We start from the raw sequence: 144,179 nt of genomic DNA, 5'->3' as shown, positions 1-144,179 counted from the left end.
TAATTCCTCTATTTTGTCTTTTAGAATTTGGTTAGTCCTCTCCAAATCCATAACTAGCTTGCCCAAATGTAGGCTCAAAGAATATAGCTAGATAAAATGACAGTAAGGTTACATCTTGTAGGTATGAAATAAGGAAGGTGAGTTCAAAAACTTACTGCAGTGGCTTGACGATTGTGGTCGTTGGCACGCTCAAAGAAGGTGCTCCTTCTCAGATCCGCCTGAGATTGTAGCCAAGACTCAGCTAGTGCCCCCTTTAGTTGTAATAATCCATACGAAGCAGGGGTAGAAGTTTGACTGAGTAGAGACGGTAATCCATGGTCTTGTTGAAATAAGATGGAAGGGTGAGGGGAACTTGTGAATGGTGAAGAAGAGGAAGGAGAAAATTCAGAGGCTAATGAAGAGGGGTTAGAGATGAGAGCCTCTCTAACGGAGGATCCTGCTCAATGGGTGCTGTAGCAGACCCAGAAGTAACTGATCTCCTGCAAGGAGTTCTTATGACACGAGGTCTGGTGGAGAGAAAGGTAAAGCTTGGAGTAGGGGTAATGTATCCTAAAGAGCAATGGGTACCTCCTATGATAAAGAAACAACTGGGGGAATAACAGGAGATGTAGGAATGAGGAGTCCTGGTCTCATCATAAGTAATGCAAAATTGGAACAAACATGTGTAGGAGGAGCAAGTTCTTTACCTTTAGAATGAGAGATTTCGACAGGAACAATAGGAACTTGCTCAAAATCAGCTATGGTATGTGAGAGGGGACAAGGAGCGGAGGTACGAGGTTTCCGATGTTTCGCCATAAAGGGATCCTCTGACTCTTAGGAGTTGGAAGATTCCTGAGGTTGTTCGGAGAGAGGTAGTAGACCAAGGGAAGAAGGGGGTTCATCAAGAGGGTAATCTCTCAATAGTTCTTCACCCATTCTGATTAAAGCCGCCAATGTCAAGCGAGTATTCTTGTACATGAGGGCGGGAAGAATAACATCAGCTGGAGAAAAAAGAAAAGTTTACATTAGAAATAACACAAAAATGGCTTAAAACATGAGTAAGAAGAATAATCTTACCAAAGGAAACATCTAAGGTTGTGTCTGCTGTGTTTGCTGTGCTAAGACCAAAAATAAATAGTAAACCTTCAGTGATTAGGGCAGGTAAGTTAAATTTTGCGCCCTTTAATTTTCCCATTGAAGAACGAAGAGTAGGATCTGTTAGTTAGAGCCCTAGAGCCAATCATTTGATGATTGTATGGACTCATGTATATCATATTCTTGTATATTAATAAAGGCATTTGTTTGGTTATTATACTTATTTATATTAGTGCCAAATAGACTAAGTATAATAGCGTCCTTGAGTAGAAGGTTCATACCTATATCAATCGATTAGTTGAATCGATAGTGAGATGAAATAGGGAACACTACTCTAAATCATTCCTAGTCGAGTATTAGCATTCAGGGACAATGTTAATACAATAAGACTAGCATGTAGGTCAGCTCGATGACTTGATCTCACAAGTCATGGATATAGAGATATCAAGCTGACACATGGGTATGCATTAGAGAATGTATACTGAATGACCCGCCATGAGAAAGTATCATGGATCTTTATATGAGTGTCATATACTTTCTCATGTGGCTATTAGTATGACTATTAGTCCTTAGACCTGAAGTCACCATGGATCCCTACATAAGGAGTTATGTACTTTAGTTTCGTCAAACGTCACCCGTAACTGGGTGGACTATAAAGGCGATTACTGGGTATGTAACGAATTATGCAGAGGGATGTGAGTGATGTAGATGGGATCTATCCCTCCCATATGACGGGAGTGACATCGCTATTCTTGATAGAGTGAGACCACTAAGTGCATGGCCATGCCCAAATGAGTCAACATTAGATGTTGAGCTCATTTGATCGAGTGAGTCTACTTGGAGTTCAAGATTTAGATTGATTAGAGGATGACACGGTCTATGCCTCACATTGATCAATCTAGATGTCTAGGATAGAAGGACACTTGTCATTATTTTGTGAGTAGTCACAATTGGTAGTCACAAGGTGATGTTGGATCTCAACATTCTTGTAACTTGGGTAGTAATGATGTGTTGCTAGATACCGCTCATTACTTATGCTCCTAAATGGGTTTAGGGCATTGCCAACGTTACAAGAACCTATAGGGTCACACACTTAGGACAATTAGATGGAGATTTGGTTCATATGATGAACCAAGAGGATTAGATTCATTTGATGAATCATATTGGATTAAGAGTAATCCAAATTGGGCTAATTGAGTTGGACTCAAGTTGATTCATGTTTAAATCAACTTAATTTAATGAATTAGATTCATTATATTAAGTTGGCTTGAATCATATGGTTGAATTAGATCAACCATGAGAGAGATTTGATCAAGTTTGACTTGATTTGAGAGGAAGAGAAAAAGTCATGTTTGACTTGACTTTTTGCCACATCACTAGTGAGTTGGCAAGATGTGGACCAATAGGATTGCTCCACATCATCAATGTGTGCCACCTCATGGAGGTTACAAGCCTCCATAGCATTTAATGTGGCCGGCCCACATTAAATGAGGAGGTTACACATGTTGCCATGTCATTTAGTGAGGTGGCAATATGTGGACCAATGGTGTTGATCCACATCATCCTAGAGTGCCACCTCATGGGGGTTACAACTCTTAATGCTTTCATATTAATTGCAATTAATGCAATTAATTTGGTGGTTTTACCATGGAGAGTGGCCGGCCACTTTGGGTGAAAAAAGGTGAATTTGATTTTTCATTCAAGTGGTGCATCTTCTTCCTCCTTCCTCTCAAGCTCTCCCTCTCCCTCTCCTCCTTACTTGGCCGAACCTTACCAAGGTGCTAGCACACCTTTGTGTGAGGTTTTCTCCACCTAAGTTGTCCGTGTGGATACTTCTAGAGGACCGGCGCTTGACGGTCTTGAGATCCGGCAACACCTTGGAAGAGCGGGATTCGCGTAGGGCGCGCATCAAGGGTAAACACTTTTTTCCTCGTAGATCTAAGTAGTAGATCAGTTTTGAACTCGTACAAGAAATAGTTTTTCGAATTTTGTATACGAATCTTTGCACGGATCTACGGCTTTGGGTCCTTCGAGGTTTCCGCGACGCGAAAAAGCGGTTTTCGCGGCTCGAAGAACCCAACAGGATCTTCAAAAATATTGCCCAATGGAAGAATAGGGGAAAACTCTTGATGCCAAGTTGTCGGATATGGAGGTGAAGAAGGAAGAGGCTTAAAGAAAAATTTATCCCGTCATTCCCCTTGAAGAGGAATTCTATGAAACAGAGTAGTTTTAGGGTGTGATTGAAATTTGGAAACACCAGCTTCCACTTGGTGAGGAACAAAAAAGTAATGGAAAAGTCGAGCAGATAAGGGAAAGTCCAATAAACGGGAAACAATGACAAAACCAACCATGATAGAAAACGATTGGGGAATGAGTTGATTTAGGGGAAGGTCAAAATATGTACTAATGTCAATAAAGAAAGGATGAATGGGAAACCTAAAACTACAGAGAACCTGTTCTCAAAAGATTGCTACATTTTCTAGAGGAGGGAGATGAGAATGATCCCTAGGGGTAGGAGTAACCACATATGAGGGGAAGTTGTAATTCCATCTAAGCTCACAACTTCCGATGAGAAAAACTCAAAAGCTCAGTGGGTGTACCATTCATTGGAGGTCGACATTGTTAACAGAATGAGGTAGGAAGAATAAGAACAATTAACAGAGAGCAAAGAACAAAAGATGCACGAACTAGAGGAAGAAGACGAAGTGTTAGGGATTTTTCTCTCTTTTACCTTTAAAAGCCTTGGTAGGGCATCAAAAAAGGTGTTTTAAGAAGAAACGTTGGATTGAGATGATAAGAAAAGCGGGGCTGAAGAGGAACCGTTGGATGGAATAGTGAGGCGACAGATACAGTAAAACAGGTACACACCAAACGTCATAAGCAGGTGTGTCACCAATAAGAAAATAGTATGGGTAGCCAATACGAAAAATCGTATTCCCAAGATAGTAGAATCATTACAAAGTAAAGTGTAAAAAATTTGAGGAGCCTGGAAGAGATTTTTTGTAGTACAAATTCGGTCGGCTAGCATTAGTCGATCAAAATTCCAGTTTATATATATATATATATATACCGATAATCAAGGGCTGGTCGAGTATTGAGTATAGAGAAAATCAGGACATAAACATAAACTCGATCGGTCGCTAAAGACCAACCGAATATTAAATTTTGATTCAAACATAGAAGTAAACTCGATCGGTCACTAAAGGTCGACCGAGCGTTAAGCTTAATTTAAAATAAGGTTAATTTAAAATATATATACATATGTACATAAACTTGATTGATCACTAAAGGCTGGCTGTTACGTCACCGCAAGTGCACGATTATGTCGTCAGTAATACAAAAGATATCGAATCCACAGGGATTGTTGATTAAGCACTAGTTAATATCGCACGGTGAATTATCTAGACAATTGAAGGTTAATTGGAAAAGAGAAAGTAGAGAAAAGAGAGAATGTAAAGAGTAGAGAAAGAGGGAGAGTTAGGTTTGGGGATGGATAGATACTAGGATTTTGATTTTATTGTGATGCTAGTTAATGTCCCTATGCATTGTTCATCTCCCTAACTCCATGCTTACACTTGTGTAGGAGTTCTAACTAAAGTTCGATACTATCACGTGAAGATCGCACCGAAGAGTTTACCCAAGTTCTACCACCATTAAGTATAAAAGGTAATTTAAGAAGTCCGATTATAGGGAACATCATTCTGTCTCAAGGGCCCATGGTCCTACGTTCCTAAATTACACAAATCACTTCCTAACGGTAGATTAATGCAATTAAGTAGAAGAGGTAATTTAGGAAGTCCTATTATAGGGATTATCCTTCTATCACAAGGGCCCACGATCCTACGTTTGTAGATTACACAGATCACTTCTTAACATTAATTTTGGAGAACCCTCTAAACTCTAATTAGTTTTCCTAGTAGAGAACTGATCCCCGTTTCAAGGAAACATCATAGAAAGTAAGGGATACCTTCTGTCACAAGGTCCCATAATCTTACGTTCCAGGGCTCTTCCTCTACATGGTGATCTAAACCCTACATCTATATGGATTAACCTCACACACATTTCGTCAAATGCACACAAGGCACAACACACATACATGATGATATAAGCACTTCATTGCATAGAAAAATATCTAAATACATAGTTCATACATTCACAATCACATCACAACTACTTCCTACATCCTAAATCTAGATATCTACTCCATAGCAAAGGATTTATAAATAAGAGACAAGAGATTAAGCATTACACACTCCAAAACAAGAGATAGAGAAGAGAGGAATGCTTATCTATGATCCGCCGATCTTCTTACTTGCAAACCTTGCTCCGGAGGTGGACGGATTGGCGAAGATGAAGGAGATCTAGGGCCTCCCTAAAGGGGAGAACCCTTCCCCAAGCAATGGGGGTGAGCCCCAAGCCAAAGATAAGCCCCCAAGATTGGTGAAAAGGGGAGAACAACCCCTTTTATAGGTGCCCACATTGGTCATGACACGACCCCGTCACACGGTCGTGTGGCCCACACGGCCATCTCTTCTTTCTTCTCTGGACTAGTGACACGGCCGTGTGGATCCACACGGCCTCACACATCTTGCTCTATGCCAGGATGACACGACTGTGTGGCTCACATGACCTAGCTCTACTTCTTCTCTAGAAATGTGACACGACCATGTGGCTCACACGGTCATGTTCTACTTCTTCTACGGAAATGTGGCACGCCCATGTGGTTCACACGGCCATGTTCTGGTCGTTCTGGTGGGCTGACAGGGTCGTGTGGCTCACACGGCCTGGGAGACACGGCCGTGTGGCTCACACGACCTAGCCTTGTAGGTCATTTTAGCACCTCTTAGCTTGGTATTCTTGAGTTGAGATCTTCTGTAAAGTTGTATATATTGAAGTTAGCTACAATTTGGTATAAATAACAGCCTAAAACTCCAACCGAACACAAAGTTATACCTATTTTACTATTGGTGTGCAGTGCAGGATTTGACACGGCCGTGTGCTAAGGCCATGTCTCATAGAAATGCATTTTATGCCTTCAAGACGTACTTTTCTATGGTTGAAGTCTTCATGAAAGTTGTATATCTTGAAGTTATCTACATTTATATATAAATAACATCCTGTAACTCCAATCAAATAGAAAGTTATGGTCGTTTTAGTTTTAATCTGCAGTGCTAAAAATTTCACACGATCGTGTGACATTCACACGGCCTCCACAGGCCCCCCACACGACTTCCACATGGCCGTGTGGATTCCACATGGCCAGAACATGGAAAAACTAAGTTTTCGCATGTCCGTGTGAGTTCTACATGGCCTAGACACTCTGGAAGCTCTAGACTTCATTTAAGCTCTGTTTTTGCTCCAAATTGCGTCCTATCAATCAAAATAAACAAAGAGTATATCTTCGAACAGAATATAATGGAAGCATGACATTATAATGAAATAGAGTGCAATAAACATAGATTGTGCTAATGAAGTACAAGTAGATGTGCGTTAAAATATGCATAAAAGTGTATATAATCTATGCACATCACTGGTCGAGTATTAAGGATTAAATTGAGCATAAACTCGACTGGTCGCTAAAGACCAGTCTGATATTAAATTTTAATTCAAACATAGAAGCAAAGCTGATCGGTCACTAAAGGCCGGTCGAGCGTTAAGGATGAGGTTGAGCATAAATGTAAGCTCGACCAGTTATCAGAGGTCATTCAAATGTCAAGTGTAAACAAAATCAAACATAAAACTAAGACTGCCCGATCGAAATAAGTCCAATGAAAGTAATTATCAAAGAAATAAAAACAAAGAGTGATAACAATTAAAATATCATAAGAGATAAGAAACTGTTCTTCAGTACAAAAACATCCTGATTTATAATTAAAATAACTTGGGAAATAAATTGGGACATATCTCAGCGAGTATCTCCCAACGATCGGGAGCATTCTCAGTAGCATATGTATCCATTTTGGATGTTAGTTTAGTGCGAAGAAGGGTCTCTGACTTAGCTTTAGATTCAAAATCTTCTGCAGAGACTTTCCATTTGCTGGAATTTGTGAGCTCTGCCTCAAGAAGCTGACAAGTTTCTTGCAATTGGTGGGATAACTCTTCAGAGGCTTGAGAGGAGGATGCTCCAGAAGCTTGTTGTTTTAGTTTGGCAACTTCTTGAGTTAGAACATATAGGTGTCAGGCCATATTCATAGTAATAATCCACCGCTGTCAAAACGTTATAGTTAAAATACATTAACAAGTAAACAGAAGGACGAGGGGCGTATTACCTTAGTCTCCTCAAAGGAAAACTTGTTAGCCCAATCAGTAGAAGTAAGATTCTCAAGATCTTTACAAGCTTCTGCCCAAGCTATTGTTAGAGAACCCCCCAATAATATTGGGAGAGTAGGAGCAGAAGTGGAGGAGGATGATAAAGAGCTAAGGAGAGAAGGAGGGGGAAAAAAAAGAAGAATAGAAGAACCCTGAGTTACTGAAGGTGGTAAGGGAATTGACTCTGAGAAATTCATCATAAATTTAGGATTAGAACTGGTACTGGGAAGAGGGGAAACTTCCGGTAATTGAGAAGGGGGAAAAAGCAAGTATAGGATATAAAGAGGAGAGGGTAGGCTCTGGAGAAGGAATATCCCCTGTGGGTATCTCTTCAGAGTTAGAGATAGCCCATTTTTTAGGTCGAGGTGCTAATGTCAATCGACACCCGGGGCATTTTCTTGTAGGAGTAGCTCCAGACCCCTACTCTTGTATCTCCTGAGGAGTATCTTCTAGAGGCACGCTGGTGGATGCTTCCCCAAGAATAGTTGGAGGGCTAGGAACGAGTGCTGGTTGATTGGAAGGTTCAGGTAGAGGAGCACCAGATGCTTGAGCTGCCATATTAAGCTCTGCTCTAAGCTCTTGCTCCTTAGCTAACCCTTCCTCATCTTCTAGGCAGATTGCTTTGTCAACCAAAACTCTATATAGAGTATCCACTGTAACAAACAAAAAAATATTTTAGTCAGTAAAGGAGGGATAGCTAAGAATTTTGAAACTTACCAAAAGAGTATTGTAGGCACTTTTGAATAGGGCTTAAACCAAAAAGATATAAGAGATCATCGCGTATCCACTAATGAATATAAAAGCGATGACCTAGTAATTTACTAGAGTATTCAGAAAAGATGGGTTATTGATGAAGTTCCCTTATATCAGGGAGAGGAGGAAAGGAAGATTGTCATTTAGTGGACCATGCGACGGGGCCGAGAAATTTAACAAAGAAAAAAATGAGATTTCCAACCCTTGATGGATGAAGGCATTTCTTTAAAGAATACCATCTTCGGACGAGACTGGAAAAGAAATACTCCCGGTTCTGATTTTTTGGGATAGGAAAACATGAAAAAATTTTGAGGAGAAGGAGGTATACTGAAGAGACAGAATACCATATACAACCCACATAGATATCTGAAGGTATTTGGGGCAAATTGTTGAAGATGAATACCAAAATATTGACTTATGTCTATCAAGAATGTAGGGATGGGAAAGCATAAGACGACGGCTAGTTGATCTTTAAAAAAAGCAATACAATCGTCAGGAGGAAGACAAGGATGATCATCAGGTGGCGAAACCCTAACACGGTATTCTTTAGGGATTTCATACCGAGAGCATATGGAAGTTAGGTCAGCGACGGTGAAGGAAGAACAAATTTAAGCATACCACGGGAGTAGGGATTCTTCAGCCATGTCGAAAAATTGAAACACTTAAGAAGCAAACGACTTACTTAATCCTAAAGGAGAAAAGGTCACAAAAGAAGACCAGGGAAAATGAAGAAGCATGAGTTATGGAGAAAGGTCAGAAAAGAAAATTGCTAAGGAATAACTGGAGGAAGACGAAGAGTAAAAAGTTTAAAAAAAAAAGGCTTAGGATTTTAGGGCAATATAAGGATCACCATTGAAATAAAATGATTCAGTAAAGGAGAACCGTTGATCTACCCAGAAGAATGTGTCATAAGACACGAACAAAAAAAGTACCGAGGGTTACCTAGAGAAAGGAGAAAAAAAAGATACATGACACTTGCCCAAGAAGAGGCATTTATGATGGATAGAACAGATTGAATCATACACTGAACCACCATATCTTCAAACATTCTCTTTCCATTGAATGACCAATTACTAACGAGACCACTTTGAAAAATTGCGCGAATCTTAAAATGTAAATGAATAAGCAAAATATGTAAACAAGGAAGAGGCCCTGATCGATTATAACTCCGACCGACCGTGTGTGTAGAAGAGAACCTCGAAGTCCGGTCGAACTCATATTTGTTTGAACATACACATGCGATCCCTCATTTGACTATTCCTCACGTGGCCAACCGCAAGCAACACTTGGCAAGGTAAATAGCATAATCAAATATAAACACAGAACTTTACATTAACATTAGTAATGTTACAATCATAACTCTTGAACTTCCATAAACAAATACAGTAAATAAATAAACTTCTACCAATTTTGCTTCTTGGAGTTACCGAATCGTTCTGCCCATCCCAAGTAGGGGCGTGTGGTAAAGTGACAACCTAATCAAATTTTGGGAATACAGCAAACGGGTAAGCCAACTCATTATCATGTTCTGTGGGATGAAAATAAATTTTCATAAGATCAGGAATATTTTACCCGGTATTGTTTCCAATAGGAAAATTTGTCATCCAACGGAATTTAACTTTTATTTGGGTAGTTGTGTTGACAAAGCAATAATCTTCTACTTGTTTCGCTCCCTGGAGCTACCAGATTGTTCTTCCCATCCTAGGTATGGGCGTGTAATAGAATGATAACCTAGACAAAAGGGAGAAGTTCATCCCGTCCTCTTGCGTTTGTGTGATTCACCCTCTGGGACCTATGACTGAGAAACTATCTCTGATCTGATATGATCCAACTCAACTTGTAAAAAATTCACCTTAGCCTTCTTCTGGTCTAAGTCTTGTTGTTGTTGTGATATCAGCAAACCTTCTACATGAACCTTCTTGGTTAAAACGGTTATCTCCGAAGCGTGCTGGACTTTTAGATCATCCAACTCCTCAGTCTTTTGCTTTAAATCCAAATAAGCTTTGCCCCTCAGAGCCACTTCTGACCGAACTTGAGATTGAGCTGCTAACAAACATACCTCTAGCTCTCTTTGATGCGAATGATGTAGATCTAAAGCTTTCATAGCTTCAACTAAGGACTTTTCCTTCTTGGATAATTGTTGATCCCAGAGGGGAAGATCTGAAGCCATAACTTCCAATAAAAGCTTTAGAGAAAAGTAAAGCAGGAAAGAGTAAAAGTTGATATTATAGAAGTTAGGATCACATCTCTATTTAACTTGCTGGAGGTGTTACGGGATCATTGTAGAGGGTGTCATGGGATCACTGTAAAGGGTGTCACGAGATCACTACAGAGAATAGCAAAAGGGTAAAAATAGACTTAGGTCTAGTCAGTCGACTATACCTCCTTCGACTATACTTGAAGGGAGACTAGTGATATGATTTATGATAGATCGGCTAAGTGAGTGAAGGAGGGGTTTAGGTTAAGAGAGATAGGAAGGGTATATTGTCGGTCTATCGTAAGATGAGCAAATGCTCACACACTCATATACTGGTTAAAGTCGGGTGGCAGCATCATTCTGATGAGGAGGCTACCTGGGAGCTCGAGGATACGATCCGAGCTCGATATCCTCATCTTTTCACTTGAGGTATGTGGGTTAATTTTTGTTCAGCAGTTATACTATCTATCTGTTGTTAGTACTTATTGATGGTAGATAACGAAATTTGGGGACCAAATTTCTATTAGTGGGGGAGAATGTAAAATACCGAAAAGGGATGAATAACCATAAGAAAATTTTACGAAATTTTTAAAAAAATTTTGGGAATTTTTCAAAACTCGTATGTCGAGTTTAATGGGATCAAATATTGGGCCTCGGGAAAGCCTGATTGTGCTACCCCATTTAAACGAGGAAATGTTTAATTTTTCTTTTTCTTTTCCTTTTCTTTTTCTTTATTTCTTTTCCTTCGTTTCCTTTTCCCCCACCGAACCCGTCGCGGTTTCTTCCCTTCCCTAACCGACACGCCGACACCATCGGCGCTCGCAACGCTTCCTCTCCTCCCCTTGCGTACAAAATATTCAGCCAAAGGAAGCTTCGAGTCCTCCTCCTTTTTCTCTCCTCCTCTGTGAAGCCGAGTGGTCACCACCCAATCCCTCAACTCTTGCCCTTCTCTCTTTGAATCGTCTCTGTCCGATCGCTGACACCGCCTGATCGCTTGTGGGCTGACGACCAGCAGAGCACCGCCTCACTGAACAAACCCGTTGTCTCCCCGTGCAAGCCGGTGCCACTCGATCGTCGGAGTGGAGGGCATTCAGGACCACGAGGCCGATGCCCTAGAGCCATCGTCGGAGGTGTGTCTCATGCCTATGCTCAATGTTGGGAGGATTTACCGATCACCGCCCACAGGAACCCTAGCAGCGTGGATTGCGCTGCCGCGAGTTGCTTCTTCCTCCCCTTTGTCGTGAGCAGCCAACCTCAACACCTCATTCCTCTGCCCCCTTTTTCTACAAGAAACCAGGTTGAAGTAAGCTATGTTTTGTGAATTAGAGTGTGATTCGGTGATGATTTAGAGCGATTTATAGCTCTGATGTGCAATCCAGTGTGTAAATCTCAAACATCGCCGCACTGCATCCTTCGTCGGGAGTGCATCGCAGCCATCAATGCTAGAACTCGTAGTGTTTTCTTGCCGACACTCATAAGGTAAATTGCTGCCACTCATTTTGTGGATGTTTTAGTATATACTTAGTGCTGATCTAGGTAATCTGGTTTGGGGATTAGCTGCGGCTTATTGCGCTAGCCACAAGGAGGCAACAGTAAATTGTTTCCAGCTGCAAGTCAACAGTAGTAAGTCGGTGTTTATTATGTTGGTGCAGGAAGCATCCGACAATCGAACTCGAGTTTTGATAATGGCAAAGGGTTCAAAGTTAAGATTAATTGTTGTCTAACGTACTTGAATAAGTGTTTTCAGGAAAGTCCTAACTGAGGTTAGGCAGGTGAAAATCCTAAAGGGTAATAACCTTAGGTCTTAGGAGGCGGTAACCCGAGGTGAAGGAAAACCCTAAGGACGACAACTTTAGGTCCTAGGGGGTGGTAACCCTCACCCTAGGTGGAGAAAAAATCCTAGGGGCGGTAACCCTAAGTCCTAGGGGGTGGTAACCCTAAGCAGAAAGTCCAGTTGGTCTGGAGGACTGGACTGACATTAGGTAATCTCTCCTGAGGGGAGTAGGTGAGGAAGTGTTCCCCGTAGAGGAAACAGTAGGCGTCGAGTCGACCTAGGATTTTTGGTCGGAGATCCGAAGTCAGATTCGGACAGTCCGACGACTGTCAAATACTGCTTTTATTATATTTTATGTGTGCTAACTTTATCTTGCAGGGTATGTGTGTGTTTTATGAACTAACATGCTTTGTAGAGACAAATGAGCAAGGCCAGCCTCAGATGAACAGTGTCTGAGGCGCCTCCATGGAGCTTAGAGGCGCCTCGGGTGCAAAAGGAGCTGAAGTCTGCGTGGCAGAGCTGGAGGCACCTTGGACTGAGCTGGAGGCGCCTTAGACCACAACTTGGAGGCGCCTTTAAGTGGATCAGAGGAGAAGATTTCAGCGCTGGTCCACGCGGCCGACTCGGCTACTTTGAGGAGCCTCGGAAGGGCTTTGAGGCTCATCCAGCAGTGCATAAAAGGGGTGTTCGAGCAGCAGTGCAGACAATCAATTCTTAAGTGCTTCTACTACAACGTGCTGCTCCAAAAGACGCCTTGAAGTGCTGTTACAAGTCCCCGATGACCCGGAGCTCCAAGATTTCGATTCTATCGTCGGTATAATTGTTTTTTATTATTGTACTTATTGTAATACATATTTGTACTCTCTTTGTGCGATATAGTTGTTGCCCACAAAAAGCGATCAACGATTACGAGCCTTGGAGTAGGAGTCGCCCTAGGCTCCGAACCAAGTAAATACTTGTGTTCGCGTTTGTTGTCTTTTATTTCCGCTGCTTTAACTCGACATTTTTACGAATCTGAAACGTGTGAAAGCCATGAGCGCTATTCACCCTCCTTCTAGTGCATCTCGATCCAACAATTAGTATTAGAGTGGGGAAGCTTTGATTTGGTGCAACCACCAATCAAGTAATTTTTCGTGGTGTTTTTCAATTTTCCGGAGTCATTTGGAATTAGTATTATTGCAAAATTCCAATTTCTTTTACCGTTTGAATCGATTTTTGCTCGAAGTCGGTGCAACACCACTCAAGTTCGTTATTAACCTTATTCCCGCACTACTAATCCAAGACCTAGTCTTGGAACATATTGTATTTTTTTTCGTGTGTGCATATCCTCTAAATGGCCCAACAAGAAGGCTACAGCACCGTCCGTCCCCCGCTCTTCACCGGAGAAGACTTCGGTTACTGGAAGGGCAAAATGGAGATTTTCCTGAAGATCCAGTTCGAGATGTGGATGATCGTCAAGACTGGACTCGAACTACCAACTAACAGAGACGGCAAACCAACATCCTGCGAAGACTGGGATCTAGTAACAATCAAGATGGTGGAAGCAAATGCCAGAGCAACATGCACTCTCCAGTGCAGATTGACGAAGGAGGAGCTAAACCGCGTCGGCCCATTCTCGAGCGCCAAGGAGCTATGGGAAAAGCTTATCGAATTACACGAAGGCACCTCCGAAACCAAAGTAAGTAAACTTGATTTGTTGTTCAATAAATTGTATAACCTAAAAATGCAAGAAGGTGAGACGGCTAGTCAACTTCACGCACGTATACAAGATATCCTTAACTGCCTCCACGCGATCGGGTAGAAAGTGGAAAATATAGATGTAATAAGGTACGCACTTAATGCTTTTCCTAGGAATACCTTATGTGCATCAATGGTAGATGCCTACAAGGTTTCTAAGGACCTGTCTTCAATTAAATTAGATGAGCTTTTTTCTGAATTTAAATTACATGAGCAGACTAATGCACGGCCAACCGAGAAAGGTATAGCTTTGGTTGCAGGTACAAGTAAAACACGTGATCCAAGATAACGACGAAGAATTGAACCGGAGTCAGAAGAAGAACCTGACTCAGACGATGAAGATGACGAGCTAACAACGGAACTCGTCAACCTGGTAAAGAAATTGTACAAGAAAAAGAAAGGTTTCAATAAGAAGGACCTGAAGAAGCTAATTCAAACCAAGGAAGTTCAACAAAAGGTGAAGTTCGAGGTAACATGCTACGGGTGCAATCAGAAGAGGCACATCAAGGCAAACTGCCCAAACCAGAAAGATCCGAAGAAACCAAGGAGGAAGAAGGCCTTGAAAGCGACATGGGGCGAGTCCTCTTCCGAGGAAGACGATGACGAAGAACTAGAGTAGATGAGTTTTCTCGCGTTGACGGCCCGAGACCACACCAACGAATCCGGAAGCGAGGACGAATCGGAAGCCGAGTCTGAGAGAAGCCATGGATCCGTATCCATTTCCGAAGGACCTAACTTCGCTGTAAGTATCCCGCGTTTACATAATTTAGTAAATTATTTAATTCAAAAATTAGCAAAATCAGACATTCGGGTCAAGTCACTTCTAAAGGAGATAGCAGCCCTTAAAGAAGTGACTAACTCCAAACCCTTGCCTGACCCAGTTAAGACTGGAAATTCAACTCAAGTCAAAAATCTTGAGGAAGAAAATTCTAGTCTGAAAACTCAGGTTAAGGATTTGAAGAAGACATTGGAACGATTTTCTTTGGGTTCCAAGAACCTTGACCTAATTCTTGGGACACAAAGAGCCATTACAACAAATCTGGATTAGGTTTTAAAACCAAAAAAAATATCGATCCTATCTATCTTTAGTGAACAGACCAAATAGTAAAATAGTCCAAGCATGGATACCTAAGTCTAACTTAGTTAATAAAGTTGGAGTTGGTCAATATTGGGTCCCCAAGGATCAATTATACTACCTTGATAGTGTTGGGACCTTTGTGCCTGCTAGAGGGGGGTGAATAGCGGCTCGTCGCGCTTACGTCGGTTTGCTTCGTCTTGATAATGTGCAACGGAATACAAAGACACAAACACTCACAACACTAACAACTAGAATTTACTTGGTATCCACCTCAAGATGAGGTGACTAATCCAATGATCCACACACGGCACGCTATCTCCACTATGAATCACTCCTCGGTTGCAGTCGAAAGCGGAGAAGCCTCGTACAAACTTACACAACAATACACACAAAAATACAAGAAGAAGGAATACAAATACACGTAAAGACACTCTCTTCTTCCTTACTTGTGCTTGTTATTGCCTCTTGAACCTTGAGAGAACACTCCCAAGAGCCTTCAAGAACTAGTGGTGAAGATCGGAGAAGCTCGCTGTGAATCGCAGAGAAATCATAGGAAGAAGAACACAAAGTTTTGCGGAGAAAACGCTCCGCAACGGCTATATCATGTGCTCCCAATCGATCCAAATCATCCTCAATCGATTGCCACGTCAGCACTGCTACATCCCAGCCGTCCATCGCTCATTTCCTCTGCAACGACCACTTCCCAATCGATCGACCGATCGATTAGGACTACCTGAATCGATCGCCCAATCGATTCAGAGCCTTTCCGTGCTCTTGCGTCCGCGTGAGAGCTTCTGCTGCCCAATCGATCGACCGATCGATTGGCAGCTCCCAATCGATCGCCCGATCGATTGGAAAAGCCTCTGTGCTCGCAATTTCACATCCCAATTGATCGACCAATCGATTGGGCCTTCCCATAATCGCAGCACACTCCAATCGATCGATTGATTGATTGGACCCTGGTTCAATCGATCGCCCGATCGATTGACCAGCCTAGACTTGACTCAAACTCAAGTCTAAATTCTCCAACCCAACTTCTGGTCAACCGTGGCCTGTTGGATCTCCATACCTAGCATTTGACCACACCCGACCAACCTCGAACTAGCCTCCTCCATCAGCCTTGCGTCTCTCGGATATCTCTCATCTTTCACGCCTTGCCTTCAGGAGCTTCCTTCGGCCTCATCCTAGTTGTCGGATTATACCACCATACTAGGACTTATCTTGCCAAGACCACATGCTTGGACTTACAACCTTTGCCAAGATCACACTTGGACTTTCCAATTGCCTGGGTCCTCACCAAGACTTTCTCCTTTGCCAAGATCATATTTGGACTTACCTTGCCAAGACCACATGCTTGGACTTACAACCTGTGTCAAGATCACACTTGGACTTCCCAATTGCCTGACTCTTCACCAGGACTTTCTCCCTTACCAAGATCACACTTGGACTTTCCAAATGCCTGACTCTCTCATCAGGACTTTCTCCTTTGCCTAACCTCTAGTTAGGACTTCTACCACTGCCTAAACTCCAGTTAGGACTTCCAGACGCCTAACTTCCAGTTAGGACTTACATACACCTAACCTCCAGCTAGGACTTACCCAGTCAAGTTTCCTGTCATCTCTGACCTACTTGACTTGTATTTCATCAATCTGGTCAACCCTTTGACCATCTCCATAACCGGACGATTGCTCCAGCAATCTTCTTATATTGTCAATCTCCTTCTATTGTCAAACATCAAAACTCAAATCCCGACTCAACTCAAGCTTAGTCAAACAGGTCAAACTTGACCAAAAGAAATTGCCCCAACAATCTCCCCCTTTTTAATGTTTGACAATACCTCTAAGTTAGGCTAAATCTCATAGCCTTAACTTCTTCTTTATACAAGGCTAAATCCTATAGCCTTAATTCTTCTTCATACCAAGGCTAAATCTCATAGTCTTAACCTCTTCTTTATCACAAAGCTAAATCTCATAGCCTTAACTTCTTTTTTACACAAGGCTAAATCCTATAGCCTTAATTCTTCTTCATACCAAGTCTAAATCTCATAGCCTTAACCTCTTCTTTACTCCAAGGCTAAATCTCATAGCCTTACCTCCATGATAAAGTATGAATGAAGGTTTCCTTCATTCTCTCCCTTTCCTAGAGGGGAAACTCCCTCTGCTTGAAATGAAGACCTAACTTAACCTCCAATTCTCCCCCTTTGTCACACATCAAAACCAGAAAATAAACTCTTCTCCATAAGAGTTAACTCTTCATATGTTGTTAACTTGACCGTCAAAGCTCCCCCTTGAACTCTACTTCACTTCATAATGCTCATCCTAGAGCATGCATCAACTTTCCAATGAAACTCCCATTCATTGTATTCAATGCTCCCCCTTGAGCAGTAATCTTCTTCTCAATGCTCATCCAAGAGCATTTTTCACTTTACCAATGAAGGTCTGATCCCCTTCATTAACCCAATGCTCCCCCTTGAACAGTAATCTACTCCACAATGCTCATCCGAGAGCATTTATCATCCTAGCAATGAAGATAACCAATCTTCTATTGCTCTCCAATACTCGACCCTGAGTATTAATTCATCACGAAGGGTTAACCCCCTTCCAAGGTCTTTGAAAAGATTTTTATGTTTTCAAAGAGTAACTCCCCTAAAAACATGGTCAAACTTCTATCATTGCACCAACAATGACTTGGGGTTCCTAAATAATTAGGAAAATCAAAACTCAAAGTTTTGAGGTTCAAAATTCAATAATGAAACTAAACCTCAACCTAAACTTCACCTATGTCAACATTAACCAAACCATGCTTGTTTTCATTATAAAAACTCCCCCTAAGTGTATACAAATATATTCCAAAGGGTTAGGAATGGTTAATGACCCTTGAAAACCAAAACTTGAAGTTTTAAGGTTCCAAAATTCAGAATTAAAACTAAACCTTATCCTAAACTTCACTTTGGTTTCTCTTAACCAATCCATACTTGTTTTCATCATGAAAAACTCCCCCTAAATGTATTCCAAGGGGCTTGGAGTGGTTAACGGGACTCAAAGTGACTTGAAGTGCTGAAATCAGGCTTTTCAGGCCAAAATCAGACTTTCCAATCGATTGAAGTTGAGACTCAATCGATTGAAATCACTTCAATCGATCCATTGATCGATTCCGCAAGCTACTGCTCGCAGAAATTCCCTCTGAATCGATCGACTGATCAATCCAGACTGGGTCAATCGATCGGCTGATCGATTCACTACCCGTCTGTTCGTGGGAATTAGCTTCCCAATCGATCAACTGATCGATTAAACCCAATCCAATCGATTGGCTGATCGATTGGGTTTCTGATTTCTCTGAAATCCAATTTCAGCGAAATTCAGAAACTCTCAAAAAATTCTACAAAAATCTAAAAATCATGAAAACTCATGTAGACATTATTTAGGGTATACTTTATTAAGGAAAAATAATTTTCTATGAAAATACTTCCTATTTTCAAAGATTGACACAAATTTGAAAACTTTTAAAAACTTCAATGTTTTCTCCTAGTTTGTGTCTAACTTTCCAATGATGATTACTATCAAAAGATAGTCTTCACCAAAGTTTTCCAGAAACATTTTAAAATGATTTTCAAAACCAATATCCAATCATGTTCTTTGGGCTCAATACACATGACTTGTACATTAGCTTTCTCAATGATTGGAAGACACATAACTATGTGTTTGGATGAACCTAAAATTCAACAAGATGCATTAAATCAACATTTTGAGTTTTATTCACCATCCTAACATCTCACTTGCATCTAATGTATATTAAAACACATACACGTCACCTTATGGTCTTTTGTGAGATGTATATTTTGGTTTTGCCCTAAACTAGGGGATCATGCATATCTATCTAGGCATTATAAAATTTATTATCATCCACCTAGGATGTTATTTGGTATAGTCCCACTTGTTGGAATATTTACCATTCATAATAAATGTCTTTTGGCCTTAATTATAAGGAAATTGACATACTGCATGATGATTAATAACATACATCAAAATAAGTAATTTTCAAAAGAAAAGCATGCTATAGCTACATGATATGTATGACATGACATGGTATTTTTGTGTTTTTCATAAAAATGAGTGCAACGCATGATGTCATGACATATGATAGGCAATCAAACATAGCATTTTAGCATAAATAAAATATGCCTAGATAGGCTATCTAAGCGTCCTTAATCCTATGCTAAACTTTAAAATTTAATCCTAAATTGTCCATTTCTTGAAGAAATGCCAAAACCCAACTTGACATTTCTTTTACCCTTTTCTATTTGTGTCAATTGAGATTAAGAATTCAATCCTCAAATTTTTGTTTGACACAAATTACTCCTTTTAAGGATTAATCGTTGAGACTTAAGATTTAGATTTGCTCTTAATTCCTTAAGAACATACTAAGATCTCAACTAGTCATTCCGTATCCTTTTTCCAAGTGTATCAACTTACATTAAGTGTGATTCCTCAAAGTTTGGCACAACTTACTCTTCCAAGGAGTAATTAATTTGATTAAGGTTTAAATTTTCCCTTAACCCCTCTATAGAATATCAAATTTTCAACTTGGTATTTCTTTTTGCATTTGTGCCAATTTAAATTAAGTTCAATCCTTAAAGTTTGACACATTTTACTCTTCCAAAGAGTAAACATCTTACATTAGGACCTAGATTTTCCTTTAATTACCCTAAGAAAATACCAAAATCCCAATTTGATATTTCTTATGTTTCTCCAAATTGTGATAATTTAATTCAAACATAATTCCTTAAGATTTGGCACATGTTACTCTTTCCAAGAGTTAATCACATTTGATTAAAGCATGAGTTTTCTCTTAATTCCTTAAGAAAGTATCAAAATTCTAACTCAATTTTTTTTCTTATACTTTTCTTAAGTATGTCAATTTAGATTAAGTTCAATTCTTCAAATTTTGGCATATATATCACTCTTTCAAAGAGTAACCCAATAATCCTCTTCATTTTCAAAGGTTAACAATAACCTTGAAAATGCTCTCAAGTGTCAACTTTACCAAAGTTGGGTTAACCACCTTTCCAATTGGAGTTGACACTCTCTAAACCCATCTAGGGTGTAGAGAATATGCTCCTAGGAACCCAAAACCTATTGGTGCTCCTTGGATGCTCTAGGTACTCGCTAGGGATAACTTCCCTAGATACCTTCTTAAGGACCTTTCTAGGCTTCTTAGAAACCTTGGTCACTTCTACTAGGTCACTCCTAGGGATAACTTCCCTTGTAACCTTCTTTGTGACTTTATTTGACCTTTTTGGAGCCTTAGTCACCTTTACTAGATCAACTTTAGGGATGACCTCCCTTGTGACCTTCTTTGTGACTTTGTTAGACTTCTTAGAAGTCTTAGTCACGTTGGTCTTGTCAAAAGTACTCTTAGGGATTCCTTCCCTAGTATCTTTGACTTGACCTCTAAACTTAGGGTTGGTCCCATAACTATATGGAACCCTATGAAAGGAAGTCACATCCTTTTTGACTTTAGGTTTGTATCCCAAACCTCTATAGCCATTGGATGACTCTTGTCTAGCTTTTCCTATGTTATACTCATTTTGACCCCTAAGCATGTTTTCCATTCTTACTAGGGTCCTTTCTAAATTATCAAGTCTTGTTCTCAAGACTTGATTTTTACTCCATAAATCCCTAGATTTTGATTTTTCATTGAATCCTTGAGCATTTCTATTTTTAGGCATATATCTATAATCCTTATAGTTATTGCCTAAGTAGTTATCTACCTTCCTAACCTTAGGTGTGATAAATCTAGCATGAGGAGGAATATATTTATCCTTAGTGCCATCATGCTTCCTACTTTCATGATACTTAGCATTAAATTGATAAAGATTATTTCTAACATGCTCTTTACCATTTCTAAAAGGAATTGCGTCATTAAATGTTACCTTGGGTTTGCTCTTAAAAGCTCCCCCTAGACTTGTGCTTCCTCCTCTAACTTTGATTGACTTCTTCCCTTTAGGGCATTGACTCTGGTAATGTCCATTTTGATTGCATGAGAAGCACACAATATGCTCCTTGCTCTTACATTCCGTGGGACCAATCTCCTTGGGCTTCTCCTTGCCCTTTGGTACTACTTGGCCCTTCTTCTTGGCCAATTTGGGACACTTACTCTTGTAGTGCCCATGCTCCCTACACTCAAAGCACATGATATGATTTTTATTATTTTCAATTGAAGTTCCTATACCTTTACTTATAGGGATGATGCTTGATTCTCCATTTGATGTAACTTGCATTGTGGAGGTTGCATCATCTTCTTCTTCTTCTCCTCTTGAGAGTGTGAGTGCTTCCACTTTTTCAACTCTTGAGGATGTGGATGCTTCCATTTCTTCCCGTCTTAAAGATGTAGAGGATCTCTCATCTTCTTCCTTCTCCTCCTCTTCCTTCTTCTCCTCGAATGTTGATGTTGTGTCAACATTGGATTGGTCCTTCTCTTCTTGGACCAATGAGCCCTTCTCCTTGGGCTCCTCCACTCCTTGGAGTTGTGTAGGGTTCTCATGATAGACAATGATCTTTTTCCAAAGATAACATGCACTAGTGTATTCACCTATACTCAAAAGGATATTAGAAGGTAATAAATTAAGCAATATATTCGTTACCTCCATATCCGCCTCCGCTAGCTCCTTTTGTTCCTCGGTCCAATGTCAAGGTCGAAGGTGCTTCCCCTTTTTATCCTTTGGAGCTTCAAATGGATCCTCCAAGACCATCCATTGGTTCCAATCCATTTGGAACCAAGTCTCCAATCGATTCCTCTAAAAATTGAAGTCCTCTTTGTCGTATGGAGGTGGAATCCGGATGTCCCATCTGAGAGGTCCTTCATTCTCCATCTTCTTCTTCCTCTAGCTTCTTGCTCTCTTGGCAGTTAGTCCGTAGAAGAGTGACCTCACTCTGATACCAATTTTTGAGACATTTGTGGCCGCTAGAGGGGGGTGAATAGTGGCTCGTCGCGCTTGCGTCGGTTTGCTTCGTCTTGATAATGTGCAGCGGAATACAAAGACACAAACACTCACAATGCTAACGACTAGAATTTACTTGGTATCCACCTCAAGATGAGGTGACTAATCCAAGAATCCACACATGACAGGCTATCTCCACTATGAATCACTCCTTCTTGGTCGCAGCCAGAGGTGGAGAAGTCTCGTATAAACTCACACAACAATACACACAAAAATACAAGAAGAAGGAATACAAATACATGTAAAGACACTCTCTTCTTGCTTACTAGTGCTTGTTGTTGCCTCTTGAACCTTGAGAGAACACTCCCAAGAGCCTTCAAGAACTAGCGGTGAAGATCGGAGAAGCTCGCTGTGAACGCAGAAAATCACAGGAAGAAGAACGCAAAGTTCTGTGGAGAAAATGCTCAGCAATGACTATATCCTGTGCTCCCAATCGATCCAAATCATCCTCAATCGATTGCCACGTCAGCACTGCTCCATCCTAGCCATGCATCGCTCATTTCCTACGTAACAACCACTTCCCAATCGAATGATCGATCAATTGGGACTGCCTGAATCGATCACCCGATCGATTCAGAGCTTTTTTGTGCTCTCGCGTCCGCGTGAGAGCTTCTGCTGCCCAATAGATCGACCGATCGATTGGCATCTCCCAATCGATCGCCCGATCGATTGGAAAAACCTCTGTGCTCGCAATTTCACATCCCAATCGATCGACCGATCGATTGGGCCTTCCCATAATCGCATCACTCTCCAATCGATCGACTGATCGATTGGACCCTAGTTCAATCGATCACCCGATCGATTGACCAGCCTAAACTTGACTCAAACTCAAGTCTAAAATCTCCAACCCAACTCCTGGTCAACCGTGACTTGTTGGGTCTCCATGCCTAGCATTTGGCCACACCCGACCAACCTCGAACTAGCCTTCTAGCCTCCTCCATCAGCCTTGCGTCTCTCGGATATCTCTCATCCTTCACGCCTTGCCTTCAGTAGCTTCCTTCGGCCTCATCCTAGTTGTCGGATTATACCACCACACTAGGACTTATCTTGCCAAGACCACATGCTTGGACTTACAACCTTTGCCAAGATCACACTTGGACTTTCCAATTGCCTGGGTCCTCACCAAGACTTTCTCCTTTGCCAAGATCATACTTGGACTTACCTTGCCAAGACCACATGCTTGGACTTACAACCTGTGCCAAGATCACACTTGGACTTCCCAATTGTCTGGCTCCTCACCAAGACTTTCTCCCTTACCAAGATCACACTTGGACTTTCCAAATGTCTGGCTCCTCACCAGGACTTTCTCCTTTGCCTAACCTCTAGTTAGGACTTCCACCACTGCCTAAACTCCAGTTAGGACTTCACCACTGCCTAACCTCCAGTTAAGACTTCCAGACGCCTAACTTCCAGTTTGGACTTACATACGCCCAACCTCCAGTTAGGACTTACCCAGTCAAGTCTCCTGTCATCCCTGACCTACTTGACTTGTATTCTCATCAATCTGGTCAACCCTTTGACCATCTCCATAACCGGACGATTGCTCCAGCAATTTCCTTGTATTGTCAATTTCCTTCTATTATCAAACATCAAAACTCAAATCCCGACTCGAATCAACTCAAGCTTAGTCAAACTGGTTAAACTTGACCAAAAGAAATTGCCCCAACAGATAGACCATATCAAGGCTATGATTCAGGGGGAGCCAAAAGAAAAGATGTATTAATTAAAAGATAAATCATTAAAAAATTAAATTAAGTTAAATTAAAATTAAAAACTTAAATCTAAGTTATAAGTTAAACCATTAAAGAAATATAAATCTAATGTAAAAATAAAAATACATAAAATTATCAATAATGTAGGGGGAGGCATCGGAATAGCTGGCACCTCCAAAACTAACATACCTGACAGGGTAACCCAAACTAAGCTACCCGGTAGGGTAATTAGGACTAATTAGAAAGGGAACAAGTTTAACTTGACCTATGGTACTGATGAAATTTTGGATGATAGTACATTAGGGAAGTTTAGTCTATGCATGTCTAGGAAGATATGGCTTCGACCTGGTGCATTTGGCTAATTGGAACTAACCGAAGCTACCCTTTATGGATCATAACCAGTTATACCAAGGTTTTATATTAAGTTCAGTGGATAGGACTATTTAGAAAACCTCGAATGCATGATTACTCTAATGATGTCCAAGTGACTCACCATAGCCTAGAAGTCTATCAAGAGAATACCTATTTGTTGAGCCCAAAACTAAACCTGAATATAACAAAAGTTAAACCAAATCCTATAATTGAACTTAATTCGTCTCACAAAATTATAGGATTCCCTGATTTGAAATTTAGATCAGGTGAGATGATTAAGGATTAAATTAAACTAATAATTAATAATTCAAATTAAATTAATAATCTAAATTAAATTAAATCATAACTCAAATTAAATTAATAATTAATAATTTAAATTAAATTAATAATTAAAATTCAACTTAAATTAATAATTAATAATTCAAATTAAAATTCAACTTAAATTAATAATTAAAAATTAAATCAAATTAACAATTAAGATCAAATTAAAAACTTATTTAAAAATTATTTTAAAAACTTATTTAAAAAATTATTTTAAAAACTCATTTAAAAATTGTTTTAAAAATTTATTTAAAAATTATTTTAAAAACTTTATTTTAAAAACATATTTAAAAAATTATTTTAAAAACTTATTTAAAAATTATTTTAAAAACTTATTTATAAAGTATTTTAAAATTATTTTAAAAACTTATTTAAAAATTGTTTAAAAAACTTATTTAAAAACTTATTTTAAAAAATTACTTTAAAAACTTATTTAAAAATTGTTATAAAAACTTATTTAAAAAAATTACTTTAAAAATTATTTTAAAATTTTATTTAAAAACTTCTTTAAAAACTTTTTTAAAAATTTATTTAAAAAATTATTTTAAAAACTCATTTAAAAATTATTTTTAAAACTTATCTAAAAATTATTTTAAAATTTTTATTTAAAAATTGTTTTAAAAAACTTATTTAAAAATCCTTTTAAAAACTTTATTTTTAATTCCTTTTAAAAAAACTTATTTAAAAATTATTTAAATAAATAAAAATTCTGAAAGCGGTGAACGAAGGCGCCTCTGCCATAGCAGAGGCGCCCTTCAAGATCGGCGGGAAAATTCCTGCCGAAAACAACTAAGGGCGGTCCGAGGCGCCCTGAACGCCCCGTTGGAGGATGAGATTGAAGGCGCCTTCAATACCGAAATATGCAGGGAACAGAGAGCTCGCTGCAAGTTTTCTTCTCGCCGAAACCAGCGATCCAAGGCGCCTTAAACTCGGATTTCTACCCTTCAACTCCTTCAAATATCCTACAATGCCTCCTAGGTATACTCCAAACTATCCTAAATCATCCTTTATATGGTTCTAGTACTTGTTTTGCAAATTTTTATGTATATGGTTAAAATTAGGAAACGACGCAATATTGCGTCCACCTCGGGCACGGCCCCATCCACTAACGTTAGATTTCCCACTGAGCAGCATAGACTTAGTTTTTCTCAGTATTCATACTCTGTCATTAAATGTAGATACCTAAGTAGACCCTGTTTCACGAGTTATTGTCCGTGTGTCGTAGAGATGATTGCCCACTATTAGTTGGACAGACTGGTTTACTGCAGTCATGCAGTAAATCGAGATCTATGTGCCCAGTTTTTCAACAACCTTGAGAGGGTTGATGATTTGGTCTATTCCACCAAAGTTGATGGAAAGGACATCCAGTTTACACCTGCTTTATTACGCACCAGTTTAGAGCTTAGACAATCAGCCTGTCCTTTCCTGTGCTACCCCAGTAGGGATCTGCCATTTGGCGACCCCTACTCCCACATTACTCTAGATACACTCTATGAGTATTTTTTTGGTGGGGAGAGACCACTTGGAGTCTCTGATTTAAGGTCGATGTCTCTCAGGGTGCAGGATTATGTCATGTATAGAGTCCTCACTGCATGCATTCTACCCATCACATCTCGGGATGTCCCGAAGATGCGTCTGTCCCATTCTTTCTTCTTGTATGCATTATGTCATCATCTGAATATAGACATTGCATTACACATATTCTCTAACATAGTTCATGCGGCTAGTCTCGTCACATCCCGAGTAGTTCACATGCCCTACTGCCATGTACTGACGTCCATCTTTTCGACGATAGAGGGAATAGATGTGACTCGGGGGACGATCATTCCTCTTACCCGTTATAATGAGTTTGGGTTGGGGTCTCTTAGGTTAGCGTATATAGATGTCACTGTTCAGGGGGTCCTAGCATGGGTGGGCAGGCCTCCGCCAGCCGACCCAGCTGAGGATGAGCCAGTCGCTCCGAGAGGGCCAGACGACGAGTTTATTGCCTTCTTTGCTCCAGCTGAGGGAGAGGAGTCGTTAGAGTTCACAGTCGAGGATATTCATGGACAGCCTTCCACTTCGGCAGGGCCCTCGACCTCGACATGACCATCCACCTCCTTATCGATCGAGGATCTACTTACACATCTCGAGATTCACTCCGCACCGACACGACGGCTTATCCTGGACGAATTTCGCATGCTTCGCACGGAGATAGCCTCCGGATTTTCCTCTCTTCGTTAGGGACAGCCTACACCCGAGCAGCCTTTTGCACCACCTCCAGCTAGAGACCCTCCAGCTGATGATCCTACTCAGTGATGTTATCTTTTCATGCATTGTATTTTCACTTTGGACATAGACACTTTCATCCATTATTCTATCAGTACCTAATTAAACTTTTGCCTATCAGAATTTAGTTACTTAACCTACCTTTCTGCTTACCAGTTTTTGTTATATTTAATGTGCTTAGTAGAATTGACCTTACGTTACTTGGCTCTTGTATCCTTCAAAATTTTAGGAAAAATAATATTTTCAAAATCTCAATTTTGTTAGACTTTCAAAATTTGGATTTAGCCTAGGCACTAACCCTAGAAATCATGTTCACCTAGTTTCAACCAAAGCATCTCACAAATACATTAGGCATAACTTGTTTGTGTTTGCAAAAATTAGAATGACGTGAGATGCATATGGTACAACCTAGACTTCAGAATGCTTATTTCTGTGCATCGCAGTAAGTCTGGGCGTTAAAAACCAATCTTACATTAATCAAATTAAGTCATCCAGACCTAGTCAAATCTAACTGGAACAATTGACTTAATTTGACTAACCAAGTGAAAGCTGTTGCTTTCTAAGTAATCAACTAGTAGCTAACTGGTTAGACATGTGGGCAAGAAAATTAAGTGTTTAATTTTAATATTCTTATAATACTCATGCTTAGACTTTAGTGCTTCTTGAAAATATGTGAACATGACCTTAGTTACAACTTTACAAATTTAAAATTCAGTATTTTTTCAGTTCAAAATCAAAGCTAAGTATTTTTCAACTTCAGCTATATTTTCTAATTACATTTTCAAAGTTATCTCAACTTTTGCTAAAGCATCTTTTCGCATTTAAACTATCTTTTAAAGGATTTTTCAAAATTCAATGTTTTCAACTAAATGTTTTTCAAAAAGCTTGCTAACATTTTAGCTAAGTGACTTCTATAGCAGTTTCCAAAATTAGCTAAGCTAAATATTTTTCTCAAAAGAATTAAGTACTTTTTAGAAAATGCCTTCAAACTTAGCAAATTTTGAGAAAAGTCCTATCTCAAATGGAATCAAGCATTTTTCGAAAAAGTTTCTCAAGTTTAGCTAAACTCTTTTCAAAATAATTTACCTAAGTACTTCGAATCTACAAGATCTAAGTTTTCGAATCTAGCTAACGTGTCTCAAAAAAGGCTTCTCAAAAGTTATCTACGTACTTTTTCGAATGTTGTTTTCCTAAGCTAAAGTCATTTTCAAACTTATTCTTTTAAAGCTATCTTAAAAGATCTCTTGTGAATCTTTAAACATTTACTTAGCTAACATTTTACAAAACTATTAATCTCAAAAAATTAAGTCTTTATCCCTCTATTTATATTAAGGCTCTTATCTTTTCTAAACATTTTTTGGAAAGTTAAAGCTAAGGTCATTAATCACAAATTCCCTGTTACCCCCTTATTTATTTTGATGTATGACAAAGGGGGAGAGTAGGAAAATTCAAAAGTAAGAAAATTCAAAGCAGAACTTAAATTCAAATTCAAATTAGAGGGCTCTTATTAAGGGGGAGCTTTACATCGTTGAAGGCTTAAGTTTGTTTCATTTATTAACTTAAGCTTGCTTATGCTTCTTACTTAAACTTTGAAGATCATTATTACATTTTTTACTTAACTTTGAATTTCGGTAGCCATAATCAAAAAGGGAGAGATTATTGGTGCAGGAAGCATCCGACGATCGAAGCTGAGCTTTGATAATGACAAAGGGTTCAAAGTTAAGATTAATTGTTATCTAACGTACGTGAATAAGTGTTTTCAAGAAAGTCCTAACTGAGGTTAGGCAGGTGAAAATCCTAATGGGTGGTAACCTTAGGTCCTAAGTGGTGGTAATCTTAGGTCCTAGGGGCGGTAACCCTAGGTGAAGGAAAACCCTAAGGGGCGGTAATCTTAGGTCCTAGGGGGTGGTAACTCTAGGTGGAGGAAAACTCTAAGGGGTGGCAACCTTAGGTCCTAGGGGTGGTAACCCTAGGTGGAGGAAAATCCTAAGGGGGGGCGGGTAACCTTAGGTCCTAGGGGGTGGTAACCCTAGGTGAAGAAAAAACTCTAGGGGGCGGTAACCCTAGGTCCTAGGGGGTGGTAACCCTAGGCAAAAAGTCCAGTCGGTCTAGAGGACCGGACTGTCATTAGGTAATCTCTCATGAGGGGAGTAGGTGAGGACGCGTTCCCCGTAGAGAGAATAGTAGGCGTTGGGTCAACCTAGGGTTTTCAGTCGGAGATCCAAAGTCAGACTCGGACAGTCCGACGACTGTTAAATACTGCTTTTACTATATTTTATGTGTGCTAACTTTGTCTTGCAGGGTATGTGTGTGTTTTGTGAACTAACATGCTTTGCAGGGATAAATAAGCAAGGTCACCCTCGGATGAACAGTGCCCGAGGCACCTCCATGGAGCTTGGAGGCGCCTCGGGTGCAAAGGAGCTGAAGTCTGCGCGGCAGAGCTGGAGGCGCCTTGGACTGAGCTAGAGGCGCCTTGGACAGTAGCTTGGAGGCGCCTTGGACTAGCTTGGAGGCGCCTTCAAGTGGATTAGAGGAGAAGATTTCAGCGCTGATCCACACGGCTGACTCGGCTACTTTGAGGCACCTCAGAAGGGCATTAAGGCGCCTCCAGCAGTGCATAAAAGGGGTGTTAGATCAACAGTGCAAACAATCAATTCTTAAGTGCTTCTACTACAACGTGCTGCTCCAAAAGACTCCCTGAAGTGCTGTTACAAGTCCCCGACGACCCGGAGCTCCGAGATTTCGATTCTATCGTCTGTATAATTATTTTTTATTATTGCACTTATTGTAATACATATTTGTACTCTCTTTGCGTGATATAATTGTTGCCCACAGAAAGCGATCAACGATTGCGGGCCTTGGAGTAGGAGTCACCCTAGGCTCCGAACCAAGTAAATACTTGTGTTCGCGTTTGTTGTCTTTTATTTCCACTGCTTTAACTCGACAGTTTTACGAATCTGAAACGCGTGAAAGCCATGAGCGCTATTTACCCCCCCCCCCCCTAGCGCATCTTGATCCAACATATTAGTCTAAAGTACGCATGATTTTAAATATGGATTTCTAAATAAGATTAAGGTGCTAAATCAAATTGATTATGGATTAGAGATTCATTTATTAGTTGACTTCTCTAGTTGGATTAATTCAAGGATATTACTAACAATGAAGGAAGGATAAGATTACTAAATAAAAATGTATATAAATTGGTGACACAGGACTTTGATGCGAGACGAGCATCTCGACGTCGGATTTGGACCAGATTGGACCTTTCTATTGGAGGCGAATACCTTGACCTATCTATTTTGATATGTCTTGTTGATATGTTTAGTAGATTTTAGTAAGTAGCAATAATTATGTTTATATCTACATCGGCATGTCACTATTTGTTTCCGAGCATGATTTGTTTGTCACTATCTACATCGGAGGTAGTGGCATGTCATGCTTTATGATATACCGGACTGGTTAGATGTCATCCCTGACATGTGTGCGTAGATCATATTATTTGATCCACGTATATGATACATGTTTTTATGGAGGTAGATAGAATCAGGATATTTCTATGCTTAGTGTCAAGCACCATCTCGCATGATTGCATGTTGTGCGATAGTCGGCTCCATTATTGTAGAGTGCATCGCCAGTTACATTGGTCTGCACACACATGTTGGGTTTTTCGGACCGTAAAAATCGCTTTTTGCGTTGTGGAACCCCCAAATCTCATGCCACCGGATCCATGCGAAGTTACAAAACAAAATTTCTACGTGTATGAGTTTCTCTAACCAAGATCTACACTAGATCTACAAAGAAAAAGAAATTACCCTTGATGCGAAGCCCTTCACAAATCCCGCTCGTCCAAGGTTCGTCAGATCTCAAGGTTGTCAAGTGTACAACCCTCTAGGTGTATTCACACGAACAAATCGATGGAGAGAACCTCTAAAGATGTGCTAGAAACCTTAGAGGATCAGCAATGGTGGAGGAGAGGGAGAGAAGAAAGGTAGAGAGGAAGAAAAAGGAGGTTACAAAAACCAAATGAAACTCACACTTGTGTTATTAAGTGGTCGGCCACCTTTTGAGGCTTATAAACCTCCATGGGATTTCAAGAGTCACAACTCTTGATCTCCCTCATGAGGTGGCACACACATGTGCTAGCCTTGATGATGTGACACATCATCATTAGTCCACTTAATGCCAACTCACAAATGAGGTGGCAATGGTCAAGTTAAACTTGACCTTTCATCTTCCTCTCAAGTCAAGTCAAACTTGAGCACTTCTCTCCAATGGTTGATCAAACTAACCATTGGTTCAAGTCAATTTTAATTTAATGAATCTCTATCATTGAATTAAATTGGCTCAATGAGCCTAAGTCCAAATTAGACTCATTTAACACAGGAACCATATTGAGTCCAACTCAATTAGTTTACTTTGGATTACTCTTAATCCAATTTGGTTCATCACACGAACCTAATCCTCTTGGTTCATCAAATGAACCTAATCTCCAACTAATTGCCCTTTGTGTGTGACCCTATATGTTCTTGTAACGTTGGCAATGCTCCTAAACTCATTTAGAAGCATAAGTAATGAGCGGTATCTAGCAACACATCATTACTACCCAAGTTACAAGAATGTTGAGATCCAACATCACCTTGTGATTACTAATTGTGACTCTTCACAATATGTGACAATGTCCTTCTATCCTAGACATCTAGATTGATCAATGTGAGGCATAGACCGTGTCATCCTCTAATCAATCTAAATCTTGAACTCCAAGTAGACTCACTCTAATCAAATGAGCTCAATATCTCATATTGACTCACTTGGGCATGGTCATGCACTTAGTGGTCTCACTCTATCAAGAATAACGATGTCACTCCTATTATATAGGAGGGATAGATCCCATCTACATCACTCACATCCCTCCGCATAATTTATTACATACCCAGTAAACGTCTTTATAGTCCACCCAGTTACTGGTGATGTTTGACGAAGCCAAAGTATGTAACTCCTTATGTAGGGAACCATGGTGACTTCAGGTCCAAGGACTAATAGTCATACTAATAGCCACATGAGAAAGTATATGACACTCATATAACGATCCATGATACTTTCTCATGGCGGGTCATTCAGTATACTTTCTCCAATGCATACCCATGTGTCAACTTGATATCTCTATATCCATGACTTGTGAGATCAAGTCATCGAGTTGACCTACATGCTAGTCTCGTCTCATTAATATTGTCCCTGAATGTTAATACTTGACTAGGAATGATTAAGAGTAGTGTTCCCTATATCATCTCACTATCGATTCAACCAATCGATTGATATAGGTAAGAACCTTCTACTCAAGGACGCTATTATACTTAGTTATTTGACACCAATACAAGTAAGCATAATAACCATAAACAAATGTCTTTATATATATATAAGAATATGATACAACGAGTCCATATAACAATCATCAAATGATTGGCTCTAGGGCTCTAACTAACAATCTCCCACTAACACTAGTGACAATCAGTATAGGCTCTAAGGCCCAATGACCAAGTGTGACAATCATGCTTTCTCTGTGTCAAAGCCTTGGTCAAAGGATTTGCGATGTTAGCCTTAGTGGGTACTCTGTAAATCTTCACATCTCCTCAATCGATAATCTCTTGAATGAGATGGAAGCGTCGTAGTATATGTTTGGTCCACTGGTGTGAGCGAGGTTTCTTAGCCTATGCTATTGCTCCATTATTGTCACAATAGAGTTCTATGGGATCAGCTATGCTAGGAACCACCCCAAGCTCAGTAATGAACTTGCGGATCCAAACTGCCTCCTTTGCTGCTTCTGATGCAGCAATATACTCAGCTCTGTTGTAGAATCAGCGACTGTGCCCTGCTTTGAACTCTTCCAGCTCACAGCACCACCATTTATGCAAAACATGAACCCAGACTGCGATCAATAATCATCTTGATCAGTTTGGAAGCTAGAATCATTTTAACCCTTTACAGCTAGCTCGTCATCGCCTCCATATATCAAGAAATATTCTTTAGTCCTTCTCAAGTACTTAAGAATATTCTTGACTGCTATCCAGTCACTTTCACCTGGATCTGACTGGTATCTGCTCGTCATGCTCAAAGCATACGAGACATCAGGACGAGTACATAGCATGGCGTACATGATAGATCCTATGGCTGAAGCATAAGAGATCTGATCCATGCGGTCTCTCTCCTCTCTAGAAGAGGGACCTTGAGTCTTTGAAAGACTCACATCATGTGACATCGGCAGAAATCCCTTCTTGGAGTTCTGCATGGCAAACCGAAGTAATACCTTGTTAATGTATGTACTTTGACTTAGGCTAAGCAATCTCGTAGATCTATCTCTATAGATCTGTATGCCTAGAATGCGGGATGCTTCACCTAAGTCCTTCATTGAGAAACAAGTCCCTAGCCAAGTCTTGACAGACTGCAGTAAAGGGATGCCTTTCCCAATGATTAGTATGTCATCTACATACAATATAAGGAAGACAACTGTGTTCCCTACAACCTTCTTGTAGACACATGGTTTATCTTCATTCTTGATGAAACTAAACTGTTTGATCGCATCATCGAATCGAAGATTCCAACTCCGAAAAGCTTGCTTTAGTCCATAAATGGACCTATGCAGCTTACATACTCTACCAGTATGCTGTGGATCTACAAAACCCTCAGGTTGTGTCATGTACACATCCTCGAGCAGGTTTCCATTCAGAAACGCGGTTTTGACATCCATTTGCTAGATCTCATAATCGTGGTACGCTGCAATAGCAAGCATGATCTGAATGGACTTAAACATCGTTACTGGAGAAAAGGTTTCATCATAGTCAAAACCATGAATTTGCTTGAAACCTTTAGCTACCAAATGACCTTTATAAATAAGTACATCCATGTCAGTCTTTCTCATAAAGACCAACTTACACCTAATGGGTTTGAACCCTTCAGGTGGATCAACCAAAGTCCATACTTGGTTAGTGTACATGGATTCCATCTCGGATCTCATGGCCTCTAGCCATTTCTCAGAATCTGGTCTCATCACAGCTTCCTGATAGTTGGTAGGCTCATCCTCAATGAGCACAACGTCATCATGGTCAGACAAGAGAAATGAGTATCTCTCAAGCTGACGACGTACCCTATCAGATCTGCAAAGAGGTAGGTCTACTCGAACTGGTTGTGGTTCCTCAACTCCTTGTGGAACAACATCATCCATAACACTTTGTGGTTCCAATTCAACTTCCATCGAGGCTTCAGTGCTATGGTCCATATCTTGAACTTCTTCAAGATCGAACGTACTCCCACTAGTCTTTCTAGAAATAAAATCCCTTTCTAGAAATACCCCAGTCTTAGCCACAACTATCTTGTGTTGACTGGGAATGTAGAAGTAATATCCCTTCGTTTCCTTAGGACATACAATAAAATAGCACTTATCAGATTTGGGTCCCTATTTGTCCGAGACTTGACGTCGAACGTAAGCCTCACAACCCCAAATCCTCATAAAAGACACCTGGACATCTCTCCCAGTCCATATCCTATATGGTGTTTTTATTAAACCTTTAGATGGAACTCGGTTGAGAATGAAGGTTGTTGTGTCTAAAGCATAGCCCCAAAGATACATGGGAAGATCTGTATGACTCATCATAGACTGTACCATATCTAATAAGGTATGATTCCTCCTTTCGGATACACCATTCCACTGTGGTGTTCCTGGAAGAGTGAGTTGAGATAGAATCCCACACTCAACTAGATAGTCACGAAACTCATGGCTAAGGTATTCACCACCTCGATCTGATCGAAGTATCTTAATACTCTTGCCAAGCTGAGTTTATACTTCATTCTTGAATGCTTTGAACTTTTCAAAGGATTTTGACTTATGTGTCATAAGATACACATAACCATATCTACTGAAGTCATCAATAAATGTAATGAAGTACCTATAACCACCCCTGACAGCGACATTGAAAGGGCCACATACATCACTATGTATAAGTCCTAACAAGTCAGTCGCTCTCTCGTTGTGTCCACTAAAGGGAGTCTTGGTCATCTTGCCCAGTAGGCATGACTCGCATGTCTCATATGATTCAAAATCAAATGAGTCCAACAAACCATCTTTATGGAGATGTGATAAGCGTTTGTCATTTATATGACCTAAGGGACAGTGCCAGATATAGGTTTGGTTCATGTCATTTGACTTGAACCACTTGGTACTTATGTTATAGATAGGGTTCTCAAGGTCTAGACTATAGAATCTGTTCATCAGAGGTGCACTACAATAGAACATATCATTTAAATAAACTGAACAATATTTGTTCTTTATTATAAATGAAAAGTCTTTCTTATCTAAACAAGAAACTGATATAATGTACTTAGTTAGAGCAGACACATAACAACAATCATCCAATTCTAGTACAAGCCCAGAGGGCAGAGATAGAGAATAAGTTCCTACAGCAACAGCAGCAACCCGTGCTCCATTGCCTACGCGTAGGTCCACCTCGTCTTTCGTCAATGCCCTGTTATTTCTCAGCGCCTGCACATTACTACAAATGTGAGAAGCACATCTGGTATCTAATACCCATGATGAAGAAATAGATAGATTGACTTCTATAACATATATACCTGAAGTGGAAGTCACACTTCTCTTCCTCTTATGATCTTCCAAGTAGATTTTGCAGTTCCTTTTCCAATGCCCGGTCTGACTGCACTGGAAGCAGGTAGCATCCTTGGCGACCCCTCCTTTGGGTTTCAGTGTCTTGCCTTTGCCCTTGGCTTGGGACTTTCCCTTACCTTTAGGCTTGCCCTTGCCTTTGCCCTTTTGCACCATCAAAATGGAGTTGGACTTAACCTTCTTAAGGTTGAACTCAGCAGTTCTCAACATACTCAGAAGCTCAGGCAATGGCTTGTCAATTTCATTCATGATGTAGTTCATGATGAATTGACTGTAGCTCCCTGGCAAGGATTGCAAGACCAAATCAGTGGCCAGCTCTTGGCCAAGGGGGAATCCCAACCTCTGTAGGTTTTCTATGTACCCAATCATTTTGAGTACATATGGACCTACGGGAGTCCCATCTTGCATCTTGCACTAAAACAGTGCCTTAGAGATCTCGAATATCTCGTGCCTCGCTTGTCCTTGATATAGATGACGAAGATGCTCAACCATATCATAAGCGCCCATCAACTCGTGTTGCTTCTGAAGCTCAGAGTTCATGGTCGCGAGCATAAGACATGACACATCTAATGCGTCATCTTGATGCTTCTTGTAAGCATCTCGATCAGCTCGCGTGGCAGTGGCAGGAGGTGCCTCGGGAATGGGCTGCTCCAGGACGTAGAGTTTTCGTACCTGTGTGAGAACTATTCCCAGGTTCCTGTACCAGCCAACGAAGTTAGCTCCATTGAGCTTGTCCTTATCAAGGACAGAACGCAGGGAGAAGGAGTTCGTGTTTGACGACATGGTAATCTACAATAGAAAAATGCAGAAAATAAATATCATATTCTATTAATCATTTAATTAGGCCTTTAACTAAATGATGCTCCCACTAAATTATAGAACTTTTGTAGAATCAAGTCATGGATGTGGTCAAACCACACCTACTAGATTCTAACCAACTATAATTCGTGCAGGACAAGATGCACATCATACTACACCTTAAGTTAGCTTTGTGTAAATCGCCCAAGATTTAGTATGATCGGTAGGTAACTAATTACCAATTACATCTCTATGCAACTCTTGTTTATAGGATCAAGATCCGCATATATATTAAAACTTGAGTTAGCTTTGGCTAAATCGCCCAAGAGTTAATATAAATGTGATTTTGACCTATCTACCAACCATTGGAAAATGTCTATAGTTAAACTCGATCCAATAGAGTTAACTAGTTACTCAATCTAATTGAGTTGTACTCACCCATGCGTTGATAGGCGGGACCAAGATTGTCCATCCGCACCCTACCAAGATAATATGCGTTGCTCTGCTTTGGCAAATTCAACAACAATATGTGATCGAGGTAGTGATGGGTATCACGGCATGGTAGGCATTTCGAGATGACGTGATTAAGATCTAATCTAATCGACGATGTGTATCAAGTATGCGATTTAGATCGAATCTAATTGTTAAGGCACTAATTAATTACTAATCTAGCATGCATCACATACACACACACACAAGCAATTAATTAAATTTTGTGATTAGTCATGACCCTACTACGATCTTCTCAAGCCAATGAGAAGATTGGTTGGTCAACCTAGGGTCAATAGCTTCTCCAAGCTCCTCCCTTTGACCGCCATGTGTTGCTCGCACCCTCCTCATAACTCCTCCTCGAGTGGACCTTCCACCGCTCTAATTTTGTACATTACAAAAGGTGAAACGCGAGTTACATTCGAGTCTAAAAACTATTTTACAACAGGAATATAAATAGAAGGGCACGACGCGCAGGTCGCGAATCAAGTACAACACGCACAAACACACAAAATGGCGCGCAAGTCATATTATGAATTACAACACATATTTCCAATCAAATTGGGCTCTTTGGGCCATGACCATCACAAAATAATACATAATTCTAAATTATGTTATTTTCATAAATTTCTGTAATTTTTTCTAATATTTTTACGAATTTATGAGTCGCTACTTCCCAACGGTCCCGATTAGCGATTTTCGGACGCAATCGCGGAACAAAGCCCCTTGCGGGGTTAGGGCCAGCACCCCTACTTGTGATATAATCATTGCGAGTGTTCCTAAGCGATCCTACAGCGCTTTAGCCCGCTGTCCCAAATCATTTTGGGTGAGACTTAGCCGATTCGGAAGGTATTTCTCGGTAGTCGAAGCCTACAAGTGTTAAAAAACTTGTTACTTCGCTTCTACGAGAAAAATACCCATAAAATACATAAAAATTCATAAATTTACAGAAAGTTACATAACTAATATTTTTCATAAAAATAAAAAAGAAATTCGTACACGCTTCGCACGTGGCTCTGATACCACTGTTGGGTTTTTCGGGCCGCAAAAATCACTTTTTGCGTTGTGGAAACCCCGAATCCCATGCCACCGGATCCGTGCGAAGTTACAAAACAAAATTTCTACGTGTACGAGTTTTTCTAACGTAGATCTACACTAGATCTATAAATAAAAAGAAATTACCCTTGATGTGAAACCCTTCGCAAATCCCGCTCGTCCAAGGTTCGCCGGATCTCAAGTTTGTCAAGTGTACAACCCTCTATGTGAATCCACACGAACAAATCGATGGAGAGAACCTCTAAAGATGTGCTAGCAACCTTAGAGGATCAGCAATGGAGGAGGAGAGAGAGAGAAGAAAGGTAGAGAGGAAGAAGAAGGAGGTTACAAAAATCAAATGAAACTCACACTTGTGTTATTAAGTGGCCGGAAACTCACACTTGTGTTAATTGAGGCTTATAAACCTCCATGGGATTTCAAGAGTCACAACTCTTGATCTCCCTCATGAGGTGGCACACACATGTGCTAGCCTTGATGATGTGGCACATCATCATTAGTCCACTTAATGCCAACTAACAAATGAGGTGGCACTGGTCAAGTCAAACTTGACCTTTCATCTTCCTCTCAAGTCAAGTCAAACTTGACCACTTCTCTCCCATAGTTGATCAAATCTAACCATTGGTTCAAATCAATTTTAATTTAATGAATCTCTATTCATTGAATTAAATTGGCTCAATGAGCCTAAGTCCAAATTAGACTCATTTAACACATGAACCAAATTGAGTCCAACTCAATTAGTTTACTTTGGATTACTCTTAATCCAATTTGGTTCATCACATGAACCCAATCCTCTTGGTTCATCAAATGAACCTAATATCCATCTAATTGTCCTTTGTGTGTGACCCTATAGGTTCTTATAACGTTGGCAATACTCCTAAACCCATTTAGAAAGCATAAGTAATGAGCGGTATCTAAGAATACATCATTACTACCTAAGTTACAAGAATGTTGAGATCCAACATCACCTTGTCACTACTAATTGTGACTCTTCACAATATTTGACAATGTCCTTTTATTTTAGACATCTAGATTGATCAATGTGAGGCATAGACCGTGTCATCCTCTAATCAATCTAAATCTTGAACTCCAAGTAGACTCACTCTAATCAAATGAGCTCAATATCTCATATTGACTCACTTGGACATGGCCATGCACTTAGTGGTCTCACTCTATCAAGAATAACGATGTCACTCCTGTTATATAGGAGGGATAGATCCCATCTACATCACTCACATCCCTCCGCATAATTTGTTACATACCCAGTAATCGCCTTTATAGTCCACCCAATTACGGGTGACGTTGTACGAAGCCAAAGTATGTAACTCCTTATGTAGGAAACCATGGTGACTTCAGGTCCAAGGACTAATAGTCATACTAATTGCCACAAGAGAAAGTATATGACACTCTTATAACGATCCATGATACTTTCTCATGGCGGGTCATTCAGTATATATTCTCCAATGCATACTCATGTGTCAACTTGATATCTCTATATCCATGACTTGTGAGATCAAGTCATCGAGTTGACCTACATGCTAGTCTTGTCGCATTAACATTGTCCCTGAATGTTAATACTTGACTAGGAATGATTAAGAGTAGTGTTCCCTATATCATCTCACTATCGATTCAACCAATCGATTGATATAGGTAAGAACCTTCTACTCAAGAACGCTATTATACTTAATTATTTGGCACCAATACAAGTAAGCATAATAACCATAAACAAATTCCTTTATATATACATAAGAATATGATACAACGAGTCCATATAACAATCATCAAATGATTGGCTCTAGGGCTCTAACTAAAAATCTCCCACTAGCACTAGTGCCAATCAGTATAGACTATAAGGCTCAATGACCTAGTGTGACCATCATGCTTTCTCTGTGTCAAAGCCTTGGTCAAAGGATTTGCGATGTTAGCCTCAGTGGGTACTCTGCAAATCTTCATATCTCCTCAATCGATGATCTCTCGAATGAGATGGAAGCGTCGTAGTATATGTTTGGTCCGCTGGTGTGAGCGAGGTTTCTTAGCCTGTGCTATTGCTCCATTTTTGTCACAATAGAGCTCTATGGGATCAGCTATGCTAGGAACCACCCCAAGCTCAGTAATGAACTTGCGGATCCAAACTGCCTCCTTTGCTGCTTCTGATGCAGCAATATACTCAGCCTCTGTTGTAGAATCAGCGACTGTGTCCTGCTTCGAACTCTTCCAGTTCACAGCACCACCATTTATGCGAAATACGAACCCAGACTGCAATCGATAATCATCCTGATCAGTTTGGAAGCTAGTATCACTGTAACCCTTTACAGCTAGCTCGTCATCGCCTCCATATATCAAAAAAATATTCTTTAGTCCTTCTCAAGTACTTAAGAATATTCTTGACTGCTATCCAGTGACTTTCACCTAGATCTGACTGGTATCTGCTCGTCATGCTCAAAGCATACGAGACATCAGGACGAGTACATAGCATGGCGTACATGATAGATCCTATGGCTGAAGCATAAGGGATCTGATCCATGCGGTCTCTCTCCTCTCTAGAAGAGGGACCTTGAGTCTTCGAAAGACTCACACCATGTGACATCGGCAGAAATCCCTTCTTGGAGTTCTGCATGGCAAACCAAAATAATACATTGTCAATGTATGTACTCTGACTAGCCAAGCAATCTCGTAGATCTATCTCTATAGATCTGTATCCCTAGAATGCGGGATACTTCAGGTAAGTCCTTCATTGAGAAACAAGTCACTAGCCAAGTCTTGACAGACTACAGCAAAAGAATGTCTTTCCCAATGAGTAGTATGTCATCCACATACAATATAAGGAAGACAATTGTGTTTCCTACAACCTTCTTGTGGACACATAGTTCATTTTCATTCTTGATGAAACCAAACTGTTTGATTGCATCATCGAATCGAAGATTCCAGCTCCGAGAAGCTTGCTTTAGTCTATAAATGAACCAATGCAGCTTGCATACTCTACCAGTATGCTGTGGATCTACAAAACCCTCAAGTTGTGTCATGTACACATCCTCGAGCAGGTTTCCATTCAGAAATGCGGTTTTGACATCCATCTGTCAAATCTCATAATCGTGGTACGCTGCAATAGCAAGCATGATCCGAATGGACTTAAACATCGCTACTGGAGAAAAGGTTTCATCATAGTCAATACCATGAATTTGCATGAAACCTTTAGCTACCAAGCGACTCTTATAAATAAGTCCATCCATGTTAGTCTTTCTCTTAAAGATCCACTTACACCCAATAGGTTTGACCCCTTCAGGTGGATCAACCAAAGTTCATACTTGGTTAGTGTACATGGATTCCATCTCGGATCTCATGGCCTCTAGCCATTTCTCAGAATCTGGTCTCATCACAGCTTCCTTGATAGGAGGTAGGCTCATCCTCAATGAGTACAACGTCATCATGGTCAGACAAGAGAAATGAGTATCTCTCAGGCTGACGACGTACCCTATCAGATCTGCGAAGAGGTAGGTCTACTCGAACTGGTTGTGGTTCCTCAACTCCTTGTGGAACAACATCATCCACAACACTTTACGGTTCCAATTCAACTTCCATCTAGGCTTCAGTGCTATGGTCCACATCTTGAACTTCTTCAAGATCGAACGTACTCCCACTAGTCTTTCTAGAAATAAAATCCCTTTCTAGAAATACCCCAGTCTTAGCCACAACTATCTTGTGTTGACTGGGAATGTAGAAGTAATATCCCTTCGTTTCCTTAGGATATACAATAAAATATCACTTATCAGATTTGGGTCCCAATTTGTCCGAGACTTGACGTCGAACGTAAGCCTCACAACCCCAAATCCTCATAAAAGACACTTGGACATCTCTCCCAGTACATATCCTATATGGTGTCTTTATTACAGCTTTAGATGGAACTTGGTTGAGAATGAAGGCTGCTGTGTCTAGAGCATAGCCCGAAAGACACATGGGAAGATCTGTATGACTCATCATAGATCGTACCATATCTAATAAGGTATGATTCCTCCTTTCGGATACACCATTCCACTGTGGTGTTCCAGGAGGAGTGAGTTGAGATAGAATCCCACACTCAGCTAGATAGTCACGAAACTCATGGCTAAGGTATTCACCACCTCGATCTGATCGAAGTATCTTAATACTCTTGCCAAGCTGAGTTTGTACTTCATTCTTGAATGCTTTGAACTTTTCAAAGGATTCTGACTAATGTGTCATCAGATACACATAACCATATCTACTAAAGTCATCAGTAAATGTAATGAAGTACTTATAACCAACCCTGACAACGACATTGAAAGGGCCACATACATCACTATGTATAAGTCCTAACAAGTTAGTCGCTCTCTCGCTGTGTGCACTAAAGGGAGTCTTGGTTATCTTGCCCAGTAGGCATGACTCACATGTCTCATATGATTCAAAATCAAATGAGTCCAACATACCATCTTTATGGAGCTGGGATAAGCATTTGTCATTTATATGACCTAAGCGACAGTGCCAGATATAGGTTTGGTTCATGTCATTTGACTTGAACCTCTTGGTACTTATGTTATAGATAGGGTTCTCAAGGTCTAGAATATAGAATCCATTCATCAGAGGTGCACTACAATAGAACATATCATTTAAATAAATTGAACAACATTTGTTCTTTATTATAAATGAAAAGTCTTTCCTGTCTAAACAAGAAACTGATATAATGTACTTAGTCAGAGCAGACACATAACAACAATCATCCAATTCTAGTACAAGCCAGAGGGCAGAGATAGAGAATAAGTTCCTACAGCAACAACAGCAACCCGTGTTTCATTGCCTACGCGTAGATCAACCTCGCCCTTCGTCAATGGCCTGCTATTTCTCAGCGCCTGCACATTAGTACAAATGTGAAAAGCACATCCGGTATCTAATACCCATGATGAAGAACTATTCCCAGGAATGGGCTGCTCCAGGACGTAGAGTTTTCGTACCTGTGTGAGAACTATTCCCATGTTCCTGTACCAGCCAACGAAGTTAGCTCCATTGAGCTTGTCCTTATCGAGGACAGAACACAGGGAGAGGGAGTTCGTGTTTGACGACATGGTAATCTACAATAGAAAAATGCAGAAAATAAATATCATATTCTATTAATCATTTAATTAGGCCTTTAACTAAATGATGCTCCCACTAAATTATAGAACTTTTGTAGAATCAAGTCATGGATGTGGTCAAACCACACCTACTAGATTCTAACCAACTATAATTCGTGCGGGACAAGATGCACATCATACTACGCCTTGAGTTAGCTTTGTCTAAATCGCCCAAGACTTAGTATGATCAGTAGGTAACTAATTACCAATTACATCTCTATGCAACTCTTGTTTATAGGATCAAGATCCGCATATATATTAAAACTTGAGTTAGCTTTGGCTAAATCGCCCAAGAGTTAATATAAATGTGATTTTGACCTATCTACCAACCATTGGAAAATGCCTATAGTTAAACTCGATCCAATTGAGTTAACTAGTTACTCAATCTAATTGAGTTGTACTCACTCATGCGTTGATAGGCGGGACCAAGATTGTCCATCCGCACCCTACCAAGATAATATGCGTTGCTCTGCTTTGGCAAATTCAACAACAATATGTGATCGAGGTAGTGATGGGTATCACGGCATGGTAGGCATTTCGAGATGACGTGATTAAGATCTAATCTAATCGACGATGTGTATCAAGTATGCGATTTAGATCGAATCTAATTGTTAAGGCACTAATTAATTACTAATCTAGCATGCATCACATACACACACACAAGCAATTAATTAAATTTTGTGATTAGTCATGGCCCTACTACGATATTATCAAGCCAATGAGAAGATTGGTTGGTCAACCTAGGGTCAATAGCTTCTCCAAGCTCCTCCCTTTGACCGCCATGTGTTGCTCGCACCCTCCTCATAACTCCTCCTCGAGTGGACCTTCCACCGCTCCAATTTTGTACATTACAAAAGGTGAAACTCGAGTTACATTCGAGTCTAAAAACTATTTTACAACAAGAATATAAATAGAAGGGCACGACGCGCAGGTCGCGAATCAAGTACAACACGCACAAACACACAAAATGGCGCGCAAGTCATATTATGAATTACAACACATATTTCCAATCAAATTGGGTTCTTTGGGCCATGACCATCACAAAATAATACATAATTCTAAATTATGTTATTTTCATAAATTTCTGTAATTTTTTCTAATATTTTTACGAATTTATGAGTCGCTACTTCCCAACGGTCTCTATTAGCGATTTTCGGACGCAATCGCGGAACAAAGCCCCTTACGGGGTTAGGGCCAGCACCCCTACTTGCGATATAATCATCGCGAGTGTTCCTAAGCGATCCTACAGCACCTTAGCCCGCTGTCCCAAATCATTTTGGGTGAGACTTAGCCGATTCGGAAGGTATTTCTCGGTAGTCGAAGCCTACAAGTGTTCAAACACTTGTTGCTTTGCTTCTACGAGAAAAATACCCATAAAATACATAAAAATTAATAAATTTACAGAAAGTTACATAACTGATATTTTTCATAAAAATACAAAAGAAATTCGTACATGCTTCGCACGTGGCTCTGATACCACTGTTTGGTTTTTCGGGTCGCAAAAACCACTTTTTGCGTTGAGAAAACCCCGAATCCCATGCCACCGGATCCATGCATAGTTACAAAACAAAATTTATACGTGTACGAGTTTCTCTAACCTAGATCTACACTAGATCTACAAAGAAAAAGAAATTACCCTTGATGCGAAGCCCTTCGCAAATCCCGCTCGTCCAAGGTTCGCCGGATCTCAAGGTTGTCAAGTGTACAACCCTCTATGTGTATCCACACAAACAAATCGATGGAGATAACCTCTAAAGATGTGCTAGCAACCTTAGAGGATCAACAATCATGGAGGAGAGGGAGAGAAGAAAGGTAGAGAGGAAGAAGAAGGAGGTTACAAAAATCAAATGAAACTCACACTTGTGTTATTAAGTGGTCGGCCACCTTTTGAGACTTATAAACTTCCATGGGATTTCAAGAGTCACAACTCTTGATCTCCCTCATGAGGTGACACGCACATGTGCTAACCTTGATGATGTGGCACATCATCATTAGTCCACATAATGCCAACTCACAAATGAGGTGGCAATGGTCAAGTCAAACTTGACCTTTCATCTTCCTCTCAAGTCAAGTCAAACTTAACCACTTTCCTCCCATGGTTGATCAAATCTAACCATTGGTTCAACTCAATTTTAATTTAATGAATCTCTATTCATTGAATTAAATTGGCTCAATGAGCCTAAGTCCAAATTAGACTCATTTAACACATGAACCAAATTGAGTCCAACTCAATTAGTTTACTTTGGATTACTCTAAATCTAATTTGGTTCATCACATGAACCTAATCAACTTGGTTTATCAAATGAACCTAATCTCCATCTAATTACCCTTTGTGTGTGACCCTATAGGTTCTTGTAAAGTTGGTAATGCTTCTAAACCCATTTAGAAGCATAAGTAATGAGCGGTATCTAGCAACACATCATTACTACCCAAGTTACAAGAATGTTGAGATCCAACATCACCTTGTGACTACTAATTGTGACTCTTCACAATATGTGACAATGTTCTTCTATCCTAGACATTTAAATTGATCAATGTGATGCATAGACCGTGTCATCCTCTAATCAATCTAAATCTTGATCTCCAAGTAGACTCACTCTAATCAAATGAGCTCAATATCTCATATTGACTCACTTGGGCATGGTCATGCACTTAGTGGTCTCAATCTATCAAGAATAACAATGTCACTCCTATTATATAGGAGGGATAGATCCCATCTACATCACTCATATCCATCCGCATAATTTGTTACATACCCAGTAATCGCCTTTATAGTCCACCCAGTTACGGGTGACGTTTGATGAAGCCAAAGTATGTAATTCCTTATGTAGGGAACCATGGTGACTTCAGGTCCAAGGACTAATAGTCATACTAATAGCCACATGAGAAAGTATATGACACTCATATAACGATCTATGATACTTTCTCATGGCGGGTCATTCAGTATACATTCTCCAATGCATACCCATGTGTCTACTTGATATCTCTTTATCCATGACTTGTGAGATTAAGTCATCGAGTTGACCTGCATGTTAGTCTCGTCGCATTAACATTGTCCCTGAATGTTAATACTTGACTAGGAATGATTAAGAGTAGTGTTCCCTATATCATCTCACTATCGATTCAACCAATCGATTGATATAGGTAAGAACCTTCTACTCAAGGACGCTATTATACTTAGTTATTTGGCACCAATACAAGTAAACATAATAAGCATAAACAAATGTCTTTATATATATACATATGAATATGATACAACGAGTCCATACAACAATTATCAAATGGTTGGCTCTAGGGCTCTAACTAATAACACAACCACTCAAGGGTTAGTGGTTTTTATTCAGGCAGGGTGTGTGCAGCAGGTTGCTCTATTTGGCTCCATTGGTTCGCTCATGGGTAGTGTGACGTAGCGTGGTAGCCGGCAAGGATCTCTCCTCTGGATTGTCTCAGGGAGATGAGAGAATTACGCTCCCCCACTTATGATTTGGGGTAGGAGGATAGGTGTATTCCGACAGCAACCCGTCCACTAGGTCACTCATCAGGAGCAGTGACGACAGAGTGCACGGTTGTCACATCCCTACCCACTCGGTCTCACTATCATGTGTGAGATGGCTGACTGGCATCAGGGGTGACCAGGACATGTCATTGGTATCATATGCATGATGCATTTATTGTTTGTGGTTGATGTACTTTATATGCTGTATTTTTTGTGGATGCATTGTTTGACATGCATACAGGATATGCATTTATTGCTTGTGTTTGCTGCACTTTATATGCTGCATATTGAATGGATGTATTGTTTGACATGCATACAAGATTTACGATACTCTGGGTTTGACGGCCTTGATATTCCTATACCCAGGTCCTGGTTAGTACAGATACTCCTTTGTTTTACAGTTTTGCATTTTCTATATGATATCCAGGAGACTGTACGTATATTTATTACTGCCGGTTATTATTCACTATGCATGTCAACTAGGTATCCGCTGAGTGTTGGACTCACCCCCATTATTACCATTTCAGGTTGAGGTTGTCCGGAGGAGTTCCAAACGCTAGTCCCCCACCATTGCGCGTCGCGACGAGTTCACACATTTTGGTTTTTCTTATTATGTTTCAGACTTGTATCTTCTGGTATTTGGATTTTGTACGATCCCTTGTTATTGATGAGTTTTTTTGTTTGGATGTATGCCGGATTTGTGTTTTATGGGTGTAGTTGAGTAGGATATTGAATTTGTGTTTTATGGATGTAGTTGAGTAGGGTATCGAATTTGAGCTTTATGGGTGTAGTTGAGTAGGATTTTAGAGATGGTTTTCCTTATCGTTGCATTAGTTTAGTTTCACTATTAAACTGCGTGGGTGTTTGCTTATATTTGTTCTGTTATATACTATTATTATTCTGGTCATGTTGGCCAAGGTATATGTGGCTCTAAGGGCATTGTAGGAAGTTTCATATTATCACCCGTACAGGGGAGATGCTGCCGAAATTTCTTCTGGCAGGAACTACCTGGGGCGTGACAGATAGGAAGGGTATATTGTCGGTCTATCGCAAGATGAGTAAATGCTCACGCACTCATATATGCTCGATCGGGCAAAGTCCGCCTGAGCATAAAGGTATTTAACCTTATATATAACTCTCAGCATCTTACCGGCTGATTGCAAACTGACCGAGCACCCACGTGCTCATATATGCTCGGTCGGGCAAAGTCCGCCCGAGCATAAAGGCATTTAGCCTTATATATAATTCTCAACATCTTACCGGTCGGCCGTAGGTTGAGCGAGCACCCACGTGCTCATATATTCTCGATCGGGCAAAGCCCGCTCGAGCATAAAAGCATTTAGCCTTATATATAACTCTCAGCATCTTACCGGCCTACCGTAGGTCGACCGAGCACGCACGTGATCTGTTTTTATTTTATTTTTGCTCTAAATCATATCCTATCAATTAAAACAAGCAAAGAGTATATCTTTGAACAAAAAGAGTGAAAATATAACATCATAATGAAATAAGATGTAATAAATATAGATTATGCTCATAAACTATAAGTAAATATGTGTTAAAGTATGCATTAAAGTATATATAATACTTAATATTTCATATGTTATTTTATTATTTGTAACCCTAATTTAACTTGGGTTGATGCACATTTATACGGGTTATGATAGGATGGTCTGACGAATGAAGGAGGGGTCAAGGTAGAGAAAGATAGGAAAGATATATAGTCGGTCGAGTGAAGGCCGAGGGAGTATCCACATGCTCAAATACGCTCGGCCGGGCAAACCCCACCCGAGCGTAAAGGCATTTAACCTTATATATGATTCTCAACATGTTATCGGCCGACCGAAGGCCGAGCGAGCACCCATGTGCTCATATACACTTGGGCGGGCAAAGCCCGCCCGAGCGTAAAGGTATTTAGCTTTATATAAGATTCTCAACATGTTACCGATCGACCGAAGGCCGAACGAGCACTCATGTGCTCATATACGCTTGGCCGGGCAAAGTCTGCTCGTGTGTAAAGGTATTTAACCTTATATATGATTCTCAACATGTTACCAGTCGATCGAAAGTCGAGTGAGCACTCATGTGCTCATATACGCTCGGTCGGGTAAAGTCCGCTCATGCGTAAAGGTATTTAGCCTTATATATGATTCTCAGCACGTTACCGGTCGGCCGAAGGCCGAACGAGCATCCATGTGCTCATATACGCTCGGACAGGAAAAGTCCGCCTGAGCGTAAAGACATTTAGCCTTATATATGATTCTCAGCATGTTACCAGTCGACCGAAGGCCGAGCGAACACCCATGTGCTCATATATGCTCGGTCAGGCTTTGCCCGACCGAGCATAAAGGTACTTGGCTATTCACCCCCACCCCCCTAGTCGGCCTATAGGACCTACAATATCAAATAGAGAGATTAAAAGCATTCTAGAGAAGACAACCTTATAATCTCAAAAAGATTGATTCTTTATGTTGGATGACGCATTATGGGCTTTCATACAGCCTATAAACCTCTAGTAATGACTCCATTTTAGCTTGTTTATGATAAGCATTGTCATCTTCTAATGGAATTGGAGAACAGAGCTTATTCGGCAATTAAGAAGCTAAACTTTGATCCAAAAATAGCTAGAGAAAAAGGAAACTTCAATTGAGCAAGTTGCGAGAAATCTAGTAGGATGCATACAAGCATGCCAAGGCATACCAGGAAAGAACCAAAATATGGCATGACAAGCATATCATGAGAAGAGAATTCCATAAGGATGATTTGGGTATTATTATTTAATTCAAGACATAAAATTTTCCTTAGAAAATTGAAATAAAGGTGGTCAAGGTCGTTTCAAGTGTAGAGGGTGTATCCATTTGAAGTCGTGGACATTTGGAACAAAATGTTGGGTACCTTTAAAGTGAATGGACAGATATTGAAGAAATATTATTCAAACATGCAAATGGAGGAGGTTAGAGCACAATTCTTCCTTAAACACCCTACCTTAGATTGAGGAGAGTTGGCTAGTATTTTAGTTTTTTTGTACATAGAGTTTGATGATACCTGCCTTAGGTATTTTTCCTTTTTATTATGTATAGTTAGTTGATAGTTTTATGTTAGGATGGTTTAGGCTTTCTAATTCTTTGAATTTGAGATGAAGCATTTAATGGATTGAGTAGTACTTTTAAGCATGTTTTATATGATTAGAACTTAGTGATGCCATGTGGATGAGTTCTATATAATTTTGGCGATTCATTTTTCCTATCATATAGTAGAATCACACAAAATCATTGTTGAGTCAATTGATATTTCACCTTATGTCTACTTGATGGTTAATTATTACACTTCATCTAAAGTTTATTCTAAAAGGTGGATATAGTATAATAGTCATGATTCATTTGGTTGGACTAGTACCATAGTCACCATAGGAGACCTTTTTTCTAACATCTTAGTTACTAGATTATGCTCGGTTTGTGACCCATTTAGAAAAAAAAATCTAAATCCCTTGTGAGAGGAAAAGAAAAGAATTGAAAACATTTGAGATGCAATAAAATATGTGAGTGAAAAGAAAAGAAAAAATGGAAAAGAAAAGAGTGAAAATAAAGAGATAAAAAAATAATTGTCATGGGTGGAAAAGATAATATGCTCCTTTGAGATCGAGTTAGATTACTGAAAAAATATTCATCCATTTCTCTTGATACCGAGCATACCTTTGATACTTAGTATTGGGGAGAGGGGGCGAACCTCGCATATGGCAGGTGAGTGCCTAACGATGAAAACTTTGGGAACACAATTGAATGATGATTTTGTTGGGTTTTTCGGGCCACGAAAATCGCTTTTCGCGTCGCGGAAACCCCGAATCACCCAAAGCCGTAGATCTGTGCAAGGAAAACCAAACGAAAATTACGAGTACGAGCTTCAAAACTTTAGATCTACTCCTAGATCTATGTGTTGAGAATTTTACCCTTGAAGCGTGCCCTCGCAAAATTCCCGCTCGTCCAAGGTACGTGTCGGATCTCCAAAGTATCAAGGTAGATACTTCTCTAGTGATATCCACAAGAACAAGGAGTGCTCTCTAGCACTCAAGGATGGAGAAGAGAGACCCCAAGTGTGCTAGCACTTTCTAGGGCTCTCGGATGGAATGGAAGAAGAAAGGAGATCAAAGAAGAGAGGATAAAAACCAAGAACACTCTTCTATGTGACCTTCACTTACCCTTTCTACTTTTGGGAACTCAAATCACCCTCTCCACTCTTGGAACCTCACGGCAACAGCACCATGGAGAGAAGAGAGACAACCCAAGGAGGAAGAAGAAGGAGTTAATAACCATTAAAATGAAAAAACATCAATTCCCTTCATTTTGAGTGGCCGGCCACAATGAGAGTAATTACTCTCATTAATGTGGCCGGCCACATTAAAACAAAGAAGGAAGTGTAACTTCCATTAGGTGGCATAATCATGTATTAACTATGATGATGTGGCACATCATCATTGGCCACTTAATGCCAAGTCACACATATGATGTGGCAAAGTCAAGTCAAACTTGACTCTTCCTCTTCCTCTCAAGTCAAGTCAAACTTGACTTAATCTCTCTCATGGTTGATCTAATCCAACCATTTAATTCAAGCCAATTTAATATAATGAATCTAATTCATTTAATTAAATTGATTCAATGAATCATAATCTAAATTAGACTCATTGAACACATGAATCAACTTGAGTCTAACTCAAGCTAGCCCAATTTGGATTACTCTTAATCCAATTTAATTCATCAAATGAATCTAATCCTCTTGGTTCATCATATGAACCTAATCTCCATCCACTTGTTCTTTGTGTGTGACCCAATAGGTTCTTGTAACGTTGGCAATGTTCCTAAACTCCTTTAGAAACATAAGCAATGAGCGGCATCTAGCAATACATCATTGCTACCCAAGTTACAAGAATGTTGAGATCCAACATCACCTTGTGACTACTAATTGTGACTCCTCACAATATGTGACATTGTCCTTCTATCCTTGACATCTAGATTGATCAATGTGAGGCATAGACCGTGTCATCCTCTAATCAATCTAAATCTTGAACTCCAAGTAGACTCACTCGATCAAATGAGTTCAACATCTAATGTTGACTCATTTGGGCATGGCCATGCACTTCATGGTCTAACTCTATCAAGAATATTGATGTCGCTCCCGTCATATGGGAGGGATAGATCCCATCTACATCACTCACATCCCTCTGCATAATTTGTTACATACCCAGTAATCGCCTTTATAGTCCACCCTGTTACGGGTGACGTTTGACAAAACCAAAGTACATAACTCCTTATGTAGGGATCCATGGTGACTTCAGGTCAAAGGACTAATAGTCATACTAATAGCCACATGAGAAAGTATATGACACTCATATAACGATCCATGATACTTTCTCATAGCGGGTCATTCAGTATACATTCTCCAATGTATACCCATGTGTCAGCTTGATATCTCTATATCCATGACTTGTGAGATCAAGTCATCGAGCTGACCTACATGCTAGTCTTATTACATTAACATTGTCCCTGAATGTTAATACTCGACTAGGAATGATTTAGAGTAGTGTCCCCTATATCATCTCACTATCGATTCAACTAATCGATTGATATAGGTATGAACCCTCTACTCAAGGACGCTATTATACTTAGTCTATTTGGCACTAATACAAATAAGTATAATAACCAAACAAATGCCTTTATTAATATACAAGAATATGATACAATGAGTCCATACAATCATCAAATGATTGGCTCTAGGGCTCTAACTAACAATCTCCCACTAGCACTAGTGCCAATTAGTATAGGCTCTAAGGCCTAATGACCTAGTGTGACCATCATGCTTCCTCTGTGCCAAAGCCTTGGTAAAGGGATCTACGATGTTAGCCTCTGTAGGTACTCGTCAAATCTTCACATCTCCTCTATCGATAATCTCTCGAATGAGATGGAAGCATCGTAGTATATGCTTGGTCCGCTGGTGTGAGCAAGGTTCCTTCGCCTGTGCTATAGCTCTATTGTTGTCACAATAGAGCTCAATGGGGTCAGCAATGCTGGGAACTACCCCAAGTTCAGTGATGAACTTGCGGATCCAAACTGCCTCCTTTGCTGCCTCTGATGCAGCAATGTACTCGGCTTCTGTTGTAGAATCAGCTACTGTATCCTGCTTCGAACTCTTCCAGCTGACAACACCACCATTAATGCAAAATACGAACCCCGACTGCGATCTATAGTCATCCTGGCCGGTCTGGAAGCTAGCATCACTGTAACCCTTTACAGCTAGCTCATCATTGCCTCCATATATCAAGAAATATTCTTTAGTCCTTCTTAAGTACTTAAGAATATTCTTGACCGCTATCCAGTGACTTTCACCTGGATCTGACTGGTATCTGCTCGTCATGCTCAAAGCATACGAGACATCAGGTCGAGTACATAGCATGGCGTACATGATCTATCCTATGGCTGAGGCATAAGGGATCTGATCCATGCGGTCTCTCTCCTCTCTAGAAGAGGGACCTTGAGTCTTCGAAAGACTCACGCCATGTGACATCGGCAGAAATCCCTTCTTGGAGTTCTGCATGGAAAACCGTAGGAGTACCTTGTCAATGTATGTACTCTGACTTAGGCCAAGCAATCTCTTAGATCTATCTCTATAGATCTGTATCCCTAGAATGCGGGATGCCTCACCTAAGTCCTTCATTGAGAAGCAACTTCCTAGTCAGGTCTTGACAGACTGAAGCATAGGGATGTCCTTCCCAATGAGTAGTATGTCATCCACATACAATATGAGGAAGACAACTATGTCCCCTACAACCTTCTTGTAGACACAAGGTTCATCTTCATTCTTGATGAAACCAAACTATTTGATTGCATCATCGAAACGAAGATTCCAGCTCCGAGAAGCTTGCTTTAGTCCATAAATGGACCTATGCAGCTTGCATACTCTGCTAGTATGCTGTGGATCTACAAAACCCTCAGGTTGTGTCATGTACACATCCTCGAGTAGGTTTCCATTCAGAAACGCGGTTTTGACGTCCATCTGCCAGATCTCGTAATCGTGGTAAGCTGCAATAGCAAGCATGATCCGAATGGACTTAAACATCGCTACTGGAGAAAAGGTTTCATCATAGTCAATACCATGAATCTGCTTGAAACCTTTAGCTACTAAGCGACCCTTATAGATAAGTCCATCCATAAAGACCCACTTACACCCAATGGGTTTTACCCCTTCGGGTGGATCAACCAAAGTTCATACTTGGTTGGTGTACTTGGATTCCATCTCGGATCTCATGGCCTCTAGTCATTTCTCAGAATCTGGTCTCATCACAGCTTCCTGATAGGTGGTAGACTCATCCTCTATGAGCACAACGTCATCATGGTCAGACAAGAGAAATGAGTATCTCTCAGGCTGACGACGTACCCTGTCAGATCTGCGAAGAGGTATGTCTACTTGAACTGGTTGTTGTTCCTCAACTCTTTGTGGAACAACATCATCCACAACACTTTGTGATTCTAGTTCAATTTTCATTGAGGCATCAGTGCTATTGTTCGCATCTTGAACTTCTTCAAGATCGAATGCACTCCCACTAGTCTTTCTAGAAACAAAGTCCCTTTCTAGAAAAACCCCAGTCTTTGCCACAACTACCTTGTGCTGACTGGGAATGTAGAAGTAATATCCCTTAGTTTCCTTGGGATATCCAATAAAGTAGCACTTGTCAGATTTGGGTCCTAATTTGTCAGAGACTTGACGTCAAATGTAAGTCTCACAACCCCAAATCCTCATGAAAGACACCTGGGCATCTCTCCCAGTCCATATCCTATATGGTGTCTTTATCACGGCCTTGGATGGAACTCGGTTGAGTATAAAAGCTGTCGTGTCTAGAGCATAACCCCAAAGGTATGTCGGAAGATCTATGTGACTCATCATAGATCGTACCATATCTAATAGGGTACGATTCCTCCTTTCGGATACACCATTCCACTGTGGTGTTCTAGGAGGAGTGAGTTGGGATAGAATCCCACACTCAGCTAGATAGTCACGGAACTCATGGCTTAAGTATTCACCACCTCGATCTGATCGAAGTATTTTAATACTCTTGCCAAGCTGGTTCTGTACTTCATTCTTGAATTCTTTGAACTTTTCAAAGGATTCGGACTTATGTGTCATCAAGTACACATAACCATATCTACTGAAGTCATCAGTAAATGTGATGAAGTATCTATAACCGCCTCTAGCAGCGACATTGAAAGGGCCACATACATCACTATGTATGAGTCCTAACAAATCAGTCGTTCTCTCGCTGTGCCCACTAAAGGGAGTCTTGGTCATCTTGCCTCGTAGGCATGACTCGCATATCTCATATGATTCAAAATCAAATGAGTCCAGCAAACCATCCTTATGGAGCTGGGATAAGCTCTTGTCATTTATATGACCTAAGCGACAGTGGCAGAGATAGGTGTGGTTCATATCGTTCGATTTGAACCTCTTGGTACTAACGTTATAGATAGAGCTCTCAAGGTCTAGAATATAGAGTTCGTTCATCAGAGGTGCACTACAATATAACATATCGTTTAAATAGACAGAACAACATTTGTTCTTTATTATAAACGAGAATCCTTTCTTGTCCAAACAAGAAACTGATATAATGTTCTTTGTCAATGCAGGCACATAACAACAATCGTCTAACTCTAGTATAAGCCCAGAGGGCAGAGATAGAAAATAAGTCCCTACAGCAACAGCAGCAACCCGTGCTCCATTGCCTACTCGTAGGTCTATCTCGCCCTTTGTCAATGCTCTGCTATTTCTCAGTGCTTGTACATTAGTACAAATGTGCGAAGCACATCTGGTATCTAATACCCACGACGAAGAAATAGAGAGGTTGACTTCTATAACATTTATACCTGAAGTAGAAATCTTATTTCTCTTCTTCGTAAGATCTTCCAGGTATTCTTTGGAGTTCCTCTTCCAGTGTCTTGCTTGTCCTTGATATAGGTGACAAAGATGTTCAACCATATCGTAAGCGCTCATCAACTCATGTTGCTTCTGAAGCTCAGAGTTCATGGTTGCGAGCATAAGACAGGACACATCTAATGCATCATCTTGATGCTTCTTGTAAGCATCTCGGTCTGCTCGCGTGGCACTGACAGGAGGAGCCTCCGGAATGAGCTGCTCCAGAATGTACAGTTTACGTTCTTGAGTGAGAACTATTCTCAGGTTCCTGTACCAGTCCAGGAAATTTGCTCCGTTGAGCTTGTCCTTCTTAAGGACAGAACGCAGGGAGAAAGAGTTTGTATTCGACGTCATGGTTATCTACAACAGAAAATTTACAGAAATAAATATCATATTCTTTTAAAATCATTTAATTAGGCCTTTAACTAAATGATGCTCCCACTGAATATTATAATTCATGTGGGACAAGATCCACATCATACTAACCCTTGAGTTAGCTTTGGCTAATACGCCCAAGGCTTAGTATGATCGGTAGGTAACGATTACCAATTACATCTCTATGCAACTCTTGTTTATAGGATCAAGATCCATATTTATATTAAAACTCGAGTTAGCTTTGGCTAATACGTCCGAGAGTTAATATAAACGTGATTTTGTCCTACCTTTCAATTATTGGAAAATTCCTATAGTTGACTCGATCTAACTGAGCAACTAGGAATACTCAATCTAATTGAGTTTGTATTCACCCATGCGTTGATAGGCGGGACCAAGATTGTCACTCCGTACCCTACCAAGATAATATGTATTGCTCTGCTTTGGCAGATTCAACAATACATGTGATCGAGGTAGTGATAGGTATCACGGCACGGTTAGGCATTTAGAGTTGGTTCGATCGAGATCTAATCTAATCGAAAATGATGAATCTTGTGCACGACTTAGATCTAATCTAATCGCAAGGGTGCATCATGTGCACGACTTAGATCTAATCTAATCGTAAGACACTAATTAATTAATTACTTATTAAACATGCATCATATACATAAGTAATTAACTAATTAATATATTTGTGATTTAGTCATGGCCCTACTACGATCTTCTCAAGCCAATGAGAAGATTGAATGGTCAACCTAGGGTCAACAGCTTCTCCAAGCTCCTCACTTTGACCACCTTGTGTTGCTCGTGCCCGCCTCGGAACTCCGTCTCGTGTGGACCCTCCACCGCTCCAATTTGTACATTACAATTTGAAACTCGAGTTACATTCGAGTCTAAATCTAATTTACAACAAGAATATAAGAGAAAGGCACGACGGGCAGGTCGCGGAAAAATAAAAACATACAACACGCGCAAACACATAACGGCACGCAGGCCGTATTATGAATTACAACACAATCCAATCATATTAGGTTTTTGGGCCATGACTATCACAAAATTAATATATAATTCAAAATTATATATTTTCATAATTTTCTATAATTTTAAAAATAATTTTTACAATTTTTACGAGTAAAATTTATAAGTTTAGCGGTTCCGTGATCCCCTTGTGGGGCCAAGGGCAGCGCCCCTACCCCGCGATCTAACCATCGCGAGGGTTCCTTTTCGATCCAACAGCGCCCAAACTCGCTGTCCCAAAACGATTTGGGTCGAGACATTGCCGTTTCGGAAAAATCTTCCCGGCAGGTTCGTTTTTAGCGATTTCAGGTGCAATCGCGGAGCAAATCCCCTTGCGGGGTTAGGGGCAGTACCCCTACCCATGATCTAACCATCGTGAGTAGCTCCTTTGCAATCTAATGGCACCCAAGCCCGCTGTCCCAAACGGATTTGGGGCAAAACGAAGCCGTTTTGGAAAAATCTTTCCGGTAGCCGAAGCATACAAGTGCCTAGACACTTGTGCTTCGCTTCTACGGAAAAATTACCCATAAAAACTATAAAAATCATAATTTTACAGAAAATTACAGAAACTTTAGTTTTCATAAAACCAAAAATTAAACTCGTACAAGCCTTGCACGTGGCTCTGATACCACTGTTGGGTTTTTCGGGCCGCGAAAACCGCTTTTCGCGTCGCGGAAACCCCGAATCACCCAAAGCCGTAGATCCGTGCAAGGAAAACCAAACGAAAATTACGAGTACGAGTTTCAAAACTTTAGATCTACTCCTAGATCTCTGTGTTGAGAATTTTACCCTTGAAGCGTGCCCTCGCAAAATTCCCGCTCGTCCAAGGTACGTGTCGGATCTCCAAAGTATCAAGGTAGATACTTCTCTAGTGATATCCACACGAACAAGGAGTGCTCTCTAGCACTCAAGGATGGAGAAGAGAGACCTCAAGTGTGCTAGCACTTTCTAGGGCTCTCGGATGGAATGGAAGAAGAAAGGAGATCAAAGAAGAGAGGATAAAAACCAAGAACACTCTTCTATGTGACCTTCACTTACCCTTTCTACTTTTGGGAACTCAAATCACCCTCTCCACTCTTGGAACCTCACGGCAACAGCACCATGGAGAGAAGAGAGACAACCCAAGGAGGAAGAAGAAGGAGTTAATAACCATTAAAATGAAAAAACATCAATTCCCTTCATTTTGAGTGGCCGGCCACAATGAGAGTAATTACTCTCATTAATGTGGCCGGCCACATTAAAACAAAGAAGGAAGTGTAACTTCCATTAGGTGGCATAATCATGTATTAACTATGATGATGTGGCACATCATCATTGGCCACTTAATGCCAAGTCACACATATGATGTGGCAAAGTCAAGTCAAACTTGACTCTTCCTCTTCCTCTCAAGTCAAGTCAAACTTGACTTAATCTCTCTCATGGTTGATCTAATTCAACCATTTAATTCAAGCCAATTTAATATAATGAATCTAATTCATTTAATTAAATTGATTCAATGAATCATAATCTAAATTAGACTCATTGAATACATGAATCAACTTGAGTCTAACTCAAGCTAGCCCAATTTGGATTACTCTTAATCCAATTTAATTCATCAAATGAATCTAATCCTCTTGGTTCATCATATGAACCTAATCTCCATCCACTTGTTCTTTGTGTGTGACCCAATAGGTTCTTGTAACGTTGGCAATGTTCCTAAACTCCTTTAAAAACATAAGCAATGAGCGGCATCTAGCAATACATCATTGCTACCCAAGTTACAAGAATGTTGAGATCCAACATCACCTTGTGACTACTAATTGTGACTCCTCACAATATGTGACATTGTCCTTCTATCCTTGACATCTAGATTGATCAATGTGAGGCATAGACCGTGTCATCCTCTAATCAATCTAAATCTTGAACTCCAAGTAGACTCACTCGATCAAATGAGTTCAACATCTAATGTTGACTCATTTGGGCATAGCCATGCACTTCGTTGTCTAACTCTATCAAGAATATTGATGTCGCTCCCGTCATATGGGAGGGATAGATCCCATCTACATCACTCACATCCCTCTGCATAATTTGTTACATACCCAGTAATCGCCTTTATAGTCCACCCTGTTACGGGTGACGTTTGACAAAACCAAAGTACATAACTCCTTATGTAGGGATCCATGGTGACTTCAGGTCAAAGGACTAATAGTCATACTAATAGGCACATGAGAAAGTATATGACACTCATATAACGATCCATGATACTTTCTCATGACGGGTCATTCAGTATACATTCTCCAATGTATACCCATGTGTCAGCTTGATATCTCTATATCCATGACTTGTAAGATCAAGTCATCGAGCTGACCTACATGCTAGTCTTATTGCATTAACATTGTCCCTGAATGTTAATACTCGACTAGGAATGATTTAGAGTAGTGTTCCCTATATCATCTCACTATCGATTCAACTAATCGATTGATATAGGTATGAACCCTCTACTCAAGGACGCTATTATACTTAGTTTATTTGGCACTAATACAAATAAGTATAATAACCAAACAAATGCCTTTATTAATATACAAGAATATGATACAATGAGTCCATACAATCATCAAATGATTGGCTCTAGGGCTCTAACTAACAGATTTGAGTAGGAAGGAATTTGAAACCTTATGAACAAACTATACACAATGTACGTAACTATCATGTAGGCATGGTGAAACTGATTGAATGTATGCGCTTGGGGATTATATTGTATGATATGATTCAACGAGTTCATTAAAGTTGGGGAGAATCTTATTCCCATGCATTTTAATATTGATGTTTATTTGAGAACAAGGTTTGGTCTGGAAAATTTTGATGCATCTATTTTATATAGGGATTTTGATATATTTCTTGACCTACTTTGCATGCAAATATTTCATGGTTTCATCTCTTTATGCTTTATTTCAATGCATTTCCATTTTGGGATATTTCTCTTGTGTATTTCTTATGTTAAGGCGCGGAATGGAGTGAAAATAAAGATTGAAGATCAAGTTGGGAGGCTTCCAGCATGGAACATGGGTACTCATGCCCAACAACATGATCCATGTTCCATTTGGCTTCTTATCCAGAGTATCCATGCTCAGTGGCACGGTCAAGTCCATCTTCCAACACTGAACACGGGCGTTCATGCCTGTCGGGTACAACCCATGTCAAGCCTTCACTCTAGCACCTATTTAAGTTGATTCCTCCATTTTAAAAGGGGATCTCGATCTAGAGTAGTCCAATGACCCCTCGAAAGCTTCAGGAGGTTATCTTAGGTGGATCCAATGCTATCTACATTTCAAGGAGGGATTGGGAGCAGCGAGGAGGAAGATTCTTTAATCGAGTCTAAGCATTGTCTCTTATTTCTCTGATTCTCTGAACTTGTAATCGGATTTCTATATTCTAATGATGATTTAGGATTGTAACCTTGCGTTTGGGGTAAACTCTAGATTCTAGGATTAGGAAGTAGCTTCATGTGATGTAAATGTTATTTCTTTTGATCTATGCTTATTTGATACTTCTTATTCTGTGATATGTTATTTATGGTCCAGATCTATTATGTTAACATGATGTTGATGCTAAAAGCATGAGATTCATATCTCACGAGGGTTTGAGGATGAACTGAAAGGAGAATCTGACCCTCCGACCCATAGAAAACTAAGATGCGGAAAGTCAGCTACAAAAGTAGATCGGTATGCCGCTAGGAACCCTAAACTATCATAAAGTTTAATGGATTAATCTTAATTTATCATCACATAGTTAGAGAATGGTCATTTAAGGGTCGTGGGATCTCGTGACAAGGCCCTAATTAGGTTACATTTAGTCCTCTCTGAAAGTAGGTGATAATTGAGATTAGTACGCTGATGTATTTCCAAAAGTTTACACTAGATACATAGGATAGTCTACCCACACAAGTCAATACTAAGGATAGAAATTAAAATATAGATCAAGTGTTTACCTACATAGAAGTGAAATTGAAGTTCTAATATTGCTCTCTCTCTCTCTCTTTAATTGCATCGATTTATGCTTTGTTATTATTTCTTTACTACATTTCTACTGCTACGTGGGTTTCCTCTGATTTGACCCACTATTGCCCTTATTGCCTTTATGAGGTAGATATCTTTCTCTCTCTTTTCTCTTTCTGTCTTTAGCTGTTGATTTTCGTGTTTATGACACTCTACATAACTTATTTAGTATGGACAATTAAGTTTAACTAGTAAGCTAGTATTCAGTCTCCAATCCCTATGGATTCGATCTTTATTATTTGATGACACGACAATGCACATACAATTTGTTCACATCAGTCATCCATCCATGCAACCTATGAAGCATCTTACATGTCCCCAGAACGTAGCACAGCTGGGGGCGCATGGTTTCGTGGTCGAAAGGTCCAGGATTCGATCCTCAGGGTGTCATTGCCTGGGGTTAGCATCCCGGCTATGCGCTTTCAGCTTTGTACCTGCATTTACCTCCCTCCATATCTGTAGGACCAGCTCTAGGGGGGCCGCTGATGTGGCGGTTCCACATTTTTTTTTTTATGAAGCACCTTACATGCCCCACGAGATGCTCAGTTGCTAGAGGATAGCAAACTTACTACAATGGACAAGGGATCAATCCTCGACAGACGCATACTCTCAAAGAAAAAAAACCCTCCCACCTCCTACCCAACTTGACGATCGGCTATAAACTGATCTCATGATTTACCTTCCTTCACATAATCTGGAGACGGACTATGAGGGTCACATGGGGTAAGTGTAATCACCTTCTTCTACAATATGAAGCACCTTGCACAATCGATTAGTGAAATTTATATTTGTTCAAATAAAGTTTGTAATATTTGTCCTTTAGCCAAGCAAACAAGACAACCTTTTGGTGTAAGTTCTATTTCTACCCGTGAACCTTTTGAATTAGTGCATTGTGATATTTAGGGAGCTTTTCGAGTTTTCTCTCATTCGGGTGCTCATTATTTTTAACCATTGTGGATGATTTTTCTATTGTATATATGTATATTTCTTATGCATTGCAAGTATGAGACATGGTCTTTGCTAAAATCTTTTTTTTTGTATTTATTGAACCTCAATTTAATAGAAAAATTAAAAGATTTCGAATAGATAAAGGGGGTGAGTTTTATTTGATGTATAATTTTTTTTTTTTTTTGATGACCATGAGATAATATATGAAACTAGTGATAGTTTCACACCCCTAATAAAATGGTGTCGCTGTGTGAAAACATGGTCATATCTTGAGCATGGCTAGAACTTTGATATTTCAATCCCATCCATTAACCTTTTTTTGGGGGAAATTGGGCTTACTTCTATTTATCTTATTAATCGCATACCTGCACCTCTACTTTCTAAGAAAACAACATTTGAAGTTCTCTACAATCAACCCCAACTTATCATCATTTATGAGTGTTTGGATGTTTGTGCTTTTCCATAATGTCAAGTTAAATCATAAATTTGATCAGCGAGCTTGAAGATGTTTGTTGGGTATCCTATTGGTCAAAAGACTTACAAAGTCTATGAGGGAGGCTAAACAAATTTGTCTAATTAAGTCGACATGTTATTTTTCATGAACACATTTCCTTTTTGTTCTATGGAAGTAAATGATGAAAATAGCTAGCTCTTTGGTGTTACCTTAACAATACATGATTATGTTACTTCATCTGAAATAGAAACATCTCATATTCCTAAATATTTATACAATATAAACCGTGACCACATTATTCATGGGAGACCCATATCTAATATATCACCTTCTATTGTTCCATTGAATGAACCTATATTATGAAAATCGTAACATATTCACCAACCATCAGTTTGGATGGATTTTTATGTTAGACACAAACAATCTAATGTCGGAGATTTATAGGTACTTAATTGAATTTAAAATTTACTCAGAATTTAAATTCAACTTACAGTTGAAATGACCTGAGCAGATAATTTCATGCTGCCAGCAGGGGCTGGTTTCCGTAATGCAGTAGAGCTGAGCGACAGGGCAGATCTGCAAAGTGGTAGAGCAGGTCTGCAGAACGACAGACCAGAACGGAAGACTAAGTCTGCAGAGCGGAAGAGCAGGTCTGCAGACCAGAGCGGAAGACCAAGGCAATCCTTTGGCTGCTTGCAACTCCTTGTTTTAAGGAGGCTGCGACCAAGAAATTCTTTGTTTTAATTGGAACGGCTGTCTTTTGGTCTTGAGCTCCTATATAAAGAGGTTGCGACCCAGCGGAGTTGACTATATTAATCTACGTGCTAAATATATGTGATGTAATATAAACAGTATATGGTAGATTATTCACTTTTTACACAACTTTATTAATCTACGTTGGTGATATGATAATTATGCAGATCCTAATACCATAAGGACTCTCAAAAAATTTCTCCATGAGTATTTTTGAATAAAAGACCTTGGAAAATTAAAGTACTTTTTTGGAATAGAAATAGCTATATCGAAACAAGGAATATCTATTCCACAATGAAAATACACATTGGATTTACTCGATGAGATGATCTCCTTGGAGCTGCTCCAGTTACTTTTCCAATGGAACAAAACTTAAAACTCACACCAACAAATGGAGAAATCCTATAGAAGGTTTGATGGAAAAATATTTACCTAACAATCACTCATCCATATATCACCTAGATGGGTATGTAGCTCACAATAAACTTACCTAGAGAGAGAAATATCAACATTAAGTATCCAACTGTATAGAAAAACTACATACTAGGAATGATTCACCTTGTGGAGCTCCGACACTTAACCACTAGCTCCGTCTCCATCATTACGGTCCAACGCCATAGAGACAAGAGTGGCGTGGTTGAGCGGGTAGAGAGTGAGGAGGAAGATCAGCTTCGGTCGTTCCTTGATGTACTGAATCGACATGACCCCGGGGTCGTGGAAGAGATCCAAGAGGACAGCGATAACCAGAGCAAGGAAGGCGGAGCACGACAGAGATGAAGATGGACAAGGTATTTTTCTTTCAAACAAATATGATCTTAATTTGATTGGGGCCCTACTAAAAAAGATTAGTTTTTGGATATTATATTTTTTTTTGGATCTTAATTTGATTGGTATAGAGCAATGGTAGCAATTATATGTGAGTTAACTTAGTTCAAATTCCTTTTACAGGACTTAGGAATCAATCATTTGCCATCTTCTATATTGTACTGTGATAGTAAAGTAGTAACTCCCAGGTTATGATGTAGCAGTAGGATATTCAGGTTATCATCCAGATATTCGTTATTTAAGCCCCAACTATGGGGAATTTGTAGGAATTTTTTCTTCCAATGGAGCATGCAACTAAAGGATGTTTGGCTCCTGGGTTACCCGCTGCAAGCGCCGCTGCAAGCGCTTCCCGATTTATCCTAATGGCCGATGGAAAACTTTCGTAGGATCGAACCGGTCATCTCAGACTCGACGTTAGCTAGTCTAATTAATTATTTTTTTTTTATGATAGTAAAATAGCATTACATATTGCAAGGAATATTATTTTTCATAACGAATAAAACATATTAAAATAGACCATCATGTGGTTAGGAAAAAATCAATTGGGTCAAAATTCTACTATCTTTCTGCCGTCGCATGCTCAAATTGTCAATATCTTTACTAAACCATTTGAAAAATTGTTCTTTCAATCTTATTTGCACAAGTTGAGCATTTTAAATATGCATGCTCCAACTCGAGGGGAGGATTGAAATATGTTAGGTGGTATTTTGGGTAGTTATTTTCTTTGATTTAATTGGCACGTATTAGCTCATTCTTTTCCTTATTTCTTACCTGTAACGTTAGAGAAATAGGTGTCAAATATATATTGCCTTTTTTTTAGCCTTTCTTGTATAAATGTAAGAGGTCTTGCACGTAATATTCAATGAAAAATATTTTTTAGAATTCTTTTATCTCCTTGTTTGTTTACAAGTTGGAGGCCAGACTACATTGTTTACAAGCTACCAGACTTGCTATCCACCTAAAAAAATAAGATACATGGTTTCAATCCTTGCAACCATTTCAAGGTTCTTTAGTGAGTAAGGCTAAAGATAGCATTCACTAACATTTGAGATGCCATTCAAGTGCAGTAGGTCTCATGGGATTGGCACATTCTTGATATAGATAGATCAACTTATTCTTTTTCAGTTTTGATGGAGAAAGGAATTCTGTGTTATCAAGGCATGGATATGGAAGATGAGACCTAATGTATATATACATGTTCTAGTTTGGGCAAGTTGTATGTCCACATTCAGATTAGAAGGAACTACACTTGATATAATTATATATGCAATGAGATCTAGATGCATAGATGTATCTTTCTATTCGTGAGCAGAACAATCTTTCGTGAGACAATACCCTTCTAAGTAAAGCTAAAATGGTTTATATATATATATATATATATATTTGCAAGTAGAACATTTGCAGTTGACTACTTAGTTGGCTGAAATAAACCTTCAATTGAATGAATCTGCTTGAGGATCTAAACTTTGTTCAAGATAAGTTCGTTTAAAGATTTGATCTAGAATACATGTTCCTTGCTCATGCACCAAACATTGAGGCTTCCTCTATTTCACCTTTCGTCTCGTCTTCAAGTCAATCTCTTTTTGGGCTTCTAAAGCATCGACCTAGCATCTCACTTATCGTCATGAGCACAATCCAACAGTGTGAGTCATTCGCCTTTTAGCTCAACTGCACTTAGTAAGCTCCTGGTCAAGTTTGATCCTATGAGTATCATGCCAATGCATATGCATCTTGGATTTTTACCACACTTATTAAACTTTTAGTTAACTTTGACCATTTATACGGTGCATAAAGGTGAGACTTGATAAGGTCAGGTAATCAGAAGTCAAGGGAGCGTAGCAATCAAGGACAATCAATAGTCAAGAGGACGTGATAGTCAAAAGTCAAGAATACGTGACAGTCAACAGTCAAGAGAAAGAGAGAGTTAGACCGCATCACGTCATCAGCCGTATAATTCCTGGTCGGGCGCAGGTTGGGCAGGTCCCCTAGATCTGAGACATAAGATAGAGCTCGTACTCTTCTTGACCTATCCTCGACTTATCGGACTTCCCCAGCTTGGGCCGTGTAAACAAGCCTGACACTTTCACTAAGATAACTCCCAGTCGGCCCTTCGATGATCAAGGCGTGAAGGATGGATCCCTCGCCATAGTCTCAGATACAGATAAAGCCCGGGCAGGTCACCACGACTCATCCTCCTCGTCAAGACTCAAGTCGGGTGGTACATCTGAATGGTCATCCCGAGCTGTCTACAACTAAACTTGGGTAGGACGAAAAGCACTAAGCGACAACAATATCAGGGAATCATAACCTCCTGTCAGAGAATAACTACCATACGTCAGGGAATATTCCAGTGGTCTGCTATCACCTGCGGATGGAACCTTCCTTCCACCAATAGGAAGCCGCTGTGCGTCCTCTCTCACCCGACAGGCCCTGGCACTCGACATTCTCTAACATCGGTCAGGCTCCTGAGGTATGCATCGTCATATAAAAAGGAAGGTCCTCTCCCTTGAGAAGGTATATGCACATTCGCACTCATCTTCAACAGTTCTTTTTCCCTTCGTACACTGTTCTTCTGGAGAAAAGTACCTAACTTAAGCGTCGGAAGGCCTGCGCCGGAGATTTTTTCCTTGGTTTTTGGTCTTTAACGCTCTATGTGCTTGTCTGAGTATGTGCAGAGCCTGAGTGCAGCCGGTTTTGTCACCACTGTCCCTGAGTTCCACGTGGGGGTTCATTTTTCTGGTACATATATGCTAGGTGTATCAAAGTTGTCTCTTCATCAACACCAACACCATCTCAGACGACTTTCGTCTGACTCAGATTCTGAATAGGATCAACCATCTTTGATTTTTGTTAAAATCATTTAAACTTTATTATTTGCCAAATATCAAATCAACATTAATTTTATTTTATTGGACTTCTCTATTAATACTTCTTGTACTTTTTTTTTGTCAAGGCCTCTTATACTTTTTTTTATCGACCAAGTGTTGGATATTGGGGCATTAAATAGACCAAAACGATTTAGAAGAAGGAAGCCATCAATTTTTGAAAGTCGTAATTGACTTCAAAATTGAAATCTACGATTCGCGTAGATAGATTTAGACTATTAATTTGCTCAAAACCAATTAAGGGTGAATGAGAAATTAATGTTTAAAGTCAGCACAAAATAACATTTATTATTCATTAATAAAGTGCATGGGAGAATAGTCCCACATCGGAAATTCTCGATGTGTATTCTCTACTTATTAATGAAGATGTGTTAATGGAGTTAACACAAAAAATAAAAGGACAGGTGACCCCTTAGCCCAGGGCGAGCAGGTGCTCGCACCTGTGAGCCCGCAACCCGCCACGTGCGCACGTGCGCAATGGGCGCTTTGTAGGCGCACTTTGCAGTGCCTACGTGGCACTCGGGTGACGTGTCAGGCTCGTACCTGACGTGGCAGTACCTACACGGCATCCTCGTGGGCAAAGGGAGATGACTGGACAGTTGACTTAGGGAATGGATGGCTACTGTTGATCAACGTTGATCAAATAGGTATGATGGATCGCTTGTGATGTGATCTAGAGCGTTAGATCGCAAAGAGTAACGATCTGACGGCCTGGGATGAGACTTGATCTGAAGCATCGAATCAATGGATCCAGATCCGATGGCCGATGACAATAGGCGGATCTGAGGGTCACAACTCCTCAGATCTGATGGATGAGATTGAAGTGGGCTTGGTGAAGGGTTACAACCCTTCAGAATAGATGATCTAAATCGATCCATCCCAAGGAACACATCCACTCACCCAAAGGGCACTCAACCTCTTCTTTCAGTATAAATAGAACCCTCCAGATGAGTGAATACTCACTCAATTCTCTCTTCTCTTCCTCAAGCATTCATCTCATCTTGTGCATACAAGAGTCCAAGAAGTCTACTAAAAGGTTCGCTGGTCTCGGAAGTCGGAGTGCTACGATTCCGAGACGTTCGTCGTTGTATCTTGGGAACGAATTGCAACAATCCGTTAAGCACCGTAGCGGAGCAATATCGTTTACGGAGATAGTGTCGAACACTAGCCTCGACGATCAGTTTGCATACTCCAGAAGCTACCCGGGAATCAACAGTCGTAAACGATATTCCTGCAAACTGATATGGCTACCAACGACATTCCGACGGCCGTTCCGACCGCCATTCCGACAACCATTCCACACGGAGAAAAGCCGGAGAAATTCACCGGAACCGACTTCAAAAGATGACAGCAGAAGATGTTGTTTTATCTAACAACGCTAAACCTTGTACGGTTTTTGCACGAAGACACGTCAGCCGCTACGGAAGGTAATAAGGCTGCTAGCGATGCATGGTCTCATGGAGATTTTCTGTGCCGCAATTATATACTCAACGCCTTGGACAACACGTTATATAACGTATATTGTTCTCTAGAGACGACAAAATCTTTGTGGGAATCCCTTGAGAAGAAATACAAGACCGAAAATGCTGGATTGAAGAAATTCATCGTCGGTCGGTTTCTGGATTTCAAGATGGTGGACTCAAAAAGCGTCTCATCTCAAGTCCAAGATATGCAATTAATACTGCATGATCTGGACGCCGAAGGCATGAAGCTGAACGAGACATTCGCAGTTGCTGCGGTAATTGAGAAGCTCCCTCCGTCATGAAAGGATTTCAAGAATTACCTAAAGCACAAGCAAAAGGAAATAGGGCTGCAAGACCTGATCCTGAGGCTACGAATAGAGGAGGATAATCGAAAGTTATCCGACTCCAGAGGAACCAAGCGGACTATAGACGAAATGTCCAACCTGGTCGAGCCGAACGTCAAAAAGAAGGCTCAAGCAAAGAAGTTCAAAGGCTCCTGCTACAACTGTGGAAAGGCAGGACACCTATCCAAGGACTGCAGACGCCCAAAGAAGCCAACCAAGGGGCCAAAGGATGTTGCGAATCATGTCGCATCCTCTCTTGAGGACTTGGATCTCACTGCGGTTGTATTTGAAGCCAACTTGGTGGATACCAACCCGAAGCAGTAGTTCATTGATACTGGAGCAACTCGTCATATCTGTTCCGATAAAGCGATGTTCTCCAAGTATACTCCGATAAATGGCAGGAAGCTCTATATGGGTAATTCCACGACGTCGCCAATTGTTGGACTCGGAAAGGTTGTTCTGAAGATGACGTCCGGAAAGGAGCTAACACTCATTGATGTACTCCATGTTCCCGACATCAGTAAGAACCTAGTTTCTGGAGCGGCATTGGTCAAGGCCGGATTTAGGCTAGTGTTCCAGTCAGACAACTTTGTACTTACGAAGAATGGTGTCTTCGTAGGAAAGGGGTACCTAGAAAAGGGTCTATTCAAAATGGTTGTAATGCTTGTACTCCGAAATTTTGATGGTAATAAAATAAATGCTTCCAGCTATGTTGTTGAGTGTTTTAATTTATGGCATGATCGACTCGGACATGTGAATAATAATACTCTCAAACGTCTCGTCAAATTAAATTTATTACCAAACGTCAATGTTGACGGAACACACAAATGTGAAGTGTGCGTGGAAGCGAAAATGACGAAACTACCTTTTCATTCGGTGGAAAGGACAACAACTCCTCTAGAGTTAATACATAGTGATCTATGTGACTTGAAATTTGTGCAAACTATAGGAGGTAAAAAATATTTTATTACTTTTATCGATGACTGCACAAAGTTCTGTTATGTCTTTCTTTTAAGAAGTAAAGACGAAGCCCTAGAGGCGTTCAGAACCTATAAAACAGAAGTTGAAAACTAACTTGACAAACGAATTAAAATAATTTGAAGCGATAGAGGTGGAGAATATGGTGCACCGTTTGATGAATCTGGCATTATCCATCAAACAACGGCGCCTTACTCACCTCAATCAAACGGTGTTGCCGAACGTAAAAATCAGACACTAAAAGAAATGATGAATGCCTTGTTGATAAATTCAGGCTTACCTCAAAACTTGTGGGGGGAAGCAATATTATCGGCAAATCACATTCTCAACAGAATCCCTCATAAGAAAAATGATAAAACTCCATATGAACTATGGAAAGGCCGCGAGCCATCGTACAAATACCTGAAAGTGTGGGGGTGCTTGGCAAAGGTCGAAGTACCTAAACCAAAGCAAGAAAAGATCGGACCTAAAACGTTCGATGCGATATTTGTCGGATATGCCCATAATAGTAGTGCATATCGCACTACAAGAAATTTTAAATTTAACTTTTTCAAGAAATTGTTGTCTTTTTTCCATTTAACAACAGTTTTATTGAAAACTGTTGTTATTCACCCTAATGTTTTTTAAATAACAATAGTTTTTCAAAAAACTGTTATCTAATGTGTGTCAAAGACAACGGTTTTAAAAAACTATTGTCTTTTAGTGTTGCTTATGTGATAATATACAACAGTTTTATTAAACTGTTGTCTATTGAATGTTGTTGAATCTTAAAAGTGGGAGTTTATTTATTTAATAACCTACCCATATAAATCTAAACAATCTCATGTTTTTTCCCCATTCCTCCTCTTCTCCTGCCGATCTCACCGTCACCGCAATCTCCTCTTCATTGCTGACCTTCGACGCAGCCGCTACTGCCCTCACATTCCCGAAGCCACAGCCATCTCCAGCCGTCGAGGGTGCTGCCGGTTACTCCCAGTCACCGCCGCCCTTTCCCCTCTCCCGTGCCCTAGTTTCCTATTGCAGTCGCACCGCCGCCATCGCAGATCACGCTGGCACCACTCGACTACTGCTTCCTCCTCACGCTAGGGCATCGCCATCTATTCACGGTGTCAAGCCCAGCCTGGCAGTGTCGCCGCATTCCTCTCCATGTGCTGCTCACCCTGGAAAGACGCCGCTTCGTCTCACCGTCTCCGCCAGCGTGACCAAGCGGCGATCCGCAAGCGCTTGACGCTTCGGCTAGGCAGCGCAAGGTGCATATCAGTTCCGGCAGAGACATTGAAGGAGAAAAGGCAAGTACATTCTGCTTATATGGGTATGGGTATGGGATTTGGCTGGACTGGATAGATAATAGGGAAGATTGGTTCTAGGGTTTATTGGTAGGATGTTCGGTTTTATTGAGCTGCGATTTGGGATGTTTGAGGTGTTCTTGTTCAATCTGTTGTTCTTGTGCTTTACTTCTTTTCTCTCGAATTTCTGCAGTAGATTTCGAAATTTACTTTGCAGGAGTGAATGCTCATTGGGGATCTTTGGGTTGTTTTGAATTCTTATAACAGTTATTCAATTTTGTTGTGAAGACTTTGTGTGATTTACGGCAAGGGTTCTTTGTACCTGTGTGTGTTTGTGGATTGCAGAGTTCTGGTATGAAAATCGGTACACCAATGGATTTGGTTTTGGATAACTGAAGGTGGTATGCAAGATAACTCACTGTGTTTTGATGGATCGGCTTCCTAATTTTGAGATCTATTTTTCTTTTCCATTTATGGAACTCTTTACTGATCGGATTCTTTGAACGAATTCTGTTAGGTGGCTTACTTGATGCTCCTGCTGTATTGGGCTTCCTTTCTTACCAAAGTATTGGTTCTGCTGGAAGGTTGTTTGGAATTGGTGATGGGGTTGTGGCCGAATTTGGGAAGGGTTGTTGATAATGTTTTGGGCTTTAGTGGTTAACTATGAATGGGTGGTATTGTTTGTTAGCTAGGTGTATTCTGCAACTAGGGATATGGTTAATGGATTAATTCTTTTCTTTATTGATGGAATTGTTTTTTTCTCTGATTTCTAAAGTATATGGCAAACGGTACCTTTATGAATGAAGTAACAAGTGCAAAGAAAGAGTTGCTTTGATGATATAACATAATGCTGTCATTATGTTCTAATTGAATGCTAGGATAGGTTCAGTAAAAGATGTTTTGGTATTTACACCTATAGAAGAGTTTTTACCAACTTCTAATAAGTGAACGTATGCTTTTGGAGGAAGAATGTTTGTTCTTTCTACTATTGAGAGTTAATTGTTAGTTGTTTTACTTATCTTTCCTTTGCACCAATTAGAATGTTAGTACTGATAGAATCATCAACCTCACTTTTAGCTCTTTTAGTAGCAGATATAAAGTTATGTGGTTCTTCCTTCTAAAGTTAATTCTGATCCAATAGAAAACTGCCTTTAGTATTTAATGCAACATGCTGGAGATTTAGTTTTTCTATAATTCTTTCTATACCAATTGCCATATATGCTAGTTTTATTGTTGGAGTTTAGCTCTTTTATAGAAGAAATTCTTTCAGTACCAATTATCATGTTAAGTTAGCTTTATTATTGGGTACCTTCCTTTCATTATAATGATGTCTAAATGATTCTTGCTCTAACTGATGCTTGCAACTTTTCCCAAGTTATCTCTGTTTATTAATATTATGGCCATGTAGAATGTTTTCAGATGAAATCTGCCTCTCCGAGTACATCATGTATTAGAAGCGCCAGATATGAGTTGCAAGCTAAAAGCAGTGAGAAATTTACTGATCTTAATGAGATTTCTGACATGCCCAATGCTCTTGATTCTCTTGCTGAAACTACACCTGACAGAGAGACAATTTTCATTAACAATGCAACCGCTAAACAATTTCCAGATGACTTCAGTAGCAATTTTGGGCAGGACATAGAAATGTATTATGAGCAGGTTCTCGGGCATCATCCATATTGTGGATCTGGGAACCTTACTGAAATTGATAACTTTTCCAGTCCCTTCAAGTTTTTCTCTACTCTAAATGATTATATTGATGAAATGGTTTGGATTCCAGAAAATCATTTTGGAGTGTCTAGTCAGTGCAGAAGTATGTCTAACGGCATCCTGGTTGCTAAACAGATTGAACATTCTCTTGGGAATGGAATGGAAAGGCTTTCTGAAGCACAGAATCGTGATGTTGAGCTTTTGATTTGGGAAAATAAAGAAAATGCTGGTATATCAAACAAGAAATTGTGCAAGACGAGAAGATGTACTGAACAAGCTTCAAACTTTAAATCCAGATGCTACGGAGAAACCAGAGGTAATCTTATTCATTGTGCAAAAAAGGCGGGTCCCGCCGTCCAGCGGCCCCCTAGGCCTGGAGAGGTAATCTTATTCATGGTATAATGGCTAATTGTTCAATACATAAGAGAAGCCCATCTATACTGAAATTGTTTCTTTTCTTGTTGTTCAACTTGCCTACCACAGGTGCAATTCCAAAGAAACCGAGAAGTCTACGCACTTCTAGAATTCGTCCAAAACTTGATGACGTAAAACCACTGAGATGTGCAAATTTCTTTGCTTGGTTATTTTCTGTTTATTTTTTAGTTGAGTTTAAAGAAGATTTAATTTTATATTTTGGTTGCAATTGAAGTCCTTGAATACAAAGTTCCATTCAGGTAAAAGAGACCATGATAAATGAGGGCAAATTCTCAACTTCAGCAGCTGAATCTAAACCCACATTTGAGTCTGAATTGTGAGATGATGCATCAGAAAACTGGAACATGAGAATTAGAAATTTAAAATGTGGATTTAGAAGGAAGAAGCACAATAAGATTTGGACACTCACAGAGGTGATTAAGCTTATTGAAGGTGTTTCTCATTGCGGAGTCGGCAGATGGATTGAAATCAAGAAGTATTCATTTCCAGCATTTGCTTTCCGCAATTCTATTGATCTCAAGGTCCTTGATGCTTCTCATCTCAGCATGCTTAGTCAAATTTGACGTCTAAATTTATATAGAAAATCTCGTATTATATTATTCTACCTTTGTTTTAATAGTATTATCATTTTGTTAGTTGCTTATGAAATTTCTTCAGAATGTTATAAATATTATTTTTGAATGTTAGACAATTGTATATTAAATTTTATTTTGAAATTTAGTATTTTGAATGATTTATAATATTGGAAAATTGTGTATTAATTTTTTTTATTTTTTTTCTAAAAAAGACAACGGTTTTTCACCGTTGTTGTAGATAGTTTAAAACTGTTGTTGAAGACCCTGTTATTAAAGGTAGACGCTCAAAGACAACGATGAAAAACTGTTGTCTTTGAAGGAAAAGACAACAGTTTTTCACCGTTGTAAAAATGTTGTCTTTGCCTTCAAAAACAACAGTTAAAAACTGTTGTCTTTGGCCACCCCTTTTAACAACATGGCCTTTAACAACAGTTCAAAATGGGCTACGACAACGGTGAAAAACCGTTGTTGTTTGACTTTTTTCTTGTAGTGTCGTTTCCTAGTTCACAAATCAGACATTCCTGATATACATGTGGGAACAACCATAGAATCTCGGAATGCGATATTCTTTGAAAACGTATTCCCAAATAAAAAGGGAAACGTTGAAAGTGATAACAACGAAAGTTCAAACAAAAATGACGTTACTGAACTTAGCTGTTATAAAAGGACTATTGACGATCAAAGTGAAGAGTCACGTCGTAGCAAACGGGCTAGAGTTGAGAAATCGTTCGGGCCAGATTTCATGACTTTTATGTCAGAAATGGAACCAAGAACATTAAGTGAAGCTCTCTCTAGACCCGATGCTCCAATGTGGAAAGAAGCTGTCAATAGTGAAATTGAGTCTATCATGAATAATCATACTTGGGAATTAGTAGACCTTCCTTCTGGTAATAAACCATTAGGTTGTAAGTGGATACTAAAACGTAAGTATAAAGCTGATGGATCAATTGACAAGTATAAGGCCAGACTTGTAGCCAAGGGGTACAAGCAAGAGGAAGGTCTTAATTACTTCGATACATACTCACCAGTGACAAGGATTACGTCCATAAAAGTGCTAATAGCCATTGCAGCACTGTATGACCTTGAAATACATCAAATGGATGTTAAGACTGCGTTCTTAAATGGTGAGTTGGAAGAAGAAATTTATATGGAGCAACCCGAAGGGTTCATGGCTCCTGGAAATGAGAAAAAGGTGTGTCGACTTGTTAAGTCGTTGTACGGACTTAAGCAAGCGCCTAAACAATGGCACGAAAAATTTGACAAAGTAATGTTGTCAAACGAATTCAGAATAAATGAATGTGACAAATGCATTTATGTCAAAACCACACCTGAAGGCTATGTAATTGTCTGTCTATACGTAGACGACATGCTAATAATGGGCAGTAATCATGATGTAATCATGACTACAAAGAAAATGTTGACCAGAAATTTTGATATGAAAGATATGGGTCAAGCAGATGTTATATTGGGAATTAAAATTCTCAGGACATCAGAAGGGATAGTTTTAACACAATCCCATTATGTAGAATCTGTATTGAAAAAATTCAATGCGTACGATCTCTCTACAGTGAAAACACCTATGGATCTAAGTCAACACTTAGCGAAAAACCATGGTGAGACCATATCGTAGTTGGAATATTCTCGGATAATAGGTAGTTTGATGTATCTCACAAACTGCACACGTCCGGATATTGCCTGTACGGTCAACAAACTGAGTCATTTTTCGAGTAATCCAAACGACACCCATTGGAAAGCATTAATGCGAGTTCTCAGATATTTGAAATATACTATGAACTATGGATTACATTATGGAAAATATCCCGCTGTGTTGGAAGGATATTGTGATGCTAATTGGATATCAAATACAAAAGACTCCAAATCCACTAGTGGATATGTATTCATGATCGGTGGGGGAGCAGTATCTTGGAAATCCACTAAGCAGACTTGCATTGCTTGGTCAACTATGGAATCCGAGTTTATAGCACTAGACAAAGCAGCTGAGGAAGCTGAATGGCTGCGGAATTTCTTGGAAGATATTCCTAGCTGGGTGAAACCTGTGCCTGCCGTACTAATCCACTGTGATAGTCAATCGGCGATTGGAAGGGCACAGAGTAATATGTATAATGGGAAGTCACGACATATACGTCGTAGACATAATACCATTAGGCAGTTGATCTCGAATGGAGTGATTGCAATCGACTATGTTAAGTCCAAAGATAATTTGGCAGATCCTCTAACGAAGGGGTTGAGTCGAGATCAAGTATACTGCTCATCAAGAGGAATGGGATTAAAAATCTACAACTGAAAACGACTGTAGCGGTAACCCAACCTTGTTGACTGGAGATCCCAAGATCTTGGTTCAATGGGACAACGAAGTTACAGAAGTTGTGGTCCAGCACATTAGATAGTTTATCTCTATCCCAATCCTAGGATGAATTTGTGTTGTCCTACCTCATGTAGTGAGGTTAAGCTTATGCTTTTAGTGACTTCTATACCTGATAAGGTGGAGTATGGTAGGATACTCTTGATAGAAGTGTCACCTATGTGAGTGTGAAGACAGGCCGCTTCAATGAAACACTCATGAATCCAAGATGGTATCCATGGCCGAAACGGAACCAACCATGAGAACCTAAAGTAGGTGAGATAGATCTCTGTGTGGGTGTTATTGTCTAAGTATACACCAACAGCTAAGACATCACTGCGCAGCCTAGTATACTCGATAGCATTTCACTACGGAAGGTTCAAAGCCACAAGCTACCTCTCCCGATGCAGTGACTTATCGATTGGACTCTTGTAAAATGTCAGCATGCATACACGTATTGCATTAATTTCCATTCATGTGGGGGATTGTTGGATATTGGGGCCTTAAATGGACCAAAACGATTTAGAGGAAGGAAGCCATCAATTGTTGAAAGTCGTAATTGACTTCAAAATTGAAATCTACCATTCACGTAGATAGATTTAGACTATTAATTTGCTCAAAACCGATTAAGGGTGAATGAGAAATTAATATTTAAAGTCAGCACAAAATAACATTTATTATTCATTAATAAAGTGCATGGGAGAATAGTCCCACATCGGAAATTCTCGATGTGTATTCTCTACTTATTAATGAAGATGTGTTAATGGAGTTAACACAAAAAATAAAAGGACAGGTGACCCCTTAGCCCAGGGCGAGCAGGTGCTCGCACCTGTGAGCCCGCCACCCGCCACGTGCGCAATGGGCACTTTGTAGGCGCACAGTTGACTTAGGGAATGGATGGCTACCGTTGATCAACGTTGATCAAATAGGTATGATGGATCGCTTGTGATGCGATCTAGAGCGTTAGATCGCAAAGAGTAACGATCTGACGGCCTGGGATGAGACTTGATCTGAAGCATCGAATCAATGGATCCAGATCCGATGGCCGATGACAATAGGCGGATCTGAGGGTCACAACTCCTCAGATCTGATGGATGAGATTGAAGTGGGCTTGGTGAAGGGTTACAACCCTTCAGAATAGATGATCTAAATCGATCCAGCCCAAGGAACACATCCACTCACCCAAAGGGCACTCAACCTCTTCTTTCAGTATAAATAGAACCCTCCAGATGATGGAATACTCACTCAATTCTCTCTTCTCTTCCTCAAGCATTCATCTCATCTTGTGCATACAAGAGTCCAAGAAGTCTACTAAAAGGTTCGCTGGTCTCAGAAGTCGGAGTGCTACGATTCCGAGACGTTCGTCGTTGTATCTTGGGAACGAATTGCAACAATCCGTTAAGCACCGTAGCGGAACAATATCGTTTACGGAGATAGTGTCGAACACTAGTCTCGACGATCAATTTGCATACTCCAGAAGCTACCCGAGAATCAACACCAAGATCTTTTGAACAACTCAACTCCTTTTGAGTACCTTCTAAATTCCTAATCAACATTGACCTTGTCACCCATAATTGCACTAGCAAAATCCATCAAGTTTATGCACTTGGACACTTTGACAAAAACAATATGATCACAAGTCTAATTTAATTTTTTTTTTTTTATCAAATACATCAACATAAAACGAGCATGCACTAACAAATTATATTGTTATTACGTTGAAAAGCATATAAAGTCGTGTACATAAAATTTTAATAGATCCTCTATATCATAATTTATAGTCTAAAGAATAGATCATTATATCTATTGATTAATGAAGATAGATCCTACCTAATTATATTTATTGATTAATGAAGATAGATCCTACCTATTAAACAGATAGAATCCATATTTATCAATCAATCAACTTGGATGGTTCACCTTTGGACCGTAATTTACAGTCCAAAGAATCCTAGCTCTAAAATTTGAGCTTTCGATATAAGATTTTTTTTTTAAGATGCTTTTAATAAAAAAAAAAAAGCAATGATGATTAAGGTGACATGCGATCAACTTTATCATTCATAAATTTTCTATCGACTATCAGAATAAATTAAAAAATACTCACTATAGATAATCCAGAAACTTAGCATCCTATTATTATACAGTCAATTTTTTGAAAAAATTTTTACAACTACACCATAATTAGAGATCAAATCTCAGATATCTGAGTAACAATTTGATACCCTTCTGTTGCATCATGATCTAAGGACAAGATGCTTTCACTTAGAGATGATGAATGAATAGTCAATAATTAATCATTCTAATTAATTAATATATCTGTTAAAATTTAATTCTCATGATTAATAAACATTTAATCGTAATATATTAGTGGATAATTTATTGAGGGTTTAATTACGAAATAAATGATGAACTTATACAATTAAAATTTAAAAAAATTAGTTTAAAATTAATTAATAGTTAAAAAAATTAAATTTGAAAAATTAAATTAATTTTATAAGACTTAAAAATTATTTTGGAGAAAAAATTATATTAGGAGAGAAGCAAAATTACATTAAGAATCTATTAATTCTCAAAATTAATTATTAGTTGAGAAAATTTTAAAAGTTATATCTTACTCTATATCATTCATAATTATTTAATTTTAATTGTATAGTTCGAGTCATAGATGAGATTAAAGGGAACATGTGACATAACTCATAAATATACAACTTACTCATATCTCTCTCTTTCACTCTCTCTCTCACTCTCTCTCTCTCTCTAACACCCATATCAAATTGCCCTTCCCCTGCCTCTCGATGTAATGGATGTTGATGTTGTTCGAAATCTATGTTACGATGTCGTTGCTACAATAAGAATCATAGTTGCGTAGATAAAGTAGAGAAAATTGACTAATCTTTGCATCATTTGCACAAAGATATGATCAAAGAGTTTTAATTATTCTTTAGTTTTGTTTTGCTCTAATGTTACGTGGAAAAAATTAACTAGTAAAAAATTTAAAATTATATCCTTCAGCTGTGATCCTTAACTGTGGTGATTAAAAGTAGATCCACTATTTTAATGGTTCTCCTAATATCAATTTCATGGATATTAAAAGAGATAAATACAGATATACAGACGTTAGGCATATGATAGAATAAATCTTGGATCGTCAGTTTCTAAAAATTGATTTTGATCATTACGTTAGAGATGTCATGTGTCCATCATCTACGCAATGACTTATCAACTGTTTAAAAAACTAATTAAAAGATAATGTACCGCAACAAAACACTAGTTTGAATATTAAATATTTAACTATATCATATACAACGGATATTGTGCACCAATAAATTCACTACACAACTAATATACACTTAAAGTTCAATCTCTAAAATATTAATCCCTGTCCCTAAAGCCAATGGTACCATGGTAGGATATCTAGATTATCACCCAAGTACTCGCGGTTCGAACCTCAGCTACAGTATATTTGTAAAAAAATTTCCTCCAAATGAAGAGCGTAATCAAAGGATACTGAGCTTTTGGACTAGCAACCGCTTATACTTTCTGATTTACCAATTGATCACCCTTGAAATAATCAATTAAATTAATTGAGATTATTATTATTTTTCTTCTAAAATATTAATCCCTAATTCAATTCGAATATTGATACTTTTACTATTTTTCTTAGTATTTTATCACTCACCACTACATAACTCATGGAGGCAAAAAGCCCCTTCTTGCACCCCAACCCCAATTTCATAGGAAACACACTAGCCAAGGTGCCATGGCCAACAAACTTTAATGGTTGATGAAACACAATTGATAATTTTCAAACAAATTCAAATCGAATCTAAATTGATATTTTTTTTATTAGATTTCAAACCAATTCCAAACGGTAGAACAGAGCCACCATCAACTGCAACTGATCTTCCATTTCTCCCTCAAAGATCAGATCTTTTTCCTTCTCCGTCCTTCAAAAAATGCCGACGGGGAGCTCTCCATCTGATCGAAGGAGAAGGTACCAAAGAAGAAGAAGAAGAAGGTTTCTACTCCAGTCGAAGCATTCGCCTCAGGGCCATGGTGGCCAAGTACTCGCCCACCGCCGGCGCGTCCTTCTTCAAGGAGAACCGCGGCAGCGGCAGCGCGCTGGGGGCCGGTGAGTTCGCGAACCCCGACCCGGCGTAGACTTCCGCTGCTTTCCGGGGAGTGTGCGGCCGACCCAAGGCGGCACCTTTCGCGTGTACGGGGGCTTTCGCTGGCTTCGGCAACCGCTCCCGCTGCTTTCCCAGGGAAGAGCGTCGCTGCTGCGGCCTAGGGTTAGGGTTCGCGGCGGGCCTGCTGCGGGGCTGGAGGATGTCGTAGGGGCGCAAGACCTGGGCGGCCATGGCGGTCGATTGAGGGCATAGATCGACGGAAGCTTTTTCGATCGAGGAGATCGGGGAAGGCGATTAAAAGGGGGAGAGAAGTAGCTGGCTCGATTTGGAAGGAAGCTTAAGCTATTGCCAGGTGACTTCGGCGAATTCACCCGACCGACCGTTGACCGAGCCAACTCGGCGTGACGCGTAGCAGCACGCCATTGACTTAGCCTTTTGCCTTCCGATTCGCTTCGCATCCGCCGACGCGGCAGCTGAATCCAGTGGGGCCTACTTGGATTGACTCCCGGATTCACCAGCGCTAGGAAGCTGACGCGTCTTTCGACGATTGGTATCCGGAGAAGGAGAGATTGATGGGATGCTGCAAAGGGGCAACTGAACAAGACAGTGACGGGGTTAAGACGGAACGTTACGACGCGGAAATTGTAAGCGTTACAAATTGACTGGGACAGTATGACTTGGCTTATTGTTATTTTTAAATAATATTCAAATATAAGGTTGTTATTTTTAAAATAGTGCCATAATTTATATCAAAAAACACCTTATCTCATGATTTATTCTAAAAATATTTTGTTGTAATATTATTATACACAAAACTCTCAGCATATGAGTCTTGAGAAAGGATCTTTATGATTGCGCCAACTTTACCGTTGTTGCAATATTATTAAAATAACTTTAATTAAAACTAATACATATTATAGTTTTACACAAGTAAGATTATTGAGCTTTTATAGTATTATTAAGTCATTTCAAGTATTTATTTATTTTTACTTAATCTATTGTTTTACTATTACACTTCACCCGTGGGGCACTAGAACACTTTCTTTCTTGAACAAGCAAGATGTTTACTATCCTCTTGTCTTGCACCCACTTTCATAAAAAGATGATCATACATATGCGGCAAAAGGGGATAGTGTTTATCTCAAGCGGTCTAATATCATCGGCTTAGATATAGATAAATAAATTACGAGAAGTTTCATCTAATAATAATAGCGCATGCAGAAGAGTGAGATAATCTGTGATATTTCCACACCCATTGAAATTCAACCCAAGTTTATCTGTGACTACGCCACTGGAAGTTGATCATCATCCACATTATCATTGTTCGTCCAATACCCCATTTCATTTTTCATTATTTCTATTTTGCTCTTGGAAGATACTTTACAAGTAAATTTAGGACGCTTAGTTATGCATGCTAAAGTGGTTCTCTAGCATCATAAGGAACTAAACTTGTTTTACCTCACAAACATTCTCTTACTTCAAAATTTTATTTGATATATCTTTAAAGAATTAATCATTTATTTATAAGGGATGAGACTTTTTCTTTAAAAAAACTCCATTAAATTATGTTTGTAAGAGGTTTTAAGACCCCTATTCAATGGCCCCTCTCAGCCTTTTAAAATAGGGTCCTTAAAAGCTCTTAAATCCAAAGGCCTACCAAGGAGGCAACCCTTAGATGAAGTATACCAACTCTTAGCACCATACCAACTCTTAGCAACCCTAGGCTAATTTGGTAAGCTTTTTTAAATAAATAAATTTATTATAATTATTATTAATTTTAGAATAATCAAGAACTACACATTACAATCTAGCCGTGAGCTTGTCTCGAGAGTTTGTCATGAGCTTAATTACTGCTCTTGCGAAGCTATTAGTTTTCGCGAGCTTATTAGCCATCGTGAGTCAGATGTTAGCATGAGTCCATCTTGCAAGCTCGTTATTTTTTTTTTCCATTTCTAATAGGTAAACAAAGGATGAATGAGGAAGTCTTTTTTTTTTCTTGTTCACTTCCACAAGGATGTTTACTCTTTTACTCTTAGCTATAGTCTAACCTTAGCAATTTATTGGAAAAAATGAGACAAAGTTGATCAAGAGATAAATTTTAAAGGGCAAATATCAAAGAGCACCCTTTATTATAATTTTCATCAAAAGAATGTTTCTTCTAATGAAAACATCAAAATAACACTTCTAATATATTCTCGTCTAGAAAATACCCTAATTCGAATGTTATTGTAGCAATTTATTAAAGTAAATAGATTTGATTTTTATTTTTATTCAATTTGATCAAAATTACTAATATAGAGCATTATTATAGCAATTTTATTTAAGTTGAATCAATTTGCTTTAACATGATTTACTAGCTACATCTAATTAACTATCACATCTTATAGCATCTAGGAGTTTTTTATCTTTTAAAAAATAGTACCATTTTGATTATTGTACCATTTTAAATTCATCCTTTCTATTTTGCAACCAACTAAACGACTAAGGAGACCATTTAACTATAGTACATTTTTTTAAGCCCTTTAAGAGTGTCCTTAACGCTCAAAATCCTAGATCTTAAAGAGAAAAGAAAAGTAAGATAAATAAGTACATCTAGCAAAGATAATCAATTGAAAATCGATTCGATTTAAGTGATCTATGCCCCAAGATTAGAAAATGAGACGAGTTCTCTAAGTGATGGTTTAAATCTCACTTAGTACATATTAATATCTAGACAATTAAAAAAATTAAACTATCTGTCAAGATTTATCTGTATTTTTTCATTTACTTTGATTGATGGGAAATTTTCATCAGTACAAAATGGATCACTTTCAAAATTAATTGAATCATTAGAGATAAATATTTTGAATATAAAAAATTAAAAATAAATGATTTAATGAAATAAAAGATGATATCATTTATTCTAATTGATTAGATATATCTTGAGGACCTTGTGAGAATTATAGAGAAAGAGGGAGTATTTTGGTCAAATCATTGTTTAGGGCGGGAAAAAAAAGGGGATGCACTGTTCACGCGGGAGAGAGGGGGGTGGTTTTGCTCCACTGGCAGGGGACTTCACGAAGGGCTCTCCATCACCCTCCTCTCCTCGCGCGGTGCCGGTGGTTGCTCCTCTCCTTTCCTTCTCCTCAACGCCATCTCCTCCACTCCTCTTGTTTTTCTCCGCCGCCACCACGTCCAGGAGAGGTGCTCGTTGGAGAAGGAGGGCACCAGGAAGAGGGAGGAGACCACTTTCTCCACCCACGGTGTCGGTCACATCCGATGCCGGCAGCTCTCTCTTTCCCTCTTTCTCACACCCGTCGGCATCCCAAACACCTCTCCTCTCACCGGTAGTCCTAGCGAAAGCCACCACCTCCTCCCTTCTCCACGCCGGCACCGCCAGGGAACACCGTCGTTGCCTCCTACAAGCCGACTCCGCCCAAAAACATCATCGTCGTCTAACCCACGCTGACGCACACCTTTGCCGCCTCTCACGCCAGCTTCTCGTCGCCTCCTCCTCAGCCGAGGAGGCTGCCGCCGAGCTGTCCCTCTTCTCCTCTCCTCCTCTCTCATCCGGCGTCCGTCGTTGCATTCAGTAGCTGCCATCGTAGCTAGCCACTAGGACGCACCTTGTCGTCGTCTCCCGTCATGAGAGCAGCAACTCCCTTTTCAGTGCCGCCACAGGGGCTTGCAACCACCACGCGCTGCAGCCTCCTTCGCCAGCAGCCTCCACGTGCTAGTATTCCATGTGTTGGCAGTCCACGCACCAACTTCACCCTGATTCCGATTATGTGTCACTGTTGTGTTCTGACCCTTGTGTTGATCCAGTTTGTGTGTCGTATCTCGAGCTACAACCGTAGTGCACCTCGCTATTGTGTTCTGGCATTCGTGCCATTATTATAGCCTGGCCTGCGTGTCGATCTCATATCTCGGCCTGCACGCTAATATCCTATCTCGACCTACGTGCCAATATTATATTCTGATCTGCTTGCCAAGGTCTCCGCGTCGTCAGATCTAGCTCTCTAATCTATTCATATTCATCTACTATTACGGGTCACGATAACTCGATCAGCATCCCGACTTACTCACCGATCCACCCGAGGGCATCCCCCTGGGCCAGGGTAAGTTCTTCATTCTTATTCTATGCATATTTCATTATTATACGTCTTAGTTTGTTACTTATATGTTCGTTGGATCTGCCTCGAGCATCAGGTACTAGGGACCGGGGTGACCCGTTCGTTGGCTGCAGGTAGCATTGACCACGGGACTTCTGATGACTTGGTCAACATAGAAGTCATCTCAGCATACCCCCCTCCTCTGGGACATCGTGATTCGGTCAACATTTCATCCACCTCACCTGATGGTCCGTCTGACTCAGATTCCGAACAAGATTAATTTAGTGTCATCTGTGGGAATCTTCTCCACCTGTTTTGGAAGGTGAAGATGGACAACGTCGAGAGGTTCTCTGCCATTATCATAGTCCCGGAGGATTTTGACAAACATATTATCTTCTCCCCTCGCTCCATGGGTATTCAGGAGTCGAGGGATTGACTTGGAGCTTCAGTTGGCCAACAAGTTAGTTTTCCATTATATTTTTTCCCCTACTCCACAGGTATTCGTGAGTCGAGGGATCGAGACAGATCCTTAGCTGGCTGGCACAGCTCCTCCATCAGGTACGTTATGAGCTCTGCTCCCTTTTTATAATTACAAGATCTGCTATATCTCCATGATAAGAGAGTAAGATCCTAGTCCCTGGATTAAAAACTTGGACCCTAGATTTTTAATCGGATATTAGGGGTTCAGCTCCCCGATCGAACATTAGGGGTACAACTCCCCAATCAGACACTAGGGACACAACTTCCTGATTAGTGACTCGCAGTACAGCTTCCCGATCAGGATCTAGGGGCCTCGCTCTTTGATTACAGGCTAGGGCCTTACTCTCCAATCAGGGACTAGGGGCCTAGCTCCCCGATCAGGTGTGGTATAGGCTCTGTACCCTTCACCATAGGGCTCTACATCCTCTTATTGCTATAGGCTATGCACCCTTCACCATAGGGTTTTGCATCCTCTTACTGCTATAAGCTCTGCACCCTTCACCATGGAGCTCTGCATCCTCTTGCTTCTATAGGCGCTGCACTCTATTACTACTATATGCTATGCATCCTCCACCTGTTTTGCATCCTCTTACGTCTACAGGCTCTGCTCCCTTCACCCACAGTGCTCTGCATCTTTCTATGGCTACGGACTCTGCTCCCTTATATTGTCATGAGCTTCACTTCCTTTGACGGTCAGGGCTTAGATTATTATCTTCTCCCCCCGCGCTTCACGGGTATTCGAGAATTGAGGGACCGAGATAGATCCTCAGCCGGTCGACGCCACTCCACGATCAGGTATGATAAAGGCTCTCCTCCCTCATATTGCTGCGCTTCTATGGACTTCAGGGCTTCACCTTCCCCATTCGGGATCGAGCTATCGCCACTAGTTTTGGACCAGAGTATCGCCATTGGTCTCGGACCGGACTGTCGCCACTGATCTCAGACCAGAGTATCGCCACCGGTCTCGGATCAGAGTATCACTAACGACCTCTGGGTCGGGTGTGAGATCTTGGAAAATTTAATTAATAGGGTTATTTGGAAAATAGCCTTATAGAATTTTTCCGGAAATTTTAGAAATTTTCTGGAAATTTTTCGGAGCTCGTACGGAGGGTTTTGAGGGGATCGATCGGCGGGTTCGGATAAAGCCTGTTTGGGATACCCGTTTAAGTGAGGAAAAGTTTTAATTATAAATTCTTTTTCTTATTTCTTTTCCCCAAACGCCGACTCTTCACCCAACCCGAACACCTGCTTTCCCCGATCTCCCCGACTCCTCTTGCTGTCTCTTTCTCGCGGACGAAACATAGCCGACGGTTCCGGCGATCGTCGACCTCGACGGAAACTAGTGGGGTCACCGGAGCTCAACGGCGCCAAGGGAGTCTAAGCCAGATCTGGTCGAGGGGGTTCAATTTCGGCAGATTTTGCAACCCAGCGTTTGACGATCGGTGGCTAGGGCTTGGTGAGGAGCCGGATCTCGTATCGTCTCTGACTGGTAGGCTTACCCTCTCCTCCCCTCGTGTTGCTCACAGAGCAGTCCACACCTCCTTTCTTGCTGGAATTGGGCAGCGACACCATCGGGATGTGATCCAGAGAGGTAGGGCTTCGTCGGACCTGTCCAGTGACGACAGTGGTGAGGTAACAGCCTTATTTTCATAGTGTTTGTTCAATCCTCTTCTCTGTTCCTCGATCCTTCTTTGTTCTTGATTCTCAATTTCTAAGTTGCGAAATTAGGTCACGGAGTTGTGCTTGGGTTGCCGGGCAGAGATTAGAGCGGTTGACGCTTGATTAGTGGACCTCCTCTTCCTTGCTGCTGATTGAGATTCCGGTTGGAGGTGAGTTCTGGTTAGAATTAGGTATTGCTGGATTAGGGTTCTCTATTTCTTGTTGATCTGTGATCTTTGCTTGATTCCTTGGTCCGGTTGATCCAGTAGGTTGTTGTTCTGCGGTGTTCTTGATTCAGTTCACTTGGTCCAGCAATACTCCAACCAGCAGCTCCCCTACTTCCAACAGATCACCTTGTATTCCAGTGGTGGAATTGAGGTACGTGTAGAGGTAGTTGATAGATATTGTATTAGGTATGATTTAGTATGATTGATTTTGTGTAGGTTTTTGATCTTGTTGTAGAACGGTTAATTTAGGTTTATGTGTTGAATTAGGAGTAATTGGATTACTAGTTGTTGATTATGATTAGATTTGTTTACGTAGATTTAGTCTAATGGAATAATTAGGGTTAAGCAATTAACCCTAGTTAACTATTGGATCTAATCTAAGTTTGGATTTCTAATCAAATTGGTGATTAGGGATTTGGTAACTAACCCTAGTCGACCATTAGGTTTAGTTAGGTAAGTTGTGGTTATGATGATTAGGGTTTTGCCCTAATTTGATTTTAGGGATTTTATTTGGCTATTCTTGGGATTTAGCTAAATAAAATATATATATGTTGTTTGACGCAGGACTCTGATTCGAGACGGACGTCTCGGCTTCGGATTTGGATTGACTGTACCTTCTATTGGAGGCGGGTACCCTTTGACTTATCTCTTGATAGTGTCTTTTGATATGTGCAGTTTATATATACTTGCTAGTGATTGGTAGATTTAGCACTTCCCTGGTTATAGGTTATTCGATACTTGTAGACGGTTACTAGTGATTGGTAGTTCAACACTTCCCCTGGATTTAGGGTTAGTTGATACCTATCACATACTTCATCTACTAGTTGCTTTACTTCAGGATTGGATATTTTATCTCTTGCCATGTGTATATATGTTCATAGAGGTGCATATCTATAGTGCTCTACTCTACTGGATTAGTTGCTTTACATGTGTGATACATGCTCTTGGATTCATGATACTTACATCATTGTATATGTGATGTCTTTGGATTTATGCTGTTTATATCATGTTTATAGTTATATGTGTTTACCTTTTTGACACGCACATATGTGGAGGAGGCTTTGTTCAGGTATGTCATATTGTAGCCGCATGCACCATATCGCATGATTGCATGCTGGGCGATTGACGACTCCATTATTGTTGAGCTCGTCGGCCAGCTACATAGGCCTGCACACAACGTGTTCACTGCATGGGTAGTGGCACAGCACAGTAGGGTGTGTATGGCAGTGGCTCTGTAGTGCTCCGCTGGTCCGCTCATGGGTAGTGTGACTGCAGCGTGGTAGCAGACAGGGATCCCTTCCCGTCATCGCGTACCGGGAGTTGAGAGCATTGCGCTCCCTCACTATGTTTGAGGTAGGAGGATAGGTGTACTCCGACAGCATCCCGTCCACTCGGTCACTCTTCAGGGGCAGTGATGGCAGAGTGCACGGTGTCACAGCCCTACCCACTCGGTCTCACCATTGTGTGTGAGATGGCTGACTGGTTGACAGGGGTGACCATGTCATATTGCATCATATGCACGGATTGCATTCGTTATGATTGATGCATTTTGGTGATTGCATATGATTGACATGCATACAGGATACATGCTTTTGCTCTGACTATTTTTATCTATGTATGTTCAGTTGCCCAAGCCTCGCAGGTGAGTACAGTTTATTTCAGTTATGCATTTTCTTATTATTCTTGCTATAGACTGTACTTTATGCCTATTGCTGGTTATTACAGTTTATTTCAGCTATGCATATCTGTTATACTGTTAGGAGACCGTACCGTAGGTTGTACTGTTAGGAGACTGTACTGTAGGCTCTATGGTTTAGTGTACTGTACCATAGGTTATTACTGGTAGATATATATTGCCGTACATGTCTATTGGTTTACCTGCTGAGTTCTTGAACTCACCCCGTTGTTACTATTTTTCAGGTTGAGGCCGTCAGGAGAGATTCCAGTCGCTAGCCCCTTGGTCGCGAGGATTTCTAGATATCGTTTTCTGTATTCGCTTTTATACGTATACTTGTATTGTGGGTTTGTATTGTGGACTTTATGTCGAACCTTTGGGTTTGCTGCTTTTGTTTTCCGCTGCAGATTTTCACACTACTTCGTGGATTTGTTTTCTTCGTTGTAGTGGAGTAGGATGTGTACGTATATCTTCGTTGGTTTTATATCGTTCTTCCCTATTAAACTGCGTGGATTGATTATATGTTGAGCTGTGTGGAATATTGATATAAACTGCGTGGTTGTTTCTTATTTGTATTGTATTGTTCCGGCCGAGTGTGGCCGAGGTATAGATATATGTATACTGAGATTCATATTGTTCGCCGTACAGGGGAGATGCTGCCGAAATTTCTTCGGACAGGGACTACCTGGGGCGTGACATCGGGTCCCAAACTCTCGCCCCAGTGCGAGTTATAAGTGCTATCACGTCTCCAGACTCTCGCCCCGGAGCGAGTTATAAGTGAGCATGCTCATACAATCAACGACCTCCTAGTCGGGCTTCAGACTCTTGTCCTAGTGCAAGTTATAAGTGAATATGCTCTCACAACCAAAGACCTCTCAATCGGGATTTCAGACTCTTGCCCCAGCATGAGTTATAAGCGAGCATGCTCTCGCACCCCAATGACCTCTTGGTCAGTATTCTAGACTCTTGCCCCAGCGTAAGTTATAAGTGAGTATGCTCTCATGCCCAATGACCTCTCGGTCAGGACTTCAAACTCTCGCCCCAATGCGAGCTATAAGCGAGCATGCTCTCGCATCCCAACGACCTCTCGGTCGGGATTCCAGACTCTCGTCCCAGCGCGAGTTATAAGTGAGCATGTTGTCACGACCAACGACCTCTCGGTCGGGCTCCAGACTTTCGCCCTAGCGCGAGTTATAAGTGTACATTCTCTCATGACCAACGACCTCTCGGTCGGGCTCCAGACTCTCACCCCAGCGTGAGTTAAGCGAACATGCTCTCGCACCCCAATGACCTCTTAGTCGGGATTCCATACTCTCGCTCTAGCGAGAGTTATAAGTGAGCATGCTTTTACGCCCAACGACCTCTCAGTCAGTACTCCAGACTCTCGCCCCATTGCGAGTTATAAGCAAGCATGCTCTCGCGCCCCAACGATCTCTTAGTCGGAATTCCAGACTCTTGCCCCAGCGTGAGTTATAAGTGAGCATGCTCGCACGGCCAACGACCTCCCGGTCAGGCTCCAGACTCTCACCCCAGCGTGAGTTATAAGTGAGCATGCTCTTATGACTAACGACCTCCCGGTCGGGCTCCATATTCTCACCCCAGTGCGAGTTATAAGCGAGCATGCTCTCGCGCCCCAACGATCACTCGGTTTGGATTCCAGACTCTCGCCCCAGCATGAGTTATAAGTGAGGATGCTCTCACACCCAATGACCTCTCGGTCGGGACTCCAGACTCTCACCTAGTGCGAGTTATAAGCGAGCATGATCTCACGACCAACGACCTCTCGGTCGGGCTCGAGACTCTCGTCCCAGCGCGAGTTATAAGTAAGCATGTTCTCACGTCTCCAGACTCTTGCCCTAGTGCGAGTTATAAGCATGCGCTGCACACACACACATCGACTAGCAAGTCAAGTTTCCTCCCTGGCCGGGTACTCATCTCAGTTGCCAATCGGTCGGCACTCACCACTCAGTCAGCACTCGTCCCACTCGCCGCTAGGCTCACGGGCTTCATGCCCAATCGACTCACGGGTTTTGCGCCCACTCGGATCTCCAGCTTTGCCTCCTCTTCACGATCGCTTGGTGCGATGTTGTGCTTTTTAATCTCTCGGGATCCACTGCCCCTTGGCTCAATAGCTCTGCGCTTGCTCGGCTCAAGGGCTTTGCTCCCGTTTGCCTTCGATCTCACAGGCTCCATGCCCTCTCCGTTTATAGGATTCACTCTTGCTCAACTCACGGGTTTTGCTCTCATTCGCCATCGACCTCTAGGTTCCTCTTGACATTATCTCTATTGCCCGCTCGGTGTTCTCCCAATTGCTCGGTCGACATTTTTTTGGTCGCACGCTCGGCACCGCTTGCCAGCATTTTTCCACCCATTCGGGATGCTCCCGATTGCCTGGTCGGCATTCTCTTGGTCGCCTGCTCGGTAGTCTCCCTATCACCCCCTTAACATTCACTCAATCGTCTGCTTAGCAATTGCTCGACATTATTTTTTGCCGCTCAGTTAGCATCCGTTTTACATCTTGCTTAACATTCGCATAATTGCTCGATAGTTCTGTTTAGCATCGCTCGATTGTTTGCTTGGTATCGTTCAATCTCTTGCTTGGCATTCGACCAATTGCCAGCTCGGTATTATCTTTTGTCGCTCGCTCAGCATCGTTTTCGTCACTTGTTCGACATCACCACAACTATTCGTTTGATGTTATACGACCAGTCTAGCGATCTGACTCCGCATTCAGGGGTGATTCTACTTTACATTGGGCTTGGTCTAGTCAGTCGGACTTGCACTCCTTCGACTAGACTTGAAGGAGAGTCTTATGATACGGATATATCTTGAGGACATAATGAGAATTAGAGAGAAAGAGAGGGTATTTTGGTCAAATCACTGTTTAGGGCTGGAGAAAAAAGGGGATTCACTGTTCACGCGGGGGAGAGGGGGGTGTTTTTGCTCCACCGCTAGGGGACTTCACGAAGGGCTCTCCATCACCCTCCGCTCCTCGCCGGCACCGGTGGCTGCTCCTCTCCTTTCCTTCTCCTCGACACCATCTTCTCCACTCCTCCTGGTTTTCTCCGCCGCCACCATGTCCAAGAGAGGTGCTCATTGGAGAAGGCGATCACATCCGACGCCGATAGCTCTCTCTTTCCCTCTTTCTCACACCCACAGACAGCCCAAACACCTCTCCTCTCGCTGGCAGTCCCAGTGAAAGCCACTGCCTCTTTCGTTCTCCACACCGGCGCCGCCAAGGAACACCGTCGTCGCCTCCTACAAGACGACGCCACCCAGAAACATCACCGTCGTCTAACCCACGCTATCGCACACCTCTACCACCTTTCACGCCGACTTCTTGTCGCCTCCTCCTCAACCGAGGAGGCTGCCGCCAAGCTGTCCCTCTTCTCCTCTCTCATCCGACGTTCGTCGTTACATTCAGTAGCTGCCATCGCAGCTGGCCACTAGGATGCATCTTGCCGTCGTCTCTCGTCACGAGGGCAGCAACTCCCTTTTAAGTGCCGCCGTAGGGGCATGCAACCACCACGCGCTGCAGCCTCCTTCGCCGGCAGCCTCCACGTGTCGGCATTCCATGTGTCGGCAGTTCACGCACCAGCTTCGCCCCGATTTCGATTCTATGTCACTATTGTGTTTCAACCCTGTGCTGATCTAGTTTGTGTGTTATATCCCGAGCTACAGCCGTAATGCACCTCACTATTATGTTCTGGCCTTCGTGCCATTATTGTAGCCCGACTTACGTGTCGATCTCATATCCCGACCTACGTGTCGATAATCCTATCCCTGCCTACGTGCCAATGTTATATCCCGGCCTGCGTGTCGAGATCGCATCCAGTTTCGTGCCACCTCGTCCGACTTCGCGTCGTCAGATCCAACTCTCTAATATGTTCTAATTCATCTACTATTCCTGGTCATGACAACTCGATTAGCATCCCGACTTACTCCCCGATCCACCCGAGGACGCCCCTTTGGCCCAGGGTACGTTCTCCATTCTTATTCTATGCACATTTTATTATTATGCGTCTTAATTTATTACTTATATGTTTGTTGGATTTGTCTCGAGCATCGGGTATCAAGGATCGGGGCGACCCGGTCGTTGGTTGCAGGTAGCGTTGACCACAGGACTTCTGACGACTTGATCAACATAAAAGTTATCTCAGTATATCCCTCCAGAACATCATGATTTGATCAATATTCTATCTATATCATCGGATAATCCGTTTGAGTCAGATTTCGAAATAATCTATAATTTAGTTTCATCAACTCAATGAAAAAATATAAATAGATAAATTCTAAAATATATTTTATCCTATCATTTGTACGAGAGATGCCATGTGTCTAATAAAATATTTTATGTCGATAATTAATTTTAAAATTTATTAAAGTAAATACCAATTACATCAAACTTACGGGGATGATTTAATGACCAGTGCAATACAACGGAGGTCCCCTTAATCAGTAACTAACACTGTACCCATTTTTGTTCAACTGCTAATTACCAGCAGACATATTTACAGCAGAAAAACCATTCCGTCCTCCCCTTTCCTGCTCTTCTGCTGCACAGTCTTGTACCCGACACTGACAGCTAATAAATAAATTGCATTGAACCATCCAAAAGATACCTAGAAACTAACAAAACCCCAAAGCATTACCATCTTAACACTTGATATCCAGATTAACATCAATGATTAATGACCTTAATTAAGGTTTTGGACCCTAATTTCCAACCAACTATGTGACAGTGTACAGTGGTGGCAGTGCATGGCATGAGAAAGCTGCTCTGTGCGCACCACCAAATAAAAGGACTCTTGTTCTTTCTTTCATTTTCCCACCATTCCTGAGCGGAACCCCAAAACCCTCCAGCTGTTTGTCGAAATGCAGGTGAAGGAGGAGGACGACGTCGGAGTGGCGGCCATGGTCGTGGTGGTCATGGTGCTTATCGTGGCCGCGCCGGCGACCAGCACCTTGCACCCCCTCGACTACTTGGTGCTGCAGTCCATCCCCAAGTCGCTCGCCGACGCCCCGGGCGCTCACTTTTTCGCCTCTTGGGACTTCACCGCTGACCCCTGCGCCTTCTCCGGCGTGCTCTGCGCCAACGACCGTGTGGTCGCGCTCTCGCTCGGCGACCCACGCCCCGGCTCCCCAGGCCTCGCCGGCACTCTTCCGGCTTCCCTCACCCGCCTCCCCGCTCTCTCCGAGCTCTCCCTCGTCCCCGGACAGGTCGCTGGCTCCCTCCCGGCTGCTCTGCCGCCCGCCCTCCGCTTCCTCGCCCTCGCCGGCAACTGCCTTTCCGGCCCCATTCCTCCCTCTCTGTCCTCCCTTCGCTGCCTCCGCACCCTCGATCTCAGCTCCAATCGCCTCTCCGGCTCCATCCCCACTGCCCTCCTCCGCCTCCCGGAGCTTCACACGGTGATTCTCGCAGGGAACCGCCTCTCCGGCTCGATTCCGTCTCCCGCCGCCCCTCTCCTCCGCCTCGACCTCGCTCGCAACTCCCTCACCGGTGCGGTCCCTCCCTTGCCACCCTCTCTCCTCTACCTCTCTCTCGCCGCTAACCGCCTCACCGGCCGGGTCGATTGCGTTCTCCCGCGGCTCACCCGGCTCAACTTCCTCGACCTCAGCATGAACCGCCTCTCCGGCCCGATCCCGGGGACCATCTTCACCTTCCCCGTCGCGTCGCTTCGGCTGCAGAGGAACCAGTTCGCCGGCGACCTCCGGCCGGCGGGGCAGCTAGCGGTGGCGGGTGCGACGGTCGACCTCAGCTTCAACCGTCTAACGGGGGCCGTGCCGGCAGAGCTGGCGCCGGCAGGAAGGTTGTACCTGAACTTCAATCGATTCACAGGGGAAGTGCCTTTGGCGGTGGCGGGGCGGGTGGTGGCGGGGAGAATGCGGGTGCTCTATTTGCATCACAACTACCTCACTGGGTTCGGAATCAGAGCGGGGTCGGCGCTGCCGGCAGGCACGGCGCTGTGCCTACAGTACAACTGCGTGGCGCCGCCTGCGGGAACAGCCCTGTGCCCGCGAAACACGGAGTCAAGGACGACGCGGCCGCCGGAGCAATGCGCCTCCGGTGGGAAGTAAAGCGAAACGATACAAATTGCAAAAAGAACCGTTCTATTTTGTATTTTACTAGGAGTCGACTCGAGATGTTTACTGATTCTTTCATTAGTTTAAACAACTTTATTGATTGTCGCCTACCTACAATTCGGTGGTTTATTTCTCAATTTTTTTATTCTTTATTTTCTTGTTTCCCAACAAAAAGTTAAAATGATTCAAGCACGATAATCAAGATTTAGGAAAGTGTGATTTTGTTTATATATTTAAACATCTCCCATCGTTTACTATAATGGGAGAAGATGAAGGTTCTCCTTTTACTTTGAATTTATTATAAACATTTTTTTTTTTGAATTCACTTTCGCACCAAACAAAGTAAATGTTGAATCCTTACCTTGTTCGATCAAAATCTGTAAATTGCCCTTGGTGAAGTTAGGCAATCGTGAGGTACGACACTAGGCAAGGTAGAGATGCGACATGGATTTAGTGAGAGGGGCGATGAGTGAAAGTGAGTTCAAAGGAATCAGGATAATCTCTTCTAACCCTTTTATCTCCTCTTTGCTCTCTCTATGTAAACAATAAGGCACACGTTGAATTCTTTCTTTGTTCTATTAAAATCTCTAAGTTGTCTTTGGATTCAACAAACAATAAATGACATAATCAATCTTAGATTGAACAACTCTCTTTCATTCACTGGTTCCTCTAGTGGAATTGATAAGTCCCGACACTGAGGGGTGACATAGTGCATAATGTTGAGTGAAGCAATGGGCAAAGCTAGGCGAAGCATGAGCAAGGCAGAGATGCGACTTGGGCACAATGAAACAAGTGGCGAGTGGAAGTGAGTTTGTATGAGCTAAGGTTAATCCCTTTTTATCCCCTCCTTGCTCTCTCTATAAAAGAAAAATGAACACATTGAACAAAATCCCACCCTCTCTTCCCCTATTATGCTTCTTCCCACCCCACTACGGCAAACAAAACCTAGATGCTGACTTGATATTTATATTAGCAGTTGAATAAATGTCTCACACTATTGGAATATGTGGTGAGGTATCATCTAAACAGTCAATGCCTGAAGAAAGCAGCATCAGTTCCTAGGAGGTTTTGACCATCTGCAGAAAGAATCTTGGATGACTGTCTTGAACTGGCAATGCACAAATCTGAACCCTGAACAATGTTCAAAGTCTCCCATAGGTTTGCATAAGAGAAGAGAGGCCTTGGATACTGGGATTTCATGGAAGACAGGGAAGAGAACAATACAAGATGATTGTTTTAAGGTTATATACATAAATTCACTTGAATTTGAAGTTCTAAGAGGACAACACAACAAAGCGCCTAGATGAACAATACTTGAGAGGTACAACATGCACAAAGTAAAACTTTGCTACACAACTGCAGACTAAAACTTCGGTACCTCCCGGATACAATCAAATGTTTACAACACTGGCTTCTTTGTTTTATCTTCTAAAAAAGGGTCTATGGAGATAGTATTTCCATAGTATTACACTCGCGTTTGTGTAAAGCTGGGAAAAAAGTTGGCATTTCCAGCAACACAAATTGCTGCACTAACTTAATGTACAACCTCAATTTGTAAAATAAATTACTTGGGAGGTTACATTAACTACTTCAGGTGGTCGTTGAGATGTAAGATGGTCTGTTTAAAAGATGCTCGCAGTAGGTGCAGATCCAGCAAAGATTTAATATTATACTTTGAAAGTACAGCTACAGCTTCTCAATCAACTTGTGCAGTTGGTAAGCCAGTGATAGTGTTTGCATATGGCTCCACCAAGCATCTATCCCTCAACTGTATGGATGGTGTCTGTGCCTATCTTTCTCAGATCGATCTTTCTCACGAGAGGAGCGAGAACTATGGTATTCGCTGCGATCTACAAGAAAGATTCACATAAAGGCCAAGTAAAACTCTACATTCATATACAACAGGCCATTTTTTTCAATGAACTCAGAGATGTACCTCGGGAAGAGTGATGCCTCAATTTCTCTGAATGCCCTGAAAAAGATGAGAAACGATTAAATGGCTCCAAGAACAATTCATTTTACTGCAGGATCCTACACTGATGGAAGTTTAAATGTTCCCGAAATAATCACTACAAAAATAAAATTATTTGCTATACCTGATCCCTTATCCTTGTCCTTGGCGCGATGATGTCTTCGCTCTCTTTCACGCTCTAGATCCTTGTCTCTCTCCCTATCTCGGTCCAAGTCTCGACTCCTACCATCATAATCAGAATCCCGTCCCCTGCTATCACGTTCTCTGGTCCTTGTCCTCTCCCTATCTCTGTCACGGTTCCTATCTACATCAACCTTCTGATCAATATTCGGTGTTACTGTTGATTCCCCTCCAGTATCTACATCAGCATGCACATTCCTAGTGTCACCCTCACTATTGTTCACCTCCATTTTCTCCTGAGCTGCTTTGACAGTCGTTTCTTTTGGCAAACTACCATCAGGAGTTGGAGCTTCGGACTTGGGAGTAGATGTTTCCTTGGGTTCACCATTGAGTGGACTCTCCTACCAAAGAACATGTGGTAGTCTGTTAATGACAGCCACAATTCATGTTAGTTTACAGAATCTATGTACAGAAGCTGCTTCAATTCAATACCTTGTGAACTTGAGCCTGTTGGTTTGGATTTTTACTTCTTGAAGTAAAAGAATCATTATCTTTATAGACGGCAATACATTGTGCCTTAGGAAGACTGTAGAGATGTGCAAGAACTCTACAAACCTCATCGATCCCAGCTTTGTCTGCATCAAAAACTTCCCACCAGGGTGGGCTTTCAGGAAGGGGGACCTGGAACCTGCGGGCTGCAGCATATACAACACCACATGCTACCACTTCGCTCTTGAAACGCACACAAAGGGTTGTCCGCAAACTAGTAGGTACAAAGAAAATATTGTTTCGTCAAAAACCATATATTTCAAATAGAATGAAGAATAGACAGAGTCTTGATGAGGAAAAGAAAAATAAAACAAACAGAACTTAGTAATATCATAAGAAGCATTGTGAAAAAGAAGTATATACACTGAAAAATAAGAATTATTATATTGTTCGTCTCTCGTCCTTTTAGTTAAGAGGCATCAATTACCCATGCTATTGGTGTTAGTCCCACATAAGATAATTAACATTACTATTAGTGACTAGGTTCAATTACTTGAATGGAAAATACGAGGCAGAGGAGATAAAGTGACAAAAAGATGTACACAAATGATAAAGCTCCATATGTAATTTTGCAAGTCTTTCCGCTCTCTCCCTATCTCCCATCCAAGTAATCAGACCATAAACAACTGTAAGAAAGCATGGGTGACCTTGGTCAAAAAAAGGGCTGAATTAACCAACTCAATATTCAAATCACCTTGAGATAAAATAAAGCTCCCTCCCATGTGACATTTTCATGCTCATAGTCTTGGATTTGTCCAAGTGTATGTCATGATCCATAAGGATAGTAAAGACACAATAAAACCAGAGTCTGAATTGGCAAGAAGTTTCAGTCCCATTCTTAGTCACTCATGAATCTTTTGTAATGTCATCAATGTTATATTAAATAAGTAGTTATACCTACCCTTCAAGTTCTAGGAATAGATACTTGCTATAATTTAGTGGTATAGAGAACCAGACATGAGATGTTAAAACTTGAAATGAATATTGCGTTACTGAGTACAATTTGAAATTGATGGTTGGCATAGATCCAAGTTTCCTGAAAACCATAAAGATATCATATTACAAAGTCCTTTGTCTTTGCCTTTAGACCAACCACAACTTTCAAAAAATCCTACAAGACTTGATATTACAGGCTCACCAAAAATCTAATTTGTTCATGACTAACAATGTAGTTTATAGTGATTATGCGTCATATAAGTTCAAAACAAGTTGAGCATCTAGACCGTCTAATAGAAGTTTACAAAGGAGATATTGTGTCATTAAAAATACCATTATCCATTACCATCATAAATTATCAAGCACAGGTCAACAATAAACCAAAACTTGAAGTTTTCTTCAGCCCCCAGGGCGTAGCGCAGCATGGTATCTCAGGCGTAATGGCCAGGGGTTGATTCTCAGGAACTGACGACCTGGGGCTTACCCCGCCATGCGCGCCTGTGTACCTGCATAAACCTCCCTCCATATCCGTGGGGCCGACATTAGGGGGGCCGCTAAGGTAGCGGATCTACCTTTTTTTGAAGAAGATTTCTTCAACAAGATTTTATGCATACTATCAATCTTTCTCTACCCATGAAATCCTTGCCATGTCATCTACCTCACTCCCTCGGGACAAGCTTAAAAGTAAGACCCTAAAACCAAACTTTGCAAAAGGGAGCTATCTTGACATAAGAAGAAAGAACACAGGACTATAGAAGCCATGGAATCAAGACAAGTGAATAAAATGACCAGCATTAGTTAGGATCGTATAACAAGTCAACAACCATGTAATTACTCAGAAATCTCAAACTACTCACTCCATTGTCTATTTGTCAGTCACACTTAATACCCCCCCCCCCCCCAAATATTGGTTAACTCATGACTGTTAAGTATAGAATAGGGTTTACACAAATAACTAACTAAACTAGGATGAAGTTTATGTTTTGCCAAAAAACAAAAAAACATAAGAAGCTAGCTTGTAAAATTTATCATATGTTATTTATTAAATCAAGTTTTTCATTCACTATGACAAAGTTGAGACTCAACTAACTAGCTTAGCTCCCATAAGCTTTTAAACTGATCTAATATTCTAGAACAACTTTGTTCACACTTTAGCACTTGCTGAAATGCATTTAACTTCTAATAGGAAAACTATGTTCTAGAAGTTATTTGTTAAAGCAAATTCTTCTACTGCATTTCACTACTACTTATCTATCTAGTTCCTATAATACATTGAGTAATTTTTTAGCTTAAAAAACAAACTACTAAGATGGGACACATCTACAGTCATTCAGGACAATGATACCCTAAATCAAAATGCAAATCTATTAAACATTTAAAATACATGCCCAGGCAACTCAAACTAAAATTTTATAGCTGTAGATGGCAACTACATCATAATTTTATACTTGTGAATGCTCTATATAAATCAGCTGATGTGTCATAAATATATAACTTGTTAAAATGCACTTAACTTTTAAAAGATGTTCCCAGAGCTCTCAAAGAAGAATTTTTTTACTTGTAGCTGACAGCCTATGTATATAATATGGCAACTTAAACCTGTGAATTCTTTATTATAAAGCAGCTAATGTGTCTGGAATATGCAAATGAAATGATACGAGCACAGCAAATCAACTTTATATTGAAAATATTTCTAGAGCATGAAACATATGGAAATAAAAAGAATATCATCAATTTCAATGCAATATCTAACTTTCAAACCCTTAGTGAACATCAACACTCATTCAGATGAAAGAACTGCATAGTACCTGTCGTTGGCCAGATTCCAGGCTTCTTGCCTCATCTCAGGAGAAGCATCAAGTGTTGCTAGATAGTTAGATATAAACTTGTGAGGATGTTCAACATGGCAAATAAAACCCATTTCTTTCAGCAAATGTCCCTCAGTCCTAACCAAATCATTCTTTAACTCTGTATATTTCTGTTGTAAGAAAAATAAAGAAAATAATATATGAGAAAAATCTCATTAATTAGCAGAACAAAGCCCTAATCTGACAGTTCAGTAAGCTACATAGTTTATGAATGATATTGCATGGAATGACATACTTATTAAATTAACAATTCATATTCAAATCCAAAAACAAATATATATATATATATATATATATATATATATAAACAGAGAAACACTTGCACTTGCCTTAGACTGGAAATCAAAAGGCTCTATTGCCAAATTTTCCCTTCTACATTCCATTCTATGGAAGACAACAATAATATGCTTTGCTTTCTTGGGGCACTCCTCCAACTTTGATGCTAACCATACACAACTCGCAGAAACCCTCTGATAGTTCACAAAAAGTAAATTGCATAGGGTGAGAAATATAATTATAAAATATCCTAAACAAAAGATGAAAATTTGAACCTTGAGATTCACACCTTAACGCTGAAGCGAGCAAAGGACTTCTTGCAGTAGAAACGATGGAAAAGAACCTGCCCAGTGGCCATTACAGCTTGTGGTCTGAATGAACAGTTAAGATACTCACAACTGAAAGAAACTCGATGTTGAAGAAAAGTTGGTGAAACCGATAAACACTGGGAAAATATGCAACCCTACTCCACACATAACTAAATAAAAAATAAGAACCAACACACATTGGAAAACTGGGAAGAGGATACAGTTTAAGAAGAATGCCACTCTCTTGGATAAGGTCACACCCATAAATCCGTAATGTGGTTTCTGTGTCTTCATGGATGCCATCTTTTCTTGATGGTGAACACTTCAACTGCTCTTCAGTGAGGTAGAAGGTATCAATCCCAGTATATATCATCCTATGAAATTTCAAATAGTTATTCTAACTGGATCAGCAAAAATATTTCATTACAACATCAAAATTACTAAATATAGATTAGGCAACAGTTTCATGTCCAATGAGTTAGAGATACAAAATGGAGAAATCATCCAACTAATGGAAACCAAAGTAATTACTTTGTTTACAGAGAATAAAAAAGTACTATCTTCTGGAACTCTCTAACACAATGTTTTCCTTGTGATTTTGATTTCAATTTCAAAATCAGTATGTAGCTTATTGCTTCATCAATGGATAGTCATACTGCCATACCTGCTTATAAGAGTGAAAAAAGAGGATCAACGTAGAAGAACAGAACAACATCAGGAAACAAAGAAAATTTTCAAGATAATCATGTTTAACAACCAACTTGGAAGGGGATGAACAGAAACATCAAAAACCCTAGAGAAGATAGAACATCAAACTAAACAAAACTATGGTTTTTGGAAGACAAATTAAATACCAAAAATAACAGATTGTAGATAGTGCAAGTCGTACCTGTAGATATCTATCTAGAGCGCGTCGCGGCCGCAGACAAAAACAACCTCACAGTCGCCGCCGCTTTCGCCCTTCGCAGGTGACCTAAAAGAAGATTTGGGTGACGGCGTGGAAGTTTACCGGCGGGCTTGGGAAGCGCAGAGGTGTTTGGGTACCGCCGGCGAAGATCACGGCGACAGCGAGCTGCAGAGATTGGGAAATTCAACCCTAACCGGAGCAGTCGAAATTGCATCGCACGGCGCAACAAGAGCGGAGTTTTATAGTTCGGGATCGAATCAGAAACCCGACCCGATTAAATCACAAAAATTTAACGGATATTATTTTATTATACCAATTTGGAATCAATTAAGTGAAGGAATTGAATTGAATTCCATTAGAAATTGAATTCTGACATGAATTGAATTCAATTCTTATATTTGGAATGAATTAATGAATAAAAGAATTGAATTGAATTTTTTAATTTAGAATCTATTTGAATTGAATTTCATTCTTATACATTTATCATTTTATCCTCATAACAGCAGTACGAAGAAGGTGGCGCATGAGAGAAACGGTGCAAGGAGAAGTTTTCGACACAAGGAGAAACGACGCACGGAAGAAAGGCAAGAGAAAACAAGAGAGTCGGCAGATGGAAAAAAAGGGTTTTAAGTTAAAAGGACAATTAAGTAATTTTAGTTGTTCATGGTAAATTCCTATCCAAATCTGACCATTTGAGGTCTGATTTACTATTCATGTTTGGAATGGAATTGGAATTGAATTCCATATCAAATCCATCTCAAATATTCATTCCAAACTATGGAATTGAATTCCAATTATCATAGGAATTCAATTCCCTAGGATTCCAAACAGGGTATTAATCAATCATAAATCAATTAATTATACATTCGAATTTTAATTAATATATTAAAAATTCATTTGAAATTTAATTCCTAAAAGTTTAAAAATAATATAATATAAGTCAAATAAATTAATTAATTACTAATAATCTTACTATCTTACTATTTTATTAAAAATCTTCCCCCTTTACTAATAACTTTGGTGAAACCTAAAATGAATTTACGTTAATATCATTTTTTCTATTCACACTAAAAATAATTTCAAGATTTATTAGTAATTCCACAAGCGAAACAATTAGTGATCTAGAGTTTGAGACTCAGCTGCGGCGTATTATTATGAATTTTTCTCATCATTAATTTTCTCTGGTTGTTTTATATAAAAAAATATAGTTCTAGTCCCACATAATTGACAACACTATGAGAACTCCTATAAATATTTTAGGCCGACGATGTTAAAAAATATACTTTTCTTAGTTTTTTTTACTAAGATAAGTATAATATTAAATTAAATTAATTTTTTTCATAGCATGTTAGTTTGTTGCTGAGATTCTCTAACGTCACCCTTGCATTATTGCACTATTACATGGGTTTGACGAATCTTACCTAAATAATTAATTCTTGATTCTGAACATAAGGGTGGCACTCTTCAAAGACCCAAATAATTTAGATTTTCAAAAGTGTACTTTACCCTAATGACTGTGCTTTAATATTTTAATACTAAAATGATTTAACTAATATAATTTCATTATAAAGAGTCAATATGATTTCAATGTATTATATTCACTACAAGAAAATCCTCATTTAATAACACTGAAACAACAATGACTTAATGTCAAGTTGTTGTTGTTTTGTCTTTTAACAACGGTTTTAACAAAAACCGTTGTCTTTTAGCAGCTTTTTTGGCCTACGATAACGATTTTTAAAAACTGTTGTCTATTTATGTTTTTTTGATACTACGACAATGATTTTTAAAGGCTACGGTAACAGTTTTTGAAAACTGTTGTCTATGTGCGTTTTTTTTGTGATTACGACAACGGCTTTTGAAAACCATTGTTTATAAGTGATGTTGAATACTGGTGTTTTTTTTTCCTTCGCCGTTTTCCCCTTCGCCAATTTTTGCCGCCGCGTTTTTTCTTTCCCTCTCCCCGAAATTTTTTTGCCGCCGCATTCCCCCTTTACCTTCTCGATCCCTAAGCATTTCTGTCCCTCTTTTCTCACAATCTCTCGCTCACTGAAGAAGCACAGGAGTAGCAGCAGCCGAGAAGAGCAATTGTAGGGCGACATCGAGGGTCTGGATCATGGGAGCATGTGCGACATATCCGACGAACTATAACTCGCAACGCTGCGCTTCTCCTGTCAGGCACTACATTCCTTCCGAAACCCTAGATTTCAGCCAGATTCGCGAGGCAGCTGCTCGCCTACCAATCTATCCAATCCCACGTCCTAGGGAACCTGAAGCGTTTTCGAGGTAGATTCATATCTTCTATTCTTTGCTTTGGATGCCTTCGTATCAAGAGTTAGTCATAGGCTAGCACATGGTCGTTGTTTCCCATTGTTGCAGTAACAATTAACTGGTGTGGTGTTGTATTTTGGTTATGCGTTGGATGATTGGGCGGGATAAGATGCTCATAAATAAATTGAGGTTAGTGGACGAATGGATCCATATGTTGGATTATGATTTTGTCTTGTGGACTTGAAGTGTATTTGTGTACATGAATACCTTCTCGAATGGCATATTGCGATGACAACCTCAGTGGGTCAGGGTAATGTTTGGCTTTGGAATGTTGCTCTATGTGGTTTGTGACTTTGTGTGCTTTTGCATGAGAATGGCTGCATGATCAATGCACCCAGTTTAGATGCCAGAAAAATAGAGATGCTTGAGTTGTGACCAAGGAGAGAATTGGTGGTTAAACTGTAGTGTTTAGTTTTGTACTGTCAGTGTGATCAATGTTGGTTCAACAAACTGACTCCTGCTTGATCCTTTCCTACCTTATTGTGCTTTCTGTTTGTCCTGTTTGACTACCTTTGTGCTTTTGTTTCTCTGTTGTTCACATAATGACATCCTGTGATCTATAATGATGTTGGTATTCTCATGTGCACTTGTGCATACGGTGATAGTTAATCTTGTTATAAATATTTAACTTTTAGGCAATTGATTGTAAAAATTGCATATTTTGGCAGCAATAGTGGTGATGGGCAAGTCTCGTAGATCTTCTGCAGAAGTGGTGTTTCTAGTCTCTCTTTCTGTGTTTGATCATCATCTTTTTTCTTCATCATCATATTCTGATCTCTTTATTTCAAATACAGGATAAGTTAGACAAAAAGTTTTCGAAGGATGCTACTGCAAATGGCTACATCGAAGGAACCAGTGATAAAGATGACCGAATTTCTTAGCTTTTGGGGTCGTTATATGTCAAATGGACGCAATCCTTTTGATTAAACAATAACAAGGGAAGTTGGGAACTTTATCTGACTTTTGTTGCTTGCTATCCAGTCAATGCTTTACGTGATCAAAAATTTTATGTTATGTGTAACATTACTTAACTTTCCTATTCGACTTCGTTGGATTGCTAACATTGGCATTGTGGAGAATAGCGCCTATGTTCAGAAATAGGGGTTTATGTTTGTATGCACTTAAATTTAATTGGTTCATGTTTTTTAACTCTGAAGTTTATTATGCACTGAGGTTTTTCTCTAAATGAAGCACTGATTTTGAAAACCATCATTATATGCGCTATTCTTTAACTTGTTGGAATTGTGTGCCTTGGTGTGAAGGATTTTTTTGCTCATTGATTTTATTTTTTCGATCCTCCTTGGTCCATTATTTTGTAAGGTTGAAGACCTCAATTTTTTTGTTCTCTTAAACAACTCCAGTTTTTTGATAAATTTTTAGATAGAGTAACTTTCATTGTCCTGCTCGATCTCTTCATCTCTTATATGTAGTGTTATTCATAGTTACCCTTTTTCATTTTTCATGATTTTCAGCTGTTCATTAGCTTTCCCTTTAAGATCTCACAGTTTTATGCATTCTAGTGATAGCATTTTATTTCAATTGTATGCAGATCTCTCTATAGTTAGTTTTGTTGTGGAAGCTCCCAGCCATGGTCATTGTTGCCAAGATATTCTTTGCAGGTTTGCTTGATACTGTATTTTTAACTCCCCATTTTACGAGTGTTAATGTATCATGGAAACATTTTCCACTTTCACAGTTGTGAACAGATGTGTACCAGAGATATTCAATTTTTTGTTTTCATCATTCTTTTCCTATAACATGTTTTGGAGATTAATTCTCATCAATACGCTTTGTCTTATGTGAACTAGAGATATTAAAAAATATATATAATTATTTTTTCAGTAACATGTTTTGGGGATTTTAATTAGTGTCACAGATGCACTATTTGTTTTCTGGCCTCTAGTTATTTAGTTTGCATGTGTTACTCCTATATCCAGTTTAGCCAAGACAAGGCTTGGGTCTTAGTTTTTCGAGTCTTTTGTGTTTACATATTTGTTGGTTTTGACCCACATCCAATTCCTAGTTTATGGGCAACCTAAAATTAGTAGCCAAACATGCAAAGTGTCAAAATGTTTCCAGCCATCTCGAGGGAAAAAGAACCCTATGATGCTACAGTACTTTCTATGAATGCACAATGCTTCATTATTATAACTCCTTTTGATTTGGTCAAGTTTATGGTGGCTTTTAATTATAAGAATGCCTTTTCTGATTGTCATGATTTGTAAATGCTATAGAGACTTGGCATGGAATCCTAATTATTGATTTTGTAGATGTTCATCAATGCTTTTGATAAAGCTGCCGACTTGGATGTTTTAGACCACCCAATTCCAAACTTCATCTACTATATGGTATTATATTGTTTTGTATTGATAAACTGTTTTGTCTTAGTTTTTCTGGTTTTGAACTATGTCATTAGGGATTTTTTTTTCTCTCAGTTTACTGAGCTTCTATGTTAGTTGCTAACTCTTGCTTGATTGCAAGTATTCATGTTCCTTGAGTAACTCTAAGTATTGACCTTCATATTTATTGTTTTACAATTTTTAGTTGTTTTATTTTTGCATACATGTTACTACCAATTATGTAAATCAAACTTCTCGTTCATAATGAATCTCAGCAAGCTTCTGTTGTTGAGGAAAATGATGCAGTGTTCATAATAGTTCATTATGTCTATGAAACACGTATACTTTGAATAATTTAACTCTTTTATATAGTGTTCATAATAGTTCTAAATAGTTTAGTTATTTTCATTATTAATTGTGTAAAAAGTTCAGATTCCTTATAGATAAATGTTTAATACTGTGTGATCAATCACTTCTTAATGCATATTGTGTCCCTCTTTTTCACTTTTTTTTTTGTAGATTTTTGAATGTTGATGTTTTATTCCTGTCACAACTGCATATGCTCATGATTCACATGATTCTTTCTTAAAGGTTGAATCTTGATGTGAAATCTATCTCTTATTGTTAACTATACCCTTCAAATTTGCTTACAGTTGCAAGGGGTCTGTTTTTTTCATACAATTATTCTTCTATTGAGGTCTATTTTTTCTTAGAAGCTTATCTTGAGATGCATGAAATGTAATAATATTACATTTCAATTATTTGATGGTTATGTGACATTTAGGCCGTGCAATTAGAATCTGGTATACAGTTTTGATTTCTAATTTGTAATATATATATCTTTATTCGAGCAGGTGTCCTCAAGAGTATTGGGAAGAATGTCGAAAAGTCGAAAAAATAGAAAGACTTTAGCAGGTCAAGGAACACTGCGAGCTACAGTGCCACCTCTTCACTAGCATCTAAGCAGAAAAATCTATGTATTGTAAATATTATTTTCAAATGTTAGAAAATTGTATATTAAATTTTATTTTCAAATTTAGTATTTTGAATGATTTATAATACTATAAAATTATATATATATATTTTTTATTTTTATCTAAAAAAGACAACGATTTTTCACCGTTGTTATATGTAGTATAAAACTGTTGTTAAAAGCACACACTCATAGAAAAGACAATGGTTTTTCACTGTTGTCTTTGAGTGTGTGCTTTTAACAACAGGGCCTTTAACAACAGTTTTAAATTGCCTACAACAACGGTAAAAAACTATTGTCTTTAACCTTTTTTCTTGTAGTGATTACACACGGCGTATCGCGTGTGCACACAACTCAACTTCTCAACTTCTAAATTTAAAGATAAAATTTATTTACGTAATCGAGAACTTAAAAGAACTATCATGTTCGACAACTGTGAGGTTCATCTCATTTTATATATATATATATATATATACTCCCAGATTAAGTGATTTATTATCTTTAGGAGTTGGATAATAGTGATGAAGTTAAAAAAATTTAAAACTAAAAAATATTAGGTGCTATAATATATATATTTAGGGGGTTAGAATTAAGATTTAAAGAATTTTTATTTTAAAAAAACAAATAAAAAAGGAATCGAGGTATTTGGATCAATTTTAGATGCCTCGATTAAAAATTTTTAAAAATAAAAAAAGAATCGAGGCGTCAGAATCAATTCCAGACGTCTTGACTAAGCTATTACAGATTGTTCTGCAGTAAATAATCCGTAAGATAACAATCTATACAGAGAGAGAAAAATGATATCATGTACACCTTTATCCTGTACACATAGGCGATTTTCATAGGTTTGGACGTCTGGACGTACTCCCAAGTATCCCGATTCACTTTTAAAAATCAAGGTATTAGGGAGGGCTTCTAAACACTTAGACCTATGAAGGTCACCTATAAATGTATAAGATAGAGACGTACGCACAACAATTTTTCTCTCTCTATGTATAAAAATACTTTTTTATATAATAAAAAGGCTTGTGCTTATGCGAAAGAGGAGTTCGTGTTGGTGCTAAAGAGGAGTTTGAGTTAGTTGTTGCTAAAGAGTTTAAGGTCGTGAAAGCCGTTGTTAGCTCAGCTACAGTAAATTCCTTTCTAAGAAGTACGGGTTCAGGTTGCTCACTTTTACTGATCTATAGGATAGACTCGTTGGATCGCCTAGCAAATTTGTGTTAGGATGTATACTAAAAGTTTAGCTTTTCTATAAACATAAGAATCACATTGGTCAAATGTCTACATTTATGCTAAGTGTAGTTGTCCATTTAATTTATATTGTAGATAACATGGTGTGAGAAGACGCATAGAAGATCATGTTATCAGATCTTTATAAATTATAAATAGTAGCTCACAACCAAGATTGAATGAGACAAACCATTGGAGTGGTTGTAGTGTAATTTGGTATTAGTTTATTTTGACTATAAAATTACACTAGTACACTATAAGTGTATTGAGTAGAACCATTTGAGGTAGTTTCTTTTTATACTGACAACATAAAAGAACAAAACCTCTATTATTATGGAAGTGCGTACTCTTAATCATGTTATAATAACAAGCACGTATACTTAATATTTATTTCTTTAATTTATCAATAGGGTCGATAAGTTGGGAAATGATATTATTTATATGGTGTGTTGATTATAGAATAAACTTTGTCCTAGTTATTTAGGTTGATAATGCCCCCTTGAGGAGCTCATAAGGATTGTCATGTAAGCCCTGCAGGTGGACTTAGTCCGACATGACAATAAGGTTGAGTGATACTACTCTTGGAGCTAAGATATTAATTAAGTGAGTTGTCAGTAACTCATTTAATTAGTAAGCATTCGATATCTTAAACACAGGGACACTAACACACTCATAATAAGAAGGAGCTCATATTGTAATATGAGATTGGTGCGGTAGTGCAATACTAACTATTTAGTGGTATGAGTTATTATTGATGAACTTGAGTTGGATGTTCGGGGTGAACACGGGAAGTTCAAGCTCATTGGGAGACCAAAATCAATTCCTCCTCTCGGTCCCTATTGTAGTCTTTTATTTATAAAGCCTTATATCCACTTAGAGCCAAGCTTCTTACCCATCTCTTTGTGGTCGACCAAGCTAAGCTTGGAACCCCAAGCTAGGGTCGGCCAAGCCAAAGGATGGAGCCAAGATCAATGGTCAGCCAAGTTTGGAGCCCAAGCAAGGTGGCCGACCACACATTAAATAAAAGGGTGATTATAAATTTTTAAATCTTTCCTTATATGGAAGTCATGGTTTTAAAAGAGAGTTTTTAAATTTTAAAATCTTTCCTTTTAGAGTTTTCTACAAAGGATCAAGAGAAAGGTTTGATATCTTTCCTTATTTGTAGTTAAAAGAAATATTTTAATTTTTGATAAAACTTTCCTTTTTTGTAACCATCCACATGTTTTAAAAGAGAGATTTTAATTTATAAAATTTTCCTTTTATAACCAACAAGGGATTTTAAAAGAGAAATTTTTTATTAAAATTTCTTACCGGAAATAAATAAGGAAGTTTTAATTTTGTGTTTAAAACTTTCCTTGTTTGGAGCACAAGGAGGTGGCCGACCATGACAAGTATAAAAGAAAGTTTTAATTTTTTGTTTTAAAACTTTCCTTTTTAGTCATTGGCAAGGAATATAAGGAAGTTTGAATTATGTTTAAAACTTCCCTTTTTTGTCAAGACCAAGGAATATAAAAGAGAAGGAGGGATACCTCACCCCATAACACATCTTCTATTCCTCTCTTTAATCCTTGGTGGTCGTCCCTTGTCCTTCTCTTTTCTCCTTTTGTTTTCTTCCTTGGAGACCGGCGACATCAATTGTGGCAATCTCTTGATGCCTAGTTGCTTGAAGGAGAAGAAGAAGAAAAGGAAGCTCTCTTGTCTAGCACCTTTTGGAGGTTAGTTGGTGGTCGGATCTTGGAGGAAAAGGAAGAAGCTTGGGTGGATTTTCTCTTGGAAGATCGTCGCCCACACGACGTCCAAGAGAAGGAGAGGAATACAATAGAAGATCAAGAGGTCTATAAGCTACAAAAGGTATAACTAGTTGTTAGTTTCCGCATCATAACTAGTTCATCCTTTTGTATAGATCTTGAAAAAATCAAACACAAGAGGTTATCAGTTTTAAGTTATCGTTTTATTATCGATTTTTATTTTTCGATTTCATGTTTCGATAATGTGTTTCTATTGAGGTCTCTATAGTTAAATCTAGTTTACTGTAAAAAGTTAAATATCCGATTTCTTTGTGAGACTTTGTCTAGGAAGTGGTGGATGATCCCATACCCAAGAAGGCATAGTGTCTCGCCATGTTTAACCTTGAAGCCGATCTTTGAAATAGATATTTGATAACTTATGTAATATGGTTTAACTTAGGAAGATCACATCGGTCGAACTTGGAGTAAGAATGTTAAATTTCGTTCTCAATCCAAGTTTAACTTCTAAAGAAAAATTTGGATTAATAATGTTAAGCATCGTTTGCAATCCAAATTTAACTTTAGTAGAGCACATGAGTAGCTAGGATAGTTCTATGCTTGTACAAATTTTTGTACAGGGGAACTAGGATGGTATTCCAAGTAGCAACTAAACAAAAATTATACCGACGACTTGAGGATTCAGAGAGTCATGCTTTCGGTCACCGGAGTCGCATCGTAGAGTCATAGAGTTGTCTTTGAAGCAACGCACAAGAGAGGGATCGTAAAATTGAGTTGTGTATTGTTCTGTGCTCGAATAGTTCTTTTATAAAGCATTGAGGACACCTTTAGCAGTCTGTGAAGGTGCCACTAGCTGTAAAAATTACTCCCTATGCTTCGGTTGCAATAAGCTGAGCAAACTATGCTGTTTATCCCTCTAAAGGCACCTTCCAAGAGTTCCAAGGCGTCTCCAATTCTTCAGGGCACCTTCCATGCGCTCCAGGGTGCCTCCCCGCGGAGAAAATCTTATCCCCAAGGTTTATCCGCACGAGGGCACTTCGGCACTATCCAGGGTGCCTCAGTACCAAGCTTCAGGGCGCCTTCAACTGCATGGAAGGTGTCTCCATGCCTTTCCGCGCGAGGTATTCAGCCAAGGAAATCGAGGTGCCTCCAACACCACAAGAGGCGCCTCGAGCACTATTCACTCAAGGTATTCTTTATGCATTTAAGTACCTGCAAGGCATGTTAGTCCAAATACTAAAGATACTCTATAAAATAAAATTAGCATAATAATTAATATGAAAATAAACTATTTCATAGTCTCTGAACCGTTTGGTTTTGACTTTCGGATTTTTCATGAAACCCTAGGTCGAACCGACGCCTACTGTTCCCTCAATGGGGAACGCTTCCTCACCTACTACTCTCATAAAACCTTACCTTTTGCCAAATTGGTCATCCAGACCATTTAGACTTTTTCTTAGCATCCGAGACCTTAGGACTTTCCGCTGGACATCCGAACCCCCGACCCATCCAGTCTTCCACCTAGTGTCTATGACCCCCACGACTTTCACCTAGTGTACGAGACTCTAGAATTTTGTCCGATATCCTTGACCTGCCAAGACATTGCCAGTCCCCCGGAGTAGGATTTTATTGTCTAGCTGCAACTAAGACTTTTCACCTACTTAGTGCCCATTATGACTTCTTTACCTAGCCTCAACTAGGACTTTTCTGCACACTTAGTCAATTTTGTTAGAACAACAATAATACTTAACTTAGAATCCTTTGTCATTATCAAAACTCAGGTTCAATCATCTGGTGCTCTTTGCACCAACACTAAGCATGCCCAACCCAAATTGATGGCTATTTTACCCTTCAAAAACCTAAGGTCAGAGCAAGAGATAGAGTGCCACGAGGCCCCTTCACAAGGGATACGGCTCAAGGACTAGGGACGACTGAAAGGAAGTCTTTAAGTTTGCTTTGGGGCCCTATTTTATTAAATAAAATATGATTATGATTTATTTTAAAAATATATGAGTTAGGATGATAAATATTTAAAATTATTGTTAAAATAAATTTTAATCTAGATTTATTTTGATATATAATTTTAATTTTTTACTAGTCAAATTAGATTTGATCAATAATTTTTATTTTTTTTTAAAATTTGACCAATAATTTTAAATTTTAATTCATTATTTGGTTGATAATTTTAATTTTTTACTATTAAAGTTAGATTTGATTACTAATTTATTTTTATTAAAAATTTAATTTCTAATTTAATTTTTTATTGATATAAATTTATTTTACAGATCAAAATTAAGCTTAGTTAAGAAATTTAAAATATTTATTGATTATACGTATTAATAATTGATTTTTTTATAAAAATATTTTTAAAAGTTATTTTTTTTACCTTATTATCCTTCCTTATCATTTGTATAGCATTATTATTGTATTAATAAAAAAATTTGATAATATCAGTTAACGTCATTGACTATCTCTGGGAGTGATCGGTCTGATCTCACGGAAGTTTCCCATCGGTCATACGACGGCTAGTCCAGAAGTCCCGCATCCTTTGATTACACCCCTCATTTGGAGAAAAAATTCCTACAAATACACCGTAGTTAGGGTTCAAACTGCGATTGTCTGGGTGACAACCTAAATATCCTACCACAACACTATAGTCCCGGGGACGTTATTATTATATTACTGCTCCTTATTAATGTTTACTTGTTAAATATTATTTTACTAAATAAATTTGATTAATAATTTATAAAATTAAAATTGATAAAAAGGATGCACGAAATTTCTATCAATGCCAGATAATCAGGATTCCAAGGAAGAATCTATTATACATAATTTTATCCTTCTTCACAAGAAGCTATATCCGTTATTCGAGTCCCCAGGGCATGGTGCCGCGGTAGGACATCCAGGTTGTCACTTAGACACCCGCGGTTTGATCCCCAGCTACGACATATTTGTAGGAATTTTCCTCCAAATGAGGAGTGCAATCAAAGGATGTTGGGCGTCTGGGTTGGCTGCCGCGCGCGCTTCCCGATTTACCCTGGTGGCTAGTGAGAAACTTTCGTAGGGCCGGACCGATCACCCTGAGAGATAGTCAATGAGACTAACTGGGATTATCATTTTTTTTATATGTTATTCGAACATATTACCTCTATGTCACACAACATAAACACTTCCACTTATTGAAGTTAAATTTATCAATAAAAAAAATAAAATGACAATTAAAATATATATCCATACTATTACAATAATTTATTAATCATTATCAAATTAATTAATATTTTATTGATAAAAATTTATAGTCATAGAGATAGAGTTTAATGGCGTAAAAGGATTCATACAATTGACCCACCTAGTGAGAAAAGACTTGATTGTTGTATTGACAAAATTTAAATTTATTTATTTATTTTAAAATATTCATTATAATATCAATATTCAACCCGATAAGTCTGTATCATAATAATTATAAAATCATAAATATAAATCGTATTGAATAAGATAGATTTATATTAGGATAAATATTAAACTGTAATTACTATAAATATTATTGAACAGGTCAAATCTATATGATACTGTATTTAATGTATATTGTAAAACATAATAATATTAAATATTATATTTGAAGATAACTGTATTATTTTACATAAGTTATGGGTAGGAATGCCATTTTGATTAAAAATAAGAAAGGACGCCTCTTTAATTATTTAAAAATCGTTGTCCTTTTAATCTTTGTCCTTAAAACAGGATGATAACTTGCTAAAGTCATATTTTAGATAAAATAATAAATAGTAGTTTTTTCTTGATTTCACGTGGACCTTCGAGGTCTATCCAATCATATCATAATGTTTTTTCGAATAAATCATCCAACAATATAGAGAATATAATCCTCTAATTAATCAAATATAAATATTTTAATAATATTAATTCTAATTTATATTAAAATTTCAAATATTTTTCAAAAAATAATTTACTATTGTGGCGTGAATTATGTAGTCCAATTAATTACTAATCATAATTTATGATCATTTAAATCTAGAGTTATAAGTAAGAAAATAAGATCAAAATGGGGCACTGTGGAGTGGTAAGTGGCAAACTCATTTTCATGCCGTGAGAGTTCTAATTTCGATATTTCTAAATATCGAATGATGTACGTTTCCATATTAATATTAATATTAATATTAATATATGAGTGTTAAATGATGTTACAAATCAATATGGACACATTATGTTCAATTTATTTATATAAAAATTTTAAAAATTAAAAAATTGAAATTTCAAAAATTAAGAAACTAAATTTTAAATTTAAAAAATAAAGATGAATAAATGGATAATGAGATTTACAAATAATTAATATTAATATTAAAATAAATATGAGTGTGTTACTAAAAGTGAGACGTTAATATAATGAGTATGCGACATGTTATTTGAAGATGTGATATATATTAACGTTTAAATAATTACGGATGCTCTTAATTGGATCGCGATACCCAGATTAAAAAAAGTCACCAAATTAATTAAATCTATCGAGATTGGAGATGGGCCTGATGGGGCTAATTTGGGCCGTTCCAAATGGGCCGGGTTGGAGTCGGAGTCATTCCGTCAGAAGTTCAGGAATGTAAACAAAGACAGGAAATGGTTTGGCGTCTCGTTTCCAATTCATCCACGGCCTCAGAGCCTCACTCTCGCCCCGCGAGGATAAGGCTACCTCAATCCTCCTCCTCCTCCTCCTCTCTCTCTCTCTCTCTCTCTCTCTCTCTCCCGGAAACAACCGAAGAACAAGGAGCACAAGAGCAGCGAGGCCTGCTTCTCTGAACCCCAGTCGCACCGGACACTCCCTGCTTCCTTTTCATTTCGAGGAACGGAAGAAAAACTGGGGAGATGAACGGGAATTTGAGAAGGTCGTCTTTTTTTTTTGGAAAGTCGGGGTTTCTAAGCAATTGAGCGCTTTACATTAGTTCCTTAGAGGCTTAGAAGTTCCAGTTGTTTGGGGTTCTCACATCTAACTGGTCGACAGGATTTCTTTTTCTCATGTAATTGCTGGAGTTTGATTTTTGTGGAATCTTATAGGTTGATAAAATTCGTTGTCGAAGATTTGCAGGTGAATACATTAGCAGCGGAATTGAGATTAATGAAAAATTAAACTGTTCTTTTTTATCATCAAAATATGATAGGTCAGTTGAGCAAAAGTCTAGCATGATAATATTTTTGAAGATGAAGGCATTTTGTAATTTCTCCGTAGGAACTACACTTTTATCTTTAATATGGGAAGAAATTTTCATCATACTTGCAAGAAACAAGTTAATTATAGATCTGTTATGGAACTCCAACTCTATTGGAATTTTTGCTAACATTGCTTTAGCACTTTATGTGATAAGGTTTCTCATTGCGTGATCAGCAAAGAAGTTGCTGCATTTTGTGGTTTCAAATAGTATGGATTTTGATTAAGTTTTTTATGTTGTTTATATGCTTTTCTCATTTGCAAATTGGATGAATATCATTAAAGATCATGCTGCTTCTATAAGAACATTACTTCAGTGTATTTCCTCTACCATTTGTTTTACTTCCTATTTAGCTTTTTTTTCTAGTGAATACTTTTTTCACCTTCCATTAAGAATATAAAATAAATACTTTTCCCGATACTTTAAGCTTTTTGAATGAGTATTGTGTCATCGAAACAACTTTAAAATTATACTAGGATAGGAGGTTTTATTTTCAAATCCTGCCAATTAAATATCTTATAATTACGTTGAGTTGATGATCCTTTTACTCTAGCTTAAAATTTTAGGATAAATGGTCAGCCATTCAATTTTAATATCTTTAAGTGTGCTGGAACTGAACTGTTACCTTCAATAAGCACAGCTAATTTATTGTTTGCTATAGGGTGTTATCGATAGATTCTTGAGTTTGATGGACTGTATCACTTATAATAAAAGATGCAAGGGACAAAGGAGATAAAAAGATTTTTAAAAATAAAACTCTACTCGGCAAACAAAAATGACTATGAACGAAAAATATTACGCAACTCTTCTTAACATGTTCCAGTGTAATTTTTTCTTTATTGTTTAATTGTTGAGTGCTACTGAAGTTACTGCCTACTATTTTCTGGAACGAATTGGACACTTAGGGAGAATTATTGACTATTTTTGGCCTGGGATCTGCTGATAGTGTATTAATATTACAAGGTAAAAGTTTAGGCATCTACGCATACAAGTTATGTTTGTGAAGTCTAATAGGAATCGTAAGTGTCAAGTTCAAGAACTTAAAACAATGTTTATGCAAATGTACAAGATTGGTTTAGATTGGGCGAATCTGGTTTTGTATAAAAATGTCTATGCAAATTAGTTGGCCAGCTTAGGTCAAGATGTGAGAAAAGAAAAATCAAAATCAACCTTAAGACTCAAACTCCCAAGAGAGCATAAAAGGCCCAACCAGTATTGTCCTGAGTTTTTAAGTTTGGATGTGTTAGGATTTCAGGCCGAACTGTAATCATGTTTTTTGGTTGTTATATCAGTTGGCGTGTGTATTAATCACCTAAAGGTATCTCTTATTCATCATATCGAGACTTTCTGGCATCCTTGCTGATTACTTCTGGATACTGCCTTGGGATGTCTCATATCTGTATTATCATCTCCTTAAGGAACCCAATAATCTAGTTGCCTCATCAATGGAAATTTTCTTTTCTGTTGACTCAAGTTCTTCATTTAATGTAAGTACAGGTCTACAATAAACATATCAAATGATTTGGTAGCAATATGCAAAATGTATCTTATTTAATGTTCTGTATTTAATTCGGAGCCCAAATGTTTGTTTTTTAGGATTGATCCAGTCAATCTGTGTTTTGCAGTTTTAAAGAAAACTGAGGTTAAACTTCAGTTGAAAGTCGTATTTTGATAGACAAAAAGCTTCTGGTCTAGATTCAAGATGACACCTGTAATTCATTGTTCTGTTGGAAATATCACTTTGGTCCCTAGAACTGTTTTACCACCAAGGAAAGAGGTGAAGTTAACAAGATGTGACACATCTGGAAAGGATACTAAGCTCAAATCATATCGAAGATTTCTGTTATCACATTCATCAGTAAGACTGTTTCAGTTGTATAGAAGCTCAGGAATCCAAACCATGGCAGCTGTTGGCACTGATCTAACTGTAGAAGAAACAAATCCAACTGTTTCAGCGGAAGTTGTTGATGAAACCTTGGAAGTACCACCTAGCTCTGATGAATCAAGTGTACCTTCTCCATCAAAGTCAACCACAATTTCAAATCAAACCAAACGCATTAGGCCTGGGAGGAAAAGTGAGATGCCTCCTGTGAACGAAGAGGAATTAGTTCCAGGTGCTTCATTTATAGGAAAAATAAGGTCAATTCAACCATTTGGTTGTTTTGTCGATTTTGGAGCCTACACAGATGGTTTGGTACATGTTTCCAGGATAAGTGACTCTTATGTCAAAGATGTTGCATCTGTCGTCTCTATTGGACAAGAGGTGAAAGTGAGAATTGTTGAGGCCAATAAGGAAACAGGACGGATATCTCTCACAATGCGTGACAAGGATGGCACAACTAAGGTTCAGCAGAAAAGGGAATCTACAGCTGAAAGTGGTGAAAAGCCAAAATCTTTCAGAAAAACTGGTTCAAGGTCAGACCAAAAGCGAGGGGAAACCAAAAAAAGCTCTAAGTTTGCAAAGGGTCAGATTTTGGATGGTACTGTGAAGAACCTCATAAGATCTGGAGCTTTTATATCACTTCCGGATGGAGAAGAAGGATTTCTTCCAATTGAAGAAGAATCTGATAGCTTTGTTATTTTAGGGAGTTCATCACTGCAGGTTGGCCAAGAAGTTAATGTACGAGTATTACGCATTGCCAGAGGAAAGGTAACTTTAACAATGAAAAAAGAAGAAGATGTTGATGAACTAAATAAGCAACTAAATCAAGGTGTGGTACACACAGCAACGAACCCATTCGAGCTGGCATTCCGCAAGAACAAGGAAATTTCTGCTTTCTTGGATGAGCGAAAGAGGACACAGGAGTCTCTTAAAAAGATTGAACAAACAATTGAAGTTGGTGAAACAGTGGATAATTCTGATGCTTTTGCAGTTGATAATTCTGCAAAGGCTAATGGGGATCAGACAGTTGGTTCTTCTGATTCACATACTGAGGTTAATGATGAGATATCTATTAATGAAGAGCAGCTGGAGGAAATTCCCATTGTAGATTCCCTTTCAGATGTTGTGGAAAGCAAGGATGAGGGATCTCTGAGTGCATTAACTGAGACTGTTGATACAGTTGGAAAAGAGGATGAAAAAGGATCTGAACTCTTGAGCCACTCTTCTCAGGATTCAGTTATAGATGAGATTCCTGTAAAGGGTATTGAAGATTCTACAGAGATTCTGAAGGAAGAAAGCATAACATCACAAGATTCAGTTCCGGATGGAGGTGAATCTTTTGCCAGCAATTTGTCTTTTAGTCTGGCAGTGGATGATACACTGCCTTCTGAAAGTAAAGAAGCAGCCGATGATATCAGAGCTTTGGAGCAACCTGAAGGGACTTTGTTGGCTGCTGAAGAAGCTGAGGCCTCTTCAACTCAAGTGACAGAAACTGGAAGAGCAGCTGAAACAGATGAAGCCTCATTGCCTTCCGACGATAAAGAAGCTGCTGGTGATATCAAATCTGAGGTTTCTGTAGAACAAGTGACAGAAACTGAAACATTTGTGAAAGAAGAACAAGGTTCTGAAGTTCCATCATTAAAAGAAAAAGAGGGCAATCTAAATTCTACACAAGTTGACGATTCTGCTGGTAATGTCAAATCTGAGGCTTCTTTAGAACAAGTGACAGAAACTGAAATGACTGAAACACCTGCGAAAGATGAACAAGGTTCTGAAACTGATGATTCTACTGGGCAATTAAATACCAAAAAGTATTACAGGACTATCCCAGAGGACCTTTCTAAAAACCAATTTGATAAACCCATAGCTATTGAAGATGTGGCTGTTCCCACTAACTCAAGCGATGCCAAATCAGAGGCTGAAGGAAGCTTGAATGAGCAAACTGACTCTTCTGATGAACCAAGATCTGTCAAAGGTTAGTGAATAATATTGGGTGTACCCACAGATGGATATCCCTTTCGAGAAGATAAGATTTAATACTTTTACATGTTAAACAAGGGCATTTTAAACAGTATTAAAACCAAGTTTGTGAAAATGTTCAGAATATTTGGCTTTTATTGTTATCGAATTCAGAAAAAAAAAATCATCATACATGCATAAATCCAGTTACTATATTCATGAATAAATATTTTAGATAATTGCATCATGGGAACATCTCCACTGTGTTCCGTGTAGGTCAGTTAAATCTTAAATATGTTGTGAAAATGAAAATTATTTATCTTTGCTGCATTCTTCTTTTCCAGCAATGATTCTATATTTTGAACACATCAATCATCTTGTTTACACCGGTTTAATAAACTCAACATTTGCATCATCTACTCTCATAGTACTTGTTCTTAAACCAGCAATATATTGCGAGACCAACTATTTGGGTAATTGATGCGGACCTTTATCTTCCATTGAACTCTATATAATGCATATCACTTGATCATGTTTGGATTTCTTGAAAACCTATCTTTCGTTTCTTTCTCTTTTCTGATTCCCATTAGGATGATTTGTTTTTCATATGTTGATATCATCCCTAAGATGTATTCACATCTCACTACTGCTAATCTTACAATCAATGCTTCAGAATTTCGGTGCTACAAATGCAACCCTGTTCTGTTAAGAATTTTTATATGCTTGGAATTTAGTGATCAGGTTTAGTATTGCTGCTGACAGCATGGCTCAATCATTCTCCTCTGCGGTTTGTAGTTTGAGCTGTGATTATTGTTCAAAATGCAGCTACTATTTCCCCAGCTCTGGTGAAGCAATTACGCGAAGAAACAGGTGCAGGTATGATGGACTGCAAGAAGGCTCTTGTAGAATCTGGGGGTGACATTGCTAAGGCCCAAGAGTTGCTCCGAAAGAAAGGTTTAGCAAGCGCGGATAAAAAGGCCAGTAGAACAACTGCCGAAGGAAGGATTGGGTCCTACATCCATGACAGCAGAATAGGCATCCTCATAGAGGTGAACTGTGAAACGGATTTCGTGTCTCGAGGTGAAATCTTTAAGGAGTTGGTTGAAGACCTTGCTATGCAAGTAGCAGCATGTTCTCAGGTTTGTTATTTAGCAACTGAAGATATCCCAGAAGATATTGTGAACAAGGAAAGGGAAATTGAAATGCAGAAGGAAGACCTTTTGTCAAAACCTGAGAACATAAGATCAAAAATTGTTGATGGCCGAATCAGGAAGAGGCTTGAGGAATTTGTGTTGCTGGAGCAACCTTACATAAAAAATGACAAGATGGTAGTTAAGGATTTAGTTAAGCAGACCATTGCTACAATTGGAGAGAATATTAAGGTAAAAAGGTTTGTTCGTCTCAATCTTGGAGAAGGCTTGGAGAAGAAAAGCCAAAACTTTGCAGCCGAAATCGCCGCACAGACTACAGCTAAATCTTCACCTGCGGTTGCAAAAGATCAATCTACCGAAACAAAAGATGTTGAGAAGTAAGACCACCTCTATTCCTTCAATGGTTCAGTTTTATTTTTGCCAGAGATACTTATTGTGCATTATAGCATCTTGATCCTCTAGTGTTTAGCTTCCTCTTGATGTCTGTTGTTTTGCTGCCATACCGACTTTTGAGCTCAGAGTCCACCAATTAAGTGACTCCCTAAAATCCGACTTCAACCATCCCTGAAATGAAATATTTCTTTACAATTATTTTGAACTCGAGTTGAGCATCTAATTTTTGCAGGTCAAAAACAGTTGCAGTATCAGCTTCATTAGTGAAGCAACTTCGAGAGGAAACAGGTGCTGGCATGATGGACTGCAAGAAAGCTCTTGCAGAGACTGAAGGAGACATTGAAAAGGCTCAGGAATACCTCCGCAAGAAGGGACTGGCATCGGCTGATAAAAAATCCTCCAGACTTGCCGCAGAAGGTCGGATTTCAGCCTATATTCATGATGCGCGGATCGGCACACTTATTGAAGTTAACTGCGAAACAGACTTTGTGAGCCGGAATGAGAAGTTCAAGGAATTGGTGGATGATCTTGCTATGCAAGTGGTGGCCTGCCCTCAGGTTGAGTTTGTTTCGATAGATGAAATCCCAGAGAGTATCATTGCGAAGGAAAAAGAAATAGAAATGGCAAGAGATGATCTGAAGTCAAAGCCGGACCAAATAAAGGAGAAGATAGTGGAAGGGAGGATCACAAAGAGGCTAGGAGAACTTGCTCTCTTGGAACAGCCCTTCATCAAAGATGATGATATTAAGGTGAAGGATCTGGTGAAACAGACAGTGGCTGCGCTAGGAGAGAACATCAAAGTTAGAAGGTTTGTTCGCTTCACTCTCGGAGAGAACTGAAGGACTCGAAAGTTACAATTTGTCGGTTAAGGAAGAGCCAGTATAATTTTTGGACACTGTTATTGTTTGTAACATGCTGCTGCTGTTCTACTAAACTGAGTTGAGACAAAATCATAATTTTTTGGCCTTCGGCATGGTGTGTATTCATCCATATCTTTGTAGCAAGTTTACCTTGACGTCAAGTTATGAATCTAAGAAACTGATGGTAACAATGATGGAAACTCTTATAGCCAAAATATTATGAGAAAAGTTTATGTATAACCAATTCTTCCTTGAAGCAAAAGAAAATGGAATCATAAAAAAACATCTTTTTTTATTAATCATTGAAATAACACTTTATTTTTTTTTTCCCAATCAATTTGATACAATAATATGTTCATAGTTATTGCAACATATACACAAGTGAAATTATATTCAATTCAAATTAACACTAATTACTATAATATCATAATTACAATTCATATTATTGCTACATAAAATCCCCGTAATTTCTGTCTCCGTAATAATTTCGCCTTTTAACATCAATCATTACAATTCATAATTATTATAATATCATAATTATTTTTCACTATATTAATAGATGATTCAATTTTCATATCTCATAAGACATTCATATTGTAACCTAAACATATGTAATTCAATCCTAAGTTATAATATATTTATAAAAAATTTTCCTCAAAATGAAACACATAACTAAAAAAATAATAGACTTCTACACAATAGTAGACTACTACACTGCCACTGCACAGACTTCCCGATTTATCTTAATAACCAATAAAAAACTTTCATAAAATCAGACCAATTACCCCATGACTAATCAATAAAACTAACTCAGTTTGTCATTTTTTTTCAATCATGATTTCAATATGCACAAATAAGGCTCACAGTGACGAGATAAAACTCAATTTTAAAGATCAATCAGTGTTCAAATGGTTCAACAGAGTTTAGCCAAAGATCAATCAGATGGATTCATTTTTGCAGATTTACTCTTCATAAACATCAAACTGCGGTAAAATGGCACCAGGGCAAAACTAAAAGCAACACTAGTAGGACCTACGACAATCATCATACTTCGTTGCTTGAGTTCATAATGGCTAGAAGCAATTCAAAATCTATTGTTGCTTGATTTCTGATTTCTTCTTCTGCCAAAGCCTATCAAGAGCACCATCAGCATCACCCTGCCAAAATGATTAATGAAGCAAAATCAAAAACCAAATATTTAAATAATCAATAACAATGTATCATTTTAACAAACATTAGAAAATTATTGATGCAAGTGAAAACAGTATACTGAACAAATCAGTAGCATAGTAAAATTATCAATAATGAGAGATCAAAGTTAGTTGAAAGGAGATGGAACAGACCTGAGCTCGAATGAAACCAGAGAGAGCAAAAGTGGTATGCTGGCCGGTGTATACTCCACTCTCATTCAAGTGGCCAATGTTGATTTGGACAGATGCGTGATCTTTGGCAGTAATCAGCCTATTCGTAGCAGAACTAGAAAAAAATGCAAAGGTTGGAAAGAATCGCAGAAATCAATATAATTGAGGGTAAAGAAGTTCTAATTGATTACGAGATACTCACCATTTTCTTGGGATGTAGAGATCCATCATTTCACCTGCTTCGTTCTGCATCTTGGAAGTGAGATCGCGATCCTAGATTTGCAAATGTGTCAAAGTCACCTGAAAATACAATAAAAAACGACTGAAGAAAAGAAAAAATCTACAGTTTTGTCGACCTCAAAAGGATGCTAGAATGAAATAAGAGAGCTCGATGAATGAGTGAGTATTAACTTTGACGCAGAAACAGAAACGCGAATCAAAATACCCAAAGAACCGATATGATAGATCAAAAAACAAAGAAAAAGTGCAAATGTGCCGAAATCACATGAAATCATACAAGTTTTGCTTACCACAAAAGGGTCCTAGAATGGAATAGGAGCATTAGATGAATGAGCATTAACTTTGAAGGAGAAACAGAATCGCGAATCAAAATACCCGAAGAACCATCATAATTGAACTTCAATTTAACAAAAACAAAGGAAAATTGCAAATATTTAACCTGAAAATAAACAAAAAAACGACTGTAGGAAAAAAAATTCTACAAATTTTGCCGATCACAAGAGGATGCTAGAATGGAATAGATGCATTGGATGAATGAGTGAGCATTTACTTTGAAGGACAAACAGAAACACGACTCAAAATATGCGAACAACCGTCCTAATCGAACTCCGATTGAACAAAAACAAAGGGAAATTAAAAACATTTCACCTGAAAATAAACAAAAACCGACTGGAGGAAAAAAAAAATCTACAAAATTTGCTGACCACAAAAGGATGCCAGAATGGAATAGAAACATTAGATGAATGAGTGAGAACTGCGATGATCGAAGTCCAATTGTACAAAAAAGCAAAGGAAAATTGCAGCTTGGTTGGGATTTCGGAGGCGTACCTTTGGGACGAGTAACACAGGAATGCGGCGAGAGAAAGAAAGGCTCGGGTTAGGGCTCTATATATATAGACCGCGCTAACCCTAGCTTCGGTACGTATGACAATTCGAGTTGCTAGTGGGCCGGCCCAAGAAAATTTAACTTGAACAATTCCATTATTGAAAATGTGATTAATAAGAAAATATTATTATTTCATAAATTTAATTTTATATTAAAAATATGGTTAATAATAATTGAGCAAAAACAAAAAAGACGTTCTTTATTAAAAAAAAAAAGTCTAAAAGAGCATAATCATATTTTTCTATAAAAAACTATCATTATTCCAGTATTATTTTAATTGTTTAAAAAAGGTTTTTTTTTATGATTCTAATATTGTCATTTTAATTGTTACCCATAATATTTTTTATTTGTAGATGAACGAAGTATGGTAGTTTTTTACCCAATCAAATCTAATGAATAAAATTGATGATTAGATAATAATAAAAAAAATGACAAATCAAATAAATAGAAACAACTTGATCTAGTTAGTGTAGGTGTGTATATACATATATATTATAAATAAAAGAATCAATATAAAGTTTTTACTATTTATTTGCTTGACTAATATGGTATTATAACCTTTAGGGTGCGTTTGGTTCAAGTTATCAAATATAACTTTGGTTATGTGATTACTAGGTAATCACATAACCAAGGTTATGGGGATTAAAACATAATCAAATGTTGTTTGGTTCGTAATGCAACAAAAATTTGTTTGTTTGAATGTTTTAATGAATACCTTAGTTTAATATTTTACCATATTACCCTCAGTTATAAAATCAACTATACATATTACTATTATAATTTATGTTTTTTTACTTTTCTTTTTCTTGTATATTTTTTTACTTTTTTATGTGTTTTTTTATTTTTTTTAATTTTTTATATTTTTTATATTATTTATATTTATATTTTTTTTATTTTTTACATTTTTAAAATTTAAATTTTTATTTATTTATTTTATTTTTAAATTTTTAAAATTTATAAATTTTTATTTTTAAAATTTTTAAATTTTTTTACATTTTAAATTTTTTAAATTTTTAATTTTTTAAAATTTAATTTTTTTATTTTTTAAATTATATATTTTTAAAAATTTTAAAATTTTTTTATTTTTTTTACATTTTTTAATATTTTTTTACATTTTTTCTCTTTTTTCCATGTTTTTTCTTATCGGAGGATATTTTTGATAAAAAAAATTCGTTAACCCCGGAATCAAGAAAAACCTTAGTTTTCTGAGATTTTCTGATTCCGAGCTGGATGACCCTTTTGCTGACATGTCGAGCATGGAACATTACTCGGAAATCATCGAATACCTAAACCAAACAAGGTTTTTGTTGATAACCTTATATGGATAACCAAAGTTATCAAGAATAACCCCGAACCAAACGCACCCTTAAAAATAAGGGAAATGTCTTCAAATATGAGTCTTTGAAGATTAAAAAGTATCGGGCTCCTTCTCGTTACGAGAGATTCTATGAGGAAAGAGATATGAGGATCAACAAGTGTAAGTCGAGGATGGACATTGCACCTCTAATGGTCAAATTAGTGAACGAGACAATGAGGAGCATAAAGAATTTAAAAAGGAAAAGATAGAAAGAATGAGCTCTTACAAGTATCCAAAAAGATTATACCTTCACTTATCTACATGAGGGTTTATAAAGTCTAAATTGAGGAGGATCCACGTCGGTTGCATGCCAACCCTAGATGGATCGTGTGGACAATCACACAAGAGGAACACCACCCCTTGATCTATCATAGGAGGGTACCTTCCCACTTGTAGCGATAGTTAATCTGTACCATCAATTCCATCTGATTGTCAATCCAATGTCACTTTCTTAACTTTTGCTATGCTATTCATAGATTATTAACTACAAGAGATGATAATATTGGTCTTGATATTAGACAAAAAAAAGTTATGAGAGATTTAGAACAATTACAATTGTTTAACTGGAATTATATTAAACCATTTTGTAATGACTTTTTGGCCCTTACGGCAGTCTCAGGAAATTATTGTAGTCCTGAATTAGGAGAAAGACTTTTTAATAAATTATCTGGAGAATTAGGAAAAGAAATTCATAAGTCTTGGATTGAATTACAAGTACCATCATTATATGATAACATTGGAGTTTGTATACAACATATTTTAACAACACTTAAGACTAAATGTACTTATATTCAAATTCAAAAACAACTTAAAAACCAACAATACAATTTTTGTAGTAAAATATATACTCCACAACAATATGGTACTCAACAACAACAAACAAGAAAAAAACATTATAAACAACAGAAAAGATTACCTCCTCCTAAAGCTAAATATAAACCAAAGAAAACCTATTATCTTAGGAAAAGTAAAGAACAAAAACCCTTTTTAAATAAGGAAAAACATGTCAGAAAATTTAAGCCTAAGAAAACTTATGCTAATACTATTACTTGTTTTGCATGCCATAAACCTGGCCATTTATCTTCAGCTTGTCCTGAAAGAAAAAACTTATATAGTAGAGAAGCTGAAGTCATAAGTAATACAAACTTAGACTTAATTGATATTCAAGATGATGTCTCCAGTACTTCGTCTATTTATTCTATCTTATCTGTGTTAGATCTCAAGGATCTACCAGCCCTTGTGCCAAAGGATTATTCTTTAATTAACTCTTTCTTAGCCACTTCTTAAACATCTGACTCTGCTGATGAGGAAGATTATTTTTCAGACCCTTTATTTGCTGATACACTTCAAGATTTTCAACACTTAAATCTTATGTATCATCATTTTATTCCATAAAATCTTACTGACCTTAGATCTGATCAAAGAACTTGTACCCATGACTGGCAACTCAAATAAGGATCTGATCATATTCCTTGCTTTGCTTGTGGTTATTATCCTTCTCTACAACAAAGAGGCACTTGTAAATTATGCCATAAACAATGCTGTAATTTATGCCTCAATACTCTTTTCCAAATTATCATCCCACCTACACAACATGTTAGAAAAAGTACACGTAATACGTTATTAGAATCAAGAGTTTCTATTTTAGAAACTAGACTTAATCTGTTAGAAACAGAATTAACTCTTTTAAAAGAAGGAACATATCCTTCTGACGAACCAAGCCCCTCTTCTTATTTTCAGGATCCTTATTTAGATAAGGGAAAAAGTCCTCTTACAGAGGAAACACCTCCTAATCCTGAATTTGTCTTTGTCCAAACTCCCAGTATCTGTAATACTGGAATTACTATAGATATTAGAGTTCAAGGTACTTTGAATATTCAAGGACATGAACTTACGTTACATGCTTTCTTAGATAGTGGAGTTACCACCTCCACTATTGATGAAACACTTTTATTATCTGTTTTACCTCCTTCTCTCATTAAAACCACTAATACTCCTCTTCTAAGTATACAATTTGATGGACAACAATTAAGTTGTTATAAATTTGTTAAAAATGTTCATCTGCGTTTCTTTACTAATTGTGGCACTTTCAGTCCTCCATTAACTTTATCTCAATTATGGATACGGCCCATGCCTCATAAATCCATTCCTTTTATTCTTAGTCTCAATTTTCTGGTCTCTCCAGATCGTGCTCTCTTATTAACAAAAGATTATGCTATCTTTCTTTCCACTCCTATTATCTCGTCTATTCTTTCTGCTTATCCATCAGAGGTTAGCACTGGGAATCGTGGTGGCACCCTACCCGCGCCAGAGGAATCTTGTAATCCCACTTCTTCTACTTCAAAGTGCCCTTGTACACCTAAAACACCAAAAATTCCTAAGGTGACATTATCCCTACAGGAAAACTAGAAATACTTGGCTCTGAGAGCCCAAATGACTCAGATATGGATGATTCTGAGCTCGAAACTTATTATCAAGATGGTTTTAACCCATCCTATTTAAATACTCTTCTTAGTAAACAAGATAATCTGGATAATGTTATTTCTAGATTAGGAAAACTTGAAATCATTGGAGAAAATCCAACCAAATACTGGGAAAAAGATAAAGTCTATTGTAAACTTAATATAATTAATCCAGATTTAACTATAAAATCTCAAGACTTAAAATATTCAAACTAGGAAACGGAAGAATGTAGAATGCATATTACTCAACTCCTGACTTTAAAAGTTATACAACGGTCAGATTCTAGATATAGAAGTCCAACCTTTATTGTTAATAAAGGAGCAGAACAAAAGAGAGGACAGTCTAGAATGATATTTAATTATAAACGACTTAATGATAATTGTCATGAAGATGGCTATAAGATACCTGATAAGGATCAACTTATAAATAAAATAAAAAAATCCAAATGGTATTCAAAATTTGACATGAAGTCTGGTTTTTGGCAAGTCAAAATGCATCCAGACTCTATTTCTTGGACAGTCTTTTCTTGTCCAGAAGGACACTTTGAGTGGCTAGTTATGCCCTTTGGCCTGAAAGTAACCCCTCAAATATTTCAACGCAAAATGGATGATATTTTTAGACCTGTTACAGAATTCACTTGTGTTTATATAGATGATGTCTTAGTTTTTTCCAAAACAAAAGATGAACATTATGCACACTTACATATGGTTTTCAATCTATTTGAAAAACATGGACTTATTGTATCCCGGAGAAAAATGAAACTTGTTGTTCCTTATATTGAATTTTTAGGTAGTCTTATTGGACAAGGGAAGATAACTCTGCATGCTCATATTACTAGTAAAATTTTAGACTTTCCTGACAAAATGGAAGATATTAAAACCCTTAGATCTTTCTTAGGGTTACTTAATTATGCCAGACCATATCTTAAGGATATTGGCAAAATTAGTGGCCCATTATATAATAAAACTTCACAAACAGGGCAACGCTATTTTAATCAGCAAGATATTAATTTAGTAAAACAAATCAAAGTAATGGTGCAACAACTACCTCATTTAACTTTACCATTAGATACAGATTACTTAGTAATAGAAACAGATGGATGTGAAACCGGATAGGGAGGAGTCCTATATAGTAAACGCTCTAAATATGACTCTAAATCATCTGAACAATTGTGTAGATATGCTTCTGGTGAATATAAAGAAAAAGGAAGACTTACTTCTTTAGACTTTGAATTATTAGCAGTAATACTGCTTAGAAGCTTTCTTCTTATTTATTTGCAATAAACCAGAAATTACTATTAGAACGGATTGTTAGGCTATTGTAAAATATAGCTAGCAAACAAAATAAGTTAGAAAAGGTCTAGGATCTAAAAGATGGCTTAAATTTACTGATGCCATTTTACATAAGGGACTTAAAATTCACTGGGAACATATAAAAGAGAGTGCTAACTCTCTTGCAGATACTTTGTCTAGATTACTTAATTCCTGCTGTTTACAGTTATGGATTTCCAAAAACGCGTAAGTGTTGATACGGTCTGACCTGGCTGCTGTTTTGATGTTGACACTGATTTAAGTTTGTATCAGATATTAATTAAACTCAGATTGATTACTGATCAATGTTGATCAGGTGGAAGGGAAAAGTCCAAGTATGGAAACTTGGCACGCGAAGTCGGAGAGGGCTCGGTAGCTCGTTCTCCGGACTAGGTCAGAGAGGGCTCGGTAGCTCGTTCTCTAGACTAGAAAGGCTTTAGGGTTTAGGGCTGGGAAGCGCCAAACCTACCTTACATAGGCATTGGATCGGTCTGTTGACCGATCCAGTGATACTATGGATATCTGATCGATCAACAGACCGATCCAGTGATACTGTGGTTATCTGATCGGTCTGGTGACCGATCAGTAACCAAACAGTAGCTTTCTGTGGGTTATTAGATCGGTCTGGTGACCGATCAGTAACCAAACAGTAGTTCACTGTAAGTTATCTGATCGGTCTGTAGATCGATCAGGAAGCGATGGGATTCAGAGGACAATAGGGGATCGGTCTGTGGATCGATCCACCTATAGGCTGATCGGTTCACAGACCGATCAGAAGCCTCCCAGATCGATCAGGATATGTTCTGATCGGTCCAGAGGGCTATGGATCGGTCTACTGACCGATCCACAACACCGTCTGTTTCTCTGCGCAACTTCTGATTCGTCTGATTTAACCATCTGGTGTGAGCTTTTTATGTTGCAGGTTACAGGTATCATGTCAGTGCTTAAGTTCAAATTAAGGTATATCAGAGGAATAAGACAAAGTGGTTTTTCTACTGTGTTTGGCTGCAAATGGTGCAATTGGAGCATCAACGGTTACTGGCGATCTGGCTGTGTTATGGTTGCAATCAGCTTGACTCCTGGCTATTGGTTCGAGCTCAGAAACACCAGTGAAGACCATGGATGGTATTGGTGTGAGTTCAGAGAACCAGATGAGGAGGAAAAGTGATTGGCGACACCTGATTTGGCAGCAGCGATTCGGTGCAGGTTGCAGTGATTCGATACAGGCAAACGCAATAGAAAAGGCAGAGGCATAAGAAGAAGGAGTATGAGATGTTCGATATAACAACCAAAAAAAAGTAAAAGGAAATCTCTCGGTCAATCAAGCAAGAGTGCTGTGTGTTTTTGAGCTCTTGACTAAGGAACTTCTTCTGGTTTGCGCTCTGCTTTCATCGTGGCTGTAAGCTTATTTTTCATTCCCTTTAGCCACTAATCCCTGTAAGTCTTGTGCTTCATTTAAATATTTTCTGTGACTTTGTGGAGAGGTTACTCCACCGAGAAGGAGAAATTCTTAGCCGGAATCTATCCGGGGTGTGATCTACCGAAAGATCAAGGGATCGTCCACCTTACGGACACGCCGAGGAGTAGGGGCAAGTTATCCCCGAACCTCGTACATACTTGTGTTAGTTGTGGGTTGTTTCTTTTCCTTGTATTAGTTTTTCTTTTGCATATTTCCGCTGTGCTAACAAACTTTTGTGAGAAGATTGTTTAAGTTTTAGAGGAGGCTATTCACACCCCCCCTCTCTAGCCATCCGAAGGTCCTAACAAGTGGTATCAGAGCTTGGTGCTCTTCATCCGGATTAACACCCTAAAGAGCAAGAAGATGGCTATGAAGGAAGGGTTTAGCACCAATCGTCCACCCTACTTTGATGGAGCGGACTTTCAATATTGGAAGAGCCACATGGAATATTATCTCAAGACCGACATCTCCATGTGGTTCTCTGTCAAGGAAGGGTTTACACCTCCGAAGGACGAAGAAGATAAGGAACTTGACTCATCAAGGTGGTCCACCGAGCAAACTCGCAAAGGACAAGCCGATGCCAAGGCGGTGGTCACTCTAAAATGTGGCATAGCCAAGGATCAACTCGTCAAGGTAGGTCCATTCACGAGCGCAAAAGATTTGTGGAACAAGCTCATCGAGCTCCAAGAAGGAACCCGAGACTCTCGGATCGCCAAGAGAGACTTGTTCCTAAACCAACTACAAAACCTCACCATGAAGGAGAACAAGACGGTAAGTGAACTACACGGAAGGTTCAAAGAAATCATCAATGGTCTTCATTCCGTAGATGAACGCGTAGAGAATCGCGATCTTGTAAGGTATGCTCTCAAAGCCTTTCCGAGGAATGCCTTGTGGTCATCGATGGTAGATGCCTACAAGGTCTCCAAGGACCTTTCAATTGTTAAATTAGATGAATTCTTTTGTGAAATGGAACTTCATGAACTTGCTAACAAGGGTCAAAAAGAGAAAGGTATTGCCTTAGTTGCAGGAGAAAAGAGCAAGGATGGAAGAAGGAAGAAGGAAAAGAAGAAGGAAAAAGATATTTCTTCATCCTCATCCTCCTCCGAGTCCGATGATGAAGGTGGATCATCATCAAGCGAGATGGCCAACTTTGTAAGGAGAATCATGAGAAGAAGCCGGAGATACAAAGGGAAAGGTAAACCTATCGATCAAAATATTGATAAAACTAATGTTACTTGTTATGAGTGTAGCAAGAAAGGACACTATCGGAGCGAGTGTCCAAAACTCAAGAAGAAGGAGGAAAGGGCCAAGAAGAAGAAAGCTCTCAAGGCTACTTGGGATGAATCCTCCTCAAGCTCATCGGAGGAAGAGAAGAAGGAGAAAAGCACACGTCAATTAGCGTTCATGGCAAGGGAGAAATCGGATTCCGGGAGTGATGGTGACACAAGTGACACCTCAACCGCGGCTTCATCATCTTCTGATGATGAAGAGGTAACCTCTCCGCATTTAGAGAAATGTTATAAAACTATTGCACATTTATCTACTTTGCTTAAGAAATCAAAAACTGAAGTTAAATCATTAAAAGATGAAGTAGAGCACTTGAAGACTCTTAGGGAAGATGAAGTTAATGACCTACATCAAGAGCTCCTTGAGGATGAAAACAAAGCCTTAAAGGGTGAAGTTGAGAAACTCAAGAAAATGCTTGAAAAATTCTCAACTAGCTCTAAGACCTTAGATATGATTTTAAATGCCCAAAGGGACATCTACAACAAGGCTGGGTTAGGATATCAACCTAAGGAGTCTAGTTTCATTTCACTAGTGTCTAGAACCCAATTTCATAGATCACATACTTCTAGGGTTCATGAGACTAGGAAGGGTGTGACCAAGGCATGGGTTCCTAGGTCTTTCATTGTAGATGCATTAGGTCCCAAGATTTGGGTACCTAAAACGTCTATCTTTCGTGTCTTGTAGGCATTTGTCAAGGGGGAGCATCTATCAACTTGGTTTGTTGATAGTGGATGCTCCAAGCACATGACCGGGGACAAGTCACTCTTCACTACCCTTCAAAATAAAAATAGAGGTAATGTGTCTTTTGGTAATAATGGTAGCCTTAAGGTTATAGGAGTTGGAGATATTCATATATCCGAATGTCTCCAAATCAAAAATGTCCTTCTAGTCAAGGGGATGACCTTTAATCTCCTAAGTGTCAGCCAATTTGTGATACGGGTTACACAATTGAGTTTCATTCAAATCAATGTCTGGTCAAACACATTGACACACTTGACACGGTACTAGTAGGCACAAGGGTAGATAACATTTATCAAGTATCTTTTAAAAGTGCTACTAATGCCTCTGCTAGGTGTTTCATATCAAAAGAAGAAGAATCATGGTTTTGGCATAGGAGGTTGGCCCATGTGAACATGAAGAATATTCGAAAGCTAGCCAACAAAGGATTAGTGCGAGGCCTACCAAGCATCAAGTACCAAAAGACAAAATTATGTGATGCATGTCAAAAGGGTAAGCAAACAAAAGCGTCTCATAAAGGTAAAAGCGCTGTAAGTACCTCTACTGCTTTAGATTTATTGCATATGAACTTATTTGATTGTAGTAATGTCATTTCATTGAATGGAAGTAGATATTGCTTAGTGATCATTGATGACTTTATTAGATATACATGGACTTTCTTTTTGAAAAATAAGGATCAAACCATAGATATTTTTGTTTCCTTTTGTAGAAGAACTGAAAATGAAAAATCAACAACAATTAAAACAATTAGAAGTGATCATGGTGGAGAATTTCAAAATCATAGATTTTTAGAATTTTGTCAAGAAAAAGGATATAGGCATGAGTTCTCTACTCCAAGGACCCCACAGCAAAATGGGGTTGTGGAGAGAAAGAATTGAGTCTTGTAAGAAGCTGCACGAAGCATGCTCAATGAGTACTCACTACCGAGCTACTTATGGGCTGAAGCTGTAAATACAGCTTGCTATGTGCAAAACCGAGTCTTGATACATAGGTTTTTAGGAAAGACTCCCCATGAACTTTGGTTTGGAAAACCCCCTACAATTAAACATCTTAGGGTGTTTGGTTGTAAGGTGTTTATCTTGAACACCAAGGATCATCTTGGAAAGTTCACGGCTAAGGCTGATGAAGGAATATTGGTCGGATACTCTCTCATCAACAAAGCCTATCGAGTCTACAACAATAGGACTAAATTGATTGAAGAGTCCTCGGATGTAGCATTTGAAGAAATTCCTAAATCAAATGATCAATCAAGGGATGTAGGAGAAATTCAATTTGAACTTAGAAATCTAAGTTTAAATGATCAAAACATAGAAAGGGTCAAAATTGACTCCGATGATGATGAGCAAAGGCAAGAGAGGGCTCAGTCTGATCCTTTGCCTGATACTGAGTCTTTGCTTGTGTCTAGTGAGACCACTAATGAGACACCGCCAACACCAAGGAAATCAAGGATAGCCTCTAGTCATCCCCAAGACCAGATTGTGGGAGACATCCAACAAGGGGTTAGGACTAGATCATTCTTTAGAAATGAGTCTAATGAGGTTGCCTTGATCTAAGAAATCGAACCAAAATTAGTTGATGAGGCATTGCACGATCCTGACTGGGTCATAGCTATGCAAGATGAGTTAGGTCAATTTGAAAGGAGCCAGGTGTGGGACTTAGTTCCTAGACCTAAGAAGACCACCATTATTGGAACCAAATGGGTCTTCAAAAATAAGTTAAACCAAAAAGGAGAAGTCGTAAGAAACAAGGCAAGACTTGTAGCCAAGGGCTATAGTCAAGTCGAAGGTCTCAATTATGATGAGACTTATGCTCCCGTGGCCCGATTAGAGTCCATTCGTTTGATGCTAGCTTTTGCTGCACATAGAGGCTTCAAGCTCTATCAAATGGACGTTAAATCGGCCTTCTTAAACGGTTTCATTAAAGAAGAGGTCTATGTTGAACAACCACCGGGGTTTGTGAATACCGAAGCTCCAAACCACGTGTACAAGCTCAAGAAAGCTCTTTATGGGCTTAAACAAGCACCTCGAGCTTGGTACGAAAGGTTGTCAACTTACTTACTAGAAAAGGGATTTGTAAGAGATCAAATAGATCCAACACTATTTCTTCGTAGAGATGGTGAAGACATATTTGTAGCCCACGTGTATGTCGATGACATAATTTGTGGCTCAAATAATAAGGGCTATTTGAATGAATTTATCACTCAAATGGAAAGTGAGTTTGAGATGAGTCTGGTGGGAGAATTGACATTCTTCCTTGGACTTGAAATCAAACAAACTCGAGATGACATTTATGTCCATCAGACTAAGTACACTCAAGAGATGCTCAAGAAATTCAAAATGAGTGACTATAAGGAAGTATCCACTCCAATGGCGACAAACACTCACCTTGACAATGATGAGAATGGAAAACCAGTTGATCTAACACAATATAGAAGCATGATCGGTAGTCTTCTATATCTCACAGCTAGTCGACCGGACATACTTTTTGCGGTGGGCATGTGCGCTAGATATCAAATCTGTGCCAAGGAATCTCATTTAATTGCAGTTAAGAGAATCTTGAGATACCTTAAGGGCACAATTAGAGTAGGTCTATGGTACCCTCGTACGGAGTCTTTTGACTTGATAGGTTATACCGACTCCGATTATGCTGGGTGCAAATTGGATCGGAAAAGCATTAGTGGGGGTTGCCAATTTTTAGGTTCATCATTGGTTAGTTGGTCAAGTCGGAAGCAACATTGCGTTGCTCTCTCCACGACCGAGGCTGAATACATTGCCATGGGAGAGAGTGTATCACAATTGTTGTGGATGATCCACACCCTAGAAGATTATGGGCTTTCGTATAAGGGAGTGCAAGTGTTGTGTGACAACATCAGCACAATAAACCTAACGAAAAATCCAGTCCATCATTCAAGGACCAAACACATTGAAGTGCGTCATCACTTCATTAGAGATCACGTAGCTAGGGGAGACATTGCGCTCACATATGTTGAGTCAAAATCAAACCTAGCCGATATTTTCACCAAACCCCTTCCGGAAAATGAATTTAGTCATTTAAGGAGAGAATTGGGAATGTGTTTGGCTCAATAGGCCATTAGGACTTCATCATGATCAATAAGGACAATTAAAAGGACAAGAGAAATTGGGAAATTAATTTGGGCAACTTGGGGACATCTCACACAAACTATAAGGTTTAACAAATTATTTTTGTTTGCTAGAAATGGGGTGAGATACTAGGATCAGCCAAATTATTCAAAATGTATCATGCATCTCTTGAATAATTAGGTTGAAGAGACATAAATTGAGTATGGGGAAGACCATTACATAATTTATGTGTATTTGGTTCCTAGATCTTACTCATATATTCCAACCAAGGAAACTTGGTCTGACCTTTACCTAGAAATTATGTAACTTTGGTTGATGGACTGTTTGATACCTTTGATCGATACCTTTCATGTTTTTGATTGAAACTAGGACAAGTCGTTGAAATAATGATAACAATTTGGATATATTTTGACAAACTTGAAACTGAACATAACAAGGTCGGAAATTTCAGTGTTTGAAGCCTTGAGTTGTCTGTGTTCTTTTAAACGTCTGAAACTTTCGGGCTATAGACAATTTCAGACCATAAGAGTTCATCTTTAGGAAATAGTTATGCTTGTAGATTCTTCAGATTCTAGGTACTGAATTTGGAAGTTTCTGGACTTCTTGAGTTCTGAATTATCGAACACTTCTACGAATTTCAGTTACTGAAATTACTGGAGAGACTCCTGTGTCAGACACTGATCGGTCTACAGCCCGATCAGGAGAGGGTGGATCGGTCTATCGACCGATCCAAAAACTCTCCAGATTTGATATTTGATCGGTCCAGGGATCGATCAGGTTCTTTTTTACGCTAGGAAGCTTACTGATCGGTCTACAGACCAATCAGGAGGTTCCCTGGGGCTACTGATCGTCTTCTGATCGGTCTACAGACCGATCAGGAGGTTCCTGATATCTCCTGATCGGACAGCCGTCCGATCATTTCAACACCTGGACACCCATCCCTCTTAACTCTTCCCGATCCTTTCTCTTCTCATTGCACGCCAAAGCCCTAGCCGACACCCTCCTACGCCTCAACTCTTCTCTTCGTTCTCCGAGAGATATGGCACCAAGGTAACTTCATTCTCCCCGAGCTCTACTCATTTTGGCACTTCACTTTTCATTTCTCATCGTATCTGTGTTATTGGCTTAGTTCTCGGTTGTTGGTGCTCACCTATTTGTCCCGTCCATGTCATTTTTTTTTAAAAAAAACATTTAGGAAGAAACAAGCTGGTGAGGGAACCTCTAAGTTGTCAACTGAGAAATCCAAATCTAAGGCTCCCTCTCGACCTCAACCATCCGTTTCTGGACGATTTCCAAACCATCACTTTGAAGAAGCCTTTAAACAAAGAACCTTCAAACTGCTTCCCTGTAGGTCTGTGGATCGAAAATGCATGGATGAATTCTATCCATCTGTGTCAGAAATAATTGCCTATTACAAACTTGATTCTCTAGTCTACTTAGAACGAGACATCAATTACGACTTAGTATCTGAGTTTTATAATAATCTTCATCAAACTAATGATGTTAATTATAAAACTAAGGTTGCTAAGCAAACTATTGATTTCAGTTTCTCGACTTTCTTTGATTATCTAGCTTGCCGGAGGTGTTTAGGAAATGTCTTTTCTATATATCCTGATTTACCAGACCCCTTACCTTCTCCCTTTGATGTCTCATCTGACTCCATTTATGAGTATTTCTTCGGACATCCTAGACCAGGTGGACTAGATGAGTTAGATGTTGATTTTCCTACCTTTGCAGCCCAAAGACTATCTGCCCCAGATTACATTCTCTTTAAGATTGTCACGAATTGTCTTCTGCCAATCACATCTAAACCCTTGTCAGAGATCCGACCATATCACTGCCTGATGCTTTATGGATTGCGTCGGCGTCTCGATTTTGACATCATGTTGAGCATTTACTCTTCTATCATCTCCTATAGTGAGCCCAACAGCTTCACAGTTTATATGCCTTATGGGCATATAATTACGGATTGGCTCAAGACCCTACAGATTGATGTCTCCAAGGGGAGGATAGTCAAGATGGTGAGGCAGGACTGCAGACTTGGAAAACATGCATTTTCCAAGTCTGACATCATAGGATAGAATGGGGCGGTTAGTTGGAAGGACGGGAGAGCACTGGGTGAGTTACCACAGGCACCTCCGTGACAGATTGATGCTGCTCCCGTTGCTGCTCCTCCTCCTGCTGCTGCTGAGTATGGAGAGGCAGATCCTGATCTGCGCTGGCAGATTGCTGAGCTAGAGAGCCGCATTGATCAGCACGATGAGCTACTGGCTGCTGAGCTCCATGGGCTTAGCGTTCAGATTGACCAGCGTTACGATGATCTACACAGTCAGCAGTTACCGACGCAGCAGGTGCTTCTGGGATGGATAGCCAGCTACCCACCTCCGCAGTATTACTCGGGCTATCCACCCTCGAGCATGCCGCCTCAGGGATCCATTCCTCCAACAGATGATGATGCTGCTCCTCATCTTGAGGATGTTGATTGATACACCTTGTTTTATGTTGGTCATTTTGACTGCCTATGTTTCAGATACTGTTTGATAGATACTATGTCTGACCTGGATATTAGCTGTTTATGCTACTCGTTTTTCTATTACTTGCTTCTCCTTATTTTTCAGTTCTTATTGACTATTTATATGTTTTTCATATGCCATATCTTGATTGTCTCTTTTTACTGTCCGATATTACACTTAGAGGGAATTCTGTGTGGATTAAGAAAGAGACAGTATGGGTTGGGGGAGTCTTTTGAGTCTTATTACCTAATTCGCACCTTTTCGGTGTTTGACAAAGGGGGAGAACATGACTAAGTTTAGAGATGAATAAAGTTTTGATTTTAGGGGAGAGGATAACCTTGAGGATTATTGACTTCCTTAGTGTTGTATTCGTCTTAGGGGGAAGATCTTAATTCCCCTAAAATTAGGGAAATATGAGTATTTCTGATCTAAACTTAAATCATGTTGTCAAACAACAAAAAGGGGGAGATTGTTGATACGGTCTGACCTGGCTGCTGTTTTGATGTTGACACTGATTTAAGTTTGTATCAGATATTAATTAAACTCAGATTGATTACTGATCAATGTTGATCAGGTGGAAGGGAAAAGTCCAAGTATGGAAACTTGGCACGCGAAGTCGGAGAGGGCTCGGTAGCTTGTTCTCCGGACTAGGTCAGAGAGGGCTCGGTAGCTCGTTCTTTGGACCGGACGAAGTCGGAGAGGGCTCGGTAGCTCGTTCTCCGGACTAGGTCAGAGAGGGCTCGGTAGCTCGTTCTCTGGACCGGATGAAGTCGGAGAGGGCTCGGTAGCTCGTTCTCCGGACTAGGTCAGAGAGGGCTCGGTAGCTCGTTCTCTAGACTAGAAAGACTTTAGGGTTTAGGGTTGGGAAGCGCCAAACCTACCTTACATAGGCATTGGATCGGTCTGTTGACCGATCCAGTGATACTATGGATATCTGATCGGTCAACAGACCGATCCAGTGATACTGTGGTTATCTGATCGGTCTGGTGATCGATCAGTAACCAAACAGTAGCTTTCTGTGGGTTATCTGATCGGTCTGGTGACTGATCAGCAACCAAACAGTAGTTCACTGTAAGTTATCTGATCGGTCTGTAGACCGATCAGGAAGCGATGGGATTCAGAGGACAATAGGGGATCGGTCTGTGGACCGATCCACCTATAGGCTGATCGGTTCACAGACCGATCAGAAGCCTCCCAGATCGATCAGGATATGTCCTGATCGGTCTAGAGGGCTATGGATCGGTCTGCTGACTGATCCACAGCACTGTCTGTTTCTCTGCGCAACTTCTGATTCGTCTAATTTAACCATCTGGTGTGAGCTTTTTACGTTGCAGGTTGCAGGTATCATGTCAGTGCTTAAGTTCAAATTAAGGTCTATCAGAGGAATAAGACAAAGTGGTTTTTCTACTGTGTTTGGCTGCAAATGGTGCAATTGGAGCATCAACGGTTACTGGCGATCTGGCTGTGTTCTGGTTGCAATCAGCTTGACTCCTGGCTATTGGTTCAAGCTCAGAGACACCAGTGAAGACCATGGATGGTATTGGTGTGAGTTCAGAGAACCAGATGAGGAGGAAAAGTGATTGGCGACGCCTGAGTTGGCAGTAGCGATTCGGTGCAGGTTGCAGTGATTCGATACAGGCAAACGCAATGGAAAAGGCAGAGGCATAAGAAGAAGGAGTATGAGATGTTCGATATAACAACCAAAAAAAAAGTAAAAGGAAATCTCTCGGTCGATCAAGCAAGAGTGCTGTGTGTTTTTGAGCTCTTGACTAAGGAACTTCTTCTGGTTTGCACTCTGCTTTCATCGTGGCTGTAAGCTTATTTTTCATTCCCTTTAGCCACTAATTCCTGTAAGTCTTGTGCTTCATTTAAATATTTTATGTGACTTTGTGGAGAGGTTACTCCACCGAGAAGGAGAAATTCTTAGCCGGAATCTATCCGGGGTGTGATCTACCGAAAGATCAAGGGATCGTCCACCTTACGGACACGCCGAGGAGTAGGGGTAAGTTATCCCCGAACCTCGTACATACTTGTGTTAGTTGTGGGATGTTTCTTTTCCTTGTATTAGTTTTTCTTTTGCATATTTCCGCTGTGTTAACAAACTTTTGTGAGAAGATTGTTTAAGTTTTAGAGGAGGCTATTCACACCCCCCCTCTCTAGCCATCCGAAGGTCCTAACAGTACGTACTTATGGATACCAAAAGACTATGAAGTTTGGTAATCAGGAACTTCCACAATTCACTCGCAAAGGAGATACTTTTGATTTTCCATACAGAACTTAACTTGATAATGTACAGCAATGTTTAATTGATAACATCTGGAACATCCCTACTTCACCAGGAGTATCTAGCCAGAAGATAGCTATTATCAATGCTCTATTCAATTACTTCTCCACTACCATACAAAAACCACTTAGAAAGAAGTTTACTTGTTATGCAATTCTCTCAAGACCATATGTCGGTCTTTACTCTACTTGGGACGAAGTCAAAAGTCTACTTCCAGAAGAAGACAAACCTTCTTATAAAGGCTTCTATTCCCTTAATGAAGCCTATGACTTATTAAGAGAAAAATTAGGCCCAAACTTCATTATTAGCCCTGCACTTCAGTCTCATACTAATAATAGCAAACTTCAGGAAGATAAGACTTATTTGATGGCTCCTACTTCTTCATCTACAGAACAGCAAGCTATGGATCTCTTATCTGTTCCACTTAAACCTCTTAATTATCAGTCTTTAGAAATTCTTCAAGGACAAAAGAAGAAAGATAACCTCTTTTCTCTAACGGCACTTCCAGAAGATATCACTTTATACTTAAGAATACTAGGAGCTTCCATGGTCGATCTAGCCGCCGTCCGTCCTCATCTTCCAGGTAGTATGCACTCGATTGGAGCTTCTCGACGACTCTGAAGGGCCCCACCCAGGGAGCTGCCATCTTACTCACATCGCCGACCGGCTTCACCTTCTTCCACACTAGGTCGCCGACCTGGAAGGCTCTGGAAATTACACGCCGGTTGTAATTCTGCTTCATTATTTGCCTGTACGCCATCAGCTGGACGGCTGCTTTAGCTCGTGCTTCGTCAACTAGGTCCAACTCCAGCTGCCTCCGCTCGACATTATCCTCATCGTAGCTCGGGATCCGATCGGACTATACTCCGACCTCGACTGGGACGACCGCCTCGCCCCCGTACACCAAGTGGAACGGCGTTACCCCCGTCCCCTCCTTTGGGGTGGTGCGAATGGCCCATAGTACGCCCGGCAACTCGTCCACCCAACTTCCTCCCATGTGGTCGAGCCGAACCCGAAGCATTTGCAGGATCTCCCGGTTGGCTACTTCGGCTTGACCATTGCTTTGAGGATACGCAACAGAAGTGAAGTGTTGTTCGATGTCGTATCCTTTGCACCATTTTACGAGCTGTTGACCGACGAACTGCCGCCCATTATCCGAAATGAGCCGATGAGGAATGCCAAACCGACAGATTATATTCTGCCAGATGAACTTCTTGACCATATACTCGGTTATCTTGGCCAGTGGTTCGGCTTAGACCCACTTGGAGAAGTAGTCGACCGCCACTAGTAAAAACCTCCGCTGCCCGGTTGCCATGGGGAAAGGTCCTACTATATCCATGCCCCACTGGTCGAACGGGCAGGACACAGTAGACGCCTTCATCTCCTTCGTTGTCCTATGGGAGCAACTGTGGTACTTCTGACAGGACAGGCAGGTGGTGACTGTCCGAGCGGCGTCTTCCTGTAGGGTTGGCCAGAAGTATCCGGCCAGCAGGATCCTTGATGTACTTCCTGGAGAATATATTCTGCGTCTTCCGAGCTGACACACTTCAGCAGCTGGCGGGAGAACGCCTTCTTGTAAAGCTGATCCCCAATGAGCGTGAACCAGCCGGCTCTCCTCCTCAGTAGCTGGGCTTCCTCCCGATCGGACGGCGTGGCTTCCGAGCGCAAAAATTCTATTATGGCCATTCTCCAATCGTTTGGGAACGTGAGGCCCTCCATCCGGTTGACGTGCGCCACCAAGGACACCTGTTCAATCGGCTGCTGGATGACGATAGGTGATATTGAGCTAGCGAGCTTGGCTATTTCGTTGGCTGACTGATTCTCGGCTCGGGGAATCTTCTGTATGACAACCTCAACGAAGTTATTTCTGAGATTTTCAAAAGCCTCCGCGTAGAGCCGGAGCCTTGCGCTGTTTATCTCGAAGGACCCCGAGAGTTGCTGAGCGGCCAATTGGGAGTCAGAGTACAATATCACCCGGTGGGCTCCCACATGCCGAGCGGCTTGTAGGCCGACTATAAGGGCCTCATATTCCACCTCGTTATTTATTGCCCGGTAATCCGGGCCGGACGGGCAGATGCATCCGTTCTTCTTGAGGAGAGAGCAGCAAAATGTCGATTCCACTCCCGAGCCGAGTGGATGACCCGTCCACAAATACCTTCCACAAAGCTTCGGGTTCAGGATTTTGTACCTCTGTTATGAAATCCGCCAAGGACTGTGCCTTGATCGCCGAGCGGGGTTGATACTGGATGTCGAATTCACTGAGCTCCGTTGTCCACTTAATGAGCCACCCGGACGCCTCAGGTTTAGGAGTACTCTTCCCAGTGGGCTGTTTGTCATAACGATGATGGTATGCACCAAGAAATAAGGACGGAGGCTCCATGCGGCCAGGACTAGGGCGAACGCGAGCTTCTCGAGCCAGTATAGCGGGATTCAGCATCTTTTAAGATGTGGCTCAAGAAATACACAGGCTGCTCTTCTCCGCCTCCGCTCACCAGCGCCGAGCCGACAGCATGCTCGGTTGATGACAGGTATATACGGAGCGGCTCGCCTACATTTGGTTTAGCTAGTACGGGCAATGAATTCAGATAGGCTTTCAGCTCCTCGAACGCCCGATCGCACTCCTAATCCCATTGGAATTTGGTTGCTCGGCGCAAGATCTTGAAAAATGGCAAACTCCGGTCGGCTGTCTTAGAGATGAATCTCGACAATGCCGTTATCCGGCCAGTGAGGCGTTGCACTTCCCTCAGATTCCTGGGAGGTGACATATCTTGCAGTGCTTTCACCTTGCTAGGGTTCACCTCTATGCCCCGCTTGGTCACGATATATCCCAAGAAGCGCCCTCCTTTTGCTCCGAACAGACATTTTTGGGGATTCAGCTTGACTCCGTACCTCCTCAGTATTTGGAAGGTTTCCTCTATGTCTGTACAAAGATCCCCCGCTCGGAGTGACTTGATTAGTATATCATCTACGTAGACTTCCAAGTTGCGCCCGATCTGCTCCCGGAACACTTTGTTCATTAGCTGCTGGTATGTGGCTCCGGCGTTTTTTAGTCCGAACGGCATCACGTTGTAATAGTAAGTGTCGTCCGCAGTAACGAAGCTCACTTTGCCTTGATCTTCCCGGGCGAGTGGCACTTGGTGGTATCCCTGATATGCATCCAGCATGCATATCAGCTCGCATCCAACAGTATAGTCTACCAGTTGGTCGATTCAGGGTAGAGGGTAAAAATCCTTCGGGCATGCCTTATTTAGATCCCAGAAATTGATGCAGACTCTCCATTTGTTGCCTGGCTTTGAGACCAGCACCACATTGGCGAGCCAGCTCGGGAATTACACCTCACGTATGTGGCCGACCTCCAGAAGTTTCTCAACTTCAGCTCGGATGATGACATTCTGTTCGGCGCTGAAGTCCCTCTTCCTCTGCTTCACCGGTCGAGCGTCCGGCCGGACGTGGAGTTCATGCTGCGCTACGCTCGGCGAGACCCCTGGCAGTCCATGAGTTGACCAAGCGAAGACGTCGCAATTTCGCTGGAGACATCCGATCAGCTCCTCCTTCTGGCCTGCCTCCAGGCCGGATGCTATAAAAGTCGTGACCTCCGGTTGGGTAGGGTGGATCTGTACCTCCTCCTTTTCTTCATAAACTAGAGAAGGTGGCTTTTCGGTTATAACATTTACCTCGACTCGTGGCACTTTCTGAGCGGCTTTAGCCTCGGCTCGGACCATCTCTACGTAGCATCACCGGGCTGCTAGTTGATCCCCTCGGACTTCCCCCACCTGGTCTTCCACAGGGAACTTGACTTTCTGGCAGAAGGTCGAGACGATTGCTCGGAACTCGTTGAGTGTCGGTCGTCCCAAGATCACATTATACGCGGAAGGAGCATCGACCACAATGATGTTGGCGGTCCGCGTTCTTCTAAGCGGCTCCTCTCCCAATGAAATAGCCAGTCGAACCTGTCCGACCGGCAAAACTTCGTTACCGGTGAACCCGTAGAGGGGAGTTGTCATCGGCAGCAACTCGGCTTGGTCGATTTATAGTTGGTCGAAGGCTTTCTGGAAGATTATGTTGATCGAGTTGCCTGTATCAATAAAGATGCGGTGAATAGTATAGTTAGCTATTACCGCTCGGATGATGAGGGCGTCATCATGAGGGACTTAAACTCCCTCGAGGTCCCTAGGCCCAAAACTGATCTCGGGGCCGCTCG

The 144,179-nt window shown here is 39.7% G+C and overlaps 5 protein-coding genes across 8 annotated transcripts; 2 read left to right on the top strand and 3 right to left on the bottom strand.

Annotated features, from left to right (window-relative positions):
* Positions 1-79,420: 79,420 nt before the first annotated feature.
* On the bottom strand, positions 79,421-80,048 carry LOC122024173. Its single transcript, XM_042582730.1, has one exon. The coding sequence runs from the start codon at positions 79,977-79,979 to the stop codon at positions 79,641-79,643; it is 339 nt and encodes a 112-aa protein (XP_042438664.1). The 5' UTR covers positions 79,980-80,048; the 3' UTR covers positions 79,421-79,640.
* Positions 80,049-92,715: 12,667 nt separating this feature from the next.
* LOC122024968 (leucine-rich repeat receptor-like protein FASCIATED EAR2) lies at positions 92,716-94,159 on the top strand. Its single transcript, XM_042583709.1, has one exon. It carries the CDS (start codon positions 92,756-92,758, stop codon positions 93,956-93,958), a length of 1,203 nt encoding a protein of 400 aa, XP_042439643.1. The 5' UTR covers positions 92,716-92,755; the 3' UTR covers positions 93,959-94,159.
* Positions 94,160-95,293: 1,134 nt separating this feature from the next.
* Positions 95,294-101,133, bottom strand: LOC122024056 (cyclin-L1-1-like). 4 transcript variants are annotated; one of them, XM_042582578.1, is made up of 10 exons: positions 100,883-101,133; positions 100,215-100,367; positions 99,975-100,056; positions 99,739-99,879; positions 99,350-99,519; positions 96,672-96,819; positions 96,549-96,563; positions 96,061-96,457; positions 95,901-95,936; positions 95,294-95,814 (listed from the first exon to the last, which is right to left on the bottom strand). In XM_042582578.1, exons 2-10 carry the CDS (start codon positions 100,364-100,366, stop codon positions 95,729-95,731), a joined length of 1,227 nt encoding a protein of 408 aa, XP_042438512.1. In that variant the 5' UTR covers position 100,367; positions 100,883-101,133; the 3' UTR covers positions 95,294-95,728. The 4 variants fall into 4 exon arrangements, with proteins under 4 accessions (XP_042438512.1, XP_042438511.1, XP_042438513.1 ...); XM_042582577.1 differs by adding an exon at positions 100,525-100,657 and having other exon boundaries at positions 96,549-96,819; positions 100,883-101,132; XM_042582579.1 differs by lacking the exon at positions 96,549-96,563.
* A 13,014-nt stretch (positions 101,134-114,147) lies between these two features.
* Positions 114,148-121,105, top strand: LOC122024916 (polyprotein of EF-Ts, chloroplastic-like). The gene is made up of 4 exons (XM_042583651.1): positions 114,148-114,413; positions 116,360-118,591; positions 119,401-120,103; positions 120,352-121,105. Exons 2-4 carry the CDS (start codon positions 116,437-116,439, stop codon positions 120,956-120,958), a joined length of 3,465 nt encoding a protein of 1,154 aa, XP_042439585.1. The 5' UTR covers positions 114,148-114,413; positions 116,360-116,436; the 3' UTR covers positions 120,959-121,105.
* A 740-nt stretch (positions 121,106-121,845) lies between these two features.
* On the bottom strand, positions 121,846-123,468 carry LOC122024036 (40S ribosomal protein S21-like). The gene is made up of 4 exons (XM_042582540.1): positions 123,409-123,468; positions 122,543-122,640; positions 122,323-122,455; positions 121,846-122,136 (listed from the first exon to the last, which is right to left on the bottom strand). The coding sequence occupies exons 2-4, from the start codon at positions 122,590-122,592 to the stop codon at positions 122,071-122,073; spliced, it is 249 nt and encodes an 82-aa protein (XP_042438474.1). The 5' UTR covers positions 122,593-122,640; positions 123,409-123,468; the 3' UTR covers positions 121,846-122,070.
* Positions 123,469-144,179: the final 20,711 nt, after the last annotated feature.

The sequence above is a fragment of the Zingiber officinale genome, chromosome 9B, assembly GCF_018446385.1.
Source record: "Zingiber officinale cultivar Zhangliang chromosome 9B, Zo_v1.1, whole genome shotgun sequence".
In the NCBI taxonomy this organism is placed as follows: domain Eukaryota; kingdom Viridiplantae; phylum Streptophyta; class Magnoliopsida; order Zingiberales; family Zingiberaceae; genus Zingiber; species Zingiber officinale.
Note: the sequence above shows the minus strand (reverse complement) of the source record. Positions and strands in the feature narration are given on the sequence as shown.

Coding starts and splice junctions, on each gene's coding strand:
- LOC122024173 (XM_042582730.1), bottom strand. CDS start 79,979: ATGGCCGCCCAGGTCTTGCGCCCCTACGACATCCTCCAGCCCCGCAGC.
- LOC122024968 (XM_042583709.1), top strand. CDS start 92,756: ATGCAGGTGAAGGAGGAGGACGACGTCGGAGTGGCGGCCATGGTCGTG.
- LOC122024056 (XM_042582577.1), bottom strand. CDS start 100,366: ATGATATATACTGGGATTGATACCTTCTACCTCACTGAAGAGCAGTTG. Junction 96,458..96,548: donor AACAGGCTCAAGTTCACAAG/GTATTGAATTGA, acceptor GTTCTTTGGTAG/GAGAGTCCACTCAATGGTGA. Junction 95,937..96,060: donor GGACAAGGATAAGGGATCAG/GTATAGCAAATA, acceptor CATCTTTTTCAG/GGCATTCAGAGAAATTGAGG.
- LOC122024916 (XM_042583651.1), top strand. CDS start 116,437: ATGACACCTGTAATTCATTGTTCTGTTGGAAATATCACTTTGGTCCCT. Junction 118,592..119,400: donor TGAACCAAGATCTGTCAAAG/GTTAGTGAATAA, acceptor TTCAAAATGCAG/CTACTATTTCCCCAGCTCTG. Junction 120,104..120,351: donor GAAACAAAAGATGTTGAGAA/GTAAGACCACCT, acceptor TAATTTTTGCAG/GTCAAAAACAGTTGCAGTAT.
- LOC122024036 (XM_042582540.1), bottom strand. CDS start 122,592: ATGCAGAACGAAGCAGGTGAAATGATGGATCTCTACATCCCAAGAAAA. Junction 122,456..122,542: donor CTCTACATCCCAAGAAAATG/GTGAGTATCTCG, acceptor ATTTTTTTCTAG/TTCTGCTACGAATAGGCTGA. Junction 122,137..122,322: donor CTGGTTTCATTCGAGCTCAG/GTCTGTTCCATC, acceptor TCATTTTGGCAG/GGTGATGCTGATGGTGCTCT.